The sequence below is a fragment of the Trachypithecus francoisi genome, unplaced genomic scaffold (assembly GCF_009764315.1).
Source record: "Trachypithecus francoisi isolate TF-2019V2 unplaced genomic scaffold, Tfra_2.0 Lachesis_group6, whole genome shotgun sequence".
NCBI classification, from domain to species: domain Eukaryota; kingdom Metazoa; phylum Chordata; class Mammalia; order Primates; family Cercopithecidae; genus Trachypithecus; species Trachypithecus francoisi.
Genome location: NW_022681471.1, coordinates 75,611,321 through 75,735,428, shown reverse-complemented (window position 1 = coordinate 75,735,428; position 124,108 = coordinate 75,611,321). Strand labels below are relative to the sequence as shown.

Genomic DNA, 124,108 nt, shown 5'->3' with positions numbered 1-124,108 from the left:
GAGTGCTTTACTTCCAATTATGTGGTCAATTTTGGAATAAGTGCGATGTGGTGCTGAGAAGAATGTATATTCTGTTGATTTGGGGTGGAGAGTTCTATAATGTCTATTAGGTCCGCTAGGTGCAGAGATGAGTTCAATTCCTGGATATCCTTGTTAACTTTCTGTCTCCTTGCTCTCTCTATGTTGACAGTGGAGTGTTGAAGTCTCCTATTTATTATTGTATGGGAGTCTAAGTCTCTTTGTAGGTCTCTAAGTTCTTGCTTTATGAATCTGGGTGCTCCTGTATTGGGTGCATATATATTTAGGAGAGTTAGCTCTTCCTGTTGAATTGATCCCTTTACCATTAGGAATGGCCTTCTTTGTCTCTTTTGATCTTTGATGTTTTAAAAGTCTGTTTTATCAGAGACTAGGATTGCAACCCCTGCTTTTTTTTGTTCTCCATTTTCTTGGTAGATCTTCCTCCATCCCTTTATTTTGAGCCTATGTATGTCTCTGCATGTGAGATGGGTCTCCTGAATACAGCAGACTGATGGGTCTTGACTCTTTATCCAGTTTGCCAGTCTGTGTCTTTTAATTGGAGCATTTAGTCCATTACATTAAGGTAATATTGTTATGTGTGAACTTGATCCTGTCATTATGATATTAACTGGTTATTTTGCTCGTTAGTTGATGCAGTTTCTTCCTAGCCTCGATGGTCTTTACATTTTGGCATGTTTTTTGCAATGGCTGGTACCGGTTGTTCCTTTCCATGTTTAGTGCTTGTGTCAGGGTCTCTTGTACGGCCGGCCTGGTGGTGACAAAAATCTCTAAGCATTTGCTTATCTGTAAAGGATTTTATTTCTCCTTCACTGATGAAACTTAATTTGGCTGGATATGAAATTCTGGGTTGAAATTCTTTTCTTTAAGAACGTTGAATATTGGCCCCCACTCTCTTCTGGCTTGTAGAGTTTCTGCCGAGAGATCTGCTGTTAGTCTGATGGGCTTCCCTTTGTGGGTAATCCGATCTTTCTCTCTGGCTGCCCTTAAGATTTTTTCCTTCATTCAACTTTGGTGAATCTGTCAATTATGTGTCTTGGAATTGCTCTTCTGGAGGAGTATCTTGTGGCGTTCTCTTATTTCCTGAATTTGAATGTTGGCCTGCCCTACTAGGTTGGGGAAGTTCTCCTGGATGATATCCTGAAGAGTGTTTTCCAACTTGGTTCCATTTTCCCCCTCACTTTCAGGCACCCCAATCAGACGGATTTGGTCTTTTTACATAATCCCATACTTCTTGCAGGCTTTGTTCATTTCTTTTTCTTCTTTTTTCTTTTGGTTTGTCTTCTCGCTTCATTTCATTCATTTGATCCTCAATCGCTGATACTCTTTCTTCCAGTTGATCGAGTCGGTTACTGAAGCTTGTGCATTTGTCACGTATTTCTCGTGTCATGGTTTTCATGTCTGTCATTTCATTATGATCTTCTCTGCATTAATTAGTCTAGCTGTCAATTCTTCCACTCTTTTTTCAAGATTTTTAGTTTCTTTGCGCTGGGTACGTAATTCCTCCTTTAGCTCTGAGAAGTTTGATGGACTGAAGCCTTCTTCTTCACCTGGTCAAAGTCATTCTCTGACCAGCTTTGATCCGTTGCTGGCGATGGGCCGCGCTCCTTGCAGGGGGAGATGCGCTCTTATTTTTTGTATTTCCAGCTTTTCTGCCCTGCTTCTTCCCCATCTTTGTGGTTTTATCTGTCTCTGGTTTTTGATGATGGTGACGTACTGATGGGGTTTGGTATGGGTGTCCTTCCTGTTTGATAGTTTTCCGTGTGACAGTCAGAAGGACTGTCTGTTGGTCTGTTGGAGATTGCTTGAGGTCCACTCCAGACCTGTTTGCCTGGGTATCAGCAGCAGAGGTGCCGAAGATAGAATATTGCTGAACAGCGAGTGTACCTGTCTGATTCTTCCTTTGGAAGTTTCCTCTCAGGGGTGACTCCACCCTGTGAGGTGGGGGTGTCAGACTGCCCCTAGTGGGGATGTCTCCCAGCTAGGCTACTCAGGGGTCAGGGGACCACCTGAGCAGGCAGTCTGTCCGTTCTCAGATCTCAACCTCCGCGTTGGGAGATCTGCAGCTCTCCCCAAAGCTGTCAGACAGAGTGGTTCGCGTCTGCACTGGCCCCCGCTGCTTCCCCTATTGGACTCAGCTGTGCGCTGTCCCCAGAGGTGGAGTCTACAGAGACAGGCAGGTTCCTTGAGCTGCTGTGAGCTCACCCAGTTCGAGCTCCCAGTGGCTTTGTTTACCCACTTAAGCCTCAGCAATGGCGGGCCGCCCCTCCCCCAGCCTCGCTGCTGCTGCTTGCGGGTAGATCCCCGCAGACGGCTGTGTTAGCAGTGAGGGAAGCTCCATGGGCATGGGCCCCTCCGGCCAGGTGTGGGATATATTCTCCTGGTGTGCCTGTTTCCTTAAAGCACAGTTTGGGTGGGAGTTACCCGATTTTCCAGGTGTGTGTGTCTCAGTTCCCCTGGCTAGGAAAACGGATTTCCTTCCCCCTTGCGCTTCCAGGTGAGGCGATGCCTCGCCTGCTTCAGCTCTCGTGGTCAGGCTGCAGCAGCTGACCAGCACCGATTGTCCGGCACTCCCTAGTGAGATGACCCCAGTACCTCAGTTGAAAATGCAGAAATCACCAGTCTTCTGTGTCGCTCGCGCTGTGAGTTGGAGACTGGAGCTGTTCCTATTCAGCCATCTTGCTCCGCCCCTCCGAGGAAACTTTCTTAACTTTGTAATGGACATCTCTGAAAAACACACAGCTAACATCATACTTAGTAGTGAAAGATTGAAATTTTTCCTTGTAAGATCAGGAACAAGACAAGGATGACTGCTCTCACCATTTCAATTTACCATTGTATTGTAGGTTTATTGTAGGAAAGTAGCTCACAAAAAAAAAAAAAAAAAAGTTAAGGACACCCATATTGGAAAGGAAGAGGTGAAATTATCTATATTCACAGATGACATGATCTTATACAAAGAAAACCCTAAAGAATTCATGACAAACTATTAAAATGAGTAAACGAGTTCAGCAAGGTTTCAGAATACAACATTAATGTGCAAAAATCAATTGTATTTCTGTGCACTAGCAATGAGCAATCTGAAAATGAAATTAAGAGAACAGTTCACTCACAATATCATCAGAATACCAGAATACTTAAAAATAAATTTAACAAAAGAAGTGTAAGACTTGTATGCTGCAAACCACAAAACACTGTGGAAAGTAATTAAAAATCTAAATAAATAGAAAAACATCCCTTGTTCATGTGCCAGAGGACTCAATATTGTCAAGATGGAAATACTCCCCAAAGATTGAAGGAAATCACTCTCAAATCCTGGCTGTTTTCTTAGCAGAAAATGAAAATCTGACCCTAAAATTATATTTAAATACATGGAATCTAGGATAGCCAAAATAATATTGAGAAAGAAAAACAAAGTCAGTGTACCCACGCTTCCTGATTCCAAACCTTACTACAAAGCAGTGGTAATCAAGAGCATATGGTATTGGCATAAGGAAAAACAGATCAATAAATGGAATACTATTGAGAATCCAAAAATTAACTCTTACATTTAAGGCCAATTGATCTTCAAAAATGTTGTTAAGACAATTCAATGAGGAAAGAATAGTCTTTTCAATAAATTGTACTGGAAAAATTGGATACCCCCATGAAAATAAAAGATGTTGGACCACTTCAAACCTGAAAAAAAAAAAAAAAAGATCTAATGGTGGTGTGTCATGGATCTAATGCTATAGAGCTAAGATGATAAATCTCAGAAGAAAATATCAGAGTAAATCTTTATGACCTTGAAGTAGGCAATGTTTTTTTGGCTGTAACACCAGAAGCACAAGCAGTAAGAGAAAAAAGAAAAATTGGACTTCATCAAATTTGAAATTTTTGTGCTGCAAATGATGCCATCAAGAAAGTGAAAATCTCACCCACAGAATGAGAGAAAGTATTTGCAAATCATATATCTGATAAGGGTATTGAATTTAGAATATATAAAGAACTCTTGCAACTCAATATGAAAAGACAACCCAAATTTACAATGGGCAAAGTATTTGAATATAAATTTCTTGATAGAAGATATACAAATTTAAAACTGCTCAACATCATTAGTCATTAGGGAAATGCAGATCAAAACCAAGTTGAGATACCAGTTTACACCTATTAGGATGGCTGTAGTAAAAAAGAACAAATAACAAGCATTGGCTTTAATGTGGAGGAACCAGAACCCTTATAAATTGCTGGTAAAATGTAAAGTCGTGCAGCCCTTTGAAAAGCAGTCTGAAAGTCTTTAAAATTTACTATTTGTTATTTGGTTTTTCTTCACTTTTAATTTAGGTTCAGAGGTACATATGCAGGTTTGCTATATAGCTAAATTATGTGTCACAGGGGTTTAGTATACACATTATTTCATCACCCAGGTAATAAGCATGGTACCCAATAGGTAGCTTTTGGATCCTCACCCTCCTCCTACCCTCCACCATCAAGTAGGTCCCGGTGCCTCTTGCTCTCTTCTTTGTGTTCATATGTACTCAATATTTAGCTTCCACTTATCAGTGAGAATATGCGGCATTTGGTTTTCTGTTCCTGCTTTAGTTTGCTTAGGATACTGGCCTCCAGATTCATCCACGTTGCTGCAAAGGACATGATCTCATTCTTTTTGCATAGTGTACTATGGTGTACATGTATCAAAAATGTTACTGTCTGACCTAGTAATTCTATTCCAAGATAACTACTCAAGAGAAATGAAAACATGTCCACACAAAAACTTGTACACAAATGTTCATTGCAGCATTATTTATAATAGCCAAAGAGTAGAAGACAAATGTCTTCCAAATGTGGGCTCCAAATGTCCACCAACTGATAAATGGAAAAACAAAATGTGATATGTCCATGCCATGGTTTATCTGTTAATAATAAGAAATGAAGTAATGATACATGCTACAACATGGATGAACCTTGAAAATATTATGCTAGGTGAAAGAAGCAACTCACAAAAGACCACACTGTATGATTTTATTTATATTAAACGTCCCTAAAAGAAAAATATTTAGAGATAGAAAGGAAATTAGTGTTTCCAGGGTCTGGGAGGAGGTGGTATAAGCAATGGCTGCTAATGGGTACAGGATTTCTTTTTGGGGTGATGTAATTGCTCTAAAATTAGTTTGAGGTAATAGATGTGAATATGTTAAAATGAGTGAATTTTATAGTATGTGAAATATAACTCAGTAAGCCCATTAAAAACAATCTAATTAAATTAAAACCAAGCTATAACAGAATATTATATAGCCTTGGCAGTTCAGAATAGTGGGAAAATATGGAGTTGGCGCAGGGAATAGTCACAAGTATAATTCTGGTTTTGTCATTACTAGTGTATGGACTTGGACGAGTCATTTCCTTTCTCTAAATCTCAGTTTGCATATATGCAAAATAGAGGTAATGATACCTACCTCAGTGGTAGCTTCTCAAAACCTTGTTCTCCCTCATCTCTCCTCTACAACTTTCTCATAAGATTATTACAGTAATAACCATTTATTAAGCACTGTGTCAGCAATGGTGTGGGGCCACAGCTTCACTGAATCCTCATTGCAATCTTGTGGGATCTATATTTCTTTGCCCATTTTACGTGTAAAGAAATTGACGTCAAAAGAGTTGTTCAAGGTCATTCTGTTAGCAAGTGGCAGAGATGGACATGAAAACTAGATGTTCTGCCTATATGTCTTTCCACTTCAACTAAAGAATTATTAAAGAGAATTAAAAAGCTATGAACTAAACTTGAGTAATACTTTTAATAGTAAACATTGCTGCCCTCGTGAATGAACACACACTAAATTTCAAATCTCACGGTGGCAGGGAATAAAGATGCTACCTGTCTTAAGCCATTACTTCACCAACTTCTCCACCAAAATATTCCTTGTTACCACAAATAAGTAAGTACAATAGATCTATAAGGAGAGAATAATTGCAAACTCTCTGATTTTATCTTAAAAGTCATGTAGGGATGTCATGTTCCACAATGTAATTAATAAAATATATTTTGTTACTAAACATAAGGAAAAATATTATGTTCCATAAAGATATTTGGTGGTTGCCTCAACCTCTTTTAGTTTGAAAAGTAGGTATGTATGAGAAAGATATGTGTTTACATGTCTACCCTTGCCCTCTCTGTCTCTTCCCCTGTCTCTCTCTCTCTCCCTCCCTCCCCACCTCCTATGCTCTACACCCCCCAACCCCCACATGTATTTACCTTTCTCTAAAAGCTCTGTACAGCCAAGAAACGTACTCTTTTTTATTTTTAGGATATTAGATATTTCATTTTCTTATGGTAAGACAAAAGATTAAGGCAACTAAGACGTACAATGTACCTACCGCGTGGCAGGCACAGAGGCAAGGGCTTTTACATGTGTTATTTAATGTAACTGTAATTCTCACAAAAGCCGTCTAGAGTTGAAAATATTTCCAACTATAAATGAGGCAAATGGAGCACAGAGAGCCTTAATTATTTCACCCAAAGTTCAGTGGTAGAGGCAGGATTCCAACCCAGGTCTGGTGGGCTCCAAAGCCTTCTTGGTTTGCCATTCCTCTCGCTAACAAATGAAACTGGTCTGTGACTTTTGCATTACACCCCGCTTCCACAGTCCCTGGAGGGACTTATTTAAATTAATCAGATCCTTCAAAGTATCCCCAAGTCCTCCTTTGAAAAGAAAGTCAGGGGGCAGGGGGAGGAGCAGAGGAGAGGAGAGAAAAAGGAAAGGAGTCAGAGAGAGAGAGAGAGAGACTGGCGGTGTCAGCTGGGTGCCAAGGTTTCCTAAGCCCAAGTTCCCCATGGTTGAGCCTGCATTAGCAGGCCAACAGCTTCTAGTAATCCACTTTTATTTAATTAATAGTGAAATTGTTGAAGAATTGCAAGTGGTGTTCTGGTTCAGAAACCTTCCATTCTATGGGGCATTGCTTTTGCCTCAGACTCATAAAACCAAATGCCCTGCCTCAGGATAATAAGTGAACATGAGGTAAGAAAAAACACAAGAGGTAAGAAAAACACATGAGGTAAGAAAAAACACGAGAGGTAAGAAAAAACACAATGTCACGTACAAATTCTGCACTTGTTCTCAAAGCAAACCTCTCCTGTGTTTGCAATTAGGATGTTATCTAGGAGCATATTCAAAACTTTTGAGGTTTTTATTTTAGTTTTTCTTTTATTATGTGCTGTTTTAGTAATATCAAAGAATACATGTAATATATAAGTTATATGGCATAACAATAAAATTAATGTTTATAAGCCCTGATTAAAGAATCAACAACATTAACATCATCATTGCAACAACCCTATTAGAATGGAAGCTCTGTGAAGGCATGGATTTTTGTCTGTTTTGTTCACTGCTATATCCCCAGGACCTAGAAGAGTGCCAGCCACATAATAGGAGCTTAGTCAATATTTTTAAACTAAGAGCATAAATCTACTTATATCCTCTTTCCTCTTATCATCACTCCCAGCCTCCCCTCAGAGGTAGCCACTATCCTAATTTAGGGTTTTAATATTCCCTTGCATTTTGATAACTTTTCACATGTATATTCCCAAATAATATATTGTTTGCTTTTGCTTCTTTTTGAACTTTATATAATGGAATCATATTGTATGTATCCAATTGTGAGTTATGACTTTTACACAACATTAGCATTTGAGATTCAACTATGTGTAGCTCGATTCCATTCCTTTTCATTACTGAACTGTATTTTATTGGATATATGTGCCATAATTATTTTTCTCCTGTCAGTTGATGTTTATCTTTTATGCTTTTATAAACAAAACTGTTATGACTGTTCCTGCATGTGCCTCCTGGTACATATGTGCCCGACTTTCTCTAGGATATAAGCCTCAGAGGGGGACTGCACTTGGAATTTTCATTTCCAGAGCCCAAAGTTTAGCTCATGAGTCAGAGCTGCAATGTGCCATTTTTCCACACTAGGTCAGGATCAGTGGGAGTGCTACCCAAAATATTTTCCTAGTGGGGGAGTCGGGGAGAGGCAGAGACTGTCCTAGTGAGGCCAGGAGTTACTATCTCAGATCTCTAGTCAAAATGGGTTGCAATTAGTAAAAGTCCAGATTCCGAATCCCCTTCACTATTTATCTTCCTCTTCCTCCTTTACAGTTATTTTTGTTCAAAGTGCACTTTATTAAACTCATACCTAACAAACAAAACTCTAATGAATATTTTGTCTTTCATTGATTGTAAATTCAATTAGATTCTTTGAAAAAATTTTAACTGTATTTTCACTTTAGCATGGATGAAAATTTCGATTTCTTTAAAAAACATTTTTAATAATAACACAATAAAGTCTACCCTCATAACAAAATTTAAGGGCACAACACCATATTGTTAACTATAGGCACAATGTTGTACAGCAGATGTCTAGAATTTTTTCTTCATGCTTAACTGAAACTTTATAGCCATTGAACGGCAACAGTCCATTTCTATTTCTTAAAAGTCCTTTACAAAATGAGTTTTCTGCATGTTTCCATTTTGTTTGTCTGATAATTTTTTTTCGTTTTTTATTATACTTTAAGTTCTGGGATACATGTGCAGAATATGCAGGCTTGTTACATAGGTATACACGTGCCAGGGTGGTTTGCTGCACCAATCAACTGTCATCTACATTAAATATTTCTCCTAATGCTATTCCCCCTGCTTGCCCCTCACCCATCACTGGCCCCAGTGTGTGATGTTCCCTGCCCTGTGTCCAAGTGTTCTCATTGTTCAGCTCCCACTTATGAGTGAGAACATGCAGTGTTTGGTTTTCTTTTCTTGTGTCAGTTTGCTGAGAATGATGGTTTCCAGCTTCATCCATGTCCCTGCAAAGGACATGAACTCATCCTTTTATATGGCTGCATAGTAGTCCATGGTGTATATGTGCCACATTTCCTTTATCCTTTATGATGTGCATTTGGGTTGGTTCCAAGTCTTTGCTATTGTGAATAGTGCCTCTGTAAACGTAAGTGTGCATGTCTCTTTATGGTAGAATGATTTATAATCCTTTGGTTATATACCCAGTAATGGGATTGCTTGGTCAAATGGTATTTCTAGTTCTAGATCCTTGAGGAATTGCCACACTGTCTTCCACAATGGTTGAACTAATTTACACTCCCACCAACAATGTAAAAGCGTTCCTATTTCTCCACATCCTCTCCAGCATCTGTTGTATCCTGACTTTTTAATGATCACGATTCTAACTGGCATGTGGCATGTGGCATGTGATGGTCTCTCATTGTGGTTTTGATTGCATTTCTGTAATGACCAGTGGTGATGAGCTTTTTTTAATATGTTTGTTGGCTGCATAAATGTCTTCTTTTGAGAAGTGCCTGTTAATTTCCTTCACCCACTTTTTGATGGCATTGTTTTTTCTTGTAAATTTGTTTAAGTTCCTTGTACATTCTGGATATTAGCCTTTTGTCAGATGGATAGACTGCAAAAATTTTCTCCCATTCTGTGGGTTTTCTGTTCACTCTGATGATAGTTTATTTTGCCATGCAGAAGTTCTTTAGTTTAATTAGATTCCATTTGTCATTTTTGGCTTTTGTTGCCATTGCTTTTGGTGTTTTAGTCATGAAGTCTTTGACCATACTTATGTCTTGAATAGTATTACCTAGGTTTTCTTCTAGGGATTTAATGGTTTAGGTCTTACGTTTAAGACTCATCTTGATTTAATTTTTGTATAAGGTGTAAGGAAGGGGTCCAGGTTCAGTTTTCTGCATATGGCTAGCCAGTTTTCCCAACACCATTTATTAAAGAGGGAATCCTTTCCCCATTGCTTGCTTTTGTCAGGTTTGTCAAAGATCAGATGGTTGTAGATGTGTGGTGTTATTTCTGAGGCCTCTGTTCTGTTCCATTGGTCTATATATCTGTTTTGGTACCAGTACCATGCTGTTTTGGTTACTGTAGCCTTTTAATATAGTTTGAAGTCAGGTAGCGTGATGCCTCCAGCTTTGCTCTTTTTGCTTAGAATTGTCTTGGCTATGGGGGCTCTTTATTGGTCCCATATGAAATTTAAAGTAGTTTTTTCTAATTCTGTGAAGAAAGTCATTGGTAGCTTGATGGGGTTAGCATTGAATCTGTAAATTACTTTGGGCAGTATGGCCATTTTCATGATAATGATTCTTCCTATCCTTCAGCATTGAATGGTTTTCCAGTTATTTTTGTCCTCTCTTATTTACTTGAGCAGTGGTTTGCAATTCTCCTTGAAGAGGTCCTTCACATCCCTTGTAAGTTGTATTCCTACGTATTTTATTCTGTTTGCAGCAATTGTGAATGGGAGTTCACTCATGATTTGGTTCTCTGTTTGTCTGTTATTGGTGTATAGGAATGCTTGTGATTTTCACACACTGATTTTGTATCCTGAGACTTTGCTGAAGTTGCTTATCAGCTTAAGGTGATTTTGGACTGAGACGATGGGGTTTTCTGAATATACAATCATGTCATCTGCAAACAGAGACAATTTGACTTCCTGTTTTCCTATTTGAATACCCTTTATTGATTTCTCTTGCCTGATTGCCCTGGCTGGAACTTCCAATACTATGTTCAATAGGAGTGGTGAGAGACGGCATCCTTGTCTTGTGCTGCTTTTCAAAGGGAATGCTTCCAGTTTTTGTCAATTCAGTATGATATTGGGAGTGGGTGTGTCATAAATATCTCTTCTTATTTTGAGATATATTTCATTAATACCTAGTTTATTGAGAGTTTTAGCATGAAGCAGTGCTGAATTTTGTCAAAGGCCTTTTCTGCATCTATTGAGATAATCGCATGGTTTTTGTCATTGGTTCTGTTGATGTGATGGATTATGTTTACTAATTTGTGTATGTTGAACCAGCCTTGCATCCCAGGGATGAAACCCACTTGATCATGGTGGATAAGCTTTTTGATGTGCTGCTGGATTCGGTTTGCCAGTATTTTATTGAGGATTTTTGCATTGATGTTCATCAGGGTTATTGTCCTGACATTTTCTTTTTTTGTTATGTCTCTGCCAGGTTTTGGTATCAGGATGATGCTGGCCCATAAAATGAATTAGGGAGGGTTCCTTCTTTTTCTATTGTTTGGTATAGTTTCAGAAGGAATGGTACCAGCTCCTCTTTGTACCCCTGGTAGAATTCGGCTGTGAATCCATCTGGTCCTGGACATTTTTTGGTTGGTAGGCTATTAATTACTGCCTCAGTTTCAGAACTTGTTATTGGTCTATTCAGGGATTTGACTTCTTCCTGCTTTAGGTTTGGGAGGGTATATGTGTTCAGGAATTTTTCTATTTCTTCCAGATTTTCTATTTTATGTGCCCCAGAGGTGTTTATAGTATTCTCTGATGGTAATTTATATTTCTGTGGGATGAGTGGTGATATCCCCTTTATCATTTTTTATTGCATCTATGATTCTTCTCTCTTTTCTTCTTTATTAGTTTGGCTAGTGGTCTATCTACAAAATAGATAGACTGTTTATCTGATATTTATTTTGTAATTATCTAATAATAATAATCATTATCATCATCAGCATCATCATTATCATCTCCTTTACCCATACATACATTGTGTTTTTCAAATAATAATCCTATCTTTGAAGTACATCCTCATCTGTAGCAGTCTTCACTCTGCTTTCTTATATCATTTACTATCTTATTTTATAATTATTTACTTCCCGTCTTTCTTCTCTAACAAATAGTATTTTTTTAGGGCCAAGGAAATATCTCGATCACCACTATATCCCCAGCATCTACCCCTGTGCCTGGTCCATAGGGCTAGATGCTAAGAGTTGAGTTGAACCAATCTACCTAATCTTAACCTTCAGTAGCACAACATGGTTTGTCAGTGGTTAAGAATCTACACTTGGAGTCAGACTCACCCAGGATGGAATCCTGGCATTGCCACTTATCATTAATAGATGCGTGACCCTGAACAAGTTCACTTAATTGTTCTGAGCATCAGTTTCCTCTTTTGTGATATAGGGATGATACAGAGCTACCTGGTAGGTTGTTGGAAGAATTAAATGAGATGATATGTATGATATGACCTGGCACATACAGTGCCTAAATACACGTTGTTCTGATTTTATTTGGACTGTTTGTGTTAGTAACAGAAGTCAAAAAGGTGGAGAAAGGAGACAGGTACTTGGGAAAATTTTCTATTTCTTCTCCATGTTTCATTCAGGACTGAGGAAGGGGGCACAGTTTTTACCCAAGGAAATGACATTTTTAGCCAAAGGAATTATGATCTTAGCATTTAGCTGAATTGTATATTGGAAGTAAGCTCTTTCCCTGTGGAACTTATGGCCTTGCTAGCTTTGGTTTGTTGGAAGTGCTCTTGCTGGCTTTCTAGTTAGGGTAGGGAAAGGAAGGCTTGTGGGGAGTGAAGATAGGCCATGATATCAAGCCACTGAGTGTGCAAATAAGTAGAACTTTTTGATTGCTTTCTGTTGTACTTGGGACTTGAATAAAGGCTGATATTTGTGTCTTGCTGGTAAAGTGCTTGTAAAGTGAGTGAAAGTTTTCTTTGTTCTTCTCCTGCCAGAGCTGTTCACTTGGGGCTGAGGGGAGGATAACTTTTCATGTTTTTATTTTTTTTTATTCTGGTGACTGTGCTGAGCATTTGAACGAAAAGGCCATTGGTGGAAAGTAAAGGTGAATGGTGAGAAGACAATAGGGTAATGGAAACTGTAATGGACTTGGAGTCAAATTCTTCTGAACTTCTCCTCTCCAAGTCTTACTTCTTTCATCTGTACAATGGATATTAAAATGAGAAAATAAGCTTGTCTTCACAGAGTTATTGTTAGGTGTTGAAATCACCTGACACAGCAAAAAGGCTCCCATTAGGGCTCATTTTCCTTCATTCCTTAGTAAGGAAGAAGTACTTATAAAATACAGCAGTTGTGCTCTTGTGAATGATAGCATGGGCAGTTGTCATCCCTCTGAGGCAGATTAACCCAGAATGCCACTTGAGTTTTGTTTAATGTTTAGGCATAAGACATAGGAAAGACAAAAGTTGACCTTTGGGTAGTGAGAACAATGTTCCATTTTGTTCAAACTTGAATTTTTTACTATAGGAGACTGAGAATTAACCTTCCATGAAGGTTTTAGGATTTGCTTTCTGACTCTTCTCTTTCATGTCCACCTGAAAGAGCTTGGGCACAGATGTTCTTGGAGAAAGGCAGTTAAACAAGGTGAATTCTGAAGCTCCATCCTTGCCCAAAGAACTTATGAGTCCCTTAGTGGCCAAGTATTTTGATGGTAGTAGCCTAAAAGATGTCCAGGATCACCGTGCATCGTTTTTTCAACAGAAGCCTCAGGCATAGGGATTATACTTGGTACTTTATGTTGTGGAATGAAATCTGGCAGATGTCCATGTGATCTAGAGAAACACCTAAGGAAAGTGAAGAAATGGGAGAAAAAAGAATAAGACTTGTATGATAATACTAATCACGATCCTTGTGTATTTATTCCAAGGACATTTTATCCATTATCTGATTTATATTACCACTCACAGCAGCAGCTCAATAGGATGGGAGATATTATCCCTATTTTATAGATGAGATTTGAGGCTCGAGGAGCTAAATTAAGGAACATCAAATTCCTTTGATATTTGGACTGGTTTTGTTATAGTTCTCCCTTTGGATGAGGTAAAGTCACAAAGCTGGGTTCATATCATTTAATTAGTCTGAAAATGTTGCCTGAACACCACCTTAAGTTAGATATCTTAACCTCAGGTTTCCTACCTTCATTGCTCCCTCTTATAGACACAGACTATGAGATTGGCTAATCCCAGAGAACTTCCCTAATCCTTTGGCAAGATCCAAAAAGGCTCAGTCACACCCTATGACCACCATCTTTAGGAGAAGTCTCAGAAAATTCAGCTTCACACTAACTCACTTGAGCATCAAATAATAGTAGTTTATGCATGCAGGTTAATCCTGAAGACCTCAGACTTCACTTGCCTATTTCTGCCATTCAGTGACATGTGTTGCATTGGTTTTTTGTGTCTTTCCAGTTTGGAGACTGCCAGGGACCATGTTTTGCCCATTGACTATTACTTTCCACCCCAGAAGACCTGCCTGATCTGTGGAGATGAAGCTTCTGGGTGTCACTATGGAGCTCTCACATGTGGAAGCTGCAAGGTCTTCTTCAAAAGAGCTGCTGAAGGTAAAGGGACATGCACATGCACTTCTGTTTCCCTTTCTCCTTTACCTTCCAGAGAGAGACACTAACCTTTCAGGGCCCAGGATTTTATCATCTCAGAAACAGAGTCATTGACAAGGCCCTATCAAATAACTTAGGAGCCTAAGGAAGCAAATTTTTGTACTTGCTAGTTCCCTGGTTTCAGCAGCCTTGTTTGTACAGGCAATGTAGGCAGTGAAGGTGGTCCCAGCTGGGGCTTGGGGCTCAGTAGGTCCTAGAAATGAAAGAAAAATTAATGATTTGAAAAGATTTAATTTCCTCCCTTCTTGTTTTCTACTCTGCTGGCTAGTAAAAGAAAAATTTGTCCTTATTAGAGAGGTTAGAAGTGGAGAAACCCCAACTGAGTCCCCAGCCTGTTCCTTGGGATGAATATGAGACTGTTCCTTAGCAAAGGCTTCCTGGCCTCGGCCCCAGAAAGAGAGTGTTCTCACTCTTCAGCAGACTATCAGTCTCTGCACCTGCTCCCTCCTGTTGCTGCCTCCTTGGGACCTGTCTTTGCGTTAATAGTTCCTAGGTAGGTAGGAACTCAGAGTGAAGAAACACATTTATTCTCCTCTCCAGAGACCTGACCTTAAAGCCTGTCCATTAGCCCCTAATCTTAATCTAAGGTAGCATCTTATATCTGGCTAAATTGGCTCAAGCCCTAGCTCCTTAGTTTTATTTAGCTTAGAACAACTCATGTCTGCTCAACCCCTAGAGGTGCTCAGCCTACATTCTGCCGTAGAAACTCCCATTTTCAGGCCTCTTATATATAGTAATGTCTCTTCCTCTAACCACCCAGGGCTTAAGCTTCCTGCTTATCCACTTCACTCTCCACCCTGTATTGAGGGCTTTCTTCTCAAATGGACATTGATGAGGAGCCCCTAGAGAGAGATGCTGTGCTCTGGGACCAGACCTGTTGTCAAACGCCAGTAATCACCTCTGCCCCGACTTTCCCCAAAGTGGTACTTCCTGCCAAGGCCTTTCTCTTTCCTCTCACTGGCTGGAAGTGTTGAGTTCCACGTCAGAACCAGAACAGAGAACCTTTCCTTCTATAAGAGCTATAAACCTTGAGAACAATCTTAAAGATAGGTATGTAGGCCACACCATTCACCACAAATGTACTGATACTCATCAGAGGATGGAAGAAGCACCAGAGAGTTTGAAGCATCTAGAGAAAAGGTAGAAAGAGAATGCCCTTTAACTGACCTCCTCGATGATAGTCAATCACAATGATGAGTGTTAATTCATCATTTTGTCTGGGTCGCAGAAATATCTATAAAGCAGAAGCTGCTATGTTGTTTAATTCCAGTCCTCGGGGCCCACAAGAAGGCAGCTATCATTTGGTATTACTAAAAACATGCCCCATGTTCAGCTCATACCCCCAAATGACCCATTGCTACTGTTTATGCTGGGCTAGCATGAAGCCCAGGGCCCTAGTGTCTAGGTCTGGGCAGTGAGGCCTAGAGCAGAGCCTAAAGAACCTGAGAGCAGTGCCTTCCTTTCTTCCGAGTACTCATGAAAGGATGGCTGTCAGAAAAGGAAGTGAGGAGGGGCTCCAGAGACTTCAGACCACCCCAACTTCCCCAGTGAGACCCTGGCACTTCCCCGTACCCTCTCACCCAGTGGGCCCTGTCTATAGAGCAGAGAATGAAACAGAGCAGTCATCTAGAGGTAGTGTGTCAGCAAGCCCAGGCACCACAGTAATAGCAGCCATATCAGATGGGAAAGGAGTGCAAGTGAACAAACAAGCAAATTCAATAGTCAGATAGATTAGATTATACTTGATGCTGTCTCTGGGTTTTACAAATCTGGGTCACCAAATTGTTATTTTCAGAAAACAGAGGAAATGCTCAATCACATTGTGAAAGGGAAGATTTTACTGTCGTATCATACATCCTACATGGGAGCTTTCTGCAGAAGTTAGAGCTGAAGGAGGGAGACAGGCAGAAAGGCAGCTGGTAGGGCTGCCTGGGAGGAGCTCTGCCATGAGGTGGATCCCGTGCCATTTGAGAACAGGGAAGAAAGCGATGAGGTTGTGGGGAGGGAATCACCCAACTCACAGAACATACAGAAATCAAGCAAGGTTTCAAATGCTCTACACCCTAGATCCTCTTAAGTTAGGGAAACTCTCTGAGCTCGTGGGGCCAAATGCTCTTGCCTGCTTGAAATATGAAAAATCAGCAATGGATTCCTTGCAAAACCAGGAAAAGGGAACCTTCTGAACCCCTTGGTTATTTTGAAATACGGACCATAAATTTCAGTCCTGAGCCCTTTGAAGGTAGGAGAAGGTGGTTTAGAAAACACAGACACACACACACACACACACACAACACACCCCTAAATAAAGCAAAAAAAAAAAAAAAAAAAAATACTGGTGTTTTCTTTCTGCCCACATCTGTAAAGTTGTTGGATTGATTTTACTGCCATGGTTATCCTATTTGAAGGCAGGGGGCTGTCTTATTACCCTAAGAGAACATTTATGATTTGATTATCTTTTTCCATTTTTACAGTGCATCTTTTTCACCCATATGGCCTTTCTGGAGGTGGTTCTCAATCTGGCTTGTTGAAACATCAAATTACACCTGTCTTAGTGAGAGTAGAAACAGAAATCTTTCTCTTCCTCATTTGCTTGTTGTAGTCAGTTAACTCAGACTGTGTATTCAGACTCTTGATTATCACTTAATACATAGTTTCAGAAATCTCTGGAATGGGCACAAGTACAGGACTTAAAAGCCTGGCATCTCAGACAGAAATATATTTCTAGCTTTGAAGGTTTATAATACATGGGACTTAAATATATTTCTAGCTTTGATGGTTTATAATACATGGGACTTTTAGGCTGTCATTGATGCAGGGCTCAGCACAGAGTCAGTTGTAATCTGGCCAGGTTTTGTTGTTGAGAAAGAGTGGGAATGGGGAGTCCTACATTTTCTCCTTGTCAGTAATATTGGAGAATTGGGGTAAGGGTGAAGCTGGGCAGGGAAAGGTCTGCATAGAAAAAAGGGTCTGGTGAGAAAAAATAATGCTACTAAGCCATGAGGGTAAAATGACCAAATTATGGTTGACAGAAACTTGGTCATAATGTGTTGGGGAGGGTGGGGGGTGAGGGCAGAGAGAAAGTTGGTCTAAGTCTGTGTCGGGGGGGCAGTGCTTGGTGGGATGAACTCTGGGTTAGAAACAGGCATGTAGGGAAATAGTTGGTTTATGGCATGGGTAGGATGAGTGGGGTGGTGAAAGGGAAGGCATTTTGAATGCTAAGAGACCAGGAAGTCAAAGTAAAGCAGTACCCATAAACAGAGGTAAGGGCTCAGAGAGGTTTTAGTTGTATAGTCTTGGATAAGAAATTTCCCCTTTTGAACCTCAGTTTTCCTTGACTGTAAAACAATGGACTTGAACTAGATATTTCAAAATGTGCTTCCAGGTTAGACATTTTGTGATCGTTCTACAAATTACAAACATAATCATCATCATTTCAGCAAACTCACATGTATTTATACCTGCGTATGTTTTTGGTCTTGCTTTCCTAGAAGATGACTAATCCAAGATCCTAATCAAATAAAGAAGCAATCTTCAGATGGGGATAGAGCCAGCTGAGAGAGTGTACTATGTATGGAGTGGGTTAAAACTCAGGATTCTGAGATTTTTACCTTGTGATCATTGCTGGGTAACTTCCTTTCTTTTCTATTTTCTCATCTGGAAAATCAGGATATGAATCCCCATCTCTACCTCATTATGTTTCAAAGAGGGTTAATTAATCCATCATGTGCATTATGTGCTCAAGAATTTACTATTTTTCAGATATTTTCTAGTAAAACGTTGGAGATTATATGTCCATTTGTTTTGTACACATGGAGTGCTGTTTGGTACACATCATAAAATTGAAACCGTAGTTTACATTCTGAACTCAAAGAATTACACCATCCTCACTGATGTTTACAATAGGTCCCAATTTAGTTTCTTTGGCAAATTTTATGTAAGTATGGCTTTGATTCTCTCTCTCACCCCAGGTTTTTGTTAGGGAAGAAATGCAAGTGAACCCTCATTGAACTCTTTCTGTCCTTTAAATCCATTCTTTCCCACCTCAACTCATGTGGAATTGAATGTTACCTCTAGTTTGGAGTCTAGCAGAGAGTTTTTGGTGCATATCAGTGTCCCTTTCACTCCCTGACTTTTCGAGTAACATTTTCCAGAGGCAAATTAACTGTGCTAAGAGGATCTGCTTGCAGCTTCAACAGAGCCTTCATCAGGTATCTTTGGCCAAGGAGTTGACTGATCCTGACTTTGCGAGTCCTAGAGATCTTTTCACAAAACTCCTCTCATGTTTCTGTCTCTGGTTTTCTTAAAAGTCGCAGACAGACTTTAGATTTAGGAGTTGGTTAACTTTTTGTAAAGGGCCATGTAGTAAATATTTTAGGCTTTGTAGATCATATGGTCTCTGTGTCAACTACTCAGCTCTGTCTTTGTAGGATGAAAGCAGCCATGGATAATACTTGAACTAATGGGAGTAGCTGTGTTCCAATAAAACTTTATGGGCACTGAAATTTGAATTTCACTTAATTTTCACATATCATTTAATATTATTTTTCTTTTTAACCATTTAAAAATTTAGAAATCATTCTTAGCTCGTTGGGCCTCACAAATACAGATGGTAGAGTGGATTTGGTTTATGGGCTGCAGTTTGTTGACCTCTGCTTTAGGTAATCACTTCTGTACTTATAAATCTGCAAAGGTTTTATGTTTTCCCATCTCTTGGTATCTTAGTAGCTCTCTAGATTATCTAATTTAAAAAATTTTTCTCAGTAGGCCAGTCAAAGTTTGCACATCTTGTTAGCACAGAAGGCCTGGCCTAGTGGCTTCTTGGCCCTGAGCTTTTTTACTAAACAGGAGAAAAACTAAATGTCTAGAAATGCTAGAAGAGGATACTATTTTGTTTTAATGATCTAGTAGATCACTCCTCCTTGCAATACCAAGAGGAGAAACTGAAAATATTTCAAGCATTTTCTAGACTTCTGTGTTTTAAATGTGTGGATAACTATGAATTACATATGAAAGAACTTTTCTGGATGACACATATATTCCAGATGGCAAAAAGGAAGCGCTTTGGGGACTCTCTGGTAACAAGTGTCATGGAAAAATTGTGTGTCTCATAGAAAGTAGATCCCAGGAAGCCAGCTGAGTTGTGGATCTGCCATATATTACCTCATGATCCTGTCTTCGCACACTCACTGGCTTAATTCTGGGCCTCCCCATAACACGACTAGACCACAGGCTTGCAGAAGAAATAATTTAACTCTGTAACTCATTGCAGTTGGTGCCCACCCAAGTCTCTGTCAGTGCCCAATTCGGGAGCCATGCCAAGAATTTGCCATTGCTGCTTCGTAGTGGCCTTGTGCCTGCTTTTATAGCCTGTTCATTTTATGAAACAGGGATTAATAAGAAGTTGCCATAGTACTTGCACCATTATGTAAATATCTGCAATGCTTACATAACCTTTGTCACTTGCAAGATCTTTTGAGTCCATTGCCTTCTGCTACCATGCCTTACCAATTTCCTAGTCCCTTATTATTATTTTTTAATTTATTATATTTAACTTCTGTGATACATGTTCAGAATGTGCAGGTTTCTTATATAGGTATACACGTGCCGTGGTGGTGTGCTGAAACCAACAACCCATCATCTGCATTAGGTATTTCTTCTAATGCTATCCCTCCCCTAGCCCAGTGTGTGATGTTCCCCTCCCTGTGTCCATGTGTTCTCATTGTTCAACTCCCACTTATGAGTGAGAATATGCAGTGTTTGGTTTTCTGTTCCTGTGTTTGTTTTCTGGGAATGATGGTTTCCAGCTTCATCCATGCCCCTGAAAAGGACATGAACTCATCCTTTTTGATGGCTGCATAGTATTCCATGGTGCATATGTGCCACATTTTCTTTATCCAGTCTATCATTGATGGGCATTTCGGTTGGTTCCAAGTCTGTGCTATTGTGAATAGTGCTGCAATAAACCTACGTATGCATGTATCTTTATAGAAGAATGATTTATAATCCTTTGGATGTATACCCAGTAATGGGATTGCTGGGTCAAATGGTATTTCAGGTTCTAGATCCTTAAGGAATCTCCACACTATCTTTCATAATGGTTGAACTAATTTACACCCCCACCACCAATGTAAAAGCATTCCTATTTCTTAACATCCTCTCCAGCATCTGTTGTTTCCTGACTTCTTAATGATTGCCATTCTAACTGGCATGACATGGCATCTCATTGTGGTTTTGATTTGCATTTCTCTAATGACCAGTGATTATGAGCTTTTTTTCATATGTTTGCTGGCCGCATAAATGTCTTCCTTTGAGAAGTGCCTGTTCATATCCTTCACCCATTTTCTGATGTGGTTGTTTTTTTCTTGTAAATGTGTTTAAGTTCCTTGTAGATTCTGGATATTAGCCCTTTGTCAGATGGACAGATTGCAAAAATTTCTCTCATTCTGTGGGTTGGTTGTTCACTCTGATGCTAGTTTCTTTTGCTATGCAGAAGCTCTTTAGTTTAATTAGATTTCATTTTGGCTTTTGTTGCCATTACTTTTGGTATTTTAGTCATGAAGACTTTGCCCATTCGCAATTGCTACAAAGAGAATAAAATACCTAGGAATACAACTTACAAGGGATGTGAAGGACCTCTTCAAGGAGAACTACAAACCACTGCTCAAGGCAATAAGAGAGGACACAAACAAATGGAAAAACATTCCATGCTCGTGGATAGGAAGAATCAATATTGTGACAATTGCCATACTGCCCAAAGTAAATTATAGATTCAATGCTATCCCCATTAAGCTACCATTGACTTTCTTCACAGAATTAGAAAATACTACCTTAAATTTCATATGGAACCAAAAAGAGCCCATATACCCTAGACAATTCTAAGCAAAAGGAATAAAGCTGGAGGTATCAAGTTACCTGACGTCAAACTACACTACAAGGCTACAGTAACCCTTATCAATTTTGTATGTGCCTCTCCATATTCTGTAGCCAGAAGCTTCTTCAGTCCTTTAAGGGAATTTCTGGGTGACTATCAAACTCTGGTAGTTCATTTTTGCAGTTGACTGCTATTGTGAGGATAAGTGTCAGACTCACTCTCTCTTCAGAGATAGAAATTACATATTAAGTATCTGGATTCTAGACCCACAGCAAGGAGCAAACTGCTCCTCAAAATAACTGAATTCTGCGAGAAGTCATCATTGTAAAACAACAATATCTTCAGTTATAGTAGCCATGTGTGCGTGCTTCTGGAAACTTTTTCAGATTTTCATCTTTCTTCCCTGTCTCTTCATAGCTAGGCAGCTGCTTTCAGCCTTGTACAGATGCTAGTGAGCTTTGTACCTACAAACCTGAGAAAATTGAACTGAGATTTGGAGGTGAATGACTCTTGATAAAGGGAACAAGGTTTAGAATTCTCAGTCCCTTTGCTCCCAGGCTGTGTAGTGACTACTTACGCACTCCAGTGAAATCACTATTCCTCCTATCTAGACTAATGCCTATCTCTGCAGAGCACCTCATGAGAACAGGCCTGGTAGTAATATCCTCATGCATTCAGTCAGTAAATATTTACGGAGTGCTTACTACATGTAGGATATTGGGCTGACATACTCAAGATACAGGGCTTGCTTCCAGGAGGTTATAGTTTATTGATCATAAAAGTGGCATTTTTTTTTGAGACGGAGTCTTGCTCTGTCTGTCGCCCAGACTGGAGTGCAGTGGCACGATCTCGGCTCACTGCAAGCTCCACCTCCCAGGTTCATGTGATTCTCCTGCCTCACCCTCCCGAACAGCTGGGACTACAGGGGTGCACCACCACACCTAGCTATTTTTTCTATTTTTTTTGGATTTTCAGTAGAGACAGAGTTTCACCATATAGGCCAGGCTGGTCTCGAACTCTTGACTTTGTGATCCACCCACCTCAGCCTCCCAAAGTGCTGGGATTACAGGCGTGAAAATGTGACAATCTTTAAAGCTCTTCAGTGGATGAAAGGCCACCCTATCTACTGTACATTTGAACTTTGCAACTATCTTGGTACAGAGTGAGAGGTTATTCTCTTGGTTTTCCATATGAGTAAACTGAGGCTTTGCCAGTTCATCAAGAGGTAGTAAATAATATATCTGGAATTTGAACCCAGGTCTTCTGGGGTCAAAGGCAGCATTCACTCTGTTCCATCACAGCAGCTCCTCAAATAAGCCAACATAGAAACCAAGTACTATGCCTAGGCAACAAGAAAGGCAGCAATGAAGAGCAACAGCAGAGTGAAATATGAGAGAAGGAAGTTAAGAAAGATGTTAAGTACTGTGGGGAGTAACCGAGAAACCACCAAGTATCGCTAACATCACAGGGAGCTTGTCTTCCTAAGAAAACTCCAAGCACTAAAAGAGCTGGTAGTTCATCAGCAACTCTCTTCATTAGATGTGTGAGGGAAATGTGGGTCATAGTCCTTCTACCAACTTATATGCTTCAGGGGGAAGTTCTGATTCTGATGAGACCCAGCATGGTTGCTCTTAATTCACTGTTGTCACACAACTATAAAACAGGAAGCACAACTTAACACCTGTGCTCATGAGAATTTTGCTCCTTATGACCAAGCTAAAGAAAAAGCTTAGGCCGGGCGCGGTGGCTCAAGCCTGTAATCCCAGCACTTTGGGAGGCCGAGACGGGCGGATCACGAGGTCAGGAGATCAAGACCATCCTGGCTAACACGGTGAAACCCCGTCTCTACTAAAAATACAAAAATTAGCCGGGCGAGGTAGCGGGCGTCTGTAGTCCCAGCTACTCGGGAGGCTGAGGCAGGAGAATGGCGTGAACCTGGGAGGCAGAGCTTGCAGTGAGCTGAGATCTGGCCATTGCACTCCAGCCTGGGCGACGGAGCGAGACTCCATCTCAAAAAAAAAAAAAAAAAAAAAAAAAAAAAAAAGAAAGAGCTTAGACAGGATGTGTGGATATAAGTGTAGATTCATGGTTCCTTGGCTCTTTGGTTTGAACCTTCTCAGCAGAGCATGCCACAGAGTGTTTTCGATGGAGCCAGTAGCAAGAGAAATCTATTTCCCTCCTCCTCGATGTCAGAAAATAGAGAATATTGTCTTTCAGGATAGAATTAAAAAGTCATAGAGGCAGCAACTTGTTTTCCTATATTAGGGTTTTAAAATTCTGTTTTTCCTTCCTCTCCTGAGTCACATCATTGTGTGGATGGACCTTCATTTCATTGTGGTATCTGGATGTGGGCCCTGAAGACCATGGACTTCTAACAGTTCCTTAAGTTAGAGAAGCACATTCCTATAGGTCACAAGCTCATTTACTTACAGGATGGTTGACTCAGTCACAGGTTATTTCATGAAGATACTTAAAAGATTTGCAGTGTTCAAAACTGCAGGATCTTTAAACACTAAAACTTGAAGGAAGGGAACTTGGAAATCAAAAAATCTGGTCAAACCATTTCATGGAAAAGGAAAGTGAGGCTCAGAGACAGGAAATTACTTTACTGGGTTTCTATAGCATGTAAATGGCAGAAGTGAGAGCCTCCCTGCCATTTCTAGTTTTCTGCCTGAGAGACCCTCCTGCTTCACAGCTAATTAGCAGAGTCACAGAGGTCATTACCTTGCAGTTCTCAAGAATTATGTGAGGCAGCATAGTAAGCATTTATGGCCCTTGGTTCCCAGAAGGAGCTTAGTCCCTGATAGTCCTCTCTGCCTTTGCCATTGTGTGAGACTATCTTCTGTAACTGTATGTCTTCCCCCCAGTAAGTTAATGAATAATAAAGGTATTCCGTAGTGAGAGGACTCTGTAAGAGAATTCTTGGTGTAAGTATTGTTGCAAGGTTGTTTTGTGGTATGTGCATGTATAAACTTTTTTAGGGAGTATATTCATAGCTTTTACATGGATCTCAGAGGCTCTGTAACCCACAGAAGATTACAGAATACTGGTCTTGCCTTTGGTAAGGATTTTATAGACCCATAAGGGAGTATCCTGACTACAGTGATATCCAACATGGCTATTTAATGCTTGGCATTTTCCCCACATAACATACGTTTATTCAACAGTCAGTGCCTACTGTGTACATGAGACCTATACCAGGCACTGGGAAAAGAGACATGAAATAACAGCTAAAACTGTTTATTGAGCAGTCAATATGCATTAGATGCTTTGTAGGCATTTTCTTATTCAATCTGTATACCCTCAATTTACAAATGAGGAAACCGAGACACAAAAGAGTTGAGTGATTTGCCCAAAGTCATACAAATAGTCAGTGGCTATGTGGTGAATATAACATGAAAGAGTGAGATTACTGCTGTACTAAAAGTAGGCACATAATCGCCTGGGCAGATAGTATGAGAGAGTGATTTATTTTACCTGGAAAGTTGAGGAAGGCTTCACAGAGGAGTTAAGGGTTGATCTGGATCTTGAGGGATGGATAAGAATTTGCCAGATACAAAAAGGTAGAAAGAGAACTTCAGGAGGAGGGAACAGGTTGAGCAAAGACAAGGTGATGTGAAAGCGGGAGGCTTGTTTGGGGAGCATTATGGAATCTCGAAGTCATTGTGGGGAATCTCATCAGATGCAGCAAGCTGCTTGACAGGCCTTCAGTTGACTCTTTGTACCTTGCTTCCTCCCCATGCTGAGCTGTCCATAGCTGCCCTAGGCTGGTGTCTGGGATTTTCGGAAGGTTACTATCCGGGTAGTGTAACAAGATGCAGTGCAAGAGCACCAGATTGGGGCTCTGGCTCTGCTACTGACTTACCACCTGGCCTTAAGCATGTCTAGTTCCCTCTTTGTACATTAAAATCTCCATTGGAGCAGTAACATGTTTGTATTAAATGATCTTGAAGATTTTAAAAATAAATATATAACAATATAAATCGTTAACAATAATTTTAGTAGTAAATCTCTAAAATTTTACAGATAATCCACATTCATCCATTGGCCAATGGTTCACTTTGTATGCATAATTCTTTGGGAAACAGGCAGACCGAATTTCAATCTTTAGTTGTAAGACTTAATACATATGTGACCTCGAGCAAATTATATTGAATGCCTCTATAAGGATAATAATATCTCACAGAACTATTGTAAGAACTAAATGATGTGTAATAAAGCTCCTGGTACTCAGTAAGTTTTGTATCCTTTTCCTAGAGTGAGTCTTGGTCATAGGCACGCATATACTTGCAGGGGTCCCTGAGTAGGCAGAAAGAACAAATACCTACCACAGTAGGTATCTGTGGTATTCCCCAGGTAAAGGAGACCTTGGGTTGGTGTAAGATTTCACTTCACTTTAGAGTTACTTAATTAGGGACCAGAAAGGCCATCAGCATCTGTATGAGAATATAACAAAGGTCAATTTCTTCCTCTTTACTTTTTACCTCCCCTTATGCTGTGAGTAACATTCCCCAGCCAGCCCAGCCGGCACATGTTCTTTGCCTCTCCTGACTTCCAGACTTTGGTCTTGAAGGTGTCAGAGCTCTCTGTGTATCTTTGCCCCCAACAAGATAAGTCTGACCTCCCCAGCAAATTCAACTCCTAAGCCACTGTCCAGGAGAAGAGTTAGCAAGGTCATAAATTATTCTCCATATTTTCCAGCCATTGGTTTCCCTTGTCCAGCCAGAGGTGTGTCTTAAAGTATGCTGAGGCCAGATTCAGTAGAAACCTGAGCCAGCACCTGTGTAAATAATTTTTAAAACTCCCTTTCCTGAAGCTGGATGAATATTTTTAAAAACTAAGCTGGATTATCTTTTATCTAGCATGCTGTTTCCTACATTCCTAGTGCTATGGACCTCTTGGAGGAATGTGATTTGGTTATAGTGGTATTGTCTTGCTTGTCTGTGTGGGGGAGGAGGACATTTCTTTCAAAAACAAGGTAATACTTCGGTCTGGCCTATGATTCTATTTTGTTTAAAATGAAACTATGGCACTGTACTGGTACTCATTCTGCTTCCTATAGGTTAGCTTTACATCCCTCTGTCTTCACCCACTCTACAGTTCTGATCCTTTTAAAAAGCAGCCAACCAAAACCAGCAAGTACATACTGCTTATCTCTGACTTCTACCTGAATCAACTTCAGATCTTGTCCAAAGCTCCATCTGAAGAGAGAGGGATAGCACCCTGCCAAGAGCCCTCAGGGCCCATCAGTAAGTAGACATCCTGTCCTTGAGGTCTCTTAACTCTGCTCAGCTTCAGAATACAGAAGGGGTTGGTTCTTCATTTATGTTGTTTATAACTAAAAGCCTCCTACTTCCCGCTTTTTTGCATAGCTTCTTCTGCCATCCCACCTGTGTAGCCTCTTTAACTCCTCCAAAACTCTTCTGTAGCCCGTGTCACTTGGAAAGAGTTTTCTTTGTCTCTTTTGCAACTTGACAATGACTAGCCAGAAAGTTTAAGTTCAACTTATTGTTCCATGGGAACAGAGATAGATATGGGAAACAAAAAAAGGGATACGGAGGTACGGAGTAATTTCCCACCTACCTAGTGAGCACTACTGAGATATTCAAGTGCTCTCTACTCAAGAATTCTATTGATATAAAGGTAAAAAACTTGATCTTAGGTCTAATATCCGTTAGTAATGTGACCTTGGGAAAACGATACCACTCCCAAAGGCTTAGTTTTTTTTTTTTTTTTTTTTGAGACGGAGTCTCGCTCTGCCGCCCAGGCTGGAGTGCAGTGGCCGGATCTCAGCTCACTGCAAGCTCCGCCTCCCGGGTTCACGCCATTCTCCTGCCTCAGCCTCCCGAGTAGCTGGGACTACAGGCGCCCGCCACGTCGCCCGGCTAGTTTTTTTGTATTTTTAGTAGAGACGGGGTTTCACCATGTTAGCCAGGATGGTCTTGATCTTCTGACCTCGTGATCCGCCCGTCTCGGCCTCCCAAAGTGCTGGGATTACAGGCTTGAGCCACCGCACCCGGCCGGCTTAGTTTTTTTAACTATAAAATAGGAATAATGATGACCACCCCCAGAGGATTCATAAGGATAACATGAGATAAGGCAACTTGAAATTTCCTAGCATAGCGATAGACTTTTGAAAATAAAATGAACCAAACACTGATAACAGTACTTCCTAGTGCACAAATGAGAAATCAGTCCCTCATCAAATTACAGCACATTTCCAATGCTCCGATTATGTCACTGTAGAAATGCTAATGTGGATTAAATAATTTGTCTGTTGCTATTTATACGAATAATTTGATAGTAATTATTTTTGGACATGGATAGTTTTGAAGCCTTACAGATGAGTCCATCCCCAAGTACCCAAAACTAAAGAAAGTTGGCTAGAGTGATGGCAAGGTGGCAGCACAGAGCTCCTGGGTTCTGGGCCCTGTCCCCTAGCTAGGGAGAACTCCAGGCTATAAGCATTTGTATTCTCATAGTCCAATGGCAGGGAAAAGGCTGAAGGTGAGTACTTTTCACTCATTTATTTTTTCAACAAGCATGTATGGTGTCAGGCCTTGTATGCATCCACAGACAAATGTGAGCTAGCCGTGTCCTCAAGGAGATTTCAGTCTGGTGGACTTGCCTTCCAAGGTCAGTTGCAGCTTTAGCACTGCAAAGAGATGGGACATGGCAGAGAAAAAAATCTATACGCAGAGCCTCCTCATCCCCAGGCATGGAAACAATCCTAACCCAGGCTGGCATAGTAATGGGGCCTGTCCCTATCAGCAGGTTTGGAAGCTTTAATAACAACAAAAACAATAATAATGGTGATGATAATCATAGTACCTAATGTTACCAAACATTTTCCATGTGTTAAGTACTATACTAAGTGCATACTTAATCCTCACAACAACTCTATAAGCTAGTAGATACTCTTACTACTACCCTGATTTTACAAATATGGAAACTGAGGCACAGAAGACTAAGAGAACAGGAATACACCTAATTCACCTCAGTTCAACAAATATCAAGCATCTTTTATGTCAGGCCTCGTGCTGGGTACCAGGGAGAGAGAAATGAGTAAAGCATAGTTTCAGTCCAGTGGGAGCAAATAACAGCACACAGTGGACAGGTATATTGCAGCCCTTCTGCTTGAGGCTAAGAACTCATTGTCAGTGATGAATGAAACATAGTCCTTCTCTCAAAGATCTTAAAGCTTAGTAGGAGATATCTGTGTGAAAACAAAAATTAAAGACTGCTGTGATAAGTATCATAAGAGATAAGTGGAAAATGAGAGAGAGATCACTGTAGCAGTTGATTGGTTTAAATCAAAGCCCCCCAAAAAACAGTGTTATTGAGAATTATAGAACAACTAATTGATTTAAATCAAAGCCCAAACAGAACAGTGTTTGCTAATTTTATTTCAGTTTGGTTGATAGATTTTCATTTTTTATTCCATCCCGACAATGGAAGATTAGTGCTTGTTTCCCACCCAAGGATACCAGGATATTTCAGGGACTGTATTACAATATAGTTAAATTATTCCTTTATCTCAAAGCACACCACACTTTCCCCTATCCTTACCTTTACTCAGGCTATCTCTTCTGCCTCAGGTGCTTTTTCTCCACATTTCCATATTCTTAAGTCCTACCTTCCTTCAAGGCCTCACTCGAATGCCTCCTCCTCCATGAAGCATCCACCCCATCGAAAGGTACCTCACCATCTCCTATACTCCCACATCACTTCATGGGTGTCTCTCTGTGGTTCTTACCACTTCCTGCTTTATCTTTCAGTAATGCACTTACAATTCTCTTTGCTCCACTAGACAGAGCTCTTCAGACAAGATTCACTTGGCTGAAACCATGATTTTACTTTAAATACATTGAAAACCTCTACCGGAGTGCATTGTGTCTGGTGGGCTTCAACCTTAATTCTTAAGTATGTGAAAATACATCACCTATCTGGAGGTTTACACTTTCTGCTAATGACTTTATTTTTAAGTCCACCACCCTAACACAGCAAATGCTTAAAACTTGTCTTCATTTCCTTTAGGTCTGGCCCTCGTGCGTGCATATAATTTATAGAGTCACTGTTTTGCTCGGTTGTCCTCATGCCTCTATATTATTGGAGGTTTAGATTGTTTCCACACACTTAAGTTGTATTCATGTACATTTTTTTTTCTTTTTAATTTCCCTAGCATCCATTCTACCATTGGAAATTCAGGGTCAAAACAGGGGTTGGAATTGGAGCATGTGTACCACAGATAACCAATCATGTGTTATGACTTAAGAATTTATGAAAAGGCCCTCTACCTGAAGATATCTTGCTACTGATGCTGTCTCACAGTGTCTGAATCTCCCATCATATGTGGAATTGTTTTGGAAGATTTTGCCTCCTGGGGCACATTCAGCCATAATCAGGAAATAGTATTGAGCATTAGACTGTCAGTATGTCCATTAGCAAGACTGTGGAGGAATGGAATAACCAATATTATATTTTATAGGGGATACAGAATTCAAGAGAAGTTCTGAAGAGAAAATGCTTATCTAGAATAGGAAGGCTTAGATACAGCATGAAAACTGCAGGCTTTGAGGAGCCAGAGGCCAAATGAAAGCACTGAGTATTTGTTTAGATGAAAGAACAGAAAGGGAAAGAGAAGCAGAGGAAGGGATAGTAGAGAGAAATGAATAAGTTTTATCCATTTAACTTGGAATTGTGTTTGGCTATGGGCACAACAGAAGCATTGAAATCACTTTATTTTATTTTATTCTTCATAGACAGGGTCTTGCTATGTTGCCCAGGCTGGAGTATGCAGCTCTTCACGGGTGTGATCATAGTGTACTACACCCTCGAACTCCTGAACTCAAGCAATCCTCCAACCTCAGCCTCCTGAGTAGCTGGGACTACAAGTGCACACCACCACACCCAATGAGATCACTTAAAAACTAGGGAGAGATGTGTGAGTTCTGGGCAACCAGTAGTTAGAAAACCACGAGGGGTTTGGAAATCAGAAAACCAGCAGAGGCAGGAAAACTCAGGGCACCATGGCAGATTCAGTATATACAAGTAGGTTCACACCAGTCATCAGACAGAATTGTAACTGCTGATGTGGAGTAGAGGCTAGCTTTGTCTGCTGTGTGATACCCAAACCTTTAAGAATAGTAGGTGTATACGGGGAATTGGAGGGAGATAGGTGGCTGTATTTACTAATTGGTTGATTTCACTGAGATGGTTTGGGTATTGTGGCTTCCAGATGCTCAGATTTTCTTTTTTGGGTAGAGACTCCAACATCATTACAGAACTATAAATTACATATGGAAAAGAAAGGCCTCCTATGTTAGAATAGAAAATAGAATGCTGTGGGTTGAGGGACAGAGGGTCTGTCTAGGAAGTCAGATAGCATTTTCCAGTTCTGTCCCTCAGAGTTCCTTGTCCCCACTGAGACTCAATTTCTCTTACTTTGGTTCTAGTGTTACCACCCACTGTTCTTTTCTGTCTCAACCCTGAGTATAAGTACAGATCACATTCCTTGGGTTCTTAGAACATAGTAGAAATGAACTCTCATTCATCAAAATGCCCATTAGTAAATACTGAGGGAGAACAAACTAGAAATCCAGTATAGAAAATAAAAATAGGATTATATTCCTTGGAATCTCAGAAAAAACAATGAAGAGCTTTCTTCGGGCATTAGACACCTTCCCATAAGGTGGCTGACTCTCTTTTAGTCATGCCAACTTGGCCCAATCTTCACTTGGTAGCACTTCTTTCTTGTTCATTAACCCATCTGCTATGCTCCTATGGGGTCCTAGAGAAATGCCACTCATGTACACACATATCCAATAACACAAAGATCACTCTCAACTGACAAGCCCTTTTATGATGCTGTGAGCATTTGACACCCTTGTTGCTAGTAATATCAGTGAGTGACCTGACCCATTTTTGGAACAGAATATGATCAGTATATTGCCTCAAGGAGGCCCTCACTGTTCTAGAAAATATAATTCCAGAGTTTGCTGACTCACACCATGGAATATGTGCAAAAATGGATCCTGCAGATAAGCCTTTCTCTGATTAGTTTCAGAATTTTGTTCTGGGTAATTTTAAATTTTTTTTTTTTATTTTTGTAGGTACAAAGTAGGTGTATATATGTATGAGGTACCTGAGGCATTTTGATACAAGCATATAGTGTGTAATAATCACCAGCGTCAATGGGGTATCCCTTACCACAAGTATTTATCCTTTCTTTGTGATACAAACAATCCAATTAGATTCTTTTAGTTATTTTAAGATGGACAATAAGTATTGTTGACTGCAGGCACCCTGTTGAGCTATGAAATACTAGATCTTATTCATTCTAACTATATTTTTGTACCCAGTAGCCATCCCACTTCCTCCCCTCCCACTACCCTTCCCAGCCTCTGATAACCATCATTCCACTCTCTATGTCTATGAGCTCAATTGTTTTAAGTTTTAGTTCCCACAAATATGTGAGAAAATGCCAAGTTTGTCTTTCTGTGCCTGGCTTATTTCACGTAATGTAATGTCTTCTAGTTCCATCCATGTTATTGCAAATGACAGGATCTCTTTCTTTTTTATGGCTGAATAGTACTTTATTGTACGTATGTACCACATTTTCTTCATCCATTTGACTGTTGATGGACAAGAGTTGCTTCCAAATATTGGCTATTGTGAATAGTGCTGCAATAAATGTGGGAATGCAGATATCTCTTCAATATGCTGATTTTCTTTCTTTAGGGTGTATACCCAGCAGTGGATTGCTGGGTCATATGATAGCTCTATTTTTAGTATTTTGTGGAACCTCAAATCTATTCTCCATAACGGTTTTACTGACTTACATATCCACCAACAGTGTATGAAGATACTCTTTTCTCCACATCCTCACCAGCATTCATTACTTCCTTTTCTTTGGATGAAAGCCATTTTAACTGTGGTAAAATGAGATCTCGTTGTTGTTTTTTTTTTTTTTTTTTTTCAAAATTACTGCATTTTATTACATTTATAACATAAATGTACAATTGGTAAAACAATTTACACTAAAATTCAGATTTTCTCTCACTATAATGCAAAGTATTACTCTGAACACCTACTTCATGCATCACTCAGTAAGTCAACAACTAAAAGCCTCTCTGCTAAGATTTTCCTCACGCATCTTTCATTTTCTTCTCTTTCATGTAAGTTCATGAATAATGCCCACCTAATGCAAAGGAATTTCCATATCTCCAGTGCAGCGACAGTTCATCACATGCTTTCACATAAATGAGAATGTTGAAATAGCATAATTTTAGAGTTGAATTATTTGCTTTTCAAAAAATTTATACTTTTAAGTGAAAAAATATACTTTGAATATAATCTCTTCGAAAACCTACTTTTTCAACTGATATACAAAGAAATTTTCTAACAGGTTCAACTTCTGTTATACTTAATACTCTGATTCATTTTAAAGTCTGAAGTATTAGTTCCTTAGTTCTTTCTACTGTAAATCCTCTGATGTTTACATAGTCTTAATTTTAGCCTAAATATTTCTTCACATTTACTGCCTCTACAAATTACGTTCTAGTAGAAACTCTCTGGTATTTTTTTTTTTTTTTTTTTGAGTTTCACTTTTCTTACCCAGGCTGGAGTGCCATGGCATGATCTCGGCTCACCGCAACCTCCACCTCTTGGGTTCAAGCGATTATCCTGTCTCAGCCTCCCAAGTAGCTGGGTTACAGCCATGGACCACCACGCCCTGCTAATTTCTGTATTTTTAGTAGAGACGGGGTTTCTCCATGTTGGTCAGGCTGTCCTTGAACTCTCGACCTCAAGTGATCCACCTCCTTGGCTCCCAAAGTATTAGGAATACAGGTATAAGCCACTGTGCCCGGCCTCTGTGTTTCTTAAGCTTCAGCTTCTGAACAGATGATTTTCCACATTTACTACAGTTGTAATATTCTCTCCAATATAAATTATCTGATGTTGAACGAAGTTTGAGCAACTGCTTCAGAGTTTTCCTCTAGTACAAAATGTATACAGTAAGTTCTGAGATACAAGTACAGGCACTAGAGCGCTCTTTATCTTTGTATTCTCTGTCTTAAGACTACTCTTCTTCACTTTAATAGCCTGTATTTTATAAAAGGTCTTTCAACAGAAATTACATAATGCTTTTATTAACTATAAATTTAGAGTAAACAATAGCTAGTGTATATTTTATATTTGTACAAGTATTCTCACATATAAATACTATCATCTGCAAAGATATTAAGCATTGGTTAAAAGTTCTGCCACATTTTTTGTGTATCTAGATGTGCTCTTCAGTAGGAATGTTGTTTTGATGTGCACTTCTCTGATGATCAGTGAGGTTGAGGACTTTGTCATATATCTGTTTGTCATTGTATGTTTTATTTTGAGAGATATCTACCCAGATCTTTTGCCCATTTTTTAATCAGATTGTTAGATTTTTTTTTCCTATAGAGTTACTTGAGCTCCTTATATACCTAGTTATTAATACTTGATCAGAGGGGTAGTTTGCAAATAGTTTCTCTCATTCTGTGCATTGTCTCTTCACTTTGTGATTGAATCCTTTGCTGTGCAGAAGCTTTTTAATTTGATGTGACCTCATTTGTCCATTTTTAGTTGCCTGTGCTGGTGTGGTATTACCCAAGAAATTTTTGGCCAGATTAATGTTCTGGAGAGTTTCCCCAATGTTTTCTCGAAGTCATTTCATGGATTGATGTCTTAGATTTAAGTCTTTAATATGTTTTGATTTTATTTTGTATTTGCTGAGAGATAGGGCTCTAGTTCCTTCTGCATATGGATATCCAGTTTTTCCAGCACCATCTTTCGAAGAGACTATCCATTCTCTAATATACATTCTTGGCACCTTTGTTGAAAATAAGTTCACTGTAGATGTACGGACTTGTTTCTGGTTCTCTGTTCTGTTCCATTGGTCTATGTGTTTGCTTTTATATGAATACCATGTTGTTTTGGTAACAATAGCTCTGTAGTATAATTTGAAGTCAGATAATGTGATTCTTCCAGTTTTGCTTGGTTCTTTTTCCTCAAGATAGCTTTGCCTATCCTGGGTCTCTTGTGGTTCTATATACATTTTAGGATTTTTTTTTTCTATTTATGTGAAGAATGTCATTGATATTTTGATATAAATTGCATTGAATCTGTAGATAGCTTCAGGTAGTGTGGACATTTTAACAATATCAATTCTGAAATTCACGAGCATGGAATATCCTTCTATTATTTGGATGTCTTCTTCAATTTCATATATATATAATATATATATATATATGTTTTCATTGTAGAGATATTTCATTTATTTAACTAAATTTATTGCTAGGTATTTATTTTAGTTTTACCTATTGTCAATGGGATTGTTGTCTTGATTTCTTTTTAGATTGTCACTGTTGGCATACAGAAAAGCTACTGATTTTTATATGTTGATTTTGTATCCTGCAACTTACTGAATTTGTTTATCAGTTCTAATAGGCTTTTGGTGCAGTCTTTAGGTTTTTCCAAATATAAGATCATATCATCTGCAAACAAGAATAATTTGACTTCTTTCTTTTCAATTTGGATGCCCTTCATTTCTTTCTCTTGTCTGATTGTTCTAGCTAGGACTTCTAGTACTCTTTTGAATAACAATGGGGAAAGTTAACATCCTTGTTTTGTTTCAGATCTTATAGCCAATGCCTTCAGTTTTTCCAAATTAGTATGATACTAGCTATGGGTCTGTCATATATGGCTTTTGTTATGCTGAGGTATGCTCCCTAGTTTTTTGAAAGTTTTTATCTTTTAAGGAAGATAAAAACCGAATGTTATCAAATGCTTTTCATGCAACAATTGAAATGATCAAGTGCTTTTTGTCCTTAATTCTGTTGATATGATATATCACATTGATTGACTACATGTATTTTGAACCATCCTTGCATCCCTTGGTAAATCCCACTTAGTCATGGTGAATGAACTTTTTAATGTGTTGTTGAATTCAGTTTGCTAATATTTGTTGGGGATTTTTGCATCAATGTTTATCAGGGATATTGGCCTATAGTTTTCCTTTTTTGTGTGTGTGTATTTTGGATTTTGTTATCAGGTTAATACTGGCCTTGTAGAATGAGTTTGGTATGATTCTCTCCTCTATTTTTTGAAATACTTTGAATAGGATTGATGTTACTTTTTCTTAAAATGTTTGGTAAAATTCTGCACTGAAGCCACTGGGTCCTAGGCTTTTACTGCTGGGGAGACTTTTTGTTACAGCTTCAATCTTATTACTTGTTATTGGTCTGTTCAGGTTTTAGACTTTTTTTCGAGGTTCAATCTTCACAAGTTGTCTGTTTCTCGAAATTTATCAATTTATTCTAGGTTTTCCAATGTATTGTCATATAGTTGCTCATAGTAGCCTCTAATGATCCCTTGAATTTTTGCAGTAACCATTGTAATATTTCCTTTTTTTAATCTGATTTTATTGAGCATTCTCTTTTTCTTAGTCTAGCTAAATATTTGTCAATGTTGTTTGTTCATCCACAAAACAACTTTTCGTTTCACTGATCTTTTGTATTTTTTCCTTTGAATTTTATTTATTTCTACTCTGATCTTATCATTTCATTTCTTCCAGTTATTTGAGTTTGATTTGCTCTTGCTTTTCTAGTTCTTTAATATGTATTGTTAGGTTATTTATTTGAACTTTTTGATGTAGGTGCATATTGCTATAAACTTTCATTATAATATTGCTTTTGCTGTATCCCATAGGTTTTAGTATGCTGTTTAGGATGTTTTCAATTTGGTATATTTCAATAAATTTTTAAATTTTCTTCTTTATTTATTGACATAGTCATTCAGAGTATACTGTTTGATTTCCATGTGGTTGGTATAGTTTCCAAAATTCCTCCTGTTTTGATTCTAATTTTATTCTATTGTGGTCAGAGAATAAGTTTGATATGATTGCAATTTATAATACTTTTTTGAAAACTTGTTTTGTGGCCTAAGATATGATCTGTCATTGAGAATGATCCATATGCTGAGGAAAGAATGCATATTCTGCAGCCATTGGATAAAATGGTCTTTAAATATCTATTATGTCCATTTAAGACATAATGCAGATTAAGGCCAATGTTTCATTGTTCGTTTTTCTGTCTGGATAATCTCTTCAATGCTGAAAGTGAGGTGTTAAAATCTCCAAATGTTATTGTATTGGGATCTTTCTCTTCTTTCAACTCTGATAATATTTGCTTTAGATATCTGAGTGCTCCAGTGTTGGGTGCATATATACTTAAAATTGTTGTATCCTCCTGATGAATTGACCCCTTTATCATTATATAATGACCTTCTTTTTCTCTTTGTGTAGTGTTGGTCTTGAAATCTATTTTGTCTGATATTAGTATAGCTGCTAATTTTTGGTTTCTATTTGCATGAAATATCTTTTTCATTCCTTTATTTTCAATCAATGTGTTTCTTTATATTTAATAGGTGAAATATGTTTCTTGTAAATAAAAATTATTATTTTAACATATTTTTAAAATAATACTTTTTTTAATAATAACAGTTATTATTTTTTAAATTTTCATAGTTTTGGGGGCCCAGGTGGATTTTGGTTACATGAGTGAGTTCTTTAGTAGTGGATTTTGAGATTTTAGTGGAGCAGTCACTGAGAAGTGTACATTACCCAATATGTAGTTGTATGTATATTATATATACAGTATATATAAAAAGCATATATATACACTATATAGTATATATGTATATATAGTATAAATGTATATAGTATATATGCTTTATATATAGTGTATATATGCTTTATAATTGTATGTATATGCTTTATATATATTGTGTATATATTATATATAGTATATATAATATATAATGCTTTATATATTGTATTTATATATTGTATATATATAAAGCATATATAGTATATATACTATATATAAAGCATATATAGTATATATATTACATATATTGTGTGTATATTATATATATAATTAAATTCTGGGATATATGTGCAGAACTTGCAGTTTTCTTACATAGGTATACATGTGCCATGGTGGTTTGCTGCACCCATCAACCTGCCATATACTTTAGGTATTTCTCCTAACGCTATCCCTCCCCTAGCCCCCCTACTCCCTGACAGGCCCCAGTGTGTGATGTCCCCCTCCCTGTGTCCATGTGATCTCATTGTTCAACTGCCACTTATGAGTGAGAACATGCAGTGTTTGGTTTCCTGTTCTTGTATTAGTTCGCTGAGAATGATGGTTTCCAGCTTCATCCATGTCCCTGCAAGGACATGAACTCATCCTTTTTTATGGCTACATAGTATTCCATGGTGTATATGTGCCACATTTTCTTTATCCAGTCTATCATTGATGGGCATTTCGGTTGGTTCCAAGTCCATGCTATTGTGAATAGTGCTGCAATAAACATATGTGTGCATCTGTCTTTATAGAAGAATGGTTTATAATCTTTTGGGTATATACCCAGTAATGGGATTGCTGAGTCAAATGGTATTTCTGGTTCTAGATCCTTAAGGAATTGTCACACTGTCTTCCACAATGGTTGAACTAATTTATGCTCCCACCAACAGTGTAAAAACTTTCCTATTTCTTCAAATCCTCACTAGCATCTGTTATTTCCTGACTTTTTAATGATCACCATTCTAACTGGCAAGAGATAGTATGTCATTGTGGTTTTGATTTGCATTTCTCTAATGACCAGTGATGATGAGCTTTTTTTCATGTGTGTTGGCAGCATAAATGTCTTCTTTTAAGAAGTGTCTGTTCATATTCTTCACCCACTTTTGGATGGGGTTGTTTGTTTTTTTTTCTTATAAATTTGTTTAAGTTCCTTGTAGATTCTGGATATTACCCCTTTGTCAGATGGATAGATTGCAAAAATTTTCTCCCATTCTGTAGGTTGCCTGTTCATTCTGCTGATAGTTTCTTCTGCTGTGCAGAAGCTTTTTAGTTTAATTAGATCCCATTTGTCAATCTTGGCTTTTGTTGCCATTGCTTTTGGTGTTTTAGTCATGAAGTCTTTGCCCATGCCCATGTCCTGAATGGTATTGCCTTGGTTTTCTTCTAGGGTTTTTATGGTTTTAGGTCTTGCATTTAAGTCTTTAATCCATCTTGAGTTAATTTTTGTATAACATGTAAGGAAAGGGTCCAGTTTCAGTTCTCTGTGTGAGGTTAGCCAGTTTTCCCAACACCATTTATTAAATAGGGAATCCTTTCCCCATTGCTTGTTTTTGTCAAGTTTGTCAAAGATCAAGTGGTTGTAGGTGTGTGGTGTTATTTCTGAGGCCTCTCCTGTGTTCCACTTGTCTATATATCTGTTTTGGTATCAGTACCATATGGTTTTGGGTAATGTAGCCTTGTAGTGTAGTTTGAAGTCAGGTAGCGTGATGCCTTCTGCTTTGTTTTATTTGTTTAGGATTGTCTTGACTATATGAGCTCTTCTTTGGTTCCATATGAATTTGTAAAGTAAACAGTACAATAGATGTAAGTAGAAACAACAAACTGATAACAAGCAGAGAGATGAATTAGAAAAAAAAAGTTTTTTCTAATTCTGTGAAGAAAGTCAATGATAGCTTATTGGTGATAGCATTGAATCTACAAGTTACTTGGGCAGTATGGCATTTTCATGATAATGATTCTTCCTATCCAGAGTATGGAATGTTTTTCCATTTGTTTGTGTCATCTCTTATTTCCTTGAGCAATGGTTGTAGTTCTCCTTAAAGAGGTATTTCACATCCTTGTGAATTGTATTCCTAGGTATTTTATTCTCTTTGTAGCAATTGTGAATGGCGGTTCACTCATGATTTGGTTCTCTGTCTGTTATTGCTGTATAGGAATGCTTGTGATTTTTGCAAATTGATTTTGTATACTGAGATTTTGATGAAGTTGCTTATCAGCTCAAGGATGTTTTTGGGTGAGGTGATGGGGTTTTCTAAATATACAGTCATGTCATCTGCAAACGGAGACAATTTGACTTCCTCTCTTCCTATTTGAATACCTTTATTTCTTTCTCTTGCTTGATTGCCCTCACTGTAACTTCCAATATTATGTTGAATAGGATTGGTGAAAGAGAGCATCCTTGTCTTGCACTGGTTTTCAAAGGGAATGCTTCAGCTTTTGCCCATTCAGTATGACCAATATGTAGTCTTTTATTCCTCACCCTCTCTGAACCCCCACCCCAACGGAGTCCTCAAGCCCATTACATCACTGTATTTTTTTGCATCCTCATAGCTTAGCTCCCACTTATAAATGAGAAAATGCAGTATTTGGTTTTCTATTCTTTGCTTATTTAATTAGAATAATGGCCTCCAGCTCCATCCAGGTGTCTTGTTTTTCATTCATTCAGCCAGTCTACATCTTTTGCTTGGAGAGTTTCGTCCGTTTAGATCAGTGTTATGATTGATAACTAAGGACTTACTCCTGCCATTTGGTTGTTTTCTGGTTGTTCTGTGGTCTTCTCTTCCTTTTTTCCTTCCTTCCTGTCTGCCTTTTAGTGAAAGTGATTTTCTCTGGTGGTGTATTTTATTTTATTTTCTTCCTTTTTATTTTTTTTGTGTGTATTTGTTGCACGTTATTGATTTGAGGTTTTCGTGAGGCTTGCACATATTTTCTAACTCATTATTTTAAACTGCTGACAACTTAACACTCTATTGTGTAAAAAATCATGGAAAGAGAAACTACTAAAAAATCTATATTTAAACTTTATCACTCTGCTTGTTATCACTTTGTCGTTTCTATTTACATCCTACTGTACTGTTTATGTCTTGAAAAGTAGTTTCAGTTATTATTTTTTATTGGTCCATCTCATAGTCTTTCTACTCAGATATGAGTAGTTCACACACCACAATTACAGTGTTACAATATTCTATGTTTTTTTGTGTACTTTTAATTACCAGTGAGTTTTGTATTTTCAGATAATTTGTTATTGCTCACTAACATCCCATTCTTTCAGATTAAAGAGCTCCCTTTAGCATTACTTATAGGACATGTCTGGTGTTAATGAATTCCTTCAGCTTTTGTTTGTTTGTGAAAGTCTTTATTTTTCCTTCATGTTTCATAGGTATTTTCACTGGATATTCTATTCTATTCTAGGTAAAAGGTTTTTTTGTTTGTTTGTTTTGTTTGTTTTCTTCAGCCCTTTAGGTATGTCATGCCACTCTCTCCTGACCTATAAGGCTACCACTGAAAAGTCTACTGCCAGACATATATGAGCTCCATTTTATGTTACTTGTTTCTTTTCTCTTGTTACTTTTAGGATTCTTTCTTTATCCTTGGACCTTTGGGAGTTTGATTATTAAATGCCTTGAGGCAGTCTTTTTTGGATTAAATCTTCTTGGTGTTCTGTAACCTTCTTGTACTTGGATGTTAATATCTTTCTCTAGGTTTGGGAAGTTCTCTGTTATTATCCCTTTGAATAAACTTTCTACCAAGATGTCTCTCTCTTTCTCTCTCTCTCTCTCTCTCTCTCTCTCTCTCTCTCTCTCTCTCTCATTCTTAAGGCTAACAACTCTTAGATTTGCCCTTTGAGACTATTTTCTAGATCTCGTAGGTGTGCTTCGTTGTTTGTTATTCTTTTTTGTCTCTTCTGACTACATTTTCAAATAGCCTGTCTTAAAACTCACTAATTCTTTCTTCTGCCTGATCAATTATGTTGTTAAGAGACTCTGAGGCATTCTTCAGTGTGTCAGTTGCATTTTTCAGCACCAGAATGTCTGCTTATTTTTTTTTATTATTTCCATCTCTTTGTTAAATATATCTGACAGAATTTTGAATTCTTTCTCAGTGTTATCTTTAATTTCCTTGAATTTCCTCAAACATCTATTTTGAATTATCTGTCTGAAAGGTCACATATCTCTATTTTTCCAGGATGGTTATCTGGTGCTTTATTTAGTTCATTTGTGAGGTCATGTTTTCCTGGATGGTGTTAATGCTAGACGCTTTTCAGTGTCTGAGCATTGAAAAGTTAGGTGTTTATTGTAGTCTTCACAGTCTGGACTTGTTCATACTTGCCCTTCTTGGGAGACTTTCCAAGTATTCCAAGGGATTTGGATTCTATGATCTTAGTCTTTGGTCACTGCAGCCGTATCTGCTTTATGGAGCATCCCATGCTCAGTAATGCTGTGGCTCTTTCAGACTCATAGAGTTACTGCCTGCATGCTCTTGGGTAAGAGCCAGGAAAATTCCCTGGATTACCAAGCAGAGACTCTTGTTCTCTTCCCTTACTTTCCCCCCAAACAGAGTATCTCTCGCACTCTCTTTTTCTCTCTTTCTCTCTCTCTCTCTCTCTCTCTCATTCTCTGCCGACCTGCCTGGATCTGGGGTAGGGATGATATAATCCCATTGCAGTCACCACCATTGGGACTGTGCTAGGTCAGACCCAAAGCCAGCACAGCACTGAGTCTCGCCCAAAGCCCACAGAGACCACTCCCTGGGTACTGTCTGTGTTTGCTCAAGGCCCAAGGGCTGTACAATCAGTCAGCGGTGAGGCCAGCCTGTCTTATGTCCTTCCCTTCAGGGTGATGAGTTCCTCAAGCAGGTCAAGGGATGGTGTCCAGGAGCCAAGGCCTCGAGCTGTGACTGAGCTGGCACCCAATCCATAAGACAACTATTTTTTCCACACTTTCCTTCCTTTTTCTCAAGCAAAGGAGTCTCTCCCTGTGGCCACCACCACCCCCATGTTCATGGCAAGTATTGTCTGGCTACCACCAATCTTCACTCAAGGCCCAAGCGTTCTTTAGTCAACTTAAGGTGAATGCTACCAGGGCTGGGTCTCTCCCTTCAGGGAAGTGGGCTCCTCTGTGGCCCAGGGCAGGTCCAGAAATACCATCCAAGAGCCAAGACCTGAAATCAGGTTCCCCAAGGGCCCATTTGGTGCTCTACCCCCACTGTGGCAGAACCAGTACCCAAGCTGCAAGACAAAGTCCTCTTTACTCTTCCTTCTCCTTTACAGAGACTCTCCCTATAGCCACCACAGCTAGGAATATGCTGGGTCACTCTTGAAGCAAGAACAGCTCTGAGTCTCACTCAAAACTCCTGGCAAGTGCTGCCTGGCTACCACGCTGATTATTCAGGGCCCAAGGGCTCTTTAGTCAGCAGGAGTTGCATCCTGCCGGTACTGGTTCCTTCCCTTCAAGGCAGCCGATTACCTTCTGGCCCAGTGTGTATCTAGAAATATTGTTTGGGAGCTAGGGCCTGGCATGGTGACCTCAGGACTCTGCCTAGTGCCCTTTTCTACTGTAGCTGATGTAGTGTCCAAATTGCAAGACAAAGTCCTCTGTACTCTCCCCTCTCCAATCTTTAAACAGAAGGAAAGAGTCCACCCTGGAGTTGGGACATGCATTGCCTGAGATTGGAGGAGGGGTGGCACAAGCACTCTCTTGGTCACCTCAACTGGTGTCTCACTAGGTCACATGTTCCCCAAGTCCACTGGCTCTGAGCCCAGCACAACACCAGGATTTGACCAAGAATTGCAATTCTTGTGGTTTAGACTGCCTTTCAAGTTTATTTGGGACTGCAGAGCACTTTAGCCACAGTGACAGGGCTTGCCAGAATTTAGTTTCTGACTGCTGAGATGGGCAATTTGCCTCTGATTAGGACTGATCTAAGTGCTCCTTCTGTGGGCACTGGCTGAGTTCTGCTCCATGTTGCTTTCTGCTGTGACAGGGCAACATTGAGTGCCAATGCAAGTCCCACAATCACTGTAATCTTCCTCTCCCAAGCCTACTGAACACCATGTGGTTGCTGCTGGGAGGTTGGGGAGGGATGTTGTAGGCAATTCAAGAATGTCTTCCTACTCTTTTCAGTGCTTCTTTCCTTAGTATGATGTTAAAACCAGTTACTGTGATTGCTCATCTGATTTTTGGTTCTTATGAAAGTGCTTTTTTGTGTGGATCACTGTTCAATTTGTTGTGCCTGCAGGCGGGGGTGGGGGACAATTGCTGGAGGCTTCTCTTTAGCCATCTTGCTCCACCTCTTCCCTAGTATTAGACATTTCAAAGCAGTTAGGATGGGGGTAGAAGGAAAGGGTGCTTGGAATCAGAAAATTCATGTCTCAGCTTTGAGCCTTAGGAAATTCATTTGACCCTTGTAAGCCTCAGTTGCTTCATCTGTAAAAGAGAAATAATATACTGACTGAAAATATCAAAGGTGATAATGCTGTTGAAAGCACTATAGAAAATGACGAAATATTACATGAGTGTTATTTTCTAGCTTCTAGGAGTCTCCTTACCATTGTACAGGACAACCATGTCTATTTTTAAATAAATTATTATTTGCCTCTGAGCACTCCTGCAAAGAGTTGCCTATAGGAGAAACAGCTTTACTTGCAAATCACTCCACTGTTTTCTTTGTGCACAGTTTATTAATACATAAGGCACATGTCCTCCAGTCTGCAGTAACATTGGAATGATTACCTCTTTGGAGTACCTACCAGAGCTTCTCAAAGTGAATTTTGTATATTACCACCAAAAATAGTCTGTTGCAGAGATAACCTCCAAATTCAGTGACAATATTTCCAATCACTTTTGCATGATGCAGAAATAGACAAATATATAATTTTGGTTATACAGATAATTATTGTCTCCCAACAAGTGATTAGTAGTCAGAAAATGGCCAAGAAATACCATGGGGTGTGCCTTCCCATAACAGCTTATCTTTGGGTTTTAGTTGCAAGGTTACTAAAAGCCTGTGCAGGGTTCATGGCAAAAGTAAAACTTGCTCCAAGAGCAAGCCCTTGTTTCATTGTCTAATGTTCTTAATCCTCAGCAGACATGATTTGGATCTGGCATTTGGCAACAGGACAGTTTCCAAAGTTGCTGTATGCAACTTGAGGAAGAGAGGTAATATTATTGAATGAATTTATTTGTTGTAAGTTATAAATATGGGCTTTTCCAATCCCATCACCCTTAAAACTTTTTCTGCAGTGAGGGTGTCTCCCTTGTCTTTAATATGCTTGCTTTGAGTTCATGGATGAACATTTTTGCCTGGCTGACATGTGGACTCCCTGAAATTGTTGTAAGGTCTTTTTCTTTGTTTTTTTCTTGATGCCCAAGCTGCCAAGGGTAGTACTGGTAGTGGTGGGCAGACAAGGAGGTGATAGCAAGCTGAACTTTGTAACTTTGTCCTCTGGCCTTCCTTGACCCATTCCATTCATCATCTAAGGGACTCCAAGTCAGCATTCCACAGAATGACCTTACCAAATTCACTGAGACTGAAAGAGAACCAGGATTCCAAACAGCCAATATGAAAGGAAAGAGAGAGAGACTTAGGGTTTGCAAAATGGGATACTCTGTTGATTATTTTTATTCCATACAGATACTAATATTCTTTAGGAAAACATTAAAATCATATGATCTTTCAGGACCTGGGCTGCTTCTTTAAGAAGCATGTTACAGAGAGCTCTCTTGGCCAACAACATATTGAAAGATAAATTAATCAATCATTCATTCAAATAAGGTATATTCAGAATTGAGGTATATTGTAGCCAGACAGTGAGACTATAAAAAAGAATGCACCTTACCCTTGTCTCTTGCATAATCTAATGAGGGAGATAACCACTCTTCCAATTTATAGTGACCTATAACATTTCATACACTGCTGAATATCTTTACATGACAATGAAACAATAGAAAGATTGCAAAATAGACAGAGGCTAGGGGAAGAAGGATTGAGTGTGAATATAGCCTCTCATAAATTGAGGGGAATGGTCTGCGTCTCCTGATCATGCAGGGGTAATAAATACAGAAATGATTTCAAACTAACAAACCAAATGTGCAGAAAATACTGAGAATATAGTGGGCAGGATACCTGAGTTTTAGTTCTATCTCTGTTATTGACTCATTGTGTAATCTGGGTCAGGTCTGTTCTGCTCTCTGGATCTCACCCTTTCTTATCTGTAAAATGAGATTATTGAATTAGACGATATCTATAGAGGTTCTCGCCTATTCTGACATTCAAGGAGTTTTTCTTTAAATAATAATATATGTGATCTGTATAGTGCTTTACACTTGACATGATATTTTTGCATCTATTATCTCATGTGAGAAAATCACTGGACTGCTGTACTGGGAATGAGGACACCTGGATTCTTGTCCTCTTTTGACACTGATTCATGGTGTGACCTTTAAGCAAATTCTCTGAGTTTCAGTTTCTCAATCTGTAAAATAGGGAGGTATGAGGATTGGACTAAATCAGTAGGTCTCTAAAATGTTCCACAAAGCCCTGGGGTTGGGAGCTCCTACAGAGAGTTTCGCTAAGGCAAACCACAAGGCTAGGCCTGCATAAAAGAGGAGAAAAAGAGTGACCTGGCAAGAGAAGTTCCAAGTTTCCTATGCCAACCCCAGGCAGATTAGGTTTAATTTTATCTGTTTTATAAACAGAGCTTCTATGTAATGTTTTATTGGTAAAAAGAGTTTACTATAAAAAACTCAACTAGTTTGATTTTAAAAATTGCACATATAAATGAGATCATACAGTCAGTATTTGTCTTTCTGTGCCTGGCTTATTTCACTTAGCATAATGTCCTCCAGGATCATCTATGTTGCTGCAAATGACAGACTCTTCTTTTCATTAAAGGCTATATAGCATTCCATTGTGTATGTACACCACATTTTCTGTTTTGTAACTTTCATTTTAGGTTCAGCGGTTCATTAGCATGTTTGATAGATAAACTGCATGTCAGAGAAGTTTCTTGTACAGATTATTTCATCACCCAGATAATAAGCATGGTAGCATAGTACCTAATGGATTTTTTTTTCTGATCCTCTCCCTTCTCCCACCTCCAACCTCAGGTAAGCTCTGGGTCTGCTGTTCCCCTCTTTGTGTCCATTACACCAGGTTTTCTTTATCCACTTATCCATCCATGGACACTTAGTTTGTTTCCATATGTTGGCTATTGTGATAATGCTGAAAAAAGTCAAACTCATAGAAGCAGAGAGTAGAATGGTGGTTACCAGGGACTGGGAGGCAGTTCAGTGAGCTAGGAAAAGAGAGATAATAAAAGGGTATAATGTGTGAGTTATATAGAAGGAATAAGTTATATTGAACTATTGCCCAGCATCATGACCATAGTTATAATAATGTATTATATGTCTTAGTATTGCTAAAAGAGTAGATTTTAAATATTCTCTAAAAATTAGATTTTAAATATTTTAATATTTTAAAATATTTTAAATATTGTGGATATTTAAATATCCACAAAAAATTATAAGTAGGTGATGTGATGGATATGTTAATGTGCTTGATTTAATCTTTCTACAGTGCATACATATATCAAAACATCCCACTGTATCCCATAAATATATACAATTATATTTGTCAATTAAAAAATTTAAAAACTTGATTTAGATGAGCTCTAAGGCCTTAAGTATTAAAATATTAAGTATTAAAGTGATATGTAAACAAGCATATTGCTTGGTAACTTCATTTTTGTTGTTGTTTTAACAAACCAATATATTGTGAATATACTTCCAAGTGAAAAGAAAAAAAGACATTACAGTCATCATTAATTACTGCAAAATATTCATTTGCATGAATATGGAATAATTCATTTAATCATTCCCTTAATGTTAGACATTCAAATGTTTCCAACTTTTTCTGTTTAAATAATGCTACAATAAACTTCTATTTGTGCTTATTGTATTATTTTCTTATAACATATCCCTAGAAGTGGAATTCCCAGAAGTTTATACACATTTCCAATTTTTTTCCAAATATGTGGCAAAATTTCTCTCTAAAGTATTTATATTCCTACCAGAAATACCTCTTCACCAACACATAGTGTTAATCTGTACCAATCTGGCTTGAGAAAATGATATTTAATTTGTATTTCTGTGATTTCTAGCTAAATTAAATAATCTTCATATGCTTATTGGTCATTGTGTTTCTTTGAATTGCCTCTTCTGGTCTGTTGCCCATTTTTCTATTGTGCTGTTTATTTTTATATATCAAATATATGACCATTGATTTTACATACTTGATGCTAATAATTATTTTTAGTTTATGGTTTGTCTTTGAGTTTTATAATGGTGTTAAGTTCACATAAGAAATTTTAAATGTTTTCTAATGAAATGTATCAAGTCTGTCTTCACTTATGTTTTCTTCATTGTCAATACCTTAAGATGCCCTTGTCTACCTTTAAACATTTTGAAATTTTCCTCTGTATTGTCTAATAGTACTTACATGATTTCCTTTTTTAAATTGACATATTTAATCCGTTTGGAATTTATTTTGATTTTAACTAGTAATTTAACTTATTTCTTCTCCAAATGATTCACTAGTTGTTCTGACATTATTTAGTGAATAATTCATCCTTTCTTCACTGAATTGGAATGGCATATTCCATATACTGTGTCTGGTTTGGCTTTTCTGATCTCTTCCACTGATCAACCTAACTAGAGCCAGTATCAAATGTTATAATCATTATGGCTTTAGATACTTTAAATGTACAGCAGGGAATGTCTTATTACTCTTATTTTTCACAAATATCTTGACACTGTCTCATGTTTATTCCTTCAGATAAATTTTGGGATTATTTTGTGATGATTTTGTCTGAGTTGTTTTAAATTTTTAGATTTCACTGGGGAAGAACTGAAATCCTTGAAATACTGCTTCTTATTAGCCAGGAATATGGTACAACTTTGCATTTAATTCAGGTCTTTCCTTAAATACCACCATGAAGTTTTTTGTTTTGTTCATATAGGTCCTGCATTAACACTGTTTATATAAAGTGTGAGAAAGACTACAGTCCTCAGGCTTCTCTATAGGTTAACAATGAAGATGATGACTCAACCCTTTCTTTATTTGCATAATGGATGCCACTAACAGTGGGTAACTTCCTGCCTTACCTCCTCTGTTCCAAACAGGATTTTTCGGAATGAACAAGTTAAAAGAATCGTAATCAGACACTAACCTCAAGCCATACTGCATGGCAGCACCAATGGGACTGACAGAAAACAACAGAAATAGGAAGGAAGCCTGCAGAAAAACAAACTTGAAAGCTGTCTCATGGCCTTTGTTCCTGCTGGAGCTTTGAGTCATACTTAAGTTTTATGACGGAAGAATAGGACTGTGAAGAAAGATACAGAGCACCATCAGACAGTCAAGAATTTCAAAGCCAGCTGGCATGCAGTGGACCTCATGCCAGCCCATTTTGTTACTATTTAGGTAGTCAAGGGTTAAGATTTTTCTAATAAGACAGTTGTTATGCATTTAAATGAGTTATTTATTTGCAGCTCTAGAGTGTGGCCTTACCTACTTCAACATGAGAAGATTTTTGTATTTTGTCACTCATTTCACAATGACTTATAGTAAGCCCTTCATTATACACTGTGGATACAACTTTGCTGTTGGAAATTAACAGTGTCAAACAACTGGGCATAATGTTTGTAGTATCTGAGGAGGGAGAGCTGCCTAAGAAGTTGTATTCCCTGTGTTAATTTTTCAGTCTCTTAGGTTATAGAAGACCTTCTAGAACCACCTTACAGCAGGCCTAGATCTCATTTACACACTTCTTCTGTCACCTGAATACAGAGAAGGGATCCACAAGGTCATATGCTTCCTAGACAAAGAGCAAAGATTTCTACCACACTCAGAAGACTTTGTCTTCAGACTGTAATCACCTACACCATATTTCCTTTGGATCCAATTCCAGATTTTGTGCTGGCACTAACACCAACTTGCTGTGGCTTGGGGCATGTAATTTCAATATTTTGTGCCCATTTCTTAACTGAAGAGTCAGGCATCACACTGGGCATTTTAAGATTCTTTACAGCCCAATGATTCTGTATTTCTAATTAGGCCCAATGGGTTAGAGCTAAAAGGAAACAGTGAGTTTCCTGGAAGGAAAGGACATATAACACAGTCCAGAGATAAAATGGGCTGCATTCAAGAAAAGATTGGGCAATACTTTGCAGGGATGCTACAGAGACGATTCAAGCCTTGTATGGAGGAATGGATGTGATACAACCAAAAAGTCTTAAAAATTCTTTCCAACTAATCTGGGATTCATAACCTTATGGACTGTGATTTGCAGCAAACCAAGGATGTGATGCCAGGCAGAACAATATCTCTGATCAACATAAATGCAAAATTCCTCAACAAAAGACTGGTATTGTTTCTGGAATGCAAGGATGGTTCAACATATGCAAATCAATAATATTAACAGAATGAAGGAGAAAAACTATATGATCATCTCAATAGATGCAGAAAAATAATTTGACAAAATTCAACATAATTTTATGATAAAATCTTTCAAGAAATTGGGTATTAGAAGGAATGTTTCTCTCAACACAATAAAGGCCATATCAGACAAGCCCACAGCTAATATTATATTCAATGACCAGGAATGAGATAAGGATGCTCACTCTCATCACTTCTATTTAACATAGTACTGGAAGTCCTAGCCAATTCATATTAGTGAGTCTCATTTTCTTCATCATAGAATGAAGTATGTAATAATCCCTATTATACTTACTTTGCACAGATTATTATTATTATTATTATTATTTTGAGACAGGGTCTCACTATGTCACCCAGGCTGGAGTGCAGCACAATCACAGCTTACTTCAACCACTACTTCCCAGGCACAAAGGATCCTAGCCCTTCAGCCTCCTGAGTAGCTGGGACTTCAGGCGCATACCACCATGCCTAACTAATTTTCTTTTTTTCATTTTTTTATAGAGACGGAGTCTCGCTATGTTACCCAGGCTGGTCTCAAACTCCTGTGCTCAAGCGATCTTTCCACCTTGGTCTTCCAAAGTGCTAGGATTACAGGAGTGAGCCACTGCACCTGGCCTTGCAGATTATTATTAAACTTTGTAAACTAATCAAATGAGAGTGATTATTGTTACTGTTAAGAACTCTAATAGCCTCATCCATATATTTGGAGAAATTGCATAAATAGGAAAGAAATAATGGCAGACCAATGATTTTACCTTGGCTCTATCATCATTTGGGGAAGTGATAATTCAGATAGGAGAAGTGACTTGTAAGCAGTCTTGAGAGATTGCCTGTTCCATCCCCTATATTGTCCTTAAAGCAAATGTACAGATAAATAAGGTCTTATTTTTAGGACTTACAGAAAAAAGATTCCTTTCATATCCATTTTTGGAAACCTCAGCCATTCTGTCACTATTAAGTGTCATTTCAAACGTTAAATTCATCATTCTGCTTTGAAGGAACACATGTGTCATGTGTACCTATTTGTATGTTTTGGTGTGTTTTATGCTTTATGTGATCACCCACATATGCACAGATAATTAGTGTGCAGGTGTTGTATTCCCTGTGTTAATTATTCAGTCACACACTCTCACACACCTATGCACTCACACATACATGAATACACACATGTTCATTAGAATGTTTATGCTTATGTTGCATGTGACTGGCAACATTAGTGCCTTTCTAAGGCTGTATTAACCACCTTGAGTTTTGGGAGAGCTTTAGAAAACAAAGACAAGAGACTAAATGATTCTAGATATAAGAGACAATGTTGCAATAAGTTACTATCCTGAAAAGACAGAATACAAGGACAAGAGATTATTATTTGGATAATTTCTTGCTTACCAGTAATACTTAAGTCCTTTACATTAAAAAAAAACAAACAAAAAAAAAAAAAAAAAAAAACAAAAAAAACTCTAAATATATTATAGAAGAAATCCAGATGTCCTTCAAGATTCTTAGAGTTGGAAAAGATTTTAATGACTTTCCAGTCCAATCTATTTCATGTAATCAATGGGACCAGAGAGGCAAAAGGACTTGTCCAAGGTCATATAGTGAGTTAGTGATAAGGCTGAACAAGGATTCAGATGTTGGGGCTTCCAGCCCACTGATCTGTCTCTCATCTGGGACTTGTATATTTTTGTTCATTAGAGATTTTCCTCTGTAACCTCAATATCCAATGCAGGGCCTGGCACATAATAGATTATCAGTAAATGTTAAATTAATACGTCATGGCTTTGGTTTTACTGGGCTTTGCACTTACTCCTGAGTAAATTGTAAAGAATATCCATGTTTTAGGTCACCTTGTTTTAGACCAAGAGGTGCCCAGAGAAAAAGTATGAACTATGCTAAGGAAATTATCTGAGTCCCAAATTGAAAAAAAAAAATTCATGCTTTTCCACTATGACCTCTCTCATTCACAGAGTGATTCTCTTCAAAAGGACAATGTAGAACTATTCTGGGAGCCATATTCCATTGGCTGTGCAATCATTTATTGGCAAACTGGGGTCCAGGAAAGTGTTTTCCTGGGGAAGATGAGATTTCTCAAAGAAGTTCACGCACTTTCTAACCTGAGCTTATTTCATTAATCAGTGTAGCAAGCTGGTCTTGAGGATTGCAGCAGTACCAATACTGTGGGAGTGTACTAGTTCTAGAACAGCTACAGCATTGGAATTGAATGCACTAGAATTGGATATAGGACCTGTTTTTGAGGAGCTAACACCCAAAGGCTGAACAGCACTCATAGCACTGTCCTTTCTGTGCACATATCGTAGTCCTCGGTTTGCAGCAGAAAAAAAGCTGTTAACAAATTATGTGCTCTGTTTATGCAAATAAAATCCTGTGGTATGCTACAAAGAGCACTGGCCTAGAGGCCTTAGTTTTCTCATATGTTAAAAAACCCTAACACAGGCCTGGTTCATAGTAAGCACCCAATGAATACTAGTTTTCTTCCTTTGGGGGCCTCTGATTCAGTGTGCTTCTTCAGGTAATTCACTTCCCTGGAACTCCTCCTTGGAATGAGAGTTGTACTGTTGTGATTTTTAACAGTTCCTTCAAGCCAAGCATTTTGGAGTCCTTTCCTAAAGGGAGAAAGGAAGGAAAGGAGAAAGGAAAATTAAAGCAAAAAAAAAGGAAATAAAACGTTAAAAAGGAGGAAAGGAAAAAGAATCGTTTACTACAATAAAACTAATCTTATGCTCTTGCAAGTAGCACTTTAAGTGAAAGAAGTTCTTTGCTGACCTGGTTACTACTGAACCTACTACATAAAATAGCCTACTGTAATACATGCATTTCTGTGCCTAATCTTCACTTTTTAGGCTTAGTAAATGTAGAGGAATGCTGATGTATAGTTAAATTTATGTTTTTAGTTGCTTTTTTTTTTCTACTCTCAAATGTCAATCACTCTTTGGTTTCTCTTTCTTTTTCTGACCACAAGTATTCTTCCTCTGCCTAAAGAAGCTTCCCTAAAATCCCAGTCTATCCAGTAAATCAAAGCACAACAATAAATTTGAGGAAACAATACCAGAGACAAAAAGGAGTGAGGGGATGCAGAAGCTCAAGCTGGAGCAGGGTTGTAAGCATGAGAAGTTCTGCGTGTTTCAGAGCAGTGAAGACATTTTTGCTTATTCCTGCTGGTGACTCTTTGTCTATGCATCCATCTGCTGCAGTTACATGTTTAGTCAGTCAATCCACGTTTGTTGAGAGACTGCTGTATGCCAGGATTGTGCTAGCATAAAGGAGCGAAGTACTGAGCAAAATATGTTTGAGCAGCTGTAATTCTGAGGATCTCTACGTGTGAGCATGTGTATGTGTGTGCACTTCTGTGTATCTGTGACAACTCCAGGTGTGCATGACAGTGATCTTTGTTACTCTGTTGGCTTCATCAAACTTCCTTTTAGTTGCTGTGATTCACTACATAGAGTGGGCTTTATCTCTGATTTTTATAACCTACAAGACTAGGGGTATGATCACCAGAAATCTAAAAACAGTTAGAAATCCCATGGAGTTATCTTTTATAGAAGTTTTCCTGTACTAATATTATGAAAAATAAGCATCTTGTTAACTTGAGTGTAATTCTATGCATGATTACAGGTGTCAATAGGAAGAAACATTGACTGAGTTCAGATCTGTTCTACACCATGCTAAAGGGGTGATAAGTTCCACAATGGATCATTTTCTCATCGGCATTTCTGGCTTTTGGTAAAAGTAGAGTATCTTATTTTAAAACCCAGTGAGTAGTCCTAATAATAGAGATATCATCAGGATCTGAATTGTTCATCCTTAAAACAAAACAAAACAAAACAAAACAAAACAAAAAAAACACCAATGGAAATCAAACAAATAGTGCCAAATTAAACTGCTTTAATATTTAGGTTCTGTAGGATCAAATTGTTTGGTGCCATACTCTGTCCACTTTTCTCACGTGATAGGACATAATTTTATATCTTTTCTGTTCTAGAAATACCCAAAGAAAGAGACTCTGGCAACTCATTAACAGATCTGTTCACTCTTGTATTTGTTATCCCAGGGAAACAGAAGTACCTGTGTGCCAGCAGAAATGATTGCACTATTGATAAATTCCGAAGGAAAAATTGTCCATCTTGCCGTCTTCGGAAATGTTATGAAGCAGGGATGACTCTGGGAGGTAAGATACTTTTCTTTCTCTTCTTCCTCCTCCTTCCTGTCTCCCCTTTTCCTCCCTCATTTTCTAGTCTCTCTTTAAACCAGATTTTCTTCTTTGATGCTTCCAAGGGGACCAGCCATGCTCCAGACACAGGCTGACCCTTTCATAGCCAACGTGGCCATCAGCCAGCTGGTGCCTTTTTTTTTTAATCCTTAACTATACCAATCCCCATTCTGGGGCTCAGCATTAGAGCAGGAGGTGTGAAGCAGGGATCAGGAGCCAACAGAGGGTGAGTGAGGATGCATGTGACTGGGCAGGGTCCCCAGGGGACTTAATGGTACTGACCTGATGTTCAATGGTAGCTAGGATGAGAGAACTAAGAAATCCAGAACAGTCAGAGGTGCAGGATGACCCAGGCATAGGTACAGGATGACCCAGGCACAGTCTGACCCTGAACACCTGGGAATATCCCTCAGCTAACTGCTGCCTATGTTGTTGGCCAGCCACCTGGAATGAGAAGCTGCTTCTCTTTGGAGCCTGTGACTAGGCTGCCAAACAGTGCCAATTTCCTATCCTATCTCTCCCAAAGATGAACAGGTGTTTTAATAATTTCCTTGTCTTTGCAAAGCTATTGATTATTTCCAAAAGCATTTTTTTTTCAGTAGAGCAGTAACATTACAGAAGGAAGATACAGCTCTTTCAAGGGTGTACCTCTATCATAAGGCTCTCTGTCCCACGAACCTGTCTGCCATGAGTGTTGTCACCATTCCAGAAAGGCTTGACATCAGTTGATTGACATTTATATTTTCCCTCTCCAAACTCCCCCATCTCTTCATGTTTACATCTGCCCAATGCCAGGGTCCTCGCTGCTGCCTGCTGCTTCCAAAAATATGTGTCTTTCCTTAGAAAAACAAAATCATTAATCTACTTCAATTTGGAAATGGAATTTGAAGAAAGGCAAGCCAATTTCTGAGTGCTGCAACTGTAGCCTCATACCCGATTATTCGTTATTAGCCTGGAAAACCCAAGTGCCTAGAATCCAACCCTTTCCCCTGTCGTCTTAAGGCTAATTTAGACCAGTTGTCTATCTCTGGCTTTCTGTGAGGTGTTCAATACCTTGTCTGCCTATGTGCACATCTATAGACAACAACTAGTTCTCTTATCCTGGAGCAGGGCCATGTGTGGATCTTCATGTAGATAACTATATCCTTCCCATCCTCACAGGGCAGTAGTATTACTTAAACAGAACAAAGTACCTCAAATGAATTGACCCAGGCTGGATGAGAGACAATTTCAAAAGAATCATCTCAAGTAGCATCCAGTACTCCCAAACATCACAGGTAGATGTTCTGTGAGTGGCTTTCCAAGCATCCCCATCAAATGAGAATCAGATATCTGAGAAAACTCAACCTTGTTTTGGTTTGCTTGGTGTACCCCAAAGAAATCCAACAATTGAGGTCTACAGTGGAGAAGAAGTAGGACTGGGGTCAGGGAGTGCAGAGGCAAAGGCAGGAAGGGTGACAAAGTAATTGACAAGAGAAAATGTTCTCCATATGAATGTTGTAGCCCCATGTTGAGGGTTCTTATACACTCAGCTGTCAATTATTTAGCCTTCTGCAAATTATGTATAGTATAAGAGATAGGGACTCTCAGGTAGGGAACCTCTTGGCTGGCCATCTGGCTATATGAATTGCAAGTCCACTTTGATGCAGGTAAAGTTTAATGGTAACAAAAGTCCTCATAACATTTGGATGCAAATCTTAACGTTAATTCCATATCTCAGCCAACATTCTCCATTATAAATCAGCCTGTGATATGATTACAGTGAGCCGCTTTTGAAAAGGAGCCTGTACTATATAGCACTCAGATGCAGGTTTGTAAATTAATTTATTGGTGAGAATGGTTCAGTACATTTTCAAATTGATTTATTAGTAGAGTACTCAAATTTGAGTGGGTTTGGTGAACACAATGAAGACAAGCTGAGAAGTGTTGTGACTGGCCTTCATTTCAGTTGCAGGCCCATGATATTTTGAGCATCTTCCATGTGCAAGATACCATGCTAGGCATTAGAGCTTGAGGCTGGCAAACTTCAGGAAATGTTCACAAGATACCAGGATTCTTGATGTTGTGTAAATGGCCTTGCCTTTAGAGTCAGGCAGATCTAGTTTAAAGGCTCAGCTCCTTTATTTACTGTGTGCCCCCTGAGCCTCAAGATCTTCGTCTGTGATTTAAAAATACCATCCTTATAGAGTTATAATGAGGATCAGATGACATAATGAATGTGAACATCCTTGATAATAGCCAAATGCTAGACAAATGTGGGGGCTTAATATGTCATTGAGGTCACTAGTAATTTAGCTGGAAAGACTGTAACACAGCACTTCCCGATGGCTTTTACCCTAAGTAACTTGGTATGCCATATAATATGTAACAGCTCCAACAGGCGGAGCATCACCAGAAAACACTCTTGATTACCTCAAACCCAAAAGTTCCACCAGGATCCTGTTCAGAAGCTAATTTTAGTAATTAAGGGAATCATATGCTATATTTCAAATACCATGCCAGTAAAAACCCAATTGTGTACCTTCTTTTTTCTTTTTTTCTTTTTTTTTTTTGAGACGGAGTCTCGCAGTCGCCCAGGCTGGAGTGCAGTGGCCGGATCTCAGCTCACTGCAAGCTCCGCCTCCCGGGTTTACGCCATTCTCCTGCCTCAGCCTCCCGAGTAGCTGGGACTACAGGCGCCCGCCAACTCGCCCGGCTAGTTTTTTTCTATTTTTTAGTAGAGACGGGGTTTCGCCGTGTTAGCCAGGATGGTCTCGATCTCCTGACCTCGCGATCCACCCGTCTCGGCCTCCCAAAGTGCTGGGATTACAGGCTTGAGCCACCGCGCCCGGCCTTGTGTACCTTCTTAAATCACTGCTTGAAGAACAAATCTTTCCACTTTGCTGAATGAACTTATCTCCACATTCCCTGCCCTACTGACACAACTCCCCCCCAAGTTTATTGTTAACTTACACATTCAATGCACAGCACACCTTTACTCAAACAACAGAAAAGAAAGAAAGAAAGTGTCAGTACAAAGTGGCCCTTGTCTATTCCTTGAGGAGTAGACTTCCATTTTCATGAGATTGGATTTAGCATAGGTATATTGATTACCTTGAAGAAGAATTCATATAATTTTATCTTCTGATTCCCATCACTCGAATCAAAATTATATAATATATCCCAAAATGAAAACTAGGAATGTGGCCTTGAGCAAGTCCGTTCTCTTCTCTGATGCTTGGTTTTCCCATCATAGAATTGGAATTGTGGGCTTCACCAAGGACCTTTCTGGTGCTAACATTTTGTGATTCTGCGTAAAACGCCACACAGAAAGGATTGTTTTTCAGCCCTTTCTTAGATTGTCTGTTCCCTGCTCCCAGAAGTATAGATAGTGAGACTTGAGTGCTTTGATACATTGCAATTGTATCTACCTCCATTCATACCTAATTAAGATATCTGTCTAAAAGTAGACTAGACAGATTATTGAGAGAGTGGAGGGCAGAAGGGCTGTCTCTGTATCTTAAAGAAGCTGGCACTTTTCAGCTGATGGCTGCTTGGTCTTGAGGCCTCAAGATCTGTAATCTGGCTTTCTCTATAGTGTTTCATTCACTGTTTGGTGATGGAATCTCTTCCGCTCAGAGATACTTAGTAGATACAGCTTTTTCTTTCCTGCTTCCACGCCTACCTACCTGTTCCTTGCTTTTTTTTTTTTTTTTTTTTTTCTAGCAGCTGTTGTTGTTTCTGAAAGAATCTTGAGGGTGGTTGGAGTCTCAGAATGGCTTCCTTAAAGACTACCTTCAGGCTCTCAGCTGCTCATCCACAACAAAGATAAGCCTTTATTTGTAGATGATTCATTCTTGGCTGCATTTGAAAACCACGTATTGCTAATTGCTTGAAGAATTTAAATCCCTTGACTACTTTTCATTTCAGAAAACCCCTACAAAAAAGTCCTAGGCCGGGCGCGGTGGCTCAAACCTGTAATCCCAGCACTTAGGGAGGCCGAGACGGGCGGATCACAAGGTCAGGAGATCGAGACCATCCTGGCTAACACGGTGAAACCCCGTCTCTACTAAAAATACAAAAAAAAAAAAAAACTAGCCGGGCGAGGTGGCGGGCGCCTGTAGTCCCAGCTACTCGGGAGGCTGAGGCAGGAGAATGGCGTAAACCCGGGAGGCGGAGCTTGCAGTGAGCCGAGATCCGGCCACTGCACTCCAGCCCGGGCGATAGAGCGAGACTCCGCCTTAAAAAAAAAAAAAAAAAAAGTCCAAATGAGGACCTTCCCTCCAGTGAATTAGCTGTGGCTTTCTCACAGTCCATAGTTAGGATTAATGTAACGCCATCTCTCATTTTTCTGGACACTTTCCAAGGGTACACTCCTTGTTTCCAAAATGGAATGAGAAAGAAAGAAGTGCCCTTCCTGCCATCTTCTCCCCTGACCCTTTCCTCCTTCCCACTTTCCCTCCTATTCCTCCCCAAACATGATTTATTTCTGTGTTTTGCAACTCTTGAGTTCTCATCATTTAGTAAATGGTGTTGGCCCCTATTGATTCCTTCCTGTCCTGGACCATGGAGAGTAGTAGGCCTTTCAGAAATTTCAGGTAGCAGCCAAACCCCGAAGAAGAGAAGGAACACGAAGTCCTAGACCATGTGAGAACCTGAGGTGTGCAGCATTACCTTTCCAGATTCGTCTAGTATATTTGAGAAGTATCTTCCCACTAGGAGACTGAACTCTGCATCTGAGAAAAAAAAAAAAAACTTAACATATCTACAGGTTTTGACAACCTCTATGAATTACCTAATTGAGAGGATGGCTCAAGGAGCCTATGGCCATGGTCTGATGTCATTATGGACACTATGAACATCCTTGAGGTTTCCATTGTTGAAGACAGCCCTGATGCCAGCTGTCTCATCATTCCCCATGTTCAAGAGCATCCCAGCATTGCTACCTCAGGATCCCATGTCCTAAATGCAACAGAGTGATTTCGCTGCTGAATTACTATTCATGGCACGGCTCTTCACAGCATTTATTCATCCATGTCCATCCGTCCTTCCAGTCACCCAAGAAGTCCATGCTTTCATCTTTTCATCCATTTACTCATTTATTTATTCATTTAGCAAATATTTATTGAGTACCAACTATGTACCAGACACTCTGCTAGGCATTTTGGGGAAGCAGAACTGAATAAGATATTATTCCTTTCCTCAAAAATTTAAGCAAGAGGAGAAAGGCAATGATGAGGAATATACCTTAGCCATAAAGGAAAAATAAGAAATCACTTGGAAAAAGTTGAGTGAGATGGAAGGAAAAGGACATCCAAAGCAAAGGGTACAGTTTGAATAAAGGCACAGAGACATGAACAAAATGCATTGAGGGTTTGAGGAACAGCAATTGGTTTAACACGGCCAGAGCTGGGGAAATGGTAAAGGCAAGCTGAAAGCACATTGAAAGCAAACTTGGTTACTATACTAGGTAGTTTAGACTTCAAGGAGTTGAAAATCTATGAGCATGGGACAGGTATGATGACATATTATTTTGTTTATTTTCATGTTTCTTTAAAGAAAACTGGCAGCAGCACAAATGTTTTGTTGATGAGGGCTTAAATTTTAGAAAGTGAGACAATTTTAGAAAGGCCAGCTAGAGAGGAATTTCTAGCATCAAATTTTGCTAAACACCTAGAATTTGTTCCTGGGGCTAGTTACCTCCATTTGGGTTGTTACCTGCAAGTACTGACCATGTATATGAAGAAATACTGTTTTAGACCAAGGCAATTGGCTTGTATAAGAGGCCTACCCTCATACCAAAAGCCAGTTTCCTTGGTCTAGGCCAGTGTTTACCAATATGTGTTCTGAGAAAACTAGTTCCATGACATGTTCCATGAAAAATATGATTTATATTGTCAAATAAGTGAGAGAAACTTGCATATTATGGTCCTGCTCAGGAAGATTTACAGTCTTTATTAGCATATCACAGGTCCTGGTGAATACTGCAATAAAGTAACCTGAGGAGCTTTGTAACTCAGGATTCCCAAAGTTGATTCAACCACAGAACCTCATTTATTCACATAACACCTGTTATCCTACAAAACCACTGTTCTCTGGAATACACTTTCAAAAACTTGGGTATAGATAAAAACTCTATCCTGTAGGCAGAGAATACCTCTAGCTCAGGTCATCATTTTGCAGATGTGTGTGTCATTAAGAATCAATCCATAATGCATTAATGATCAAAAGCAGACCATCCTTACCACATGGTGCATAAGATTATGCTATTAGCTACTAAAGCCACTGAAGTTAATCATGTTGAGTCTGTAATATTGTTGTCATGCACAAAGGATAGGATGCAAAAGTGTCCTAGGCCAAAGCATGACTATTGCCCAAGTTATCTTATGTCTGCAGGTACATATTCCTGACCTAAGGATTGTGCTAAAGAAGTTGTTTCTAAGAAATATCGTGACTTCCAGCATCATGCAGAATGATCATTTAATATTTTGAATATCTAGACATTCTGCTGTAGAATTTAATAGTTCTTTTATACACTGTCTGACCAACATTTTGGCATTTATTCAGAATCCCATCACAGTCCTACCACATAACCTCATTACTAAAGTAGGAGGCCCAGAAATCACAGATTTGTATAAACCATCCAATGATTGAATCCCCTCTACCTCCTGTTCAACAGGCAGCAGAGTGTCATACAGAATTAGCAATGTGGAATTCAGTTACTGGGATTTCTTCCATTCTCCTTTGGCTCTCTAGACTAGAATTCTAAAGACCCTCAGGCTGGTAATGCAAGTTGTAAGTCTAATTTCTGAGAAGTGCTGCTTCCTACACACAGTTCTCTGATACCCAAGTGCTTTGACTGATCTGCATAACTGAGGCATGCACCAAGGAGCAGAATTACTCTATAAATTTTGGCATCAACATGTGCAACGTGTGACTCAGCACTTTGAAACTGGGGATTTTTTTGCTCGGCTGGTTTTTGTTTTAAGAGGTCCTGTGGTATATTGGAAATAGTGTGATAGACTCAGATACAGAGAGGCCTTGTTTCTAGTCTTAGTTCTGTCACTTACTATCTTTATGACCTTGGGCAAATGACTAGAACTCTCTGAGCCTCAGTTTCTCCAACCACACTGTGGGAATAATAAAATCTTGTTTACGGCATTTTTGTAAATATGTAGAGAAACTGGTATACAGCAGGCACACAGTAAATGTCACCATACCTTTTGTGGATGAAAAATGGTCTTTGTTTGTGCTCCCAGTAACCACTGGGGTCTGTTCCCTCTCTCTGCCGGACAGTGTGGCTTTTGGTTCTTGTTTCTTTGTTCTTTGGTCTCTAAATTACCCTTGAAACAACCCTTGAAATTTCCACTCCATGACCTAAATCGTCATCCCTAAGTTGGTTACATGCATATTTGGTGACACTTTGGAGGAGAAAAGCTTTATGTCTCTCTAACTGTAGTTCTTAAGGGAATTTGCATATGGAAAAACAAGAGACTCCATCTCTTAATTCCTCCAAACCAAATTATCTGGGATAGTACATATATGTTGTACTCTGTCTCTTAGCATTTGCTCTTAGAGAACTATGATTAGAGATAAGTAATATTTTCTAATCATAAAAATTAATGATACTGCATATCTGATACTTGAATGAGTACCTCCTTGTAAAATTTCTACTTAAATCCTTGAGTTTTTAAAGTGTAATAGCAATAGAAGATTTTATTGTTGTTTACTTTTGCTATGAGTATTCCAAAATCCCTCAGTTGCTCTTGAGAGAGCAAGATGATGTCATAGGCAATATTTTCCGAAGGTAGTAGGCAGAAAACTAGGTACACAGCACACAATAGGCCATATATACAAAGGCAAGTATTTTACAAATATAGTAATTCAAGAAAAAAGTTTCATTTTCGCTGGTAACCTGACTGTTTGTTTAAAAACATTTTATTATTTATTATTTAAAAAGAGTGTCACTTGTTACAGATTGTGGGATGTGTTTCTTAAGATCACAAAAATGTAAGATATTTTCTTTTTATACTGAACACATACATATACAACTTACCTGAGCAAGCTGCTTTTTAGAGACATTTGCGCATCTTTTGGAATCACGTTGTTAAGAAGTAGAACTAAGGAAAAAGACACAGCCACCCAGAAACCGGTAGAGCTTTCACTTCATCTGTTATTAATATTTCTATGACAACAGATATCTAGGAAGTAAACAGAAACTGGCATCGCTATCCTGCATCACCTTTTTTGGAATCAGGTTCCATTCTTCTCAGTCCAGTTCATCCTTCTGATACTTTTAAGATCTCAACCAAGGCGTGGAAATATCATATTTTCCCTTGCTTAATACCCCATGGAACCAATGCCCCTGTGGCTGAAGTAAAAATTATTGTTGAGGGACATTTCAGCCCTCTAGCAGTCAACAATTAAAAACATGTAAGCACCGAGCACCTGCAGAAAACTTGCACTGGCATTTGTATCTAAGAAGAAAATCTACATCTTAACCAAGATGAAAAGTCACCAGCCCAAGCTTGTGCAGTGAAGTGTCATGCTGGCCACAATGAAACCAAAAGAGACTGATGACTCTCCTCAGGGTGGAAAATGAGGCATGGAAGCTTTGATTAGTGAGCTGTTAGGCACACAGACATTAATTTCAAAGCATTCTCATCTCCAGTCTGAGTAATAATTCTTGTAGTATTATGCAATTGTTTGACTGCTGCAAGAAATTCAGCAGACTCCAACAAGTAGTCTTTCTTGGTCTCTGAGTTGACTGTAACTTAAATTCTACCTCCCTTCTCTTCTCCTACATCTTCCCACTCCCCACCCCATCTCACCCCACACACACACACAATTCTTGTACACTGTGTTCAGAGAGATGCACACACACACACATATATGTATATATATATATATATATATATAGTATATTTGTCAATAAAGCAGAAAAGAAGAAAAAACTCCAAGTAAACAATTTTCCATTTCCCCATCTCACCTCTGTCTTACAAGTAGATAGGAAAAGAGAAAACCCCAGTAAAAAATGGCAACCACCCGCCTCCCCAACTTTACATGCTGCTTCCTATGTTAGAGGACCTGGCTTAGGCATCTGATTATGGAGCCTGCTAGATACAAGCCCATATTTAGACTGCTACATTCAACAGTGTCTCTCTTTCATATTAGAAAAATTCCGGGTTGGCAACTACAAGCATCTCAAAATGACCAGACCCTGAAGAAAGGCTGACTTGCCTCGTTCAAAATAAGGGCTCTAGAGGGCTCTAGTGGATAGTCTGGAGAAACCTGGAGTCTGAGACTTAGGAACTTAGGTTTTTGCTCCTCAACACGGACTTTGACGTTGGGGTTGGGGGCTACTCTCTTGGTTGCTGACTCTTTCCAACGGGACCAATAGTGTTTTCCTACCTCACAGGGATGTTGTGAGGACGGGCTATAGAAGCAATAGCGGTTACCATTCATGTAGTTGTGAGTATCATGATTATTGTTTCCTGTAATGCAGCTTGGCATTGGCAAAATGCTTTTTGATTGTTCTTGATCATATATGATGGTGGCCAGGCACTGACTCAGGTGGATGCAGTGAAGCTCTGGCTCAGTCGCTTGCTTTTCGTGGTGTGTTGCTGGGAAGAAACTTTGCTGATGGGACTCAAGGTGTCACCTTGAACAAGAAGCAACTGTGCCTGTCTGAGGTTCCTGTGGCCATCTTTTTTTGTTTATTAGGCAATTCGTATTTCCCCCTTAGGTTCTAGTCTTCCGGATCCCTGCCAAGGACCTAGATCTTAGCCTCAGGCCCCATCACTGAGCTGAAGGTAGTAGCTGATCCACAGAAGTTCAGTAAACAAGGAACAGATTTCTGTTTCTCCAGGAGAAGAAGCCAGCCAACCCCTCTCTTCAAACACACTGGGAGACTAGAGTCAGACTTTCCCTCTTACATCTAGCCTTACTGTAGCCACACTCCCTGATTGCTCTTTTACATCACATGCTTCTCTTCGTCAGTTGTGAGACCCTCTCATTCTTCTCCCAAGCCAGACTCAAACATTGTATTGATGTCAAAGAAGAATCACTTAGAGTTTGGAATATCTTGTTCTCTCTCTGCTCCATAGCTTCCATATCGAAACCAGTTTCTTTCTCGTGGAGAAGTGGAGTCTGTGAAGCCAGGGACAGGTACATACGAGAGTCAGAAGCACTCTTCCTGACTTGCTGGGGCCTGTCTTTCCCACCTTCTTCTCCAGTTTGTCTAAACTCTCTCTCTCTCTCTCTCTCTCTCTACCCCGCTTCACACACACACACACACACACACACACACACACACACACACTTCTTTCTCTTTCCCCTGACTCAGCAACATTCTGGAGAAAAGCCAAGGAAGGACTTCAGGAGGGGAGTTTCCCCTTTGTCAGGGCAGAATTTTAATCTCCAGACCAACAAGAAATTCCCTAATGTGGATTGAAAGGCTAATGAGGTTTATTTTTAACTGCTTTCTATTTGTTTGAATGTTGCATATTTCTGCTAGTGAAATTTTCCCTTAATAAAGCCATTAATACACCAATCGTATTCTCTTATTTACAACAGACTGAGAGAATTAATGCTGTTAACATTGGACCTTTTTTCTTTTTTCTTTTTTCTTTTTTTTTTTTCCTTTTTTCTCTCTCGTTTGCTTTCCAGGTCATGCTGACCTGTTCAGCTTGGACTGTTTCACATTTGTTTTTAATGTCAGTTTAAATGTAATTGTAAAAGCATGTATGCTCTAAATTCATGTAGTTACTTTTTTCAGTGGAAAAGCCTGGTATTCGAAAGCATTTCCAGGCTCCGCAATTTCATATGAACAGGTTTTTGGTAAAATCTTTTGTCCCTCACTCAGGATGGTATCTGGACAGTGAGCCCCTTTCTTCTGGCTCAGTAGTCAGAGAGAGGAGACTTGGAGACAGTTTCTGCCGGATCCTGTGCTTTGGCAAGGATGTGCAGCATTGCATATCATTCTATCATTAATTACGTTTACTCCTCCATGAACTAAAAACCATTAGACTAAATAGTCCAACATAACCTTGAAAGATAAAATTTGATATTCTTTCGCCTGGCCATTTCTCTGACCTAGAATTAGGGCTGGGAGGGGAATGGAGACTTGGGGGAGAGAATCAAGGAGGCTTCTTGCCTGGGGGAATTTGGCATGCATTTATTAATCCCATTTGGTTGCACTCCCTACTAATCCCTCACTCCATACCTGCCAAGGATTGGCTCTGCTCCCTTCTTCTCATCCCTGTCCTAGTTCTTCCTCACCCATCTCCATTTCCCACCACTGATCCTTCTCTCCAGTAAGATGCTATTCAACCTGATGAAATATAAAGAGTAGCACCACCTGGAAGTCAGGATACCTTAGTTTTAGCTCCTGCTCTACCATTATCTAACTGTGTGAACTTGGGCATGACTTAACCTTTGCCCTTCAATCTGAACAGTCTTTAATAATTGGTTTAGAGGAGAAAGGAAGGGATAGACAAGATCCAAGGCCTTTGAACCCTTTTTTGGAAATGAATCCTTTTCTTCAAACAAAATTTGACTCAGAGTCCCAAATATAGGTACAGAATAAAATGCTGCTGTTCTTGTTTGAAAGGAGGTGGGATGCTTGGAGCCACATGCTCAGGCCCACTTTGCCACCTATCAGGAACCCTCGAAAAAACTTATAGGACTCTTGGGGCTCTACCATTGTACTAGACTGATGTCTGGGGAGTCTTCTAACTCCAATTTTCTCTTCTGTTACATTTCAGTCCTTGTGAAAACTCTATATGTTTCATCAGTTCACTTTTTCAGAAAGTTCACCTGCTTGGGGTAAAGGGCATACAGTGGAGAATGTGAGGCTCAGTAACTAGCAATAGTAAAAAACATCACTGGCTGGCTTACATAATTTACTCTGTTCAAAGCATCTTACACACATACTCATCTGAAAAATCACAACAACCTTGTGAGGTAGATCTTGTTATTATCTTAGGATTCTGAAACCTGCCAGCTTGACTCTCAATCTTTGACTTGAGACCAGTTGCCCAAGATGGAAGGTTATACTTTTCACAGTTTACCACCGTAAGCAGTCTTTCAGAGTGATTTCTAGCTAGAAATCCATTCTTAGAAAAAGTCAGAACCTGCCCATTAGCATACACTGTCACGGGGCACGGAGTACCTTCACTGGGTTCATCCCATTTCCTCCTAAAAATAGTCCTATGCAGTAGTCAAGTCATATAATCACCATTATATAGATGAGAAAGCTGAGGTGTAGGAGAAATCAAGAGATCTGTTCAAGGTCACACATCCCATAAGACTCTGAATACCACCATCAAGAATAATAAGCCTTTTATGTGAAAAGCGTTTTAGAACTTCAGTGTCATTATTGCATTCTGCCTCCTGGAGTTTAGTGCACTTTTTCACCATGCTTTAATCTTGGAGTCCTGGTGGTACAGTATCTGCCTTCTACTCTCAGGCAACACCATAGTGTCTTTATCCCTCATAACAAACTTGTGAATTAAGTAATGATATTATCCCCATTTTACAAATTAGTTAACTGAGATACCGAGAGGCTAAATCTTGCCCAAAGTCACAAAGCTAGTCAGCGATAGAGCCGGAGTTACGAATGAGGCAGCCTGACTCCAGAATATTTGCTCTTAACTACTACTCTTTATACATATGTAAGGAAACTAAAAGCCAAAAAGGGAAAGACGTCCCTGAAGTCCCACATTGAGTTTCCCTGACTCACAATCCAGTATTCCTGTGACCTTCTAATCCTAAAGTTATACAGTAAGATCTCTTGACTCTAATCCTAGTAGATGGAAAGATGGCTGGCAGGATTTAAGCTAGAGGCCACAAACTGGCTTTCCCGGAGCCAGAATTCACCTGCAGAATTCTGTTTGTCCAGCACAGTGTTTGTTTAGAAAATTGACATAGACTGCCCCTAGGCAGGGCATCAATCACTGTCACTGTCCCCAGCCCTCCCTATTTATGTTTGCCAAGCTTTTTTTTTCTCATTTATGTGTCTGCCTGACTTGTGAAGGTATTTGAGTTTATGACTTTTAGATTTAAGCATTGCAATATATAAGCACTGCACATACACACATACTCACATGCATTCACAAAAGTATAGCCTAGTCTAGCTTCACAAAGAATTTGTAGCCCTACACCAAACACACTTTTATGTTTACTTAACATTTAGAATTAGATTTAAGATCTGAATTTAGTTTCACAGGCATTCAAGTGTGGAAGAATCTCAGTTATTGTTTTTTGTTTCATACTGTTTCACCCTTGCTTTCCCTGCTGTGTCCGGATCCCTGTCAATCCTGCTTTCTGCCATTCTCCATGCCTGAGTTAGGGCCCCTGCAAGCCATTCACTCATTAATCTTTAGGAATAGATGGAGAGTGGAAACCAGTTTGGAGGGTTCACCATGTGCCAGGCATCCTCTCATTTAGTTCTCATAAGTGTCCGAAGAGACAGGTGGCAGCACATTCGTTTTATGAATGAGGAAACTAAATCTTAGAGAAGCTCAACAAAGACCTCAAAGTCATTAAGGTACTAATTAACAGAGCTGGGATTTGAATGCAAGATTGTCGGACTCCAGAGCCTATTCTTTTGCCCTACACCACAGTTCCTTACAAGGAAGATGTATTCGTTTTCTGTTACTATTACTGCATAACACATTGCCACAAATTTAGCAGCTTCAAACATTTATCAGCTCAGTTTTGCAAGTCAGAAGTTTGGCACAGCATGGCTAGATTCTCAGTTCAGGGTCTCTGAAGGATGAAGGTGTTTACCAGGATGCATTCTAATTTGAAGCTCAGGGTTCTCTTCCAAACTCATGTAATTATTGCAGGATTCAGTTATTTGTGGTTGTAGGACTAAGCTTCCCACTTCCTTTCTGGCTACCAGCCAAGGGCCATTCTCAGCTCCTGGAGGCTGCCCTCTTTCCTTTTCATGTGGACCCCAACACCTTCAAAGCCAGCAACAGAGACTCTTCCTTGTGTTGAATGTTTCTCACTCTACGGATGTCTTTCCAGGAGAATCCCAGTCCTCTGAGGGCTCACCTGATGAGGTCAGGTACATCAAGAATAACCACCCTTCAAATTCAACTGAATTAGCACCTTAATTACATCTGCCTAGTTTTTTCAACAGCATCTAGGTTAGTGCTTGACTGAATGACTGGAAGGAAAGATGTGTATGCTCAGGCCTCAGAATCTTGGGGGCCATCTTAGAAGTCAGCCGACCACAGACGTTGATTGCTTTCATGTGTCAAATTTCATAGTGAGATAGGGAGAACAGAAATATCCTTGACCTTAGGTAGAGCAATTCAAACTTCCTAAGACTTTGGAAACTTCACATCACTTTCACCTTTCCCTTGATCATGGTTGAGAAGGCCTATATCTTGGAGTGGCAAGGAGTGAGACTGGAATAGTACCTAAAGGTTAAGGAGACTAAAGAAGTTACAGATTGGTCACATCTGCTCCTCCCTAGGAATGAGCCATGGAACCTGATTTGAATTTTTTTTTTCTCTGGTGCTATAGAGATAGCTCCCACAGGGGTCTAATGCCCCAAGGCTGAAAAGTTAGTTCCCCATAGGATCCAGGCATGATATCAGACCAGGTGTTACAACGTCCTAAAGAGGAGGTAAGGACAGGAAATCCCCTTGCCAATGACCCTTTCTTGTCACTGCTCTGACTCAAGACTAATAGGGCAGAGATAGTGAGCAACTCACATACTACTAAAACTATCCACTTATACTGCCCCCTTTCTCCTTGCTTTATCACTCCATTTAAGTAAGCCAATGAGTCTCTGCCTTGACACAGTGGCAAGCTGACCTGTATCTTATATGGAAGAATTAGATTTGACTCTGGGGCTCAGGTGCAGAGGGCAGGAGGGGCATAGGGGTGGCCTTCATGGAAGAAAACAAGTCCTTGGATACTGAGTAACAGCTGAGACTAGCAAGCCTCATTGTCCAGGATTCCAAGTCGTCTAGCAACATCCTGGCCTCTACTGCAGAGAGAACAGAGGATCCCCCGGCAGAATGAATGGAGTCTGATTTCAATTACGTTCAGTATAGTCACTCTCTTTAGGCAGAGAAGCCAGAACACCTGGTGCAGCTAGGGCCACTGTGGTCACAGGGACAAGCACACTACCTGGGTCCTGGAGGCAAGTGGGAATGCAGCTTCTCTTCCTTAAGCAGATGCCATATAGGCCTGGGGAGGAGGATGTGAGAATACCAGCCAAGTTCTCATTGGCACTATATGGAGAAAGGGGAATTATTTCATCTTGATGGATTCTCCCCACAGTCTCTGCACATATTGATCTTACTTGTAATGAGTTTGTTCAGGTTCACGAGTCATCATCCCAGGGAGATCTGAGTCACTGGTGGGGAAGTCGAGGTGACAGATTATATCTCGCTGATCTCATTGTCACCAATTGTTCTGTGTGTCCCTCCACCTTTTGAAAAAGTCCATGGAATCATTTGTGTATAATTCATTTGGATTTATTTCTTCTTTATCAATAGCTTTAGTGGGGTACTGTAAATGGGAAAGCTACCCCAGAGAATAGTGTACATTCACAGTATTATTCAATAGAACTTTCTGAGATGATGAAAATCTTCTATATCTGATGTTGTCCAGTATAATACAGCCGCCAACTACATGTAGCTTTTGAACACTGGAAATGTGGCTAGTGAGACTGAGGGATTCTATTTTTAATTTTTTAATGTTGTAATTAATTTAATTTTAAAAACTTTTTGCTTTCTATTTTATAGTTTAATAATTAAACTAAACTTACATAGCCCACATGTGGCTAGTTGGCCACTATACTGGACAGTACAAGTCTAGAAAGGTCTCAGAGAGACACATGCTGAGATACAGCAGGAATAGGTTAGTCAGGAAGAGAGCCAATGTAACATAGGGAATTCTGGATTGGGAATTAGAGCCCTGGCTCTAATCTCAGCTCTGCCACTAGGTGACCTTGCCCTCTCTGGCTTCAACCTCCCCATCTTTAACTTGAAAGGTTAAACTAACTAACGTCAAAAGTCCCAAAATGGTGGCTATGGACTGAATTCAATTTGGGATACACAAGTTTCAGGATTTTTAAAAAAAATTTATTAATGCCTTCTAGGTGTGTGTATGCACGCTTACAGGCATGTACCCATGCACAAGCATGGGACGGCAGTAAGGCATTCATTCCAGTTCACCAGTGTACTAACCATTCACACACACACACAGACACAGACACAGACACACACACACACACACACACACACACACACACACGCATGCATGTATACACACCCTACTGTATTGCCTATGTAGACTCTGAAGGTCTTTGAATCTGTCACCATTGGATGAGATAATTTCTGATGACCCTTCCTGTTTTGTCATGCTGAAAATCTTTAAGCCACTATAGTGTCCCCAATCTATTTCAATTTGGGCAGATGACTAGAGTATTCTCATAGCTTCCTGTCTCTTCCCCTCTGGATTTGATACTAGTTATGAAGTTTGGCGTCAAGGATGAAGAAGGGAGGCAGGGAGGATATAACCCCAGCCCCACTCCTCAACTCCGCTTTTGGATTAGAAGTAGCATTCCGGGCTTCAGATTCCTTGGGGAGGAAGTAGAGAGAATATGGGCTTTGTAATAAGAAGATGGTGTTCAGATGATTGGGTTCTCACTTTTTCGATAGCTGTGTTACCTCAGTTTATTCATTTGTAAAACAGGGATAAGAAATATCTTTAACCTCCTAAGATCATGTGGAATTAAGTGATGTAATGTGATGAAACGAGGCATGCAGAAGGCCCTGAAAAAATAGTAGCTGCCCTTAAGGAACTAAATGGTCCAGCAACTTGTGAGCTCAAAGCTAGAAAGGCCCAGTGATGGGGAAGATGGGGTCTTTCTATAGGAACTATAGCAGGGGAGCAGATCCTATAGGCCACCAGTCTGTGGAGCTGTGTCCAAGAACTCATGTTTGCAACAAGTTCACCAAATGACAAGATATTGTGGGGTCCAGGCCTCTAACTCAAGAAGATGGTCTTGGCCCAGATCATACCTTGCAGCCTGTGCCTTTGGTGGGTTGTGAGTGTTGGCAGTGGCTATGCATATCTCCTTATTACTGGCTGTGCCCAAGCCCTGCAGAAATGATTGTTGGACAAGGTCATCTTGCACTCAGGGTTGGTTTTCCAGGCTTCCTTGTTATTTTCCCCTGAGTTCTTCTGTGTTCCTCTTGCAACACCAACCCCACCATTTCCCTCTTCCTTACCCTAGTTGTTGGTCCAAACATGTAATCCATTCTTGCAGTGATTTATTGAGTGACACCATAACTGGAGTTTGCATTGAAGGACTTATTTTTCTAATTAGAACTAAAAGTCAGTTCCAGGCTGGGTGTGGTGGCTCACGCCTGTAATCCCAGCACTTTGGGAGGCCGAGATGGAAGGACTGCTTAAGGCCAGGAGTTTGAGTCCAGCCTGGGCAACATAGTGAGATCCCATCTCTACAAAAAAAAAAAAAATGTTAGCCAGGTGTGGTAATGTACACCTCTGGTCCCAGCTACTTGGGAGACTGAGGAGGGAGAATTGCTTGAGCACAGAAAGTTGAGGCTACAGTGAGCTTTTATCGTGCCACTGCTCTCCAGCTTGGGTGACAGAGGGAGATTCTCCCTCAAAAAATAAATAAAAACTACAAAAAAAAAGTCAGTTCCAGGTTGTATCTTTTTTCACAGGGGCCAGACACAGATGAGTAGTAGGTTTTGTTGTATTTATCCATTTAAATTGAGCAATCAACTTCTCTCTTTGGTTTATACCTTTCTTATTTATTATTATTATTTTAAAAGGATTAGAGATAAAGTGCTTTATGGTCTTTCTCAGTGCAACTGCTTGACCTCAGAATTATGACCTCTTCAATTATTTATATTTCCATCTTTATAAATACTGGAAAAAAATAATACAAAGTAAACATCAGGATGCCTAAGGACCTCTAACTGTGTGTGTGAGCACATGGGGAAGATGGTTCTTAAGGTTTGAGTTTTGGATTATTGTGATTGTCTTAAATAATGTTATTTCTATCATTCTTTCCAAAGGCTGTCTCCTAGCATGGTTCGCATTTTACAGACTGATGGTAGAGGCAGAAAGATTCTCTCACTTCTTTGATACTATCGAGGATTTCAGCCTTTCACCGCTCCTCTCCCCTTTGCTAAAAAATAAAAAAATCAATATGTATGTTATAGTGTATGTTCAACTATGAGCAACTATGTGTATTCAATGAGAAATGGAATACCATAAAATTACCATAGTTGAACCCAAAATGATAGGATAGAATTCGATAGTCTGAGGATGGAAGGGACCTTCAAGGCCACTTTTAAAAACCCCATTCCCATATAGTGCTTGAATTCTTAACCACTGTGCATCTAGTATTTGATCATTTCCAGTGATATGTGTGCCTGGCAACTTTTCCATCTCCCAACACTTTAACTATAAAAATGTGTGTGTGTGTGTGTGTGTGTGTGTGCATGTATGTGTGTGTTTAGAGACAGAGAGAGACAGAAAGAGAAAGAGAGATTAAAATCCAAGTCACTGTTCTTTCTGGGACCCAAAAAACAAGTATAGTGATTCTCCATTTCTAGTCTCTTTCCCTAGCAATCGGCTAGACATGCTAGACATAGACACATGTACATCACTCCTTTGATTTACAGCATTCGGTATTTGTCTATCACTTATAAGATAAAACCCGTACTTACTTTTTATTTTTATTTTTTAGACACAGTGTTTTACTATGTCACCCAGGCTAGAGCATCACTGGCACAATCATAGCTCACTGCAGCCTGGAACTGCTGGGCTCAAGCAATCCTTCCACCTCTGCCTCCTGAGTAGCAGAGACTACAGATGTGCACCACCAGACCCGGCTAATTTAGTTTTTTACTAGTTTTGTGGAGATGGTGTAGTGTCTTGCTATGTTGCTCAGGCTGATCTTGAGCTCCTGGCCTCAAGCACTCCTCCCATCTCAGCCTTCCAAAATGCTTGGATTACAGGCATGAACCACCTTACTCCGCCAGATTTCTTAATATGATACACATGCTTCTTTAAAATCAAGCACCATCTTTGCTTTCAACCCCATTATTAACCACTTTCCCATATACGCAACATATGCTTCAGTCATACTAGTCTCTAGTTGTTCCCCAAACACTCCTCAGTGCTTTTGTTTATGCCCTTTCTGCCCACCTTTGCCTGGTGAAATCCTCATCAATCTTCAAATTCTAGGTCAAATGCTATCTTCCATATAAAGCATTTTCTAAACCCACCTATGTAAAAAGATTAGTGGTTTCCTATTTTGTTGATGCCTCCATTGCAGCATTTTCTAGTCTGACTTTTTCTAGAATTGATTGTGGCAAGGCTACCAGCCTGGGCCAGGGCCTGTGTCTTTTCTGTCACCCAGAAGCAAAGGTCTAACAATGGATATCTGCTGAATGAATGAATGAAAATGAATCATTAATATATTAGTAAATGAGTTAATTAAAGGTTCCAGGTATGAATACTGAAGCCTGCATTGAGGCAGAGCTGAATCCAAGGCTATGTTAGGTTGGTCTGGCACAAGAATCAGACTTTTCCTCTGCAAGCTATGAAAAATTTGGGTTTAGCACGGATTTGGGATGATGAATTATACATTCAACCAGTGTTGAATGAGCACTTGTCCTTAAGGAGTTTAGAGTCTGTGACCAGGGAGAATGATGATTTTCTTAGCTCGGGCAGTTTTTCTAACAAGGTAGTTGCATTGTGTGTTTTTGAACACTGATGATAAATTCAAGTTTCTCTTCCTTCCCCATAGCCCGGAAGCTGAAGAAACTTGGTAATCTGAAACTACAGGAGGAAGGAGAGGCTTCCAGCACCACCAGCCCCACTGAGGAGACAGCCCAGAAGCTGACAGTGTCACACATTGAAGGCTATGAATGTCAGCCCATCTTTCTGAATGTCCTGGAAGCCATTGAGCCAGGTGTGGTGTGTGCTGGACACGACAACAACCAGCCTGACTCCTTCGCAGCCTTGCTCTCTAGCCTCAATGAACTGGGAGAGAGACAGCTTGTACATGTGGTCAAGTGGGCCAAGGCCTTGCCTGGTAAGGAAAAGGGAAGTGGGAGCATGAGATAAGGGGTATCATATTTAGTGAACGCTCCTATGGGTCAGCCACCATGTCTGGTGCTTTTCTGCCCATTAACTCAGGTAGTCTTCATCATAAACCTATGGGAGAGGGATTGTTATAAATCTCACTTTAAACATACAGAGATTGAGACTCAGAAAGCAAAGAGAAAGATAGTATAAGGTGTCCTATGGGGCCCACATTGATGCACAGCAGTCATGCTTTCACATTCAACTCACAGAAATGGTCAGCAAAATTTCTCTTAATCACAAAATCACATAGACATACCCATATATGCCTTAGGATGTTCTTCTATATTTGAACACACAGGCTCACCCCAAAGATAATCTCCAGCCTGACTGACATTCTGTCTTCAATGTCACCTTTAGGAGCTATATCATGGGAACTCTCATAATACGATATGGTAGAAAGAACATGAGGTTGGGAATCAGAATACTTCAGATCTACTTTTAGTTCTGCTAGTAACTTATTGTGTGATCCCTTCCCCTTCTGGGTCTCAATTTCTCTATCTGTATAATGTATAAAGCATGGTATGTACCAAATTGATGGTTTTCAATTTTTGCCTCAAGGAATGCTTTGTGCACTTTAAACTACCTAAGGAATCATAATGGAAGGAAAGATTAGGTGATAGTGAAAGAATTACCAACTGTTGGTCTAACAGAAGTTGGATAACAGAAGTTCCCCAGTGATGGGGAACTCACTTCTTTCTTATGTCATCTGTTGCTTAAACAAGTCTGGTTATTAAAATATTATGGCTTAAGGAATTCTTAGAGATCCTCTATCCAATGATTCACAAACTTTCATTTAGCAGCCAAGTGCTTTATTTCTCAAAAGAATTGTACACAGATACAAGTGGAGCTAGTTTATTTAAAGCCAGAGTCTATGGCTTGGGCCTCACCAGTTCAACCTCTTTCTCTCTATCCCAGGGAAGCCCCAGGTCACTTTTGCAAAATCTTAGGGCTCCGAGGAGCACAGTTTGAAAACCAGTGAAGTATATGCTCTTTAAAAGTTCTCCTAATCCTGCAATTATGATTCAAAGACTCTTTTGGAGTAATAACAACTAAACCTTCTCTTGCGGAGTCAAAGATTAACCTGCCTTTCAATAATAACTGCCATTCAGGTAGAAATGTATAGTGAACAGAACAATTTTGTATGTATTACCTGAATTGATTCTTATAGGAATCCTTTAAAATGAAATTATTTCTCCTATTTTACAGACCAAATAGGGAAGCTGTGAGAATGATGTGATTGGCCTATAGTTACATAGTCAGAAAATAGCAGGACCAGAACTTGAGCCCAGGTTCTCTCCTGATTCCAGATCCTCCCTTTATTCCACTCCACCTGTAGGCTGCAGCACCACTGCAGTTCTGTAGCTCTGGGCTTTACAGTGAGGGGCCAAGGCTTCATTGAAGGCCACTTGGGTCATACTGTGGGCTTGCTGCATTTGAAGACATTGCATGTTGGTTGTCAAGTCTTAGATTTGTATTTCCAACTCACAGAGCCTGGTCACAGCCCTAACCATCTCTTACACCTTCTCAGCTTGGGAAGCTGAGGTTGACTAGGCAATAAGACCAATGGGAAGGAAACCCAAGGACTCTGACTGTATATGTTCTGTGCCAAAGCAGAGGGTTCACACAGAGAGGAAAAATATAAAAAGAAAAAGGAGAAAGCTGCTTTAATTCTTATCACTTTTTCGTCTGGATATTTTGATATCATGTGTTTGACAAAGATTCAAAGTTTAATCTTCCCAAGCAGTTTCCAAACACTTATCTCATTTTATAGGTTACAGAGCTTTTTCATATATATGATCCCACTTAATCCTCACAACAATTCTATGAATCATAGAGACTATTATTTCCATTTCACATGCCAAGGCTCAAAGAGGTTAACTAACTTGCTCCATTTGGTCACTTAACACATGGAACCAGAACTTGACCTAGACCTTCAGGTTTCTAAATTGGTTATCTTGACAATAACCTGCTGCAAAACTCTATAGCAGAATTTGTATGACTTGGGATCACTGGGGCTTTCCTTGGCCCAACCACTAGGATGGAAAGCCCCCTCCCCTTACATTAACAAATCTGCAAACCAATATCAGTTCACCATCTAGCTTGCCAGATTAAATGATCTCTGACTCCGAGTCTTTTAAAAGAATAGCTTCAAAAGAAAGCCAATTACCACATTCATAAGAACTGTTCTTCATATTATCTATAATTACCTACAAGTTTAAGTAATTCACTAATTCAATAGATTGAGTTCTTGACCTGTAAAATGAACTATGCTAGGCCCCTAATAAGATAAATTTTGTTGTAAGTTTTCTATGACAGTAATGATGTATGGAAATTGCCTAGTAGAGTACCTGGCACATTAAAAAATGATAACTATTAATTTAGAGTGGGTGAGTAGACTGGGTGTACACAGTATATTTAGAATCTAATTTATCTGGTTTGGAATCCTAGCTATGGACTAGTTCTGTGATCTTCAGTAAATCACATGTCTTCTCTGTGCTTCTGTGTCCTCATTTGTAAGATGATAGAATAATCATTACCTTTCAAATTGTTGTTAACAAAGAGATTATGTATAAAGAGCACCTAGTAAGGTAGCCTGAAACATAGTAGATGCTCTGTAAATGGTGGTTTATTATTATGATACTTGAGTGCTAAGCCACTGCTTTCATGAAACTCAATTTTAGCTACCACTTGCCTTGCTTGCTCATGCATGGACCACAAGGTGAAATTGTCTTCTCTGAAGACCTTGGCAGGCAGATGCACTACAGCAGCAAAGATTTCCAAACTGGCCTTTCTTTGGGCCCATTCTCCCAGACTAGACATGAGACTGCAAGTTTCTGCTGCACATGAAAAAAATATGATGTCAATTGGATTCTAGTGAGAAAACAGTGTCTAATAAACTGCTTCTGCTCCCTAGCCTGTTTAATGTGTTTCAAAACCTGAGAATGACTCCTCTCTGTTTCTCCAGAACAGCCTAACACAGTGGCAAATGGGTGTTGAGTGAGTGCATACTTAAGGAAATCTGTAGGGCTGCGGCTACTCTTTCCTCAAGTAATCCCTTGATAGTCATGCAGGCTACTTCAGAGATTGGGCATTAGATAACAGAGTCAGGTATTAAAATCAGATTAGACTCTAGGGAGATTAGCCAGCCATATTGCTGATATGTGCCACAGTTACTGGGCTTCAGTGCTAAGCAGCTCTCATTAATCACAGTTAATTAATATTATGGCCAACTTAAGCTTTCCCTTTTCTCTCCTGTTTGTTAGTTTGGTGGCATTTTAGGGAGAATAAAATAAGCATCAGTATGGACGATTTGCTTCATACCTGTACAATTTAATTCTCATCCTTCCATGTGCCTTCACATTCACACACTCCACTAGAAGACCAAGGTTCATCAGCCAAAGACTTTTCTTGCTCCCCACTGCCTCCTACCCAAGATATTCAGGGTTCAACCTCCCAGGCCTCTTCTCTAAGAGATCCCTGGTTGCTACATGCCTAGACCCTGCTTCTTATTTCCTACTGAGAAGGGTCAGGCCAAGGTATTCTGTGCTACAGAAGGGTTCCAGGCAGGAACTACTCTGGGATCTGAGGCTCCAGCCAGTCTGTCAGCATGTCGTTACAGTGAAGGTGGGAAGCACAGGCCTGGGAGCTAAGACTGCCAAGATGAGGTACTCTAGAATCCCTGATATCTGGAAGGCTTAGGATCTAAAAGAAAAGAACAGGGAAATGGGGCTATATGAGTGGACAGGGACCAACCAAGAAGAGCAATGTATCTGGATAATGTAGACTTCAGACCTGATCCTATGGCTGACAAAAGTTGGTGACCTTGGTAGTTCCTGAGCTGTAACCTTCAGCAGTGGAGTAGAAAAAACACTAGAGAACAGAATCAGAACACCTGGGTTTTAGTATTAGTTCAGCCACATATAAACCATATGACCTTGGGCAAGTCAATTTATTTCTCTGGCCCTTATGTTCCTTGTTGGTAAAATAAGTGTCACATCACCTAACCTCTGGGATTATTGTGAGAGTTAAATTAGGTCATCAACAGGAAAGTGAGAAGTTTGATCTACATTTGGGGAAGCATTCCTAATGAGGTATGATGACAAAATTTCAGATAATTCTGGATTTGTTAGTGAGAAGAGAGAGTGTTGGTAGGGATGAGCTCTGAGGTGATGCCTTTATAACTTTAAGCATCCAACTGTTTCAGAACCTCCAGGAGAACATGGCCAGGTCTGTACTACCTGTGTGTTATTGTAGAGGTAGCATCTGGGAACCTCTGCTCTCTGAGCTTAAGGGAGGTAATTTGGAGATCATTTAATTCTCATTTTACAAAAGGAAAAAAAATTGAGGATCTTTAGGCCATTTGTTTAGGTTTCTTAAGTGCTCACTCAAATACGTGGACTGTACTAAGTACTAGGGAGGTAAACTTGAATACGAAGATATGGTCCCTGTCTTCAAGAAGCTCTAAGTCTTGTGGGGGAGACAGACATGTATATACATAGATTTCAATGCTGTGTAATGAGTGCTATAACTGCATGAGGCTACACAAGGTGCAATGAGAATGTAAAATAAGAATCTTTAAGCCTTCTTCTTGGATGAGTTGAAAAAGGCTTCACAGAAGAGGTAGTCTTTGAGTGAAGACTTGAAAGATGAGTAGGTATTTACTGGATGAAAGACCTGAGAAGGAGGAATGCATTCTAGGCAAAAGCAACTTCCTGTGCAGAGATAACAGAGATATAGAGGCATGTGAGAGGGCAAGTGGCAACAGATCAGTCTAGGCAGCAGGTCATAAAGGGCCTGTTCTTATATAATGATGGCAGTAAGATGGGGATCCAGTAAGGTGGGAAACTAGTAGGGCCAGGCTACCTATTGAGTAGAAAAGAATGGAGAGGAACTGCCAGGCAGAAAGTGGGATGGACGCAAGAGCGGGAACATAAAAGTGGTCAACAGGAGGCAGTGGCTGTCAAGACGTCTCCCCATACACTGTACACTGTATGTAACATCTTTCTCCCAGGGTTGTTAGAAGGGTCAAACCAGCTCATAGCTGGAAAAGAGCTTTGTGAAGTGAAAACTGCTGTTTATGTGGGATAAATGATGTTATCCTGCATCTTTGGAAAGGTAGAGTGATCAAGAGCACAGACCTTGGAATCTGACTGCTTTGCTTTGGAACTTGGTCTACCAATTACTAGCTGTATGATCTTGGACAAGTTCCTTAATCTCTCTCTGACTCACTTGTACTGGTTCACAGAATGGAGATAATAATAGTACCTACTTTACTCATTGTTGTGAATATTAAATGAGATAATATAAGTAAAGTGCTTAGAAAAGAGTTAAATGTACCCCATAAATACACACAACTATCATATACCCAAAATAATTTTTAAGTTTTTTTTAAAAAAAGCAATCCAATGGAAATCAAAAGAAAAAAGGACTTGCTCGTATATGCTGTCAATAAGTGTTAGATTATTTTTCTCTTACAACTGACAATGCCCTTTTTTTTCTCTATCATCATCTCATTTGAGCAGCTCAGTGATGTAGGGAGGACAACGAATATTATCCTCACCCTATAGTTTGTGCTTTTCCCCACCACCCCTCAGTGGCCAGTCTGGATGGTCCTGGGGATCCTTAGGGGATGCCCGAATGCCAGAGCATCTCTGCCCAGTAGGGGCTCAGACTTAGCTCAGCCCGTCAGTGTCCAGACTGACCACTGCCTCTGCCTCTTCTTCTCCAGGCTTCCGCAACTTGCACGTGGACGACCAGATGGCTGTCATTCAGTACTCCTGGATGGGGCTCATGGTGTTTGCCATGGGCTGGCGATCCTTCACCAATGTCAACTCCAGGATGCTCTACTTCGCCCCTGATCTGGTTTTCAATGAGTAAGTGCTCCTGGGGCCCAGACCTCACTAAAATACAGCAGCTTGGCCAGACCCAGTTGGTGGTGATGGTGATGGGGTGACAGTGAAGCTTACCTCATTTGACCTGCAGGTGTGGCATTGGATGCCACAGCCAACTGGTAGGAACTGAGGAGGATGGTGCTGAGACCACCCCTTTCACACCCAAGAACCAATCCTGGTCCTGTTTCTGGTCTCCTTTACAGCTTATCTCAGAACCACTTGGAAAGATTCCTCCCCTTCACTTTGAGCAACATATAAAGACTCTGGCTTTAAGGCCAGAAAGACTCTGGCTTTAAGGGCTGAAGTTTCTTGGGTTCTGTTACTACCACCAAAGGCTACTGCTAGTACGACTTGCTGAGCAACTAGTTTGTGCCAAGAATATGCTAGATACTTTCTAAATCCTATCTCATTGAGTCTTCATGGTGACCTGACTTCCCCTTTTTATAGACAACTCTATTTTTTTGTGGATGGGGAAAGTCAGGCTCAGCAAAATAAAGGGACTCACCCAAAGTCACAGAGCTAGTGCCTGTTGGAGACAAGATTCAAATGTATTTCCATGTGAATCCCAGATCCTCTGCGTCATGGTGGTAACTGATGGGGAGGAGTACCTCTACCATTCTCTGTCTGTGTGACCTTGGCACTGCCATTTCCTTCTCTTAAACAGCTTTAATTAATACCTGCCCTGCCACTAGCTCTATATAACATCATGAATTTGGCCAGTGGCTCAGATTTTGGAATTACATTTTTCTCCACTAAAATCTCAGTTCTATTATTTTCTTAATCAGCATCTTTGGGAAAGACCCTTAACTTTTCTGACCCCCAATTTCTTCATCCATTAATGATAATAGAACCTTCATAAGTAATTTCTTACGATAACTAAATGGGAACTGGCAGATGTGGAATGTCTGGCCCATAGTGGGCAAGAAGAAAAAAAAAAAAGTCCCTTTCTGATTCACCGTTCCCTAATAGTGATATTTTTTCCCCCTCAGATGGAGTTTGGCGCTGCCACCCAGGCTAGAGGGCGGTGGTGCAATGATCTCGGCCCACTGCAACCTCCACCTCTCCTGTTCAAGCAATTCTCCTGCCTCAGCTTCCCGAGTAGCTGGGCTTATAGATGCCAGCCAGCATGTCCAGCTAATTTTTGTATTTTTGGTAGAGATGGGATTTCACCATGTTAGCCAGGCTGGTCTTGAACTCCTGACCTCATGATCTGCCCACCTCAGCGGGGCATGATAATCTTTTCTATGTCTGCTGAATGAGGTCCCTCGATGGCATAATGAATGGAGCTGGCCAGAGAAATCTTCCCAAGGACCTTGAGCTAGTCTCCCCAGACAGAATCTTTCAGTCAGGACAGGAATTGACCTTCCCCCCTCTTCAGCCCTCTAACCCAGAAGAGTCTTAAAATAAAATCTACAGGCCAGTGGTTCCTTCCAGTACAGCACTGCAATGTGAGGGAGAGTGAGCGTCCCCAGCTGCCCTCTCCCAACCCTGCCAGCCTGGTAGCCAGCAGCTAAGAATAACCACTAGGCTTTTGGCACAAAGTGCTTTGTGGTTTTCAGACCTCCAAAAAGTTGCCTATGATGCCATCTTCTGGGGCAGATCTTGGAAAGCCCCCTAACTGTTCATCTCCCATCCTCAAACCCCTGCTGCCCTTAAGCAATTGAATCAACTCCGTGAGCACCTGCTCTACCTTCCCCAGATCCCTGAGACCTTTGGAGCTTTGAAAAGTGATAATTGGCTGTTCTCTAAATCCTCATTTCCTTCTCTACCTCTGAGTAAGCATGTGGCATCCCACCTCAGCTTCCTGGTCCAGTCTTGTTCATCTTATAAAAAGGCCTCCCCACAGGGTCAGCGGCCTAGATCCATCAAATCCCAGGGTTCCTGAAACAATAGGACCCCATTCCTCCTGTAGGAAGCCACTATGTTAGAACTCTCAGGGTGTCTACAAACATCTAGATAAGTGTTTCTCAACATGGATTATTTTGACATGTTGGGAAAAATAATTTTGTCAATATGTAGAATATGGTTGACATACCTGGCACCAGCCTACTCTATACCAAATAGGATTCCAGTCATTCTGACAGCCCAAACTGCTCCCACACATTTCTAACACCCACTGAAGAAGCAGTACTCTCCAGTTGAGAGCAACTAATTGCTGCCAGCCTCCCTAAGGTGCTAATGGGGAGCCTCAGACCCAAAGAGAGAGATAAGAACTTGTTCAAAGTAGGTCAACCCATTTGCTGATCTCTTCAACACCAAACTCTATTATCAGCCCTGTTTTTTTCTTTCCTTCTCTCTTTGTAGAGATCACATGTTGTGAGGATAATGAGCCTGAACCTTAGCTGTGTGACCTTGGGCAAATTACTGAGCTTCTATGTGCCTCAAATTTTATCTGGAGACTGCTGAAGAGTATTATAATAGCACCTTTCTACATGTCATTTATGGAACACCTGCTATGTGTCAGGCACTGTGCTTAGTGTTTTCCAATCTTCATTTCTCATCTTATTTTCTCTCTTGCACTCCCACCAACCCTGCTCTCCTCCTAAATTCCATTCCTGCCTCATTTTTCTACCCTCCATTCTCCTCTCTCTTCCTTCCTTTAACTGTCTCCCTAGTATTTTTTCCCTTTTTCCCCCTTCTTGTCCCCTCCCCTATGAATTCCTCCCTTTCCTTTCCCCTTCTCTTTCCTCCATTCCCCACTTCTTCTGCCCCTGAGGCCTGCAGCAATGTTAAAGGAATCCTCATTCCAGCATTGTGATTTCAATGGTATAAAAAGATTGCAGCATTGTCATCAACAGAGGTGGGAAGTACATTGGAGACTGGAGCAGGGCCAGACCTCAGGGTCAGCCAATCTTACTAAAAAATTCTCTATAGTGAAAGAGCTTGGAGCAACACTGTTCTGCTCAATTGACTTGTGATACCATCTAAACACTTCCTCTTTCCAGTTGGGCTTCAGCCTGAGTTGAATAATTCTACACCATCTGCCCCCTTCTCTCTTTCTCCAGGACAGCCAAGATCTCTCTGAGATAGGATGCTGAGCTTCCACCCAGACAATATCAGGATCCAACATCCTACTCCACAGGATGAGGCTAGTGGCTTGGAAACCAAAATGTCAAACCATAGCCTTTAGGCTCCATCTGGGAGGTCTTTGTCCTCACCACTTAAGTGGGTGTCAAATTTCCTTCCCTTTCTGCACATGCTGCACAATCAATTTCTGTCTTACACACACACACACACACACATACGTGCGCACACACACACACACAATTTTTGAAGTGCTGAAAACTAGAAAGCCTACTAGCATGAGGATGCTGTGTCTTCTCTTAGAGGTATGCCATGGTCAGCCATGGAACCGAGAGGTTGCTCCTCCTTGAAAAGTTGGCCAAGCATTGGCCACCTCCTCGTATAATTTATAGGTGATAATGTGGTGATATGTTCAGAAGTGACTATAATAAATGCAGCTCACATATGTCTGCAGTTTCCAAACTGTGGTAAGGAGCAGCCAGCATATGAGGGAATGGGCTCCCCTTCAGCAGGGGACATTTAAATTAGACATTCAAAAACACTCCCTGGCAGATTTAACATTGGAACTCATTTTGAAAGAACAATGTGGAATCTCCTTCACTGGGAGTTTTTGAAGAAATATTAAATTTCTAGTATTCCAGGCCAGAGGCAAAGGGGTCAACAGGATGACCAAACACTTCGGGTCATTTGCAAATCCTGGTGTCCTGATGTTAAGAGCTGACTACTGGGGCTTCTCCTAAAAATCCTTCATGTTGAGCTGCCTGTGAGGCAGGTTCTTGATCTGGCTGTAGCTGGGATATTAGAACTGTAATCAGAGAGACTATGTGCCTGCCCCATTGTGTTCATTTGGTTAGGCTTTCTTATCCCCGACTCAGAAAACAGAAGGGGCACAGAAACCTGGAAATTCCATGCACTAACCCATATCCTGGCCAGGGAAGATAGTAGTAATCAGGATGTCAGATTTTGGAAAAGAGAGAGAGAGAGAAAAAAAAAAAAAAAAACAGACCAACAAACAAACAAACAAAAACCTCTTCCTGATCCCTGAAGCACCAGCAGGAGAAACAGCAAACTCTTCTTGGAGAACCTGGGGAGGGAGGGCAATCAGAGACATTCCCTCTGGGTTTATTGCAAGCCTCCCTTCATTCCTTTTTCCTCTATGTATCTCCTTCCCAGGTACCGCATGCACAAGTCCCGGATGTACAGCCAGTGTGTCCGAATGAGGCACCTCTCTCAAGAGTTTGGATGGCTCCAAATCACCCCCCAGGAATTCCTGTGCATGAAAGCGCTGCTACTCTTCAGCATTAGTAAGTTCCTAGAGGTGCAGGGAATGCCCCTGAGGGCACAGAGACTCAGAGAGGACCACTTTTGCCATTAAAACATTATTAGGGAGAAGCCAGCTCCTGGACATTTCCCTTCTTCATTTCCCCTCCCCATCCCCACTCTACTCTCCCTCAGTATCATTCTCCTAACAAGAAACAATTTCATGACTAGAAGCCAATTTGTTTGCTAGAAGTCAACTTCCATCGGATTCCCCAACTATCCCCAGTCTATCTTTGGGACAAGGCCTTTTTGACTGGTTACAGCAGGTCTCTGAATTTCTCCACAGCTTCTGCTATAGAAACAAACATGGGCCACCTTGTATTCCTTGCAGGGCAGTAAAGCAGGAGGCATTTCCTCCTGGAAAGATTTCCTCTTCTGCCAACAGGAGGAGGTCTATGTAAGCAACTCAGGTAGGATTTGTTTGGCAGCCAAGGAACTTTTCTTTATATCTTTTCTAAGAAGAGTCCTTTCTTAGCCTCTGTTGAGGGAGAAAGGCAAAATTTGATATTCAAAGCTATGTGTTTAGTTGTCTAAATCAGGGTTTGACTGTAAATGACATAAAAACTTAGGTCCTAAAAAATGAGTTATATGAGAAGAGTAGAAAAAAAAAAAGATTCAGGAAATTTGATTTACTTGACTCTCTTCAGATTGGATCCAGCTATCCTTTCCCCTGAGATCTCCCTGACAGACTGAAGGCCCCAAGCCCACAGACTTCAACTAACAGGAAGCCAAGCAGATGGTTCCCTGTGGGGGTGGGGGTCAAGTCTGTGGTCAGAAAACTTGGTGCTTTGTCTAATGCTCCTTCGTGGGCATGCTTCCCCTCCCCATTCTGTCTTCATCCCACATCAGTTCCAGTGGATGGACTGAAAAATCAAAAATTCTTTGATGAACTTCGAATGAACTACATCAAGGAACTCGATCGTATCATTGCATGCAAAAGAAAAAATCCCACATCCTGCTCAAGGCGTTTCTACCAGCTCACCAAGCTCCTGGACTCCGTGCAGCCTGTAAGCAAACGATGGAGGGTGCTTTATCAGGGAGAACAGCCTGATAGAGCCAATGATAATATGCTTCTCTAGGGTCTGGCACCACCTGTTGGGAGGTGCTTCCATTCCCCTCTGGCTTTGAGTGTGGTCCAGGAAGAAAATGTGGCGAAGAAAGGAACATGGGTCACAGTGTCCCAGCTGGATATTGTGAAAGGGGTGGAGGAGTTGAGAACAGAGCAGTTGGGACTCAGGGAAGGGACTTACAGCAGATGAATTATCTAGGCAGACAAAACAGACCTGGATGTTTCTCCCCTCTTCTTTGAGTCATGTTCATGTGAGTTTGTCTGTGTGTGTGTGTGTGTGTGTGTGTGTGTGTGTGTGTGACAGAGAGAGAGAGAGAGATTGAGAGAGAGAGAGAGAGAGAGAGAGAGAGAGATGGAGTGCAGAGGCTGGGGTGAGAGCACAAGCTGGAAAAGTCTTGAGTAAGAGAGCTTACAATGGTATACGACATCGCTTGGGAGCCCTCAGTGACTCCATGGAGACCATTTCTCTCTCTCTCTCTCTCTTTCTCACACACACACACACACACACACACACACACACGACCTCATGGGGGAGGACCAAGGAAGGACAGGGAAGGGGGAGGAAACAAAAGACTGAAAGACCAAAAATCAGAGGTTAGGGAAGAGTCTAGCAGAGCCCACCTCCTTGTCAGCCCTGTTTTTCTCTCTCTTATTGTTCCCTACAGATTGCGAGAGAGCTGCATCAGTTCACTTTGACCTGCTAATCAAGTCACACATGGTGAGCGTGGACTTTCCGGAAATGATGGCAGAGATCATCTCTGTGCAAGTGCCCAAGATCCTTTCTGGGAAAGTCAAGCCCATCTATTTCCACACCCAGTGAAGCATTGGAAATCCCTATTTCCCCACCCCAGCCCATGCCCCCTTTCAGATGTCTTCTGCCTGTTATAACTCTGCACTACTCCTCTGCAGTGCCTTGGGGAATTTCCTCTATTGATGTACAGTCTGTCACGAACATGTTCCGGAGTTCTATTTGCTGGGCTTTTTTTTTTCTCTTTCTCTCCTTTCGTTTTCTTCTTCCCTCCCTATCTAATCCTCCCATGGCAACTTCAGACTTTGCTCCCCATTGTGACTCCTATCTGTGTTTTGAATGGTGTTGTATGCCTTTAAATCTGTGATGATCCTCATGTGGCCCAGTGTCAAGTTGTGCTTGTTTACAGCACTACTCTGTGCCAGCCACACAAACGTTTACTTATCTTATGCCACGGGAAGTTTAGAGAGCTAAGATTATCTGGGGAAATCAAAACAAAAGCAAGCAAAAAAAAAAAAAAAAAAGGCAAAAACAAAACGAAAAATAAGCCAAAAAACCTTGCTAGTGTTTTTTCCTCAAAAATAAATAAATAAATAAGTAAATAAATAAATAAATAATTACACACATACAAACAAACATATAGAAATCCCCAAAGAGGCCAATAGTGACTAGAAGGTGAAAATTGCAGGCCCCTGGGGAGTTACTGATTTTTTCATCTCCTCCCTCCATGGGAGACTTTATTTTCTGCCAATGGCTGTTGCCATTAGAGGGCAGAGTGACCCCAGAGCTGAGTTGGGCAGGGGGGTGGACAGACAGAGGAGAGGACAAGGAGGGCAGATGGAACATCAGTACCTGCCCACAGCCTTGGCCCCTGGGGGCTAGACTGCTCAACTGTAGAGCAATTCATTATACTGAAATTGTGCTTGTTGTTGAAAATTTGTCTGCATGTTAATGCCTCACCCCCAAACCCTTTTCTTTCTCACTCTCTGCCTCCAACTTCAAATTGACTTTCAATAGTTTTTCTAAGACCTTTGAACTGAATGTTCTCTTTAGCCAAAACTTGGTGACTTCCACAGAAAAGTCAGACCACTGAGAAGAAGGGGAGCAGAGATTTAACCCTTTGTAAGGCCCCATTTGGATCCAGGTCTGCTTTCTTATGTATGAGTCAGAGAGGAGCTGGAGCCAGAGGAGAAGAAAGTGATAGCTTGACTGTTCTCCTGCTTAGGACACTGACTGAATAGTTAAACTTTCACTGCCACTACATTTTCCCCACCTTTAAAAGACCTGAATGAAGTTTTCTGTCAAACTCCGTGAAGCCACAAGCACCTTATGTCCTCCCTTCAGTGTTTTGTAGGCCCGAACTTCATCACACTGCATTTCAGCCATGGTGGTCAAGCCTGTTTGCTTCTTTTGGGCATGTTCACAGATTCTCTGTTAAGAGCTCCCACCACCAAGAAGGTTAACAGGCCAACAGCTCTGACATCTATCTGTAGATGCCAGTAGTCACAAAGATTTCTTACCAACTGTCAGATCGCTGGAGCCCTTAGACAAACTGGAAAGAAGGCATCAAAGGGATCAGACAAACTGGGTGTCTTGCCCTTGTCCCCCAGAGATGACACCCTTCCAGCAAGTGGAGAAGTTCTCACTTCCTTCTTTAGAGCAGCTAAAGGGGCTGCCCAGATGAGGGTTGAAGAGAAAACTCAATTACCAGGGTGGGAAGAATGAAGGCACTAGAACCAGAAACCCTGCAAATGCTCTTCTTGCCACCCAGCATATCCACCTGCAGAAGTCATGAGAAGAGAGAAGGAACAAAGAGGAGACTTTGACTACTGAATTAAAATATTCAGCGGCAAAGCCTAAAGTCAGATGAACACCATCTGGTGAGTTCACTCATCATCCTCCTCTGCTGCTGATTCTGGGCTCTGACATTGCCCATACTCACTCAGATTCCCCACCTTTGTTGCTGCCTCTTAGTCGGAGGGAGGCCGAACCATTGAGACTTTCTATAGAACCATGGCTTCTTCCGGAAAGGTCTGGTTGGTGTGGCTCCAATACATTGCCACCCATGAACTCAAGGTGTGCCCTGGGATACTGGTTTCATCTAGGCTTTTGGCACGCCTGTGTTCTGTTGACTTTGTTCTCCAACCCCAAGTGCAAGCGAAAATGTCCACCTACTTTCTCATCTTGGCCACTGCCTCCTTACTTAGCTCTTAATCTCATCTGTTGAACTCAAGAAATCAAGGCCAGTCATCAAGCTGCCCATTTTAATTGGTTCACTCTGTTTGTTGAGAGGATAGTTTCTGAGTGACATGATATGATCCACAAGGGTTTCCTTCCCTGATTTCTGCATTGATATTAATAGCCAAACGAACTTGCAAAACAGCTTCTTTAAATAACAAGGGAGAAGGGAACCTAAGATGAGTAGTATGCCAATCCAAGACTGCTGGACAAAACTAAAGCTAACAGGTTCCCTTTCTGGGATGGGATAGACACATTCTGGTTTTCTTTATTACTACACCATCTGGCTCATGTACAGGATCACTTTTAGCTGTTTTAAACAGAAAAAAAAATCCACCACTCTTTTCAGTTACACTAGGTTACATTTTAATAGGTCCTTTACATCTGTTTTGGAATGATTTTCATCTTTTGTGATACATGGATTGAATTATATCATTCTCATATCTCTCCTTGTAAATACTAGAAGCTCTCCTTTACGTTTCTCTATCAAATGTTTCATCTTTATGGGTTTCCCAGTTGTGACTCTTGTCTTTATGAATATATGTTTTTCATTTGCAAAAGCCAAAAATCAGTGAAACAGCAGTGTAATTAAAAGCAACAACTGCATTACTCCAAATTTCCAAATGACAAGACTAGGGAAAAATAGCCTACACAAGGCTTTAGGCCTTCTCTTTCTGTGCTTGGATTTGAGTGAACAAAGGAGGTTTTAGCCTGGCTCTGTTCTCCCATGGATGAAAGGAGGAGGATTTTTTTTTTCTTTTGGTCATTGATGTTCTAGCCAATGTAATTGACAGAAGTCTCATTTTGCATGCACTCTGCTCTACAAATAGAGTTGGTATGGTTGGTATACTGTACTCACCTGTGAAGGACTGGCCACCCAGACTCACTTACCTGGTGAGCTAGAAGATGAGGATCACTCACCGGAAAAGTCACGAGGACCATCTCCAAACAAGTTGGCAGTGCTTGATGTGGATGAAGAGTGAGGAAGAGAAAAAGAAGGAGCACCAGGGAGAAGGCCCCATCTGTGCTGGGCAGCAGACTGCTGCCAGGATCACGAACTCTGTAGTCAAAGAAAAGAGTCGTGTGGCGGTTTCAGCTCTCGTTCATTGGGCAGCTCACCTGGGCCCAGCCTCTGTGTTGACATGGGAGTTGTTGGATTCTTTGTTCACAGCTTTTTCTATGCACAGGCAATGCTGTTGTTCTTGGAAAGTTTATTATTTTTTTAATTCCCTTACTCTGAGAAAGGGATATTTTGAAGGACTGTCATATATCTTTGAAAAAAGAAAATCTGTAATACATATATTTTTATGTATGTTCACTGGCACTAAAAAAATATAGAGAGCTTCATTCTGTCCTTTGGGTAGTTGCTGAGGTAATTGTCCAGGTTGAAAAACAATGTGCTGATGCTAGAGTCCCTCTCTGTCCATACTCTACTTCCAAATGCATATAGGCATACATAATAAGTTTTATTTGACTTGTACTTTAAGAGAAAATATGTCCACCATCCATATGATACTGACACAAATGAGCTAACATTGAGCTTCAAGTAGCTTCTAAGTGTTTGTTTCACTAGGCACAGCACAGATGTGGCCTTTCCCCCCTTCTCTCCTTGATATCTGGCAGGGCATAAAGGCCCAGGCCACTTCCTCTGCCCCTTCCCAGCCCTGCACCAAAGCTGCATTTCAGGAGACTCTCTCAAGACAGTCCAATAACTACCCGAGCATGGCCCCTGCATAGCCCTGGAAAAATAAGAGACTGGCTGTCTATGAATCATCTTGTGCCAGTTGCCCAGGTGAGAGGGCACTGGGCCAAGGGAGTGGTTTTCATGTTTGACCCACTACAAGGGGTCATGGGAATCAGGAATGCCAAAGCACCAGATCAAATCCAAAACTTAAAGTCAAAATAAGCCATTCAGCATGTTCAGTTTCTTGGAAAAGGAAGTTTCTACCCCTGATGCCTTTGTAGGCAGATCTGTTCTCACCATTAATCTTTTTGAAAATCTTTTAAAGCAGTTTTTAAAAAGAGAGATGAAAGCATCACATTATGCAACCAAAGATTACATTGTATCTGCTAAGATACCAAAATTCACAAGGGCAGGGAGGGAGCAAGCATTAGTGCCTCTTTGATAAGCTGTCCAAAGACAGACTAAAGGACTTTGCTGGTGACTGACTTATAAGAGTTTTGTGGGATTTTTTTTTCCCTAATAATATACATGTTTGGAAGAGTTGAAAATAATTTTGGGAAAATGGGTTTATGGGTCCTTCACTAAATGATTTTATAAGTAGAACTGGCTTTCCTTTTCTCTAGTAGTTGCTGAGCAAATTCTTGAAGCTCCATCATTGCATGGTTGGAAATGGAGCTGTTCTTAGCCACTGTGTTTGCTAGTGCCCATGTTAGCTTATCTGAAGATGTGAAACCCTTGCTGATAAGGAATCATTTAAAGTACTAGATTTTGCACTAGAGGGACAGCAGGCAGAAATCCTTATTTCTGCCCACTTTGGATGGCACAAGAAGTTATCTGCAGTTGAAGGCAGAAAGTTGAAATATATTATAAATGAATATTTGTATCCATGTTTCAAAATTGAAATATATATATATTATATATTTTTTATATATAATATATATATATATATATATATATATAGAGAGAGAGAGAGAGAGAGAGAGAGAGAGAGAGAGTGTGTGTGTTCTGATAGCTTTACCTTTCTCTGCATCTTTATATTTGGTTCCAGATCACACCTGATGCCATGTACTTGTGAGAGAGGATGCAGTTATGTTATGGAAGCTCTCTCAGAACAGACAAGACATGTGGATTAATCAGATGACAAAAAGTTTTCTCCCTTATTGGGTCTGACCCACAGGTCCTGTGAAGGAGCAGAGGGGTAAAAAGAGTAGAGGACATGATACATCGTACTTTACTAGTTCAAGACAGATGAATGTGGAAAGTGTAAAAACTCAATGGAACTGATTGAGATTTACCACAGGGACGGCCCAAACTTGGGGCCAAAAGCCTACCCAAGTGATTGATCAGTGGCGCCCTAATGGGACCTGAGCTAATGGGAGAAGAGAACTGTTCTTTGGTCTTCACCATCCTTGTGAGAGAAGGGCAGTTTCCTGAATTGGAACCTGGAGTAAGCGCTCCATCTTTCACACAAATTCCCTCACCTGAGATTGAGGTACTCCTGTTAATGGGTGTCTGTGTGCTGTAATTCTGGTTTTGGATATGTTCTGTAAAGATTTTGACAAATGAAAATATGTTTTTATCTGTTAAAACTTGTCAGAGTACTAGAAGTTGTATCTCTGTAGGTGCAGGTCCATTTCTGCCCACGGGTAGGGTGTTTTTCTTTGACTAAGAGATTGACACTGGGATCTGTTGCCTAGGGCCTCCCAACTCAACCATTTCTAGGTGAAGGCAGAAAAATCCACATTAGTCACTCCTCTTCAGACATTTCAGCTGAGATAACAAATCATTTGGAATTTCTTCACCCATAGAAAGAGTAGTAGATATCTGAATTTAGTAGGTGGAGATTTATAGAAAAAAACAGCTTTTGACTCAGTTTTGATTTATCCTCATTTGATTTGGCCAGAACGTAATATGGATCGATTGGCTTCTGATTCCAATTCAGTATAGCAGGGTGCTGGGTTTTTTTCTTTTCCCCACCCGTCTCTTTGCCTAAGGAATTAAATGAGAAGCCTTAGAATTAGTGGCCCTTATGACCTGAAACACTTCCTACATAAGCTACTTAACAAGATTGTCATGTAGCTGCAGATTCTTTTGCCCACCAAAGACTAGAACACACGCATATCCATAAACCAAAGGAAAGACAACTCTGAAATGCTGTTTCTCTGGTGGTTCCCTCTCTGGCTGTTGCTTCACAGTATGGGAACATGTACTCTGCATAGGTGACAGGCCAGATTTGCATTCTCTCACAACCTTAGCCCTTGGTGCTAACTGTCCTACAGTGAAGTGCCTGTGGAGTTGTCCTATCCCAGAAGCCACTTGGATACTGAAAGCAGCCACCATCAGAACGACTCACGCGAAAAAAAAAATTAAAAAGTCCCCTCACAACCCAGTGACACCTTTCTGCTTTCCTCTAGACTGGAACATGATTAGGGAGTGCCTCAGACATGACATTCTTGTGCTGTCCTTGGAATTAATCTGACAGCAGGAGGGAGCAGACTATGTAAACAGAGATAAGAATTAATTTTCAAAGTTGAAGGGAAAAAAAGAAAGAAAAAAGAAGAGAGAGAGAGAAAGCATCATACAAAGATTTTCTTAAAAGAAACAATTTTGCTTGAAATTTCTTTAGATGGGGCTCAGTTCTCACAGTGGCACTTGGCCTCCACTGGGCAGCAGGACCAGCTCCAAGCGCTAGTGTTCTGTTCTCTTTTTGTAATCTTGGAATCTTTTGTTGCTCTAAATACAATTAAACATGGCAGAAACTTGTTTGTTGGACTAAATGTGTGACTTTGGGTCTGTCTCTGCCTCTGCTTTCAGAAATGTCATCCATTGTGTAAAATATTGGCTTGCTGGTCTGCCAGCTAAAACTTGGCCACATCCCCTGTTGTGGCTGCAGGATCAAGTTATTGTTAACAAAGAGACCCAAGAAAAGCTGCTAATGTCCTCTTATCACTGTTGTTAATTTGTTAAAACATAAAGAGATCTAAAATTTCAGATGAATGTCATCAGAGTTCTTTTAATTAGCTCTTTTTATTGGCTGTTTTTATTGAAGTCAAGAGTTGGTATCATGCCCAGTTGTGTTTTATGCTATTTTGATTTTCATATATTTTTAAAAGTCTTTGCACAAGGCTTACAAATTTGCCCTGTGACGGTGGCTCAAGCCTGTAATCCCAGCACTTTGGGAGGCCGAGACAGGCGGATCATGAGGTCAGGAGATCGAGACCATCCTGACTAACACGGTGAAACCCCGTCTCTACTAAAAAATACAAAAAAAACAAAAAAACAAAAAACTAGCCCGGCGAGGTGGCAGGCGCCTGTAGTCCCAGCTACTCGGGAGGCTGAGGCAGGAGAATGGCGTGAACCCGGAAGGCTGAGCTTGCAGTGAGCTGAGATCTGGCCACCACTGCACTCCAGCCTGGGTGACAGAGCGAGACTCTGTCTCAAAAAAAAAAAACAAATTTGCCCTATGGTGGCCTTAGCATAAGCTGACCTGGGACCACCAAAATAACAAGGAATTGGGCTAGAAAGCACAGATGGACACTGGCGGCCCATCACAACTTCTCTTGAAAAACACCAAACTTGTCAGCTGGAGAAAAGCCACACAAAGCCCAGTTGCCTACTTTCACATCCTTATCCTTGTGGGAGCATAAAATGGTGGCATCACTGCCCAGTTCTAACCAAGCTTCAGTTAAAGAATGGGCACCTTCACATCCTCACTATTTTTCAGGGGCCTTACCATCCTCAACCACCCAAGTAAAATCTAAATCAGCCTTCTTTTGGGTTCTTCAGTTCAAGTAAGGCCTCTTCTTGTGGCCTCTCAGTGTGAATACTTATGAGGTTCCAGATTGAATTTTTGGGCCTGAGATACAAGGCATCAATGAGGTGTGACAAAACATGTCAACAAATAACAAGAAAATTCTCTATTCTTCCATATCCTCCCCTGTAATAAGGGTTGTCAGAATGCCTTCTTTCTCAGCTGAGTTGAAGATTCAGTGAGAACATATGTGACACAGCTGGTGGGCTATTAAGCTCTGGCTTTGCTCCCTGTTAAAATGCCAGAACCCTTGAGAGGGGTCCCACATTGAGCCATGTTGATCATTGACCCCCTTAGAATGGATGGATTTCTCAGATTTTTCCTGAGATCAGTGCTTGATGGAGAGGAGAGGAGAACAATAGATTCTTGGGATGTGTGCTTTGCATGTGTTTAAGTAAGAGACAGAGAGTGTGTTTATTTGCAGGTTGTGTGTGTAAAGTCAAAGCCTGCCTCCAGAGGATTTTCTCTGACCACCATTGCTTAGGTCCTGTTCATTTGCATCTACAGCGGATGACCTTACAGCCATCTGATTTGGCTTCACTCACCACTCAGCTCCTGCCTAAAGAGACAAGGTGGTTAGCATCCACCATAGGTTTTCCAAGGAGTAGCAAAGCACAAAGGACACCTAGTGGGTTGAAAAGAGCCTAGAGGCAGGAGTCCTGTATGTGACTTGACCATAGTCATGAAGCTAGTGTATAGCTAGGATTCTCCCCTGCTGATTTACTATATGACACTAGGCAGCAATCTGCCCTTTCTGGACCTCAGTTTTCTAATCTGTAAAATGTGTGGAGTAAAACTACATGAGATGGGAAGTCCCTTCTAGTGCGGACGCCATGGTAATTGAAAACTGCAGCAACATCTTTCTTAATCATAAGGGGAAAGAAAAAGACCATTTACTACTCCTAGAACAGTTTTGGAGCTAAATATTCACATTTGTACTCAACAATTATTTACAAAACAACTAGTGTGGGGAGCGTCAAAACAACAGCTGAGTCCTGTGTAATAGATATTGTCAACCCCTTGATGGATGAGGAAGGGGCTCAAAAGGGAAATAGTTTCCTATTGAGATTATCTCATAAATGGCAGAGATAAGTAGGAGTTAAGCCCCAGTCCATGCACTGTCTGTACCTTAAATAAGTTTACACTCTATTAAATGCCTTTGCCAGATCACTCTGGAACTTCAATGTATAATACCCAACCCCAGTCCTCCAACATCACTCTCTCCAAAGAGATTGGGCTAACCTCTAATTTAGAATTCCTGCCTGTAGAACTAGAAGGGATCTTAGACATTATCTAGCCCTAACTTCTTATTCTTCACATGAGGGAGCTATGCAAAATTTTGAATGTTACTGTGAACTAGGACCTGTGTCAAGGGACCAGCCCTAGAACACCCAGCTCCTGGTCCCTTCATGTGCCTGCAGGAAGCGTACCAAGGTAATAGGGCACCTGAGAACTTCTATCATCCCCTTGCATATGGGTTCAGAGCCCTAGTGAGAGAGCTTCCACCTCTTGTCTGGCTCCTACATATACAGACCCAGGATCTCTACACCAACTACAGCATCTACTTCACCTACCACCCACTCCCAGGTGTTTTCTTCGTGCCACTCTAGGGGAAGTGAAAGAAGGAGAAAACTGTTGAGGGAGCTGGACTAGGGACTACAGAGGCAATGAGAACAATTTAGCAAACATGAGGTATGAGAACTTTCTGAATTAACAGGCAGATGCAGATGGTTCAAATCCTCATATTATCCCGCCACCAATTCTTTTTCAAGCCACAACTTCCCTCCTTCCCTTAGCTCCTTCCCCACGGGGCTTCAAGCGAGGAGAAGGTCATTAGGGGAACCGCATATGGCTGTCAACCACAAGGCTTCATGCCAAACAAGGAGGTTTAATCCAAACTCTATGCAAATAGCCCTCCCCACAACCCCATTAGAGCACTTTGGATCTGAGACCAGAAAACAGCCCAGCAGAGGAAGCAGATGCTGTGCGAGGCACAACACTCACTACCTGGGCAGCAACACTTGTTTCCAAAGGAAGCAGGCCCTTTTGATGTGTGTGCACAGTGCCACGGGTGGCTAATGTCTGTGTTGGACTATATTGTGGGTAATTCCACTGTCTCAAAAGACTGCAAGGATCCCTCACAGGGACATGGTATTCAGTATCCCCTGACTTATTTGTTCTTTCCTTTATTCAACAGCTATTTATTTGACACAGACAATTGTAATAAAATGTAATGGGTGTTACCTTGAGGGAAGTTGGGGATTTTGCTGAGGTACAGAGGAAGGAGGCCTAGCCTAGTCTAGTAGAAAGGTCAAGGAAGGGTTCTTAGAGAAGTCTAGGCTGTGAAACAAGTTGCATGAAGATGGGGCTGGGTATGGAAAAAGGGGCATTCTTACTCAGACAAGAGACAGTAGCCTAGTAAGGGAAACTCTGATCAATTTAGTCTGAGAGAAGGGTTTGAAGAAGAGTATGGTTTTGAGAGATGAAGGTAAAAAAGGAGGCACAAGCAAAGCCAGCAATGGCCTATACGTCACACTAAAGAGTGACATATAGGCCTTTATCCCAAGGATGAAGGGGAGTCATAGAAGCCTTTGCCACCATTTCAATTCCTAAAGCACTATCAGACACATAATCTCATCTGAACCTCATAACATCATGAAGAGGCAGGGGAGTCAGGGATCAGACCCATTTTGCAGAAAGGAAAACTGGCTCATCAAGATGAAGTGATTTGCCCAATGGCTGCTCCCAAACAACTGATAGTCCTAAGTCTAAACTGGAAGCCCCAATGCTCCTGATTTTCAGTCTCAGTCTATTCACGTTACACCAATCTATCAAAGGACTTGGCAGTGCAATTCTTGGAATGTGTTTACATGACTCTGTAGTGAGAGCAGGCATTGCCTACTATCTCACGTGGACCTGGCATGGTCTTCCTGAGGTGACATTCAATGGCACAGGGCTCCCAAATTGCAGACAGGTGACCCCAGAGAAAAGCAGTAGCGTCATCTAAAGGGGTAGTGCAGTCTGTGGAAAGCCAGCCAAATTGCTGCTCAATGGGTATGGGGCCTCATTAATTCATCCAAAGAGGAAGCCAGAAAAAAATGATGAAGGAAAAGAGACAACTTTTCACCTTCCTAGAGGAAGTAACATTTGCCACCAGCCTTGAACAACGAGATGAAATTTCACAACAGGAAAAGGTAACTGGGCAGGCAACCAAAGAAGAAGGAACAGATGGACAAGTACACAAGAAGCAGAAAAGAGTATGGCTTCTGTTCTGGGACAGTCAAGACAAATGGGAACTAGTGGGGAGTAAGACTTGGAGATGAGTCTGGGCTAGGACCCATTGTGAAAGGCCTCAAGTCACCTGTTAAGAAGTAGGTTTTCTTCTATAGGCTAGTTATTCTCAGTTGCCACATGTGAAAGATAATGACCACGTGTAGCATACTCTCAAGGGAGCCACTAGGGCTGTATTCAATTCCTGACACACTTAGCTCCTTTTTCTCACACTTAAGAAAGTAAATATGAGTGCAAGTGAGACTGGCAGTATTGAAAGGAAAAATCTGAAACTCTTATAGTATGTTTAAATTATCCTCCAACTTCAATGTTTAAAATATTATCAACAAATTATTTGCCACACCTCACATCTGATTACAGAACACTAGTTGAGATAACTAAGGATTCTTGAGCAAAACTGTAACATAATGCATTTCAGTAGATAGAAACTATGCTAAAATTTATTGTGTGAGAATATGACAGAAGATGAATGGAGATTGATTTCAGGGCAAATTAACAACAGCAACAGTAAAATTTACTGAGTACTTACTATGTGCCAGAAAATGCTGATGCAAAGTTCTTTACACCATATATGTTCTATAATCTTCACCTCAATCCTATGAGTTGAGAAGTTATCTTCATTATATAAATAAGGAAACTGAGGCTCTGACTCAACATTATTGCTGACCTAGACCGAAGGTTACTTTTAAGTAATAAAGCCTAAACTTAAACTCAAGTATATTTGTAAGCAAATCCTGAAATTTTGATCACTACATTACATTTTATTTCTTGAAAGTCTGGTTTGTTTTCTCAAAATCTTTCCAAAGAGCCCAATGAACTCAAAAGCAGGCAGCATTATAAACAGTAATAAAGAAGAAGGCATGTCAATGGAATGTCTTTATAACCACCCACTCTGAGAATGACAGTTATGCCTGGTGTATAAGAGCTCAGGATTTCCACAGAGCAGCTGCCTCTTCCACAAACTTCAGGTGGGTCTTATTGGGAGAATGAATATTCTTCTCTAGCCCTACCATCTCCCAAGTGTCTTACTGAGGCTTTTGCTCCCCCTTCTTGTCTCTGGTTACAGGTACCTGTGGTGCAGGAGTTCACTGGGTATCTGAAGAACCTATGAGCATATTTGTCTATAAAGGCAGGCAGAGAGAACATTGAACCAGGAATCAGTATTTCAGCTGCTGCCACTAACCAGCTTAACTTAAGTAGGTCCTTTCCCCTTTCTGGGCCTCAGTCTTCTCATCTGTAGAGCAAGAGATAAAGGATTTATTTTTTCTTCCAGCTATAATATGCTTTCTTAGACTCTGAAATTGTTGACTAAAACCAGAATTTTGTCAATCGGTAATCTCTCACTTTGTCTCATTCCAATGCCTATAATCTTATCCCCATATTTGAGAATCCTTTATCCTAGAAAAGACCAATGACAGAGTTTTGCATACTTGCAAATGTCCAGCCATCAGCCTTCTGACTATACACCCAATAACGTATTGTGTGTTGTTCCACAAGTCTCCACCTTATAGTACACCACCCTGCCTCCTACTCAGACACACCTGTCCATCTTCATGGGAATATATTTCTGCAAATGCCTCTCTGGTTGTTCTGTATACTTATTTTGATATGGCCAAAGACTCTGTCAGACATTTCTCCCATTCAGAATAAATGTGGGCAACTGTGACTGCTTGAGGAGTTTCTGAGGTGAAGGTGATATGTTCTTACTGGAACCAGAATATAGGCAATGCCATGGGATAAGCATTAGTAGGCAAGAGACCAGACCAGAAGCTTCCCTTTGGGAATAGGATAATATATCTTATCAGCCTTTTTTCATGTGGTTCTCTCCATATGAAATGCCCTACCCCATTCTGCCTGACAAAATTTTTCCTCCCCATTAAGACTCAAATTAAAATCTAGCTCCAAGATGTTTTCTCTGATTTCTCCAACTGGAAATGAGCTCTCTATCCTTTGAACTTGGAATCTCCATTCTCTTAGCCCAAACCACTAGTTTGGCTTGCAGTTAGCATGATAGCAAACCACTGCTATATAAATAATGCTTTACACCTTATAGCACTATGTCATTGAAGACACACAGGAATCCTAAAGGAAAGCAGAGCAGAAATTAATGTCTCACTTAAATATGTGACAGAAAAGAAGCATTGTTATTTTAGAATTTGGATAGAGACTTCTATTTCTAGCAGTGTGTCTTACTGGATACTGTGAATGACCCTCCCAATAAAAACTATTAAAATGCTAAGTGAAATATAAAAATAATCTTTTAAAATTCATTGCAGAGCTAGTGTGATAGTAAGGAATCCACAGAGGCTAAAAGAGAAATGAAAGCAGGAACCCTGGAAGTAAATTAGTGTCAAAGCCAGATTTTGCCATTAGAATCTTACCAGACCCTGGGAGATTCTGAGTTTCTACTTTGATGGCTGTAAAATGTTAGGGAAGAAGGAGGTAAAGACTGTGCCAGCACAAGATGCAGAGACTTATAGGGGACTTCCACATAAAGCTGGTACCCTAAAGGACCATAATCTCAGTGTAAGTGTAGATAAGAATTAAATCCATCTCACAGAAGAGAATAGCAAGGAAACCTGCTTTGCTTGACTTTGACCCCAAGTGAAGTGGGGAAATAAACCTCTCATGAGAATTTGTAACCACAGGTGGTCCTCATATAATTTTGTAGTCCTAATTCAAGATACTTGTGAGGTATGAAAAATCAAAAGCTGAGATCCCAGATCTACAATTCTCATGGGTGATTAGCGAAGGCAAATCCTCTATGGAGAATGTAACTTTCATCCAGCCTCAAAAATTTCTACAGATAAAGGTCCAAAGAAAATGAGCATCTCACAGTCAAAAGTTACAAAATGCACAAAGAAACATAACACTCTGAGTAAAAGCACACAGAAACAAGAAACATCAGAATCAGACCCACAGACTTCAGATGTAAAACCATCACATGTAGAATATAAAGTTAATTTTATTGAAAGTGGTTAAAGAGATTTTTAAAAATGATAGAAATATGAGAAAGGAACAGGATACTATAAAGGACAACCAGTTGTATTTGAAAAAGGGCAAAATAGAATGTCCAGAACTAAAAAGTAGAAAAGGGAACTCAAACATACAGTAATAGATTAAAGAACAGACTATATACAACTCAAGAGAGAATTAGGGAAGTGGAAGATAGATGCAAATAAAATATTCATAGCATTTTCTGTAGCACTGAAAGGCAATGAAATGAAAGATATAGCAGGTTAAGAGGCATAAAGGAAGAGAAGACAGATCTAATTTACATCTAACTAGAGTACCAGAGCAGTTATAGAGTAGAAAAGAGGTGATATTCAAAGATTTAATGCCTGAGAAATTTTCAGCATTGCTACAAGACATTCATCTTTAAAGTCTAGAATTCTGAAAAATCCAAGCTAGGTAATTTTTTAAAAATCCACACGAGACAACATCATAGTGTTTTTACAGAACACTAAAGAAAAAGATAATATTATAAAAGCAGCCAGTGAGAAGGGGGAAATGACAACAAAACAGATCAGGTACAAACAAAAATAGCCATTATATTTAAGATTAACTTACCAACACTAATAAGGGCTGCCGAAGATAGTGGAAAATACCTGTATGTACTGAGATAATTGTGTATCTAGCAGAATTATCTTTAAAGAAAGTTAAAGTAAGAAAAATTTAACAAGATCCATGCTAAAGAAAATCTAAGTTATGTACTTCAGATAAAAAGAGAATAATTCTGGATGGGAAGTTTGAGATGCAACAGGTAAGAGCAAGCAAAGACATTGGCAAACGTGGGGGCAAATCTCAATATACATTAACTATTAAAAACAATATTGATGTCTAATCTGTGGGAAAATAGCAAGATAAAATTAAATAATTGAACAACAATTTGTACAATGGTAGGGAGTCATTAGAGTTAAAAATTCTAAGATCTTAAGTTGTTGAGGATGAAGATAAAGATACTCATTAACTTTAGACTTTACTGAGTATCTGCATTAAAATTACTAAGATAACCAGAAAGTTTGAAAGTCAAAAAAATGGAAAAATATATACTAGGCAATACTAATCAAAGAAAGCTTGTACATTTATATGAATAACAGACAAACTTTATGACAAAACATTACTATAAATAGAGAATAATTTCATAATGTTGAAAGTCCAGTTTATCAGGAAGTTAACACCATTTTAAATGTGTATGTGTCTTATAACAAAGCCTCAAAATATATAAAGCAAAGTGTGACATTAAATTAAAAAGTTAACAAACTCAATATTATAGTGAAAGATTTTTAACATACTTCGTTTGGGAATTGATAGATTAAAGGAAACAAAATATCAGTAAGGATATAGAAGATTTATATGGCAAAATTAAGCAAGCTTAGTTTTTTTGTCATATGTAGAGTTTTATACCCAACAGAAGAGAGTGCATATTCTTCTCAAACACATGTAGAATGTTTATGAAAATAGTCCATGTCCTAGGCCAGGAGTCTGCCCTTGGGTGAAATACATCCTGATCCTGCTCCTTGTTTTTCAGTTTATTTTTTTAAAGCAGCTGTATTTAGATATAATTCACATACCATATGTTTCACTCATTTAGGGTGCACAGTTCAGGGGCTTTTAGTATATTCACTGATTTCAGCATCCACTGCCAAAATTAGCTATAGTGCATGTTCATTACCTTAAAAGAAAACTCCACACCTCTTAACTGTCACTCTCCAATCCCTCCATATCCAGCCCCTATCCCCCAGCCCTAGATGGCGACTAGTCTACTTTCTGTCTCCACAGATTTGCCTCTTCTGGACATTTCATATAAGTGGAATCATACAACCTGTTATCCTTTGTGACTTCACTTAGTCTAACATTTTCAAGGTTCATCCATGTTGTAGCACATATCAGTATGTCATTTCCTTTTATTGCCAGTTGATATCCATTGTATACATACATAACTTTGTGTTTATCCACTTATCATTTGGTGGACATTTGGGTTGTTTCTTTTTTTTGGCTATGATGAATAATGCCACTATGAACAGTTGTGTACAATATTTTGTGTTGACGTCTGTTTCCTTTTCTTTTCTTTTCTTTCTTTTTTTTTTTTGGGTGGGGGTTATACCTAGGAGTGGAATTGTTGGGTCATATGTGGTAACTCTAAAATTAACATTTTGAGGAAGTGCTAGCCTGTTTTGACAGGGCCTGAAACAGTTTATTTTCCCACCAAGTGTGTGAGGGTTCCGATTTCTCCACATCCTCAACAACATTTGTTACTATCTGTCTTCTAGTCTTCACTATTTCAGTGGGTGTGAAGTGGTATTTCATTGTGGTTTTTATTTATATTTCCTTGATGGCTAATACTGTGGAGCCTATTTTCATGTGCCTATTGGCGCTTTGTATATCTTCTTTGGAAAAATTTCCATTCAGATAATTTCCCCATTTCAAAAGTGGATTATTTGTTTTTTATTATCAAGTTTAGCATCTTTTTATATTCGAGAAAGAAGATCATTATGTGATTTGAAAAAAAATTTCCTCCATTCTGTAGGATATCTTTTCACTTTCTTCATGATGTTCTTTGAAGTACAAAGTTTTTCATTTTGACAATGTTCACTTCATTATTATTTTTTGCTGTTTTTGCCTTTGGAGTCATAGCTAAGAAACCACTGCTAATCTAAGGTCACAGAAATTGACACCTATGTTTTCTTGTCAGAATTTTTCAGTTTTAGCTGTTTACATTTAATCTTTGACCCATTTTCAATTAATTTTTATATATTGTGCAAAATAGAGGTCCAACTTTATTCTTTTGCATGTGGATATCAAGTTGCCTCAGCATTATGTGTTAAAAGATTATTCTATCTCCCATTGCATTTTCTTAGCAAACATGTCAAAAATCAATTGACACTCAGTTTAAGAATTTAGTTTTAGATTCCATTATATTCCATTCTTCTTTATGTCTATCATTACTCAAGTCCACATTCTCTTGATTGCTGTAGCTTTGTGGTAAGTTTTGGAATTGGAAATTGTGAGTCCTCCAACTTTCTTCTTTTTCAATATTGTTTTGGCTATTTTGGATCCTTCATAATTCTATATGAATTTTAGGATAAGCCTATCAATTTCAAGAAAAATGACACTTAGATTTTGATAGAGATTGCCCTAAATGTGTAGCTCAGTGTAGGAGGTATTGCCATCTAACAACATTAAGTCTAACAATCCATGAACACATAATGTCTTTCCATTTATTTAGGTCTTCTTTAGCTTCTTTCAAAATATTTTGTAGTTTTCAGTGTACACTCCTGCACCTCCTTGGTTAAATTCATTCCTAAGTATTTTATTATTTTTGATACTATTCTAAATAGAATCAGTTTGGATTTTGTCATTTGCCTCCTCACAGTGTAGTTTAACAAGCTTCTCTGACCTTTTTAGGTCAGAGAAATTGCAAATTGGTAGGAGGAATTTGTGGTCTGATCAGTTTTTTTTTTTTTTTTTTTGGTAAAACAATTTCCATTTCAGAGGTGTACCTATCTTAACACACAAGTATCTGATTGTCTCTGCTGTGGCAAAAGCCATTGATGATCATTGCTAGATTCACTAATTAAATAGGAAATGTAAAATAATGATATTCTAATTCCATCACTCTTCATTAGCAAGCTGGAATAATTTTATAAAGAATATTTTCTTGATCTACTACTTAATTACTCAATGGGGCAGTCTATATAGGAAATTACTCTATTTAAATATTTCAATATTTAATGAAATGATTACTTCCCACAGGCTGAAGGAATTAGAGGACATTCAGGTGGAAGACACTTGGACTATCAACAGGAGAAAATTTATACTTGTTCACAGCCACACTAAAACCACTATATGGCTTAAATCTGAAACTGAAATCCAAGTCTTCAACTTCTAAATTTCATACTCTTCTAATTCACTGTGTTCATATACAAGGGCTTATCTCGCCAAGTTTCCCAACTCTGTATCCTCCACAATATACAGTTAGTTCAGAACAAAGTAGGATAACATATTTTCACCAATGTGTGTATTTATTCAGTAGATATTTATTGAGCGCTACTTCAAGATAAGGAGTGAAAATATCCATTGGCTCTAGCAATCCAGATATCTTTGCTAATGACTGTAAGACAATTCCACTGGAAAGTCTGAATGCCTACAGCATGTTCAACACTATGTTTGGTGCCCTCAAATATTTTTTTCATTCCATTTAATAGATAATCAATGTGTATGATTGATTCATATCCTTTGATTAAAATATGTAGAATCTGGCCGGGTGCGGTGACTCAAGCCTGTAATCCCAACACTTTGGGAGGCCAAGGCGGGTGGATCACCTGAGGTCAGAAGCTCGAGACCAGCCTGGCCAACATGGTGAAACCCCATCTCTACTTAAAATACAAAATCAAAATTAGCTGGGCATGGTGGTGGGTACCTGTAGTCCTAGCTACTCGGGAGGCTGAGGCAGGAGAATGGCGTGAACCCGGGAGGCAGAGCTTGGAGTGAGCCGAGATTACACCACTGCACTCCAGCTTGGGCAACAGAGCGAGATTCCAACTCAAAAATGATGATAATAATAATAATAATAATAATAAGTAGAATCTATTGTTATAGTAATGAATGTTATATTTTGGAGTAAAATTAAACAAATACATAAAGTAATGAAGTCTGTGCCTCTTATACAACTCCTAACTTAGAGGCTATTTTGAAAATTAAAGTGGTATCCCCTTTGTCTAGATGTTATTTCATTAGATATGAGAGATCTATAGCCAAAGTGAGACCATTCAGTTACTCATTCATACATCACAGAAATCTTCAGCAAGATCAGCTGTGTCTCAAGCTTTGTGATGGCTACTGAGGAGGCAGAAGATATGAGATATGGCTTTGAGAAGTTCATAGTCCTAGTAAATAGACAACAGCAGTACAATGTAGTCAGGGGTGCAACCAAGAAAAACACAAAGTTTATGAAGAAGCAATTAGAGGTAGAAAATCATCAAAGTGAGAAGAGGAGGAACCAAACGATGTATCATACCTGCACACTGGGCCCTTCTGATTTGGAGTCCACAGACAGTTTAGTCGAGAAGATAGTATGTTCAATAGGTTAAAAGGAAAGAAAGGCCTAGAGCCTATCTGCTCCCCAGGTATTGCACAAGGGAACTATCTATACTGCTAACAAAAGTCTAGCTGCCTATCACTGAGCAAGAGCTGCCTAATGACTTCTCTATCTCCAGGATCTGCTCATCTTGATTCTCTTGCACATGATCTGTTAATGTGTCAGGTTACGGCTGCAAAAATGAACAAGACTCTGAAATATTTTAGGATGTCAGCAGGAGCCAAATTGCAAATGCCAGTGTCTGTTTCCTTCCTCATGGTTAGACTAGCACTAAGGGAGGGAGGGCTAGAAGATTGAGGGAGAAATTTTCCTGCTATCCCATTACACCAGCAGACAGATAGGAACCTACAATTTACCTTCTGTCAAAATTCCCTTTATGACTCACTTTCAGCCCACTCTTCTTCCAGTCTCAGAGTAGGACATGGCCCAATGGCAACTGGATTGGGTTGATCCCAATCTCTCATTCATTTTTTTCTCCTTCATTCTCTCTCACTTTTCTTTCATTCTGTCTCTGCCTCTCTCTCTCTCCTTTCCTATCTCTTTCCTCTTCTCTCTCACCCTGTCTTTCTCTCCTCTCCTATTTCTTTCTTCTCTTCTATCCATATTTTCTTTCTTTATCTCTCTACTGTTTCCTTCTCTTAGTGTCTTGTTCTTTCTCATTTCTACTGCCCCATCCCTCTCTCCCAGCTTAGTCTCTTTCATTATCCCTCCAATATCAATCTTTCTCTCCTCTCTTCCAATCTTCTGCTCTCAGATTTCACAAGTTCTGTTTTTGTAAAGCTCTGCCCAATACTGCTAGGTGCCTGTACAAAACCATCCAAGGAATACAATTAACTTTGAATTGTACTAGGGCTGATCTTTGCCTCAGATATTCCAATTTGAAAGATATTTATAGAATAATCTCTATGTACCAGACATTATGCTTGATTTTATTATTCATAATTTCATAGACTCTTCACAACAACCTTGCAAAGAAAGAAAGGACTATGATTCACATTTTACAAACAAAGAAACTGAACTGAGCGGTGAGGATCAGAGAGAGAAAAGGTGGCATGAGTAAAATCACATACTAAGAAGATGCAGAATTAAGTTTTGTGTCTGGCTCCAAAGCCTATTAAATTCTTAATTTACCTGCCTGGGAATGATTAATACCTACACCAGGAACTGAGACAGACATCAGAGGTAAAAGATAGGCATGAGGAGGAAATGGAACAAAAGGAATGGCCAGGTGATATAAGCCCCAACTTCGCCTCTGCACAATTTTCCAACCCAAATTTGCCACACTGTTGACCTCCTTCTCAGCCAGGTAAAGTGGCCCAGCTCCTATGTAAGTCTTGACTACAACAGAGATAATCTTGATTGTTTAGCCCCTTCAGCCAATGCAACCTGGAAAGAAATTGTACTCCTCAGATGTGGGGTCTAACAGTGGGTTACTATGCTGTTCATCCCACTTCCCCCGAGTCTCCTTTGCTGATGATTGAATCTGATACCCAGTGGGCAACGAGTAAGACATGGGCATCAGTGTACTCTCAAGTTTCAGTGTTCTGTCCCCTCACCTCATGTTTGTCTAGTGACTTGTCCTGCCTTGCCTATGCTGCTTGCATCTACTGGGTCATGTCATTGCAGTCAAAATAGTCTTCCCCTAGGATATTGGTTCCCACCAGGCCCATGTCACCAAGATATTGAGGACCCTGGGAGTCCTATAAATGAATAATGGGGAAAAAAAAGAGTTTAACTCAAAGAAATGCCTGAGTTTTGCATCCTCCCCCATAACATTATCTTGCTTCTACAGCTACAATCCAGACTGGAATTAATTAGGTAGTACACATTTCTCAGGTACAGCATAACCTTTCCATGGGGAACTCTGACTGACAGTTTCTAATTTATAAGCTTTATTCTGGTGCATAGACAAACACTGCCATGCTCAGACTGTATCTTTTGAAGGTTATAGCATTTAGACCCCAAAGCTCTTAATTTTATTGGAAATGGGAGAAAAAATGTCATACAAATATTTCATTTTGAAGCATAATGATCCCAACACACACCTCTGACTGCAATAATTACCACCCACTCAGTTTCGCCATAGTCGGAGAATCAGCCACAGGAGGGCCCAGCTCCCTGCTATGTCTGTTTTTGGGGTCCCCATGCAGCAGAAGTGTGCTTTTTCTTACCCCCGATGGTTTGTAGACTATCATCTTTATATAACATATGAACTGGGGCTGGAGAGGGGATTTTGGCTTCAAGTTTAGTATTTAGTATGTTCAGTATAAATACAGAAGCGTCCTTCCAAATATAATGGTGCCATTGAGACATAATCCTAGCTCAGAGTCCCCTGGTGGGAAGGCTGGCACAAGTACCTGATCATCCAAGCCTAGATTGAGTAAATGTTGCCTGGAAGGAAAAGAAGGAAGAGAAACCAACAACCAGAGGAGCATACAGAATTTGGTACCAAGAGAGCTGAGGGGAGAGAAATGGAAATCCCAAGAGAACCACTGGGCATTGCTTCAACAAGAAAGGCTGAAGAGTAATCTCAGGGGAAAGGATTATGTTGGTTAAAACAAGGGTGAGATGAGAAAGAAATGGGAAATTGTGTAAGGAAGGTGTCTGGGAAGAGAAACGCTTGTGTATGGGGACTGGAGGGGATACTACCCAACTCAGAAGTGAGAGAGTTACCTGAGGGCCAGTCGTAGCCAGAACCCTAGTGGTGGCAGCCAAACCTACTAGAAGGAACCATGTTTCTTTGAGGATAAAAGAAGAAAAGGAAGCCCACCTGGACAACGGTCTAGAGATAGGGGGAATGAGAAAGCAGACTTGCCTGGGTCATGAATAATAGCTGGAGGTTTCGCTTGAACTCTCTATTGGAGCGTTTACCTGTGGGTCACTACAAGAGGAGAATTTGTCTTTCTCAGTGCAAGAGCCTCTGGCTTTGTCTACCAAAACCTTGTCCAAAAAGGAGGTTACGAATAAGGACTTAGGGACCCAGGTGTTGAAGAGAAAGGGTTGGTGAGGCCTTGGCCTTTTCCACATTGTAATTCCATATGGAGCCTTTTTTTCAGGGACTCCCCCAGAAATCTTCATACCTGAGTTCTATTCCTGGTTCTATCCCCAGGTTGCCGTAGGTGAGTCACTTCGTGTCTATAATTCTTAGTTTCCCCTTCTGTAAATTTAAGATAATAATCTTAATCTCCCAGGTCATCGTTGAAGTGTCTCAATAAGTCCTAAGCAAATGTAATGCAGCTGTGACTCTCTCCTGCTATCCGCAAGAGGGCAGATACAGGAAATCCCAAGGTTGTAACACCACTTGCCTGTTGCTTTTGGATGGGCTGGGCCTTGGGCAGGAGTGGAGTAGGAGTCTGGTGACACCTGCAAGATTGAAGATATGCCCAGTGCAGCTGGGAAGTCACCTATCAGCAGCTCCTCATCTGCATTACTACACTGAAATAGAAAGTGTATTTGACCTCCATTAGTGGAAGCTGTCTCTCTCTAAGTCATCTGGATTTTCTGACACATGGTTGAAGTCCCTCCACTCTCCCTTTCTCCTTCCTTTCCTCTTCCCTGCCTCTACTTTCATTCACCAGAATAGCTATGAGAACTATCCTCTCTGGGGCTCTGCCCACCTCCAGATTTCCATTCTCGGTACAAATATTTACGGCTATATTTCAGAGAATACATAGCCCCAAATCTCTCCACTTGTCCTTTCAGCCTTATGCAGCCTTTAATAAATGTGTGTGGGGGCGGTGGGGGTCGTAGGCACCAGAATTTGTTGAGTGCTAAGTATATGCTGGACACATTGTGAAACACATTGCATTTTTCTCATTTAATCAGAACAAAGGTCGTATGATCACGTTACAAATGAGAAAACTAAGGCTGGGGTTAAGGTCATAAACTTATGCAAGGTTACATAGTGAAAAAGCAGCGAAGTCAAGACTATGGTTTTTCCACTCCAAATCCAATATCCTTGCCACTAGGCATCCCTCTGTGAAAGCCTGGCCTTCTGCCTTCACTTCAATCATGTTTATGTGGCAAAGGGCCCCCTTCTGGTTTTACACACATGTGAACCATCATACGGAGTGGAGATGGGAAGCCATTTACAGGTGACCTCCACTCGCAGTCACACTGGGCATTCTTTCAGTTGTCACTCCTCACCCCCTGATAATCAGCAGGCAGATACTGATGACGCTGTTCATCATGAACACCTTACAGGTCCTCAGAGCCTCCCAGAACTTGCCTAAATAAGGTGCCTTCCATGGCCTGGACCAGATACCAGGGACCTGACCCTCCTTTCCTTATTCCTATCCTGATGCCATTACCCCCTTGTAGGTTTAGCTCTCACTATTATTCTTAGCCCAGAATCCCTTGGTGGACAGACTGGCAGAGGCATCCTGATCTTTCCAGTCCAGATGGAGTAAATGCTGCCCAGAAGGAAAGCAACCTCAGTTTTGCATCCATGAATCGCACAAGTGGAGCCTTAAGGTCCACCTGTGTGCCCTTCATTGTCTTTTTCTGTACAAAGCTAATCAAGGTTTCAAATCAGATAGGCCACCAAAGTTAGCTAATTTCAGCCATTTGGCAGTGATCTGCCACAAACTTGTACCTTGGAAGGATAGTGAACCACCCAGGCCCAAGAGCTCAGCCACAGCTGCTCTGGGAACCCACAGAGTGTGCCTGGCCATTCTCTAGCCCTGCAGTTTTATTAGCTTCATTTTTTATGTGCGTTTTAACTCTCTGAATGCAGCCAAAACCAACATCAAATAATATCAAGGAACATAAGGTCATGACCCCCTCCCCACAGCGCTCAGGCCCCCAAATCATTTAGAGGCAGTGTGAACAGAATACACCACAATTTTTCCCCTGCCTGTCTTTTCAGAGGGTGGCAAAGACTGTTTCTGCTCTGTGAGCTATTCTCAGACATTGCTGCATCAGAACTCACTGTGAGAGACGTTTCAGGTCACCATAACCCAAAGAGCAGAAGGAGGGGAAAAAAAGGAGGGGTAGGGAGAAATAAAATACAGTCAGCAATCAATCTTCAGATCTCTGCCTCCCTGAGGCCATGAGTACTGGGCCCAATGGTCCTGGCCAGTGCCTTCTGGGAGGGGCAGTTGGAGGAACCAACCGCCTGATTTTCTGCCTCATTATCTCCCTCCTCCCTTCTTCCTCCTTTCCTTCTTTATCTCCATCCAGGCCAGGTAGGAACAAGCATTCCAACAGGTCCCCCACATGGGCTACTAATCCCAGCCACCCTAAGGGATTCACCAGTCCCTTCCCTTGAGTTTTTAGGTGGGGAAGTCAAGAGTCCCAGACAGGTCTGGGAAGTTTCTCAGCACTGAAAACTCGGCACTGGGCCTGAAATCAGATGTGGGAGCCAAGCCACCCGAGCTGAAGGAGTTCTCCATTCTAGAGAAATTTAGAAAATCAGTTCAGATTATAGTTTTCCTGACCCATACTGCTGGGAGGCAGAGAAAGAACTCTAGGATTGGCTGGATAGAGCCTTAGCTTTTCAGTCAGGAGCCAAGGGTTCTAGGCCTGACTGTGAGTCCTTAAGAAGTCATTTTCCACTCTTGGTCTCAGAATCCCCCAGAAACAAAGCAACCACTCCTTCAAACACATTTTCTCAAAGTGGAAACTTTTTACTTTTTAAAAACAGATAATATGTTTACATTTTGGATGGTAAGTCTTTAATGAAGAGATCTTAGTGGTAGCAGTATGAAAGGAATACCATGTGACAAAGAGAAGAGAATTTTTAAACTTTTGTTACGTGCTTGCTCCCTTAGGAAACAATGGCTCAGGCCCTTCTATTCCCACACTCTTCTCCAACCTTTCTCCCTCTGTTAGAATCTGGAGAGTTCTCTAATGTCTACATCTGTAATATGGCCAGTGGGTCTCTAGATACCCTACCACTCTAACATCCTATTATTATCTAGCCTCTGAGTTTTCTTCCCCGCACTTCTTGATGAAAACATTTGAGTTTAATAATTTTTCCTCAGTGAATAATTTTGACTCTTTCTATATAGAGAACTTATCTCTATCTCTACCTCTACTTATCTACCTATATCTGTCTACTTATCTACCAACCTATCTACCTACATACCTCCCTATGTTAAGTATAGCATTTAGAGCATTAGAGTTTCTTGTGCCAGTGAAAAACAAGATCAACGGTAATTCCACTTACAAATGTAATCTATTTTTCTGTGGACCTTTTTCTTATCAAATGAGCTCAAAATATAAGTTAATAAGTTCATTTTGTCCATTGGTAACAAGAACAGGTCAATAACATCTCTCTCCTTCAAATGGGGAGCTATCACTAAAATGGAGTAGATAAAGCTATTTTATTATGGCCTATAAAAAAAATCCTACACCCAAATTAGAAACTACAATAGATACTTGGGGTTCCAGTCAAAGACAGTTTTTCTTCTGCAGACAGGTAAGGTTAAAAAATGCTTTCCCAACCCTTACCCCTAACAACTGTCCATCTCTCAGGCAGTGAGGGGTTAGAGACAAGGAAGGAAAAACTGGAAGAAAGCTCTGGGCAGTCTTATGACCTCTATCCCAGAACAGGGAGATGGGTGAAAAGGGAAACATTTAGGTCATCTTCCTCATCCATCTCTCTTGGTTTATCGGGTTATATCAGAAGTTCTTAAGCTTGCCTGGTTGCCAATGTTCTTAGCATCTCATTAATTCACAGTGCCTCTAGGTCAAAATAAATATCTAACAGTTTCATTTTTTCAGAAGTTAAGTTCACAAAACTCGATAAGTATTTATGCCCTGAATAACTTAATAGCCACTTAAAATCACAATACATGTAAATTAAAAGAAAAATATTAATATGAATATTAATGGAGAAAATATTTTTATTTTATATTAAATATATACCTTTCAGGCAGTGCACAGCTTCTCAGATCTTGAAATCAGATTGGACACCACCACCTGCATTTCCTGTTCCATGTGGATTTTCACACAGCATTTGATTTTTGTCACAGCAGCCATCAAAAGGAATGTAGTACAATCTAATGTTGAAACTGTGAACTGACACAAGCTAGTAGCTTGTGGAATGTCTGACAGATGTCTAGTATCATTGTGTTCCCCTCAGAAATGTAAAATATCCCACGAAGGCCCTGTGAGTTCACAGTTGTGCCTCGGGAAACCTCCGTTCATAATCTGGGAAACCTAGGGTTAGATCAACAAATTCCTGGCCATTCTTAGACATAACTTCCTTCCTTCTCCCTTCACTGGCTGAAATGTATTTTCTTAGTTCTATTTCCCCAGAATACCCTTTGCTGTAATAGTAATCTGAGATAAAATAAAAAGTATGTCTACATTCTCAATAAAATTGCCATTGAAAGTATATTCTACTCTTTCCCCTTACAAGACATGTTTCTTATTGTAGTTAGAGAGATCTTTTAGAAAGTGCACATCAGACAAACCCATCATATTGGAAAACATTTGGAATATTGGCAATAGCAAGTGGTGGTGAAGATGTAGAATACTGGGAGCTCTCATATATTGTTGATGACAGTGTAAATTGGAAAGCCACTTTGTAAAAATATCTGACATTATCTACTAAAATTAGACATATCTGTACTCTATGATCTAGATATTCCACAAAAACTGTTATGACCTGAAAACTAAATACTTATGCATTTTTTAAATTGTACTTTAAATTCTAGGGTACATGTGCACAACGTGCAAGTTTGTTACATATGTATACATATGCCATGTTGTGTGCTGCACCCATTAATTCGTCATTTACATTAGGTATATCTACTAATGCTATCCCTCCCCCCTCCCCCCACCCCAAAACAGGCCCTGGTGTGTCATGTTCTCCTTCCTGTGTCCAAGTGTTCTCATTGTTCAATTCCCACCTATGAGTGAGAAGATGTGGTGTTTGGTTTTCTGTCCTTGTGATAATTTGCTGAGAATGATGTTTTCTGGCTTCATCCATGTCCCTACAAAGGACATGAACTCATCCTTTTTTATGGCTGCATAGTATTCCATGGTGTATATGTGTCATATTTTCTTCATCCAGTCTATCATTGATGGACACATGGGTTGGTTCCAAGTCTTTGCTATTGTGAATAGTGCCACAATAAACATACATGTGCATGTGTCTTTACAGCAGCATGATTTATAATCCTTTGGATATATATCCAGTAATGGGATGGCTGGGTCAAATGGTATTTCTAGTTCTAGATCCTTGAGGAATCGCCACACTGTCTTCCACAATGGTTAAACTAGTTTACAATCCCACCAACAGTGTAAAAGTGTTCCTATTTCTCCACATCCTCTCCAACACCTGTTGTTTCCTGACTTCTTAATGATTGCCATTCTAACTGGTGTGAGATGGCATCTCATTGTGGTTTTGATTTGCATTTCTCTCATGGCCAGTGATGATGAGCATTTTTTCATGTATCTGTTGGCTATATGAATGTCTTCTTTTGAGAAATGTCTGTTCATATCCTTCACCCACTTTTTGATGTTTATTTCCTCATAAATTTGAGTTCTTTGTAGATTCTAAATATTAGCCCTTTGTCAGATGAGTAGATTGCAAAAATTTTCTCCCATTCTGTAGGTTGCCTATTCACTCTGATGGTAGTTTCTTTTGCTGTGCAGAAGCTCTTAATTTAATTAGATCTCATTTGTCAATTTTGGCTTTTGCTGTCATTGCTTTTGGTGTTTTAGACATGAAGTCCTTGCCCATGCCTATGTCCTGAATGGTGTTGCCTAGGGTTTCTTCTAGGTTTTTTATGGTTTAGGTCTAACATTTAAGTCTTTAATCCATCTTGAATTAATTTTTGTATAAGGTGTAAGGAAGGGGTCCAGTTTCAGTTTTCTACATATGGCTAGCCAGTTTTCCCAGCACCCTTTATTAAATAGGGAATTCTTTCCCCATTTCTTGCTTTTGTCAGGTTTTTCAAAGATCAGATGGTTGTAGATGTGTGATATTATTTCTGAGGGCTATGTTCTGTTCCATGGGTCTATATCTCTGTTTTGGTACCAGTACCATGCTGTTTTGGTTACTGTAGCCTTGTAGTATAGTTTGAAGTCAGGTAGCATGATGCCTCCAGCTAAAATAAACTCCATGGAGATGGGAAAATGAAGACATTCTCAAGTTAAGTACAATTTAGAGAATTTGTTATCAGTATATTTACCCTAAACAAATAACTAAAAGAAGTTTTTAAATCAAAATAAATTATAACAGAAGAAAGCTTGGAACTTTTAAGAAGAAAAAACATTGCCATGAGTAAAATAGAGGTAAATTTAATAGAATATCTTACTTCTCTTGAGTTTCTTAAATCAAATATTGGTGATTGATGTAAAAATTATAAAACCGTCTAATGTCATGCCCAGTGAATACAGAAGAAATATATAACAAACTATATATATATATATATATATATTTTTTTTTTTTTTTTTTTGAGACAGAGTCTCGCTCTGTCGCCCCGGCTGGAGTGCAGTGGCCGGATCTCGGCTCACTGCGAGCTCCGCCTCCCGGGTTCACGCCATTCTCCTGCCTCAGCCTCCCGAGTAGCTGGGACTACAGGCGCCCGCCACCTCGCCCGGCTAGTTTTTTTTGTAATTTTTAGTAGAGACGGAGTTTCACTGTGTTAGCCAGGATGATCTCGATCTCCTGACCTCGTGATCCGCCCGTCTCGGCCTCCCAAAGTGCTGGGATTACAGGCTTGAGCCACCGCGCCCGGCCAACAAACTATATTTTTAAAGTAGGAAGGATAGAGACCTAAAGAAAATGAGGTTTCTACAACTCACCCAAAATAGTAAAACATTGATACCAGCAAACTATGCTGAGTTATGTATGTATATTGCAATATCTGGAGCAATTACTAAGAAAATGATGTGAAGCAATATACTCAAAAACACTAAAAATAATTTAAGATGGAATCCTTAAAATGATCAGATAACCTAGAAGAACATAAAAAAGATAGCAAAGGAACAAGAAACAGATAAATTAAACAGGAAAAAAATAGTACAGACTAACATGATATTTACCTTAAACATAAATGGGCTAAATATAAGTAAAAGAAGTTTCAACAGTGGAAAAATAATTGATTCAATAATATGCTGTCTACAAGAAACCTACTTCAACTACAATGGCATTGCTATGCTAAAAGTAAAAGGATGGAAAAAGAGATACCATGAAAATATTAATTTAAAAAGCAGGAATATCTATATTGATATAAGATAAAGCCTACATTAGGGCAAAAAAAATACGATGGGCAAAAGGGACATTACATAATAATATAAAGATCAGTCCACTGGAAGGACATACAATTCTAAATGTGTATGCACCAAAAACTGATACTCAGATAATGATGAAAAAAATGGTAGAGTTGAAAGAGAAATAGACAAATCCAAAACTGTAGTTGAGAACTTCAACATTCTACTCTCAGAGATTTATAGAACCACTCAACAGAAAATCAACAAAACAGTATATAGAAACAGTGAACCACGCAATCAACCAAAATGACTTACTATATATACCCAACCAAAAAACTATTATCTATAAAGAACTGTCAAAACTCAAAAGTAAGCAATCTAGTTAACAAATGGGCAAAAGAATGAGAAGACATTTCACTGAAGAGAATATACAATTGACAAACAAGTACATAAAAAGTGGTTCAACATAACTGTACATTAGTGAAATGCAAATTAAAACAACATAATTAAAAAACATCACTACACACCTATAAGAATAGTTAAAACTAAAGACAATGGCAATACCAAATGCCGTGAGAACATGAACAAACTGGATGAGGTACATTTCTGGTGACAATTTGAAATGGTACAACTACCTTGGAATATATAGTTTATCAGTATCTTAGAAATGTAAACATGTACTTACCATATAATCCAGCAATTGCACTCTTGGGCATTTGTCCCAAAGAAATTAAAACTTATGGTCACACAAAAATCTATACACTAATGTTTACAGTATTTTTATTCTTAATAGTTCAAAGTTGGAAACAATCCAATGTGCTTCAACAGATGAACAGTTAAGCAAACTGTGCTAAATCTATACCATGGAATACTACTTAGCAATAAAAAGGAATGATTAGTGATAAATGCAACTATTTGGATGAATCTCCAGGGAATTATGCTGAGTGAAAAAAGCCATTCCAAAAAGGCCACATACTGTGTATATGTGATCATTTATATAACATTCTGGAAATGAAAAAAATAGAGAAATGGAAAATATGGAGAACAGATTAGTAGTTTCTAGGGTTCAGGTATGAGTGGGATGGGGGAAAAGGAAGCAAAAGGCAAGTATGACTGTAAAAGGGCAACCAGAGGGACTATTGTGGTGTTCTCTATCTTCACTGTATTAATGCCAATATCCTGGTTGCCATATTGTACAATAAGTTTGCTAGATATTGCTACTGAGGAAAACTTGGTAAAGAGTACAGGGATCTCTCTGTATCATTTCTTACAACTGCATATGAATCTATAATTACCATAAAATAGAAAATTTATTTTACCAAAAAAAAAAGGACCCTACGAAAGTCAGGATAGTGATTACCTTTGAGGGAAGGAAGAGGGTTATGATCAAGTCACAAAAGTATTTCTATGGTCTTAACAATGTGTCATTGCAAATTTATTGAATTGGGAGATGGCTACACAGATATCATTGTATAAATATTTATTGCATTGTGTAAACAAGACTTATGCACCTTTCTGCATATGTGTCATATATCATAGTGGAAAAATATTTTTAAAATACACATTGGATAATTTCATTTATTTGTTTAAAATTCTCCAATGGCTTCTTTTGCTCTTAGGATAAAAATCCAAACTCCTCATACAGGCCTACAGAGCTTTCTTCACCAATCAATCTCCTCATGCTCTGTGTTCCTGACATACTCACCTTTTAACAGGTCCTCCTTTGTTTCGGTTTTTGCACACGTTTTTCCATCAGCCCAGAATGTTTGATTACTCTCTCTACCTTTCTTCACCTATAGATTTCAACTAAAATCTCCAAGAGTTCATCAAATCCCCTCTGTGATATGCTTTACTGGCTCCCTGTATTTCACCTTACTACCACCTTCATAGTTTACAATAGTATATTGAGTAATAATTTGAGTACTGCCTGTGTCCTCTTTGACTCCTAGGCCTCCAGACCTAAGGCTTAAGCTCCATAAGTGCAAGAATCCTCACTGTCTTGTTTCACACAGTGCCTAGAGCAGTTCCTCCTAGAATATAGCAAGAACTCAATATATATTTGTGGAATAAGTTGATTGAAATTCCATTATGTCATTCTGTGTTACTTTTGGAGGCAACATAGTATGTCGAAAGGTTCTTTAGACTAAAATTGATCAAATCTTGGTCAAATCTTGACTCTATCGTATCTTAGATGTTGACCTGGGCAGGATTATTTATCACTATGATATTTAATTTCATCATCTTCAAAATAAATATTATCTAACATGGTTGTTGCAAAGTTGAAAGGAAATAATTCATGTTCTCTTTTCATATACATCAGGGGAATCTTTGTTTAGCATAAATAACTTGTTTTCTTTTCTCAAACATAGAAATTATGTAGCCCACCATATTTCCCTTTTTTGCTCTAGCCTGTATGAAGCTCAAACACTAAACTTATCAGAGCAAGCAGTCTAAGTGCCTTAGTTGCATTAGATGAGATCTAAGAACCTTGGTGATGGCTATCTTTTCTCGATCTTTCTAGGGTAGTGCTCAGGATAGATAGAAGAATATTCACTGAATAAGCCCTTAAGGACTGAAAGATTCTTCCAACCATTGACTTTTGCACATATGAAACAAGTAGTTGACTACTTAGCATGATCTGATAAGCCTAAGCAGAGTTGCAAATAAATATAATTTTTGTTATTCTAATGCTTACTCATTGCCAGAGGATACTGCCACGCGGTATCTAAGTGCTGTAGAAGAAAGTGGTATGATCAATTAGTGATTTGTGCGCAGGCACAGGAAGGGGGAATGGTGGCATCTTTATTACATGACTATCATTCCAGATCTTAGAATATATTCCCCTATCACCTGACCCAATGCATGAAATTCCACCACTGGTGTTATTTGTCTCTGGGAAGGCCTGCGACTTATTAGCAGGCCTCATAGTAAAAACTGGTTGAGAGACAGATTGGACCTGATGGTAATGGCACATAGCACAAAAATGGCTGCTGAAAGTTCAGAGCATGGAGGAAAAATAAAACTTCCTAGGTGAAGGCTGTATTCAGTGCTTGTCTGAGCCTCCTGGGTTCTCTACACCCTTTAGAAGCCACCACACATAAGTGATAATGCTAGAGTTGACACTCACCTTGTTGTGTCATTATGTTGTATTCTTAGATAAGTCACCTGAAGCCTGTGGAGCTCCAAAACCGAAAGTCTGTAGAGAAGTATTTATAGATAATCAGTTTCCACAGACCAGCTAGGAGACTTCCCTCTCTCCCTCACTCCTCCCGTCCACCCCTTGGTTTCCTCCTTCCCTCCTTTCTAACCTCTTCCCTCCTGCTCCCACTTGTCTCCCAAACTCTTTCATGCTACTTCCTGTCAAAATTCCCAGCTGTGCCCGTCTGTGTCATCAGGATGTGTCCCCTACCCTGGATCCCTTTAGGAGCCTTGATTCAGAAACACTTATGGACTGCAGATGCCAATTTATTATCATTACAAAGAAGCTATTTATCCACTGAGGCTAGCAAATACAAGCTGAAAGTGTGGTTTCCAGTGGAAATCCTTGGAGTAAGATCATGGGAAGCATCTAGGGGACACAGAGAGCACAAGATAGGCCACTCCCTGTCTTTCTCCTCCTCTACAATTCTGAGAGCAGCCTGACTGCACCAGGCTAAACATCCCATTCCCTTCTGGACTTACACACACACACATATGCCCACATACACACACAGGCAACAAATCCCCAGACTCAGGGAATTAGTGTGATCTTCCTTCCTTCCTCCCTTAAAACAGGAGTTCTATGAGGAAAAGATGGTGTTTAGCTCACAGAGGGCCTGGCGTTGAGGATGTAACAATTTGGGGACTGACTGAATGAATGCACTGGAAGAACTTTAAAGTCCGCTAATTGAAGCTCCTGGTTTACATTTTATTACATATTATATTGCAAATATTGAACCTGGTTTCAGGAGGGGAAAGGCTGCAGAGTGACTTAAGGGCAGAGCTAGGGTTTAATTCTAATCCTTTAGATCTTCAGACAAAAGTTCTTTCTGCTATAGAGAGCTAAAATTCATGAATTTGAACTTTGGCTCTGACACTTCCTAGCTGTGGTAACTTGGGCTTTTCGTTCTATGTATATAAAATGAAGATAATAATAGTACATAACTCATTGATGCCTTGTGAGGATTAAATAGGTTCATCCATTTTTAGCACTTAGAATATTCCAGGTCCATAGAAAAATGTTTAATAATATTAGATATTATTATTTTGCCTGGCTAACCACTCACTCCTCTCCCTTCTTCCTGTATTTCCATAGCTCACCCAAACCTATTTGTCTTTTTTTTACTCCCTTCAACTTTCTCCCTGCTATTTATTAGTCTTGTGACCTTGGGCAAGTGACTTACGCTCTCTGAGACTCATAAGCCTGGCTTACATAGGTTCTTCTAGACCTCAATTCCTTTCTACCTCTCCTACCTACCTTTTAGTGCTCTCTTTCATGCAGGAACTTTGGTCTCAAACTCTTTGCCATTTGTTGTGGTCTCCATACATGGATTTCCTACTGCCCCACCTTTATTGTGTGTGTGCATGCATACACACAGAAAAAGAAAGAAAGAAAGAAAGAAAGAAAGAAGAAAGAAGACAGAAAGAAAGAAAGAAAGAAGAGAAAGAAAGAAGGAAGGAAGGAAGGAAGGAAGAAGGAAGGAAGGAAGGAAGGAAGAAGAAAGAAAGAAAGAAGAAAGAAAGAAAGAAAAAAAAGAAAGAAAAAACAAATCAGTTTATATTCAGTATTTTTTTAGTATTTACTATGTGTCAGCTCTCTGAGGGCACTGAGACTATAAAGATGAACATGACATGGTCTCCACTCTCAAAGGGATCACTTTCTAGCAGAGGAGACATTCACACACACAAGCTATTTATTCCATACCCAGAGCATATGGGAGCTAAGACAGAGAAAAAATATGAATTCTAACTTATTTAGAAAGAATGAGAACGTGGGAAGGAAGGAGAATCAGGAAGAAAATAAAAAGGTGTATAGGTCAGAGTTGCAGGGAACAGAGCAGTGTAGAGAACAGAAGAGAGTGCTTCTGGCAGGGCAAGTAGAAAATGTTCAACACAAATGAGGAATATTGGCAGGGGATGAGATTTAGAATGTACCTTGAGTGTGAAGTGCCTCTGGGCTCTCCAGGTGGAGATAGCAGTTATAGCTGGCTAATACCGATCTAGAGTTTAATAATGAAGTTAGGGATGAAGAGCTGGATTGAGGAAAGATTAACACAGAAGTAAGACTTGAGGCTCTGGGATAGAGGAAACCAGATGGTTAAAGTAGACAGGGAAGATGCAGTTCTCAGAGGCCCTTCTTTTGGAGCTATGACTGTGGCCCAGCCCAGAGAAGCTTCTAGAGTATTTATTTCAAGAGGAACTCTTAGAATCTCATCAATGCTCCCCTACTCTGTACAATGTGAATTAGAAAAAGATACCCTCTTTGGGCAGACCAAGTACACAAAGATGTCCCTTCTGGGTGGGTACAGAATTATGAACAGCCATTTGGCAAGTAGGACAAGTCTGCCTTTTAGTCTTTGTTTGCCTTCTCAGCTGATCCCTTTTGTTGTGTAAGGTATAAGTAGTTGCCACCCTACAATGTGGTCTTGAGTACCACGACACGGTGGCTAGATTCAGGTGGAGAAGGTCATCACTGTTAGTCTGGCTTTCTCTGAGGGAAAGCTACCTAGGTTCTCACACAAGGAGCAGGGCCTCAAGTCTTCTACTTTGGCTGGAAAAAAAATATTTTTTCCAGAATTTTCATAGTTGTTATCCAAAGACCACAAGTTTTGGTATTTCAGGAACTTAAGCAGGAATAAGTTTTCATGATATAATTATACAGCAGTTAAACAAAGACTTTTGGTTTGGGGTCTTGTCCTAAAAACTGCCCACCAAAAATGTCTTAGTTGGCTTTACTGAGAAGGTACAAGTACTAAACCATCAGCAGATGTTTATCTGTCTCCTCACTCCCTAAACCTTTTGTAGCTGGATGAGAGGCTGTCACAGTAACCCCGAAGTCCAGCTACTCAGAGATGAAGTCAGACTCCCTGGATCCAGGCCTTATAAACTTGCTGCTAGTTAGGTTCATAATCACTGACCTGGGGTGTGGATTGGGGGCTGACTTTAGGGGACTGAAGGTACAAGGTAGGCAACCCAGGCAGAAACTCAAATGCCAGATTTGGGGTCCCAGAGCAGTACCATAGCAGTAGCAAAAGGAAGACAAGTTGGACTTGTTTGGGGCTGGTACTATAGACCCAGTCCAAGCCAGATTGGGTTAACTGATTAGGTCAAAAGGGCCCTAACTATTCCAGGAGGAAGGAGGTAAAGGTTGGAATCCAGGTAGGGTCTGATAAGAGAAACTCAGATGTCTTGTTGTCTATAGCTGCTCCCATTAGTCCGTAAGCCACCTATTTCTTGCTCAAGCCAGAGAGTTGGTTTGAGGGACAGCTAGCATGTGGGTTGAATTTCTCTTCCCTGCCCTTGTCTTAGTTTAGATGAGCATGTAACTGGACACTGGAACTGTCAGCAGCAGAATAGGTTGCTTATGACTAGGCATGTCAAAAAACAGGAGGCTGATTAAACTCTGGCCAATCATCCCATGAGCTAGGCCCCAAATGCTGGTACTTAGTGCCAGCTCTGGCTATGGGGCTTACTATGCCTCTGGGAGTAAGCTCTGTGTTGCCACAATTTCTCTGGGCAAGAAGGAGCCCTAGATTTTAAGTCAAGAGCCTCAGGTTCTAGCTCTGGCTTCATGACACATTTGAAAATGACTTGGGGCAAATCTCTTCTTTCTCTTTGTCTCAGTTTCTCCATATGTAGCATGACAGATTCAGACCCTTCTAGTTCTATTACTCTGTAGCTTTTCAGAGACCTTGACCTGACTTCTTCTTCCATCAGTCCTTTCCCTGTCTTTTCTCCCTCTTTCCCTTCTCCTTTCATCTGCATATTCTCTGAGGGACCCTCTGGCCTTAATCTGTGACATTAACTATATCAGGAAAAATTCCTATACTTCAAGAAGGACTTTAAGGAGGTATATCTTAAACTAGTATTTTTCATACTGTGAGTCACAACCCACTAGTAAATCATGGAATCAATCTGGTGGATAAGAACTGACACTTTTTAAAAGTGAAATAAAATAAAATAGAAAATATCAATGTGCCTGCATATATTAGGGTATTTTTAGTGAAACTTTTGTTTTTATATTAGGTTGAACAATATATAAAATTACCATATGTATGTATACACATGTATGTACATATTTGTGTATGTACACATACACACACAGTGAAGGCATTTACTGGTTTATACTATAAAACGTATACCTTACTATGAGTCACAGTAAAAAAATGTTTAAAAGTCACTGCCCTAAGAAGGAGATAGCCAATGGTGAGCTATGTGGAGATACTGGAAGAGGCGACTATGCAGAGGCCTTTTGGGACCCATCACTTCTCAAATATAGGTAGAGACCTTCTCTATTATCTATATAATCTTCCAATTCTGTTTATATACCAGGTCTGGTGCATTTTCAATAGTCCTGTCTCCTCATCAAGACAATAGTGTGCAGGGACCTTTTCTGCAGAACCATCCATAAGAGGGAAAAAGAGTAATGAGGCCTTCTGAGAGTGGTGATTTGGGGCCTCCATCATTGGTCTTCAGTGTTTGCTGGGCCCGTGGGCCTCCACTCACCCTGATGTGTCCCCTGCCACAAATAGGGATGCACCACATGGGGCTTTACAGCACCTCCTGTATCTGCCTGTTCTCTCAACATAGATTCTTTTTTGGACAGGAAGAGGGACTCTTGTACTCCCAGAAGAGAATAAAACGTCAACTCTGTTCCCAGTGTTATATGCAACAGAATTGTCATCAGCTCCTCGACAGGTTGGGGAGTGCCAGGGACATGGTTAGAAAGCAGAATGAAGAATATCTGGCCTGCAAGTCTGTTCTGAAGGGAATGAATAAAAGTGACCAGCCAGCTGCTGCAGTTCCTAATCCTCTCAAGACCTGATTCACTGGCAGTTGTTTCCCCTTCTTGGCCTCCCTATGTGAAGAGGACATTGACTACTGTTAAGACGACAAGGTCTTTCTGGCACTGAGTCTGCCACTTTCTCCAATGATTTCCCAAGAAAGAACCTCCGAGGAGAATAAAATAAATCAAAGCTCAGATGCTTGACTTGTAATGTGAGTTTAATGAAAGAGAATGGCCAGTAAGCTCTCACTCCTTCTCAGGCACTGAATAACCTTTCTTGTTATCATCATAGATTTCCATGTAAAGAAGGGTAAGCAATGGCTGGGTTATATACACCATGGAATACTATGCAGCCATCAAAAAGGATGAGTTTGCGTCCGTTGTAGGGACATGGATGCAGCTGGAAACCATCATTCTTAGCAAACTATCACAAGAAGAGAAAACCAAACACCGCATGTTCTCACTCATAGGGGGAACTGAACAATGAGATCACTTGGACTCGGGAAGGGGAACATCACACACTGGGGCCTATCATGGGGAGGGGGGAGGAGGGAGGGATTGCTTTGGGGAGTTATACATGATATAAACGTTATGCACATGTACCCTAGAACTTAAAGTATAATAAAATAAAAAAATAAAAAAATAAAAAAATAAAAAAATAAAAAAAAAGAAAAAAAAAAAAAAAAGAAATCATGGGAAATTTACATAAGGAAATCTTAATCCCTCAATATCTATATCCCCTGCCTCCAAGGTTTCAGGGTTTCAGTCTTCCGTCCTGACCTCCTTATGTTTAAATCCTTCAAGATCCACCTAACTTCTACATCTTCTGTTAAAATTTCCTTTCCCCATCCTAAATTGGCATCGTCATTCTCCATACTGCCATAACACTTTTTCTGCCCTTTTATAATTCTCATACTTTCTGACTCATATATTATACTATGTGTGTCCATGTTCTAGCCTTCAGAGTCAGACAGAACTGAATTCAAATACAAGCCCCACTACTTACTTCGTGATCTTGGGCAAATTCCTTAACATCTCTGGACCTCCATTTTTCATCAGGAAAATTATTGTGGCAATAATATCCATCTCATAAGGCTGTTCTGTTGACCAAAAAAAA

At 40.0% G+C, this 124,108-nt stretch overlaps 1 protein-coding gene across 1 annotated transcript; it reads left to right on the top strand.

The window, feature by feature from the left end:
- Window positions 1–7,026: 7,026 nt before the first annotated feature.
- On the top strand, window positions 7,027–92,406 carry AR (androgen receptor). The gene is given in 9 exon segments (XM_033201391.1): window positions 7,027–7,031; window positions 14,039–14,190; window positions 53,363–53,479; window positions 73,320–73,607; window positions 79,389–79,533; window positions 83,749–83,879; window positions 84,745–84,902; window positions 85,630–85,651; window positions 85,654–92,406. Coding segments are annotated over 9 exon segments (1,149 nt in total). The 3' UTR covers window positions 85,785–92,406.
- The last annotated feature ends 31,702 nt before the right edge of the window (window positions 92,407–124,108 follow it).